Source organism: Parasteatoda tepidariorum, chromosome 8, assembly GCF_043381705.1.
Source record: "Parasteatoda tepidariorum isolate YZ-2023 chromosome 8, CAS_Ptep_4.0, whole genome shotgun sequence".
Lineage (NCBI taxonomy): Eukaryota > Metazoa > Arthropoda > Arachnida > Araneae > Theridiidae > Parasteatoda > Parasteatoda tepidariorum.
Window position 1 is genome coordinate 10,298,772 of NC_092211.1, and position 144,179 is coordinate 10,442,950.

General features: G+C 29.0%; 3 protein-coding genes across 5 annotated transcripts in view; 1 reads left to right on the forward strand and 2 right to left on the reverse strand.

Annotated features, from left to right (window-relative positions):
• Positions 1 to 884, reverse strand: part of LOC110282386 (alkaline phosphatase, tissue-nonspecific isozyme) — a 68,098-nt gene extending 67,214 nt beyond the window's left edge. Inside the window, exon 1 of the mRNA XM_071184493.1 lies at positions 592 to 884. Coding sequence (XP_071040594.1) covers positions 592 to 685 — 94 coding nt within the window. The 5' untranslated portion in view covers positions 686 to 884. The remainder of the gene's footprint in view (positions 1 to 591) is intronic.
• Positions 885 to 13,112: 12,228 nt separating this feature from the next.
• On the forward strand, positions 13,113 to 82,874 carry LOC107446669 (tRNA (32-2'-O)-methyltransferase regulator THADA). The gene is made up of 40 exons (XM_071184494.1): positions 13,113 to 13,380; positions 13,550 to 13,638; positions 14,273 to 14,391; positions 14,484 to 14,647; positions 15,672 to 15,704; positions 15,804 to 15,852; positions 17,215 to 17,369; positions 18,756 to 18,835; positions 20,170 to 20,351; positions 20,440 to 20,505; positions 21,600 to 21,729; positions 24,336 to 24,405; positions 27,096 to 27,289; positions 29,439 to 29,570; positions 32,160 to 32,247; positions 34,095 to 34,219; positions 35,122 to 35,277; positions 38,050 to 38,205; positions 41,149 to 41,250; positions 42,400 to 42,541; positions 45,500 to 45,603; positions 47,842 to 48,203; positions 49,241 to 49,386; positions 51,488 to 51,750; positions 55,216 to 55,325; positions 58,263 to 58,395; positions 60,805 to 60,918; positions 62,291 to 62,413; positions 64,819 to 65,012; positions 66,386 to 66,665; positions 68,254 to 68,354; positions 70,540 to 70,616; positions 71,374 to 71,789; positions 73,094 to 73,180; positions 74,237 to 74,277; positions 76,404 to 76,485; positions 77,568 to 77,736; positions 79,234 to 79,350; positions 80,896 to 81,044; positions 82,339 to 82,874. The coding sequence occupies exons 1-40, from the start codon at positions 13,308 to 13,310 to the stop codon at positions 82,813 to 82,815; spliced, it is 5,850 nt and encodes a 1,949-aa protein (XP_071040595.1). The 5' UTR covers positions 13,113 to 13,307; the 3' UTR covers positions 82,816 to 82,874.
• A 37,634-nt stretch (positions 82,875 to 120,508) lies between these two features.
• Positions 120,509 to 144,179, reverse strand: part of LOC107454198 (cytoglobin-1) — a 145,682-nt gene continuing 122,011 nt past the window's right edge. For all 3 annotated transcript variants that reach the window (XM_016071303.3, XM_016071304.3, XM_016071305.3), the window contains 3 exons: positions 139,089 to 139,392; positions 124,243 to 124,474; positions 120,509 to 121,136 (listed from right to left, as the gene is read on the reverse strand). In XM_016071303.3, the coding sequence (XP_015926789.1) occupies positions 120,984 to 121,136; positions 124,243 to 124,474; positions 139,089 to 139,282 (579 nt within the window). In that variant the 5' untranslated portion in view covers positions 139,283 to 139,392 and the 3' untranslated portion in view covers positions 120,509 to 120,983. The remainder of the gene's footprint in view (positions 121,137 to 124,242; positions 124,475 to 139,088; positions 139,393 to 144,179) is intronic.

Sequence of the window (144,179 nt, forward strand, 5' to 3'; positions counted from 1 at the left end):
AACTTTTTGGAAATAGAACAAAATGAAGCGAAACAAGCAACTCTAAATTGGAGTTGAAAGCTTTTATTCAAGAATATAAAACAAACCTTTGAAAGCGAAGTATTTTTCAATAACTATTTTGGAATTTGATTTGATCTGCAAACGTTTTGTTGAAAAATTTAAATATAAAACTTAGGATAAAAAATAGGTATGATAAAAATATTTTGTCAATATTTGTTCAAATTTTCAATGAAGCGAAGGTGACTATTACAAGGCTTTGTTAACCGCTAAGGCCAACAACCAGTAAGGAAAATAATATTAAGAAAATTAATCTTAGATTAAGATAATATTATCTGTTTCATTAATTTTTAATTATAAGAGGGGGAAATAAAACTAAAACTTTGAGTCATGGATAAACGCATATTTATCCATACGCATAATAACGCATATTTAATTATTAAAACTTCAAATTTACAACTGAAGTTTAATATATTTTTATTCAATATAGATTCGCAAACAAATATGCATGCTTATGCGTATTTAATAAAACTTAATTTTAAATATAAATATACATACATTTAAACATATTGATAGAAAATATTATTTAAATACCTGCAGCTGGTACTTTATGTGTACTTGCGAATCCTAAGTGTTTGTGCATTCCAAAGATGATGCAGATGAGGATGCAATATCGCGAGGTTTCCATGACAACCAGCTGTCAACAATCTCTCTTCAAGAAACACACACCGTTTAGATCTCTGCTTGCGGACAAGTGATGGAGAGGGAAAAAAAATTCTAAATCGTTTGCTCCAGCGGTTCCCAAGTTCGTGACGTGAATTAGTTGCTAGAACAGACTTGCGCAGAAAGCGATAGTTTTCGCTTTCACTCTTTTCAATTCAAGCGAAAAAGTTATTTATTTATTTTTGTTAAACAAAAAAGCAGACGATGAATCTGATGCCTTTAGTAGCCGGTTTTTTGGATGCGTGACGTCATTATCAATAGCTACAGGGATGAGTATGATCGAACTATTTTATTCTCTGTCAGTTGATCTGCTCATTGTCAAACAATGCGAGCATAAACTTTGTGGTTTGGGCTTCGCGCGCATTCCACACTTATCTGAATCGCATAGTTTTCAGTAACCCCTCTTTTCCTGCTAACTGCAGGACAAATATTCGAAGAAAAGAACATAAAAGTTTCAGAGAAAGAATTTTATATTCAACGTGAATTCTAATTTTCTTTAAGCGTGTTTTGATTTATGGAACAATAAACATTTTTTTCCTGGTTCACAGAGCTGCGAATCATAGAGTGTTTTCATAAAATATGATTTGATCGCACCGAATATATTCAACTTTTGAGTTTAATCCGTTTTTTAATTCTTCAACTTTTTATGAACGGAACCGAGTTTAAACGTATTGGTGCGCACTAGTCACACTGATTTTTTCGAAATCACTCACTAGTGTTATTAAGTTGGCTGAATAAAGGTTAGTGGGATAAGGCACAAATATGTGTTCGTTTTAAATTAAGTACAACAGTCACATTTCAAGAAAAAGCTATGAATATAAAACACACTTACCTGAACTCATAACGCAGTATTCTTAGAATATCACACTTCGATGTAAACCCAAATAGTTTTTTTTTTTATTATTATTTTTTTTTTGAATAATTTATTTCGATATCACACTGAAAAAAATATTTTCGCTTTCTTTTAAAGATTTTATAGCCTAGAATTAGATATAAAAAGCTTTAAAAATCATGCGATGTGCTAAATAAATAAGGGTTTACGTTTTTGTCAAATTCGAAACTCCATTTGAAGCAGTCAACCAATGCTACAATATCTTAAAATTATTGAGAAGGGTAGTTAAATTTTCTCGCTGATATTCAGTCACACGAATATTTAAATTTTTCATAATTATCAGATATACAAGGGGGAAAAAAACTCAACTATGGGCGACATTATTAAAATATATTTTTTCAGACCTGAGTAGTTCTTTAGGTATAGTACCTGCTAGGTAAGACTTTAAGTAGGGTACCATGATCAGAAGGCATGACGTCCCGCAGTGGACTGATCGTTAAGACACGGTTCCCAGCAGATCACCGAAGTCAAGCATCACTGGCTGCGGTCAGTGTGCGGGTGGGTGACCACTTGGATCAGTCTGCGTAGGGACCGAGGGTGTGCGGTATTGGTCCTCGTTAAACTGTGCTACCGTAAAGTGCTCGACTTCGCGCGCAGGTCGTCGGGCTACCGAAGCGGGGGTGCCATCCCCTCCGCAGAGGATCAAAATTGTGATGGCATGTCTTCGGATCATCCTCCGGGATGTTTCCCAGACAGTCGCCAATAGCCCATTGAGCAGCTCTAGTGCGACATTAACAACAACAACATCCGAAGACATGCCATCACGATTTTGATCCTCTGGATAGGGGGTGGCTCCCCACTATAGCAGCCCGACACCTTGCGCGTGCAGTCGAGCACCAAACGGTGGAATAGTAAAACGAGAATTGATACCCTATGTCCCTTCGCAACCTGATACACCCTCGGACCATTCGCAGTCAGTTCAAAGTGGTCACTGATCGCTGTCAGTGATGATTGGTTAAAATGTCTTGCTATCACACTGTGATATTACACTGAGGGACCGTTTAGAATGTGAGTTTAATTCAATATCATTACATAAGAATCTCGGATTTAAAATTATGAAATGTTGTACGTTGTCCACACTGTCCATTTTTTTTTTTTAAATCTGAGAATAAATCGAAAGTTTACACTAAGAATCGCGATTAAGGAAATGAAATCAAATAAATTCAAATGGGATATGCTGGTCTTTAAATAAATAAGTCTTAAAATTAGATTTTATATCGAAGTGTTCAATTTACTTGTCTAGAAAGAATTCAGCTAAACTAATTAACCTAAATTGCTGTTTTCAAGAAATAACTGGTATAAACTTTGAAAATCACAGAAATGTCGCTCATTTTTCTTAAAAAAGGTTGTTTTATTTTGATTTGTTGTTGTTGTTGTTAATTTACGTCGCACTAGAGCTGCACAATGGGCTATTGACGACGGTCTGGGAAACATCCCGGAGGATGATCCGAAGACATGCCATCGCAATTTTGATCCTCTGCGGCGGGGATGGCACCCCGCTTCGGTAGCCCGACGACCTGCGCGAGAAGTCGAGCACTTTACGATAGCACAGTTTAACGAGGACCCGCACAGCACACCCTCGCTCCCTACGCAGACTGATCCAAGTGGTCACCCACTCGCGCACTGACCGCAGCCAGTGATGCTGAACTTCGGTGATCTGCTGGGAACCGTGTCTTAACGATCAGTTCACTGCGGGACTGTTTTATTTTGAATTCGAGAGAAAAATGCTGATGGAATTTCTTGTAAATGCATAAACTTTTCATAATTTGTTCAATTTATTGTTACTGGAAAGAAATGTTTTTTTTTAAATTATTTTTTATTTCATTTCATTTATTTATTTATTTTATTTATTTATTCTTTTAAATGTCGCTATTTCTTGTTTTATCGACATTTTACTTATATGTTTTCATATAAATAACCGAAGCATTTGGATTATTACAACAAAAACAAATTACGGATTTCTGATTGGATAGAAATGTCATTACTGGTTTAAAATTTAATTACTGATTAAAATTGGGCTTAATCTCGGAACATCTATGATCCTGCCCTGGAACCCTAAAGTTCCGCTTTACATCTTTTTGGTACCACTGTTTTAATCGACGCGTCCGATATTTTATAATTTTATAACCGTCGTTGGAGAGCCGACCCAATTTTATGGGTTCACGACTACTCATATTCAACTCCGTAGCCTTGTCATTTTGAACCAAATCCAGAAGACAAGGGAACTCCTGGATCAAAGTATTGGGAGACATTTGCCTTCGTGGAGGACTTTTTGATAGAGCTAGCCCGCATTCGCGTTACATGGAGAGGAAGACCACGAGAACCTCTCACGGTTAGCCTGACGGCGAGGGGTCTCTAACCCATGATCCGTCTACCACTAAGGATATTTCACTTTAGCACTGTGGTCGGTGCAAGCCGGATGCGGAATTCGTTTCGACTGGGATTCGAACCCGGTTCGCCGCACTGGAAGCGTCGCGGCTCAACACGTCCGATATGGATTTTTCCGTTCCTAATCATCATATGAAAAATGACGAATAATAATTTCTTAAACAAAAACTCGTCTGTATTTATTTTTGGAAGGCCCAAAAACCACAATGTAAGAATATTTCAAAAACTAAATTTTATCTTCTTTTGTTCAGACCCTACACAATTATTCCTACCTTTATTTATTTTTCTATTTGCAACTGCAAAAAGCGAAAAGAATTTGTGTTTTCAGACGCAGGCATGAGAATAAAAGAAACTATTTTGTAAATGAATTTTTTTTTTCTGCTCGAGATAATTCAAGACACACTGGACATAACAATGTTTCGTCCAATTCATGTAACAAAGCGTAATAAGTAAAAGTAGCTGAAACTTATGTCCCGTAGCGAATGAAACGATAGATCAATCTGCATTTATATACAAGAAAATTCTGAAATGAAATAAAAATAACTCTCACTGAAAGAAGAGTGTCGGTTATATCTTCAAGAAAGCTTCAAATAACGGCAAAAAAAAAAAAAAAAAAAAAAAAAAAAAAAANAAAAAAAAAAAAAAAAAAAAAAAAAAAAAAAAAAAATGGGATCTTAACTTAGAAATATGTAGCTCAGAATGATGCATTTTTAGTATTATGATGCATTTGATATGAAAAAAATGATACATTCTTAGTATTATTTGGTATATTGTAAGATACATTTTTATAGTATATCTCTCAATATTTTGATTATGAAACAAAATCCGCTAGTATCAATAGAATATTTACATGCTTTCTAAAAGGTTACTAGAATTTAATTTCTTATTTTTCTTTTTCATTGCGTTAAATAAAATCATAGAAAAAAAAACACTTCGTCTTAGAAGGTCCACTTCTATTATATTTTTGGTAATCACTTAATAAAAGAATAAAAACAGTAAAAGAAAATCTCAAAATATTATTTTTTAAATAATAAAATCGTTGCCCAATATACTAGCTACTGTCAGTAAGCGGGTGGGGGACCACTTTTATCAGCCTGCGTAGGGACCGAGGGTGCGCTGTATCGGTCCTCGTTAAACTGTTCTGCCGTAAGGTGCTCGACTTCGCGCTGGCTACCAAAGCAGGGGAGTCATTCCCTCTGCAGAGGATCGAAAATGGAATGGCATATCTTCGGATCATTCTCAGGAATGNTATACATTTCATATGAAAAAAATGATACATTCTTAGTATTATTTAGTATATTGTAAGATACATTTTTATAGTATATCTCTCAATATTTTGATTATGAAACAAAATCCGCTAGTATCAATAGAATATTTACATGCTTTCTAAAAGATTACTAGAATTTAATTTCTTATTTTTCTTTTTCATTGCGTTAAATAAAATCAAAGAAAAAAAAACACTTCCTCTTAGAAGGTCCACTTCCATTATATTTTCGGTAATCACTTAATAAAAGAATAAAAACAGTAAAAGAAAATCTCTAAATATTATTTTTTAAATAATAAAATTGTTGCCCAATATACTAGCTAATGTCAGTAAACGGATGGGGGACCATTTTTATCAGCCTGCGTAGGGACCGAGGGTGCGCTGTATCGGTTCTCGTTAAACTGTTCTGCCGTAAGGTGCTCGACTTCGCGCGGGATACCAAAGCAAGGGAGCCATCCCCTCTGCAGAGGATCGAAAATGGAATGGCATATCTTCGGATCATTCTCAGGAATGTTTACTAGACCGTCGCCAATAGCCCATTGTGCAGCTCTAGTGTGACGTGAATAAAGTACCTACCTAATAATATATTGGGACTTATATTATCGATTGCATCAACATAAAAGCAGCGTAACAGACCATTGCACAAATGAATGGCCATATTTCGTTAATCTATATTTTCAAAACCAAATGATAGACAAAGAAACATATGCCAAGAATTTCTTTTTTTCAGTTACAGAAGTTCGATGAATAGTTCCTTTTATTTCTTCGACACATTTCGAATTAATTGAATTCGTTCTTGTAATTTTAAAGGTTCCTTTAATGCTGCCTAAAGGTCAAATCTCAGCGTTGTTTTCGGGCATTGGTTTCTTATGAGCTAAGAGATCTTTCACCGCATGGCCTTTAACATCTCCGGACATTACTCTGCATGAATAGGGTTAAGTTATTGTAATTATAGATAATCTTGATTTGAGAACCAATCAGTAGAGCGTTCTCGAATTTTCTTTTTTTTTTTTCAATTTGAAGACTGCCATTAATTTATGGAAAGCATTAATTTATATCTGCAACAAAGATGTTTTTTCTTTTTAATAATTTTTAATTCATAACTATACTATCAGATGCAGAACCATCTTCATCAAGTTTAATTTCATTACTACAGTCGCTGTCCAAATTATTAGATACACTATTAGATTCTATGCAAAATCTTAATTATCAGGTTATACTACACAGCTTTATTTTTTTTACACAGTTTTGCACTTTTTTACGTTAGTGTATCAATGGTTTAACTTAGACGAAATCTATACATAATAATAAACGCGGCTGTGTCTGTGTGTGTGTGTNCTTGTTTACGTTAGTGTATCAATGGGTTAAATTAGACGATATATAATATAAATTTGACGATAGGATAAATTAGACGATATATTACATAAATATAGAATGTTAATTATATCAGGTATTATATTAGTACACTATAATAATTAGACCAAATTATTAGACTCACTGTGGTTCTTAATAATTGCATGTTTTGCACGAGTTTATAGGCAATACTTTTATATTTAAACATACATGTAATGGGTTTAATTTATACGTATGTACTTTCTATTTGCATTTATTTTTAACGTATTGCGTTACGATGTTAACCAATTGATACACTAACGTAAACAAGTGCAAACAGTAGCGTAAAAACAATAAAGCTGTATAGTATCACCTGATAGTTAAGATTTTACATAGAATCTTCTACTGCGTTTTAATAATTTTGACAGGGATCGCAAGCAGTTTTGACATACATGGTTTTTAACATTTGTTTGATAGATGTAAAATGAATATGTACATGATTATTAAAATTTGCTTATTTTATTGTAAAAATTATTTTCAGACGATTACGAAATTTCAAGGACACTTTAATAGTAGTTTGTTACGAAGCGGGTCTCTTTAAAAAAACAAAAAAAATCTTATTATATCTGTATTTATTTTTTAAAAATTTTTTTTTATTTATTTTTTTTTAATTATTTCAATGCGTAAAAGAAAAAATATAAGATTTTTTCGTAGAAATTCAAGGACATCTGAGAGCATATGCCAATATTTTGAGACATTGAGGAGTTCGAAAGTGTTTAGGGACAACTATTGAAATTAGAGGATTGTCATAAAGATTTGAGAACATCCGGTCACCTTTGATTACTTGATAGACGCTGTTCATGAACCACCGACGTCGAAATCACAACAAGCACTTCGAAGAGCGCATCAGCGTTGAGAAGCTGCAAAATGTGAGGCTCACTAGCATTAAAAGAAAAATAAAAAAACTTTCCTGAATTATACTGTTGCCTCATTTTGTTAAGTCAGAAACACATGCGTATAAGGGATTTTTTTTATTTAAAAAAAGAAAAGAAAAAAAGAATGTCGTTGACTTGATGGGCATTTTTCGAATGAAGTCAATTAAAATGCCTGGACTTTTAGCCTTGAGTTTGGGCCATGACTTAGACCTTGGCCCTTCCAAAAGGTAGGTCCCATGTGTCGGCGGCGGCGTCTAAAGAGAAATAACTTGTAGGTCAAGTTTTGTTAAACAGAACGCAGACGAGAAGGTGGGTGTTAATTCACTTTGATATTGGGGGTAAATATTGAGATGGATATAAATGGTCCTTACGTGTTTTGGATAATAGAAAATATCTGTGTATTCATAATGCATAGTCAGAAGCAGATATTCAAAATTTCGAAATTTTTCTCGAGCCGGCTGCTCCGACTTTTCGATAATCTGAAATAATCTTTAACAAACTTATTTTTTACGCGCATAATTTTTTTTCTCTTCAAATTTTTTCAAAATGCGACATTTTGGAGCTGTTTTGGAAACCAAAACCCCATTCTTTAAAACAATCTCTCAGATCGTAAAGAAATAAAAATAATGAATTCTTCATTATTAAGTATTCATTATTAAAATAATGAAATATTTGTTATTAAGTATTCATTATTAAGATAATAAATACTTCATTATTCTTCATTATTAAGTATTCATTATTAAAATAATGAATTCGTCATTATTCTTCATTATTAAGTATTCATTATTAAAATAATGAATACTTCATTATTATTAATGAGTTCATCATCATATTATTACAGATCGTAAAGAAATAAAAATAATGGATTCTTCATTATTTTTATTTCTTTACGATCTGTAAGCATCAGCGAGGCAAAAATCAAACAGTTAGAGTACTATTTTTTCTTATGGCCTAGATGAATAAAAAATATTTCGACAGACTCAATAAATTTAAATATTTAAACAAAAAATGCAGTTGAACAGTAACGAAAATAGTAGAGCTGTCTTAGTCGATCCAGGTCGTAAAGTTCATACGCAAACATTTTAAAAACTTTTTCAAGCGCATAAAACTAATAGTCACTCACAATAACCAAAGCTAAGGGCTGGGATAGGTTGGTAGGGCACTGGGCCCATGTCGAAGATATCGTGGGTTCGATCCCCCCCAGCCGAAGACTCCCCGCGTAGTAAATGGTAACTGGTGCACATTAAATCTGTCGGGTCACAAAGTCCTCCATGTTCCCATAAGAAATTAAGCTTCTGCGGGTACTGGATTGGGAATTGATCGTTCTCTGATTCAGATCAAAATTGCAATCGGTGGATGAATGAATGGCTGTATGAATGGGTCCGTCCCATAAACGGGTGTGGCATAAGTCAAATTCCTGGCCATGGATGACGCCACTGGAAAACAAGATCAATCGCCTCCCTAGTGCCTTAATGGCCGACGACAACAATAACAACAACAGAACCAGTGCTGTTCATTTAAAAATAAGTTATAATTTTCCCCAAATCTTGAATACACTTTTTTTTTGCCAGGAAATACATATTTATTTAAATGAATAAAACTTGCAATGAGATTAAAATTTTAAAGAACATCTCTGACTGAGTGGTTTTAAAAGTGTAATCGGGACTTAAAATGGTTTTAAAAACACGCTTGATAAATGTACTAAAAATGCAAAATAAATGTTTATCTTTGTGTCACGAAAACGAAAAAGGAGGATTTTTAAATGGTGATAAAAGTTCATTGTAAAAAATTTTCCCTTGCGTTTTTGTAATGTTTGAAAATTTTTCTACTTATTTTCTCCTTTTTAGTTTATATTGCTGAACAAACGTGGTTTTTAAATTGTGTATAAATTTTTTTAATTTAGTACTTTCTGAATATCAGTTTTGTGTCTCCTGGCTTGTTCAGGCCGAAAAATAGTCAAAACTTCGATTGGCCATGAATTCAGAAAGAGGTTTTAAATTTCATACTCATCCACTACAGAGGACCAGTTAAAATTTGAGCACTTTAACTAGTCAAAAAGTGGTCGAAATTTTGATTGGCAAGATTTTTGTTTTCTTTTTTGTTGGATAAAGATCTGTTAATTAAACTGAGTGAAATTTAAATCCGGCAGATAAAAAGGAATAAATTAGATTATTTATTTTTAAAAAAATTAAAAATCCACTACCCATGGAAAAATATAATTTATGAATAGCAAGCATAAAAAGGCTTGTGGAATTATAATAACAATTCATGCCAATGATTTTCAACCTTTTTGGTTTAGTACTTTTGATATTACGTAAATCTGCAACTTCCGCTTCGGTAAATATATAGATATTATATTTGTGTTTCTATAGTTCTAAGAGAACTCTAACAGTGGTAACGAAACTAAGGCAAAGTTCGATTGTTTAATAAATTTGTAACTATATATATTTTGAAAAGGAGGCAGGTACTTTATTCACGACGCACTAAAGCTGCACAATGGGCTATTGGCGACGCTCTGGGAAACATCCCTGAGGATGATCCGAAGACATGCCTTCGCAATTGTGATCCTCTCCTGAGGGGATGGTTCCCCTGCTTTGGTAGCCCGGCAACCTGCGAATTAAGTCGAGCACTTTACGGTAGACCAGTTTAACGAGGACCGATACCGCGAACCCTCGGCCCCTAAGCTAGCTGATCAAAGTGGTCACTAACCCGCTTACTGACCGCATCTAGTGATGCTTGACTTCGGTGTTCTATTGGGAACCGTGTCTTTATGATCAGTCCACTGCGGGACTTTTGTAAAAAAATTTATATTTTAATAAATGGAATATTTGTATTTATAGTGCGAAAAAAAAAAAAACAGTTTACCCAGAATAACTTTTGATCTAATGATCGGATCTTCATGTTCTAGGACCCAATCTTAATGACTCGAGGGGTTGGCCTGAAACATGCTAATCAATAAGTGCAGACAATATTTTTAATTATGAAATCAGACACAAAAACGTACTTTCTCTGAATAAACATAAATTTTTTTTTGACTGATTTGGATTTCTGATCCTCAAAATTAGGAAGTAATCGAAATTTGGGAAATATGTTAGTTTGGTCAGGAGAGCGATCGAGAGTTAGGACCCTTTAATGCTAATTTTACCCTTTTTGCGTAGTTCACTATATCTCGAGAACTTTTTAAGTGAATCGAACATTTTTTGCACATAATTAATAAAGTTCGTTTTTCCAAAGATAATGCCATGTAAAAAAAAAAAGAAAAAAAAAAACTTTTAGTAAATATTTATTATTTGTTTTATTATTTTATTTAAGAATGGTCGAAAACAGTTTGAACTGTATGATATGAAATTTTATGCATCATTTAAAAGAATATAATTTTACATGATAAAACTCAAAATTTGAATAGTTCCTGAGAAGTCGAATTTTAAATATTTAACTTTTTTGAAATTTAATTTTAAATTTTTGAACGTTTTTTTCTTCCTTTTTTAATTTTAGAAATCGAATTTTAAGTATCTGACTGTTTTGAAATTTAATTTTAGCAGTACCATAGAGGAAAAATTTTGTTTGTTTGTTTTGTAATAGAAATTATTAAAAGCGACAGCACTGGAAATCGAACCACGGACCAACTGATTAACAGAATGATGTTAAAAATCATACCACGGTTATGGCTATCTTGTTGGAGATTGCAAATCAAGCTTTTTCGGTAATTTCCGCTGTTTTGCACAGATTAAAGAGAGGGATCATGTCATGACCCACTTTGAGGCTCCTAGAATGTCTATGATCTTGTTGTTTTGTATGCTAATATGGATAAAAAATATAATATATCTGTCCAAGTTTCAAAATTATTGGTTAATACTAATTGTAGATAGTATTCAAGGCATGTATTTAATTTTTTTTTAATAATTTCTTATTTTTTATTATTATTATAAAAGCACTTAAAATAAAGAAATATTTTATTAAGATAGTTTTGGTGGCACATTGGGACCATTCTATGCCCCATTGCTCAACCCCAAATTTTTCTATATAATTTTTTAATATACAATAAGTCTGAAAATAATTATACTTTGTTCCGTTTCTCTTAATAAAAAGAGTAAAAACTATTTTAAAGACGCGTGAGTTACGTAATTTTTATTACACCCTTTGAAATAAAACGAAAACATTTAAATTCAATAATTTGTTTTCATTCAAGGTGTGTGTGCTTTTTCTTTCCCCGCTAACAACCTAACTTCGAATTTGGGAAGTAAAAAAAAGTTTAGAAAGATTTCGGTAGTGGTGCCATCTATAATAGTATTATTTAAATATAAGAATTTTTAAAATGTTACATACTTCTAGCGTAAATTTGTAATTACATGAATTGATGTATGGGAACNACCGGGAACGAACTAAGGGTCACGTGAAAAGAGAAGTTTTGCGCTTTAAGTCTTAATACCTCGTATTATGACAATCTGGCGACAAAACGCAATTCACGCGGTTTTGGTTGCACATTGGGACCATTCTATGTCCAATTGCGCAACCCTAAATTTTTCTATAATTTTTTTCTGGGTATGGTAGTATATCATTAAGTCTGAAAAAAAATTAGACTTTGTTTCTCTTAATAAGATGAGTAAAAACTATTTTAATGACGCGTGAGTTACATTATAAATTTTATTTATGACACCCTTTGAAAGAAAAACGAAAACTTTTATATTCAATAATTCGTTTTTTTCTCCGCTAACAACGACCTAACTTCGAATTTGGGAAGTAAAAAAAGTTTAGAAAGATTTCGGTAGTGGTGCCATCTATAATAGTATTATTTAAATATAAGAATTTTTAAAAAGTTACATACTTCTAGCGTAAATTTGTAATTACATGAATTGATGTATGGGAACGAATGCAAAAAGTATACTATGCTTCGCATCGTGTCCCTGTATGTTAATTCCATGAAAAAAAAATTAGGAAATAAAAGAACAACAACTTACGTTTATGTTATTCTATTTCCCACTGACGTCAAAAGTAGGTTTAGGAATTTTGATAGCTTTTAGAATTCTCTGCTTTGCCATGAGCTGTTAGTTTGAGCCATGCGTTTTTTTAGTACCTCTCTCATATATGACTGAAGATTTACCTATATTCAATAAATACTAGTGTCTCAACATATTTTAATGTCTTTAGTTGTAAATATATTTTATTATACATTCATTACTGCCTCTTCTTTATATCCTGTTGAAAGATCGTTTAAATACTAAGGATTATAAAAACATATTCGGATTTAAAAACTATACTCAATTTTGTCAAATTTTTTGCTTATAATTGCTCTTATTTAACGCTTTAATAATTAATTACACATTTTAACATCAAATAAAGATCCTTCACACACTTCAAATTAATTTATAGAAATGAAGAAAATGCTACATGGGTGGACACAACTCAAAATAATAATTTGAATAAAATATAATTTTAAATCCATTTAATAATCTTTCATTATTTCTTGATAAATTTTAATTCGTCGTATTCTTGAAATGAACGGCGTCGTCCCATGCCGTTATTTTATCATTGTGCGCATGCTCGTAAACATATAAGAGGATCTTTAGTGTCAAAAGAGAACACTTACACTGTGCGTACACATTTGTTGAATTGAACACATGTTTATAAATAATAAAAACATGTTTATATTTCTAATCATATATTCTAAATAATCTCACATTGTTATATAAGTAAAACTTTTAATTCTATTATTTAGCATTTGAATACAATTTCGCCTTTTGCTTAAGAATTAAATCATCTCATAAATTAATATAAAATGCGATCGAAGAAGAAAACATTTGATCCCATAATTTATTCATTTTCTGACAATTTTTTAGCTACCATAACAAGTAAGTCATCTCTCAGTTTTTGTAAATAATATCTAAACTTCATATTTTTTATAGATACTTTTTAAGAATTAGTTAATATTTATAATGATTGCTAATTTTTCAATATTTAGCCTTGCCTTTTTTTAGTAAAATTATTGTATCACACATATATTTATACATTTTAATTTAGATGAAGATCACAAGATATTGTTTATTGGTTACCTGACAGAACTTAATAGTAGGGATGATGCAGTTCAACAAATAAATATACTGAAAGAGGTTCGTTTTATGATATTCTGCTAGTAACTATTTATATTAATGAATTCTGCTATTTATATTAATGAATATTAATTTTTTAAACTCGAAATTTTATAAATAGTTATTCACTCAAAATCACATTTATTAAGATAGAATTTCAAAATTCTGAAATCCTCATAAATGCAAATTTTTAAACATGCATACTTACTCACACATGTATGTATGTTAGTATGATAAAGAAAATAAAATTTATTACAAGTTGTTTTTTTAAATAGTTAATATATATTTGAAATGTTTGTATGTAATTTCTGATTATGTTAGCAAAATTTGAAAGAAAAAAAAAAGGGATAACTAGTTACTGAAACTAAAATTTTTGTTTGTTATTTATTATGTTTTTTAATTTTTAACTTAAATGTTTCCTATTCTGTTTTAAAATTATTTAGTTTTATTATTTTTTTTTTTTACTTTATAAAAAGTTTTTTTCTACTAGTTAAAAAAATCCATAATTTTTTATTTATTATTATTATTATTTTTTGTTGCTGCATGCTATTAAGACAGCACTGATTAGTATACATGCATTTATAATACTCATTATTAACTAAAAAGTCCCGACATTAGAAATATTTATTTCAGATTCATTAAATTTTTCTTTCAGATTCATAAACAGTTAGTATCTAAGGAAAATGAAGAAAACTATCATTGTTATTTGAATGTTCTCTCATATGTATTTTGCAGAACATCTTTAAAGAGTTCACTGAAAAAAGCATTGAATAGGTTTGTTTGTTTTTTTATTATGATATGAATTAATAAATTTACAATTAATTTCCTTATACATGAATTTAAAGTCAAATTTTTTTTTATTACAGAATTTTTCTAGATACATATGAGCAGATGCCATCTGCAGTTCTTTTAGCCTTAGAAAATAATTTGAGGTATTCTATACAGATTCAATCAGCTGGAAAGTCCATTAAACTAATAGAAGAAACGACTGATTGCCTCTTAGGAATTCTTGATAACAATTTTAAACTTGGTAAATGTTATAATGACTTTTTTTATTGCTTATTTAATTTTTATGCTAGATCCTTATTTACTCTACATTTTTTTGTATTTATCTAATTATAATTTTACTCTTTTTTATTTTAATTAAATTTAAACAGTAAGAATGCATTAACCTGTTTCAATATAGATATAAAATACAATTCTTCTTCTACTAGCACTACAGCCAGTTATTGGCCGCAACTGACTTAATCAGCTTATTCTATCTTGCCCATTCGACACCAATGTTCTTCATCTATATATCGTTGCATTTATAATTTTATTTTTTGATAACTAGGAAATTTCTATTTTAACTTTTAAAAGAGAACAAAAAATAACTTAGCCTATTAGATGTCTTTTTTTATCTGTAACAAATATTATTTTTTTGTTTCAATACTTTAACAATAATTACAACTACTTAATTCTTTTAGATCAAAAAAGGACTTTGAACAAAGTATTGCAATTTATAATGTATTATTTGCTATTTTTATAATTGATATAATTCAGCAAATAATTTAAATTTTGGTTAAAAACTAAAAATAATATTTTAGTTATACTAAATTATTTTCAATTTAAATAAAATTATTTATTTTTTGTAAATATAAATTCAGTTATTTTTACACCTCAACACTTTCAGTTGACACTTTTTCCACACCTGCATGAGACAAAAGTTTCTTAACAGAACAGTTTCAATTAATAGAACCTGAAACAGTTGTTATAAGAAAATGTAAATTTGATTTTATCTTTATTAATTATAACTTTTAATGATAGAAACAGCATAACCACCTGTACTCTGCTGTCATTGAACATGTTGAATCAATAAATGGTTATTTTTTCTAAACTATTAAATAAACCTTTAAATTAGCCTATTATTTTTATTAATACATTAATAATGTTATTGGTAGTACTGATTATTAAGGGAATCTCTAAGCTTCACTCTATTTATGTATTTAACCTATGTCATCTATGTAACTTTAATTTCATTTTGTATCTTTTTTTAAAACCATTTTTATTGCCAGGTCCTCAAGTTATCAATAATGAATTGATGCTAGGTGAATATAAATATTCTTATCTTAAGTATTTTTGATCATAAACTTTTTTTTATAGTTTATTTACTGGTGTATTATTTATTTATTTTTTTTAAATTTTAGTTTGGAGATGTATTTCAGAATTAGTTGATTATTTGCAAGATTCTTTTAGGTGAGAACTATAATTTTGCTTTTTTGCCATCGTGTAATTTTAGTGTTAATTCATTCATACTTGAAATAAAAATTTAACCTGGTTGTCACTCCACAGGGAAAACCTGGAAAATACAGGGTAATACAATATATATAAGTAAACCACCTAATAATATTACTAAAAGCTACATAATATAATGATTTAATATCTGCAAATAAACTAATTTTATTTTAATTGTATTACCTTTATAAATTCAGTTTATTATTTGTTTTAGTCAATTATCATTATTTTTGTATTAATCAAAATTATTTCCTTCCTTGAAATGTTAAAAGCAGTTAAATAAATGAAATTTCAGGAGTAATCCTTTGTGAGCAATATTACATTTCATTGAAAATAATGTTTAAAAGCCACAAGTAGTAATAACTTTTATTGAAACCTATACATGTTTTGGTGCATAGGTTTTAATAAAAATGGTGCACCTTTGTCAGTTTTGGGATAGATGGCAAGTATGGTAGAATACAGATGATGTAATCCTATAGAAGTTAAGTCACACTTAAGAGATAAATATACAGTTAAAATAAATAACTTTACATTAATAGTTTGTGCTAAGCACTTACTTCTGCGACATAGTAACCATCTCTGTTGGATTGCATCATATATGTTTTGCAATTTATTGTACTGATCAAGATCAGTGACGTAGTTTTAAAGTGTGTTCGAAGGGGCTATCGGTTATCTCCCCCTTCTAATATATATATATCATTTATTTTTTTGTATATCTACATCGTGAATACCATACAATACTTCATTAATCAAGTAATATATAATTTTGGAAAGGGTTTAGTTTTGTCCCCCTAACTCTCCCCAAAACTACAGCGCTCATCAAGATATACCTAAGTGACTCCAAGACATTTATATCCAAAAACATGTATATAAGTTTTACTAAGAGACTATTCGTAAATATTGTTTTTAATGAAATTTTAATTAAGTAGGTCTTTGTTATAATGGCAATAATTTATACATTTGTCTATACAATTTATATTTATTTGTAAAGAATTTATCCACATTAAAATTTTGTACCCTGTTTGTTTTAATAAAATAATTGAGAAGTTTAGCATGAAAGCCTGTATTTTGACCATTTTGCCAGTGTACTTGATAATTTCGTGGAATTTTATTGGTTGTTTTTTGAAAAAATAAAAATAGCTATTCATTGTTTCATCATTCAAAACGACTGACGAATTTTTTAATCTTATTGTACTGCATTCTTTTATTTTTAAAGTTGGTTAAGAATATTATATAATTTTCTTAATTTAAGTAAAAATGATGATTAGTCCCTAAATTCTCTCTCTGATTTTCAATCATGTCATGCATTTATTTTATTTTCAGTCAAATCTCTATTGAAGAGAGCCATGCCTGTCAAGCTGTTTTAAAGACAGTTATATCTATCTTTCAAAAATGTGAAAAAGCCGAGCATCTAATCAGGAGTGCTTGCAGTTACAGTCAACAAATAGAAAAATATTTGGTTCATTTATTACAAAATGGTATTTAACTATTTCATTTTATAATAATTATTTATTTACAAAGTTTTGGAATAATTATTAAACCTGCTGCAGTCACAGTATTGTATTTAAGATGCATAATGCTTTTGATACTATGTGGTATTGTAATATTTTATTTAATATTCAAAATTTTATATCTTGATGTATTTATAAAATAAAGTACAACTTATTGAATCAAATATGGTAATGACAAGGGTGCAAAGCTTAGTATTTCCCCAGAAAGCAGTTTTTTTTATATGAAAGTTCTCCCAAATTTATCTTGCTTTTTTTTTTTTTTTTTTTTTTTTTTTTTTTTTTTTTTTTTTTTTTTTTTTTTTAAAGTTTCAGCAATTTTTTTATATATATATTTTTGAAACCAAAGTTTGTTTATTGTTAAAATTTTTTGATTAAAATTAATTCTTTCACAAAGAAGAAATATATTCATTTTATTTTACACAATTCTTAAATAAACTGCCATATCTGCTGAAAATAATAAAATCCAAAATGTAACTTAAATAGTTATAATTTATAAAATTTAATTTATGTTCTCACTCAGAGGCTGAAGGAATTCAAATTAATAAATAAGCAAATTGACATATTAAACTATTTTTGCCCTATTTAACTTAACAGAATATATGTATATATATATACATATATATTTAGACAGTAACATGATAAAGCATTTAAGGAATATGTTAAACTAAACTTTATGCATACAACTTATGTACCATACCAACTATCTTATCATTCCTTATTTATCACAATTAAAATAATGTATACAGCTTTAGTCTTACTAACAACTTTGCGAGAAAACTAAATAAAAAACTATTTCCTACTTTCTATTTATTAGCTTTTATGAAAAACTGTTAGCAAGACTGTAACCCTTTCTGCATATAACTTATTTACTGTATCAAATATTTTATTTATAATCAAATTAGAGTATCGGAAAAGGCTTTTGTCTTGCTAACAGCTGAACGAGAAATTAAAATTCTATTTTTTGCTTTCTATTTATTAGCTTTTTTAAAGAAAATTGTTAGAAAACTCAAAGCTCTTTCTGTACTGTACAATTTGATCATGGTATATAAGATATTTACTATAAACAACTTTTCTGTTACAAAATGACATTTTCAACATATTTAAAAAAAATCTTAAATTTTTTAATTAGTTATTATATTAATATCTAGAAAAGTATTTAAATTTATGTTTAATGTTTTGTTTGTAGTTTTATTCATATCATTAGAAGCTTAAACTTTTATTACTTTTTCTCTAAAAGAAAAAATGACTAATTTTTATTGTATGTATATTATTCACTATTTATGTGTACATTATTACTTATTGCCATACACAAATATAATTATTTATTTGAAATAATATTAAACTTTTTTCCAGGGGAAACTTATTTAAACTGTCGTTTGAATGCCGGAATTGCATATTCTTATTTTCTGTTGAATGACCCAAAAGCAACTGAGGTTAAGAATAATTATTTTTCTCTTTATAAATTTAAAATCATGTCATTATTAAACTTTTTTTGTGTGAATAAAAAGTATACTTAAATGTATCTCAACAAAAGCAATTACAATTTATTCTGTAAAATATACTTTGATTTGTATTAAGTAATTTAAATAAATTGTGGTCTAATTTTAGTTTATATAATGTATGGTTTATCAAATAATGTGTTTATCAGTGATTTATCAATTAAGCATTTTATCTAAGTTTGTTTATTTTTTTGTTTACGAGTAAAACTTTTAATCATTAATATTTCAAGTGGAATATTGATTGGATTTATTGCCAACTATTACGATTTATACGCAATGATGATGACTTACTTCATTATCAAGATTACAGTTATATTGTTAAGTTATATAAATTACGGTTCTTGAGAAATTTCATAATAATCTATTATGAAATTTTGCTGTTCACAAGTAATCTACTCTTATTATGCATCTTGTATACTCTTATATTGAAATAGTTACACCTTGCTACCGTAGTCACTGCTACGGGTCCAGGCGAATATCTGGGGGAGTTCTTACTCTAGACATACTATATATGCTAAAACTTTTTTTTTTTTTAGTTCAGTAAATTGTTGCTGTAACTAAAAAAGTGCAAAGTGATACCTATGAAAACGGTAAAATGAAACCACAACCAGTGACAAAATTTTCCGAAGGTCTCAAAGTTTTTGAAGTAATTTACAGAAAACTAATTTATCAATTCTTTCTGTAAACTAATTTACAGAAACTAAACAGCAGTCTTTTACTGATGTCGAAAATTTATTGTTTGTGCTAAGAATAGAGTGGAGCTCAGATGAAAATTTCCAAGCATTTTAAATAAATAAATATGTCTATTCTTCATTTTGCATTTTGTAACTATTTTAGTATTGAGTACATTATTATTTTTAACTAAAATTTTTTACACTTATTTTTAAAAAAAATTATTGTTTGTGCTGAGAACAGTGGAGTTCAGATGAAACTTTCTAAATGTTTTAAATAAATAAATATTTTTGTTCTTTATTTTGTAGCTATTTTAGTATTAAGTATACTATTATTTTAGTATTTAGTACATTGAATTTTTTACACTTATTAAATTGAAAATTTATCAGGTTTCAAATCCACTATTTATTGTTTTTATACATTTTATATTCATTTTTGTTTTGTTTTGTATATTAACACACATTCATCTATATATAAAAATCAAAAAATACTTTCCTGTGTATTGAGTTTGCAATGAAGGGCTCCTTGAGAGACGATTAATAGAGTTGCTACTGAAATTAAATCATTTTTCCAATTTTTGTTAATATTTTTAACAGGCAAAAAACAGTAGCAGATTGGAGTTTGCTTTTGACAAAATAAAGAGTTACTCTCAATCGTCTCAACTGTGCATCTTTAGTGGTATTATGGCTGTTGTTTCTTCAGACGAAATTATGGAGCAAACATGCTCACAATCACCTATTTATATTATTTTGGAGGAAATTATATCCATTTCTAAAAGGTAAGTTGTTTGCTGCTAGTTATTATGATGCGAATTATAAATGTTTGCAATTTTATCACGAGAGTAATTATAAATTGTATTTGTTTAGTGTGGAAGATGCAGATTTATTATTGCTGTCTACACGAGCCTTGATACAGTGGACAAATGTTTTCAGGTTATTTTTAATTCTTAACTTTTTTTTAAATGAACAGTTTAGTTTTGTTATTTATTTGTTCTAATTGTATGTCAAAAGTGGAGTTTTGAGAAATAGCATAAATATTCTTGTCATTGTATTAGAAATGTACCTTCTATATCATATTGGAAGGGTGTTTTGAATTGACTGTTCTTAAAATATATTTTTAGAATTCTTGTAAAGAATGAAAAAAAAAATTGCTCATTTGTAGTTTTAAAATTGTATTCTTAAATAAATTCTGGAAGAAGAATTCAAATTATAACTATTTGCTATTGAGGTTATTAACTGAAAGAGAGGGATTAAAATATTCTTAAATCATTTATTTGAGAATGTGGATAGTAAAAGACGAACACATTCCTATTCCATTGGTTTTTGATAATTTTACTCATTCTTTATTTTTAATAAGTTCATTTATAATTGGCCTTAATTTCTTCTCTTGTCTTCAAAAATCACCTAAAATAACAGGGAATTTTTTTTAAATTTTTTTTTTTACAAACTGGGAAAATACAGGGAAATTTGTTTCTCATTTTCATCTTTTAAAAAAGGGTTTCTGCTCAAAGGTTAATCTATGGGATATTTAAGGATGATATTTCATACTTATTACTTTTTACTATTACTTATTACTTTTTATTATTGTATTAATACTTTTCAATTATTGTATAAATTGTATAATATTAGTAATTATGTTTATTATCGTATTAATATTAATAATTTTCAGTACTCTTTAGTTGTTTTATGAAAAAACTCAATAATATTTAGAGGCAAGATTTTAAAAAAAATATGAAGTGAGGGGTTTTCACTATTTTAAAGTAGCAAAAAATGTTATGTTATTAAGATTTGTCATTCCAAAAAACTTTAATTCATGTCTTAATGATTTGATTTAAAAGCAATTGAAATAAGAAATTCAATTATCTCAGATTTGTTAAATATTATGAGCATGGGGATCATATAATAATTTACTTTTGGCAAAAATGTTTAGCTTCAATACTCATTGTATTTACATTTCATTATTTGTTTTTAATACAAACTATGTATATTTTCATTAGCTATGATTCAGACAGATTTTTATTTTTCAGCAATGTTCTGAGGAAAGAAAAGGCTGGAAATAACTCTACTCATGAACTGAAGAAGACGTTTATTGAAAACGGTTATTATGTATCGATATTATTCAAACATGTACTGGATTATAGAGAGCATTACATAGATGTAAGTATATTCTTGAATCTTTAAAGTTGTAGGTATCTTAAGATTGTATACGTGTACAATCTAACACAGCTATAATGAACTAAGGATAAAGTGTACAGTGAGCAAAATAAAAGGCAGACAAAAGGGAAAGTTCTTTAAAATGATGAAAATTCTTTAAATTTAAAAATTTTAAAAATAATAGTCTTTAAAATAATGTAAAAAATTTTATACCTTAAAATTCAAATTTTTTCGACTATTATTAAATAAAACAATAAAAACAATAAATATATACTAAAAACCTTCTCAAACCTTTTGGATTGAGTCCTAGAATGTGAAAATCGGATAATTAAATCAAATGTTATTCTGGGTCCGTTCTTATGTTCATTTGGTTAAAGGGATCATTTTTAGTCCAAATTGCTTACCTAATTTTAATCTTTATGCTAATTTGTTTAATTAATGTTACATACACTTGTAATGAACAGCTGAGAAATCGGTAATTTGTTTATAATGGACTCAAGTATGTTATTTACAGTTATTTACATCAATAATTCACAATTTTTAGTCTTTGTATCAGGACCTAAAGTATATAATTTTGACTTTTAACATAATGATAAGAAGTGTTTAAAATCATTTTGCTGAAATAAAGTGGTCCTTAAAGACTAATACATTAGGAGATCGAATCCAATGTCACTGAAACTCCTACCATTAATTTGAACTTTCTTCAAAAAAGAGGAAAATTGAATAAATAAACATCTAAAAAGTAATTATATGAATAATATTTAGACCTTTATTTTATGTTCTGATTAAAAATTTATAAGAAAAATTTGCTGTAAAGAAACTTGGTTGTCGAGAGATTCTGCATATTTAGTTAGTTAATAATATATAAAGTAAGTCATGTATTATTGCTATCACTATTTCCAACAATACTACTGAATATGTTTTCAATAATTTTTGAATATAGCAAACTATAATTTATAGCAGACTTATTACTGGGTGCGCTAATGGTTCTCTATAGCTGGCTCTGTTAGTGTAACAATCAGAAGTTTTTATTTTTAAGTTTTGCATAGTGAAGTGTGGTCCATTTTGAACTTGATTTCAGTTTTCTATTCATATTTCTTTAACAAAAAATGTCTTAATAGTTGACAGGGTAGCCACTCTGCATGGAGAATAGAGAAAACCTGGAAAATACTGGGAATTAAAAAATCACCTAAAATAGCAGGGGATTTGGAGTTTTTCTATACAAACAGGAAAATACAGAGAATTTTGTTTCTTGTTTTCGTCCTTTAAAAAACGGGGCCACTCAAGGTGCAACCTATGGGATATTTATGGGTACTTTAGTCAGTACTTGACTTTTATTTACTGTGGTATTATTTAAATATGTTCAGCAGTTCCTTTTTTTTCTCTAAGTTTTTCCAGCAATTAAAACTAGTATAATTTGACCAATACAGCTCACTCAAGATTAAAGTAATTATGTTTTTCCTCTTAATATATTGTGTATAATATGTGCAGAGAAAACACAGATTTTTTCTCTCCAGATTTGAGTGGGGACCCTGGTTGACAATCCTGATATATCTTTTTATTATGTATTACTGTATTTTTTTTATTCCTCCCAAAATCATTACAGCTTAAAATTTTCTTTCAGCTTAGTAATATATTTCAAAATTTAGCTCTGTTTTTGGGTTTGTTTTATAATAGACCTATTTCACAATCTTGAGTTAAAAAAAATTCCTTTTTGTTATTTGTCAACTATTAGAAAATAGCTTTGTTGAAATACGAGTAAAATAATTTTTGTGTGGGTTCCATAATTGAACCCACTACACAGTGAAAAAGTTAATTTAGTAGCAGTTGTCAATAATATCAATAATATAAATATAAATTTATAGTGAAAAATCAAATCTCAATTATATTGGTTTTGGTTGATTATTGATCTATTACAAACTTTTTATGATCATAATAGTATAAAAATTCCAGTATCCATTATATTTTAATAAAAATAAGTGTGATCTGTTATTTATCCCACTCTTTCATTCACATTAACGTAGAAAAACTTTTCAGTGTGTGGAACAAATATAATAAAACTTAAAGTTATTTATGAACTTGTTATTTAAGAAAATGCCATGTTGATGTTTTTGAATGAATTAAGGACCTTCACATATGTGATGCTTTTTTTTTTCATTTGCATTATATTTATTTTATACTAATTGGAATGAACATTTAATAAATCATAAAATTAAATAATAGAAAAATCAGAAAAATTAAATAGAAAATTTTAAGAATTAAAGAAACAAACACAATGTGGAAAAATGAAACTATAACAACTTAGCACAACGAAGTAAATTTCAAAATTGTACCAATTTTTTTCCCATTTCTTTAATATATTATAAGAGCATGATTTATTCAATAACATTAAGCTGCTATTTTTCAATGAATTGTAAATGAGTGATTGACTTTTCATAGGTCTCACATATCTCATCTACGAACCATTAAGCACTAACTGAAAAAGAAAACAACAATATAATAAAGCAATTTTTCTTGATTAGAAAAATCAATTGGAGCCATCTGTTATGACAAAAAAGTCAAAGATTATTAAAAATTCTTTTTAGATTATTAATTACATCTATTTTCAGACTTTACGGCATCTCACCATAGATTTGTTCAAAAACTTGCTGAACCTCCATTTGTTATCTAGCGACGTCGGTAAGTTACTCTCTTGCTAATTTGTACTTTTTTAAACTTATCAGAAGTAGTTTTTTTAAGTCAGATAAATTTTAAAGTTTTGAAACATTTCTTATTGAAAATTTTCATACTGAATTTCATACTGATTTACTGAATTTTAGCTGCTTTTGCTTTTCTATCTTCTACTGCTCAAATGTTCTGCTTTGTGGATACACATTGATAATTGTCAGTAAACTTTTTATTGTGGACACTGCTCTAAATGTGGTTTGAAAAAATCTTATATTTGATTCCATTTTCAAACTTCTATTATGGATGGTTTGTGGCGTTACTACCCCTACTATTGTTAAATATCAATTCATTAGTATACAAGACATGCTAACTTGATTCAATCTTGAGGTACCTTTTGATAGAGGAAGGCCCCGTGACAGAATTGCAGCGACATGGCTACATAGTCGCAGAACTTTACAAAGTTCTTGAAGAAAGATTATTATTTTTTTTTTGAGAAGTAAGAAATGTTACTTTCTTTTTTTACACATTTTCTGACAGAAATTTACGCGTAATATTTGAATCATGCAGTTAGATAATAACTTTTTGACGCACTCAATTTACACCGATAGTATCGTAAATCGATGCAATGCTTCGATTGTATTTTCGTCAGTTATTGATATTGATTTTCACGTGGTTTTTAAGCATCCCGATGTATTTCAAACGATATGGAAAACACGAATCGTGCATTTGAGTATTTACTTTTTAAGGTAATGATTCTATCGAATTTTTGGAAGTTATTGCTATTGATTTCTTCATAGTTATTAAATCCGATATTTTTTATGAGATTGTATCATTTATTACAACAACCTAATCTCGAAAAATGCGTTTCATTCTCGAAACCTGCAGTTCGATTTATGTGATTTCGTCATAGATCTTTTTTTTTTTTGGTAATTACTACAACAGATTACATGATATTTAATAATTTTTTTTTAATTCTTATGATTATTTAAAAAATGTGAAGAAGTAAATAATATGTGCTTTCCCCCTCCCCCCCCTCCGAAAAAAAATGAAATTCGAGATTATCACCCATAATATTAGAATAAAATATTATTACACGCTGAATTAAGAAATTTTGTAAACACAATGTATTTGTTATTTTAAATTAGTAACATACATGTTTGTTAGTATGAAAAGTATCTTGCAGAAAGATATTAGTGCTAGAGAGTTTAGTCGCAGATAGCTCAAAAAAATTCTGCCACTGGGGAGGAAGGTTTGCATTTCAAAAACTTCCAGTGTGTTCCTCCTCTTATCGTATGCTTACAAGGCAATTTGTGAACAGGCTTTATATTCTAGGAAGTTTTATTAATCTAATTTGTCTTTTAATTTGCACGTAATTCATAAGAGTTCCCTGTAATTTATAAATGTTAGCTGATTGTGAGCCTAAAAGAAATTTAAGAAAATTAATACCAAACCATAAATAAGGAGCATGGTTTACCATGTTTTGAGTTTTATCCTTTATTTGGCTCTAGTTATGGAAAATATCACCCTTACTTATTTTTTGGGTTACACCATAGCATGCTTGTGGAGTCTTCTGATTTCATTTGCTGTTTGTTTCGTTGATATGTAAATTGAAAGAACACTTTAAGTTGTAAACACTACAAGTATAAGAATATTGGATGGCGTGCTTTTCTGAGCTTAGGTGTAAAAATCAATCAGAAGTAGTTACCCGGAAGTCTTACGATGAATTTTAACCCCTAGCGCCATCTGTGCTTATCTTTACACAGTCAACCATCCATAAAAATTGTTCTTTTTTTTTAAAAAAAAGAAGAAATTAATGGATCAAAATAGATTTGTAATGTGATGTCATCAATTGGCCTTAATCACATTTTTTTTTAATTAGTCTTTTTTGAAAAGACGTAAAGTAAACAGCTTTTTCTAAAAGGTTGTCACTGGTGACATTAATTTATAATAATGATACTAAATTGACATTGTACAGATTTAGTTTTTTTTTGTTGTTTTGTTTATGTGCACCAATTTGAAAGGTATTGACACTGGGTTTACTTCCCCTCCTGGTTTTTTGCATCTTCAGGTTTGCCACTCCACAGGGAAAATAGGGAAAACCTGGAAAATACGAGGGATTTAAAAAAAAAAAATCATATAAAATAACAGTAAAAATGCACTGAATTTCGTAACTGGGAAAAAAAAGATATGTAAATAATTATTAATATTTTTTTTCAGAATTGAATCCAAATTCTTTTAAATTATTTGATAAAAATAAATTGATGAAATAATTAATATTTATCACACTAGTTCATTTTTTAAAATGAATTCATCTTATTTTTACCTATCATTTATTTTATAGATGATAGATATCTCCATTTTTTATAGATCCTTGCAAAAGCTGTTTGGTTAAGAATTGGACTCTTTTTCTTTTAAATGATCTTCCTGAATATAATAATGGAAAATATGGTTTGCTCGGCTGTATTGTGAACGTAGTTAGGACTGATACAGTCATTAGATGGTGTCCCACTCTGCCTGAAGTTTTGTATAAAGCTTCGAAGGACTCAAATCTTATTTCACATGTATGTTACTTTTTATTTGGTGTAGCAAAATCTGTCAAGTTGACTACTTGTCCAAGTTGGCCTCAGTTCTCAAGAACCAAATTNATCTTATTTTTACCTATCATTTATTTTATAGATGATAGATATCTCCATTTTTTATAGATCCTTGCAAAAGCTGTTTGGTTAAGAATTGGACTCTTTTTCTTTTAAATGATCTTCCTGAATATAATAATGGAAAATATGGTTTGCTCGGCTGTATTGTGAACGTAGTTAGGACTGATACAATCATTAGATGGTGTCCCACTCTGCCTGAAGTTTTGTATAAAGCTTCAAAGGACTCAAATCTTATTTCACATGTATGTTACTTTTTATTTGGTGTAGCAAAACCTGTCAAGTTGACAACTTGTCCAAGTTGACCTCAATTCTCAAGAACCAAATTTATTTCATACCCCGTGGCAGAGTTGCAGCGACATTGTGGCAGATTTTTCTTTTAAAAAGTAAAAAAAAAAATATTTTTGTATTGGTATTCAAAGAAAATAATAAAAATAATATTTAAGCATACTCAAAGAAATATGCACAAACTAATAAGTTTAATTTTAAATTTATAATAGAAATGAAATATTTTTTATTATTAATTATTGTAATTATTAACTATTGTAACTATAATCAAATTAATTGCATTTATTTTAATTTTAAGAACTGTTTATATCGAAATTATATTAAGGAAACATTATATAATATATGGTATAAAAAACCAGCTAATCCCTCTTTATAAGTTGATTACTAAAGCAATACACTGTGCAGATTAACTGTAAAGATCATCTTACTCAGGTTTAACTGTACTATAACATCCTTAATTATTGTGAAAAGTTTTTGAAATTTTCTTTCATCCAAGGGTTAGGTTAGGAGAAAAGTAGGATCTGTTAATTCCACAAATTATTTTATCACAAATACCTGATCCTTTCCAAATTATATTACTGTGAAAATGAACTTTTCACAATATTTTTCATTTTAAAAATGAATATGTCACAAAATTTTCTCCTTAACAGAGCCATTGACATTATTAATTGATGTTCTTGTAGTAATAGGAAAGCGATAATGGTTTGAAAATAAAGTACCACTTGTGATGGCCAACTTAGACAGGTGGTCAACTTGAAGAGCAAGATGAGTTTTCTATAATGATTTTTTTTTAATATTATGTTATTCTTGTATGCATATGATTTTTTCCCTATATTTCTTGTATATTATCAATCAAAAATAGTATAATCTTTTTAATATCAGTTTGAAATTTTAGTTTTTAAAAATGTCATGTACTTTAGTAAATTATGTTAATTACAAAATCTTACAATTTGCTATATAAATTTAATATCAAACTGATCGTTTCCGTAACATCGTTTTCGTAAAACAATCGTTTCCAAATCCATTATTGTACTTTCATCCAAATTCATTACTATACATATACATTCATTTTCAAATCCATTGCCATACAAACGCCTTTAACATTTTCTCATATGATCAACTAAGGAGTTTACTGTGGTCATTTTTTGAAATGTTTAAAATTGCATTCAATAACAGTCTTATACCTTTTTTTATGTTTTAATGATCAACATCCAAGATAAGTAGGTGCACAGGTTATTAAGGCTTTGCTTCCTTTAATTATATAGTATAAATTCAAATGTTGATAATAGAGGGAAGTCAACTGAGACAAGTGGTCAATTTAACAGGTTTCACTTAGCCCTTAATACATTTATTATTTATTTAAATGAAATCCTTTTCTATTATTTTATTTATTTCATTTTAAACCACAATTTTTATTTTAGTTCAATCACAGTTGCTGCAATGATACAATAGTAAGCACTCTGATGAAATGGCCAAATAGTGGCGCCATCCTGCATTCTAGTTATTTAAAAATCAATTTATTTATCATTTTCTTAAACATGTTAATGATCACTAAAGCATGTGTTTATCAATTTACATATAATTTTGATTATTTTTCAACCTAAGCATTTTATTTCAGTTTAATTATAATTTCTGAAATGATCTCTTATTGCATGCCATTATGATACGACCAAACGATGTTAATGACATTGAAAATATATATATAGATAAGCATTTAAGTAAAGCCTTTTTTCTTCATTAAATGATATTTAATACTTTTTGTTCATTTTTTAATCTTATTTTCCTTTTTTTTCATATTTAGAAAAAATCAGGACCCCGGATTATAAAAACTAATTTAACACTTATTTAAGAATCTTAAAATTTTAAATCGATTATTCAAAAAAAAACAACTCTTTTCATAAAAACAAAAATCTAGACAGATCCCAGTTTTTTAAATCAATCATAAATCAGATGAAAGTTTTCTTTTGATAATTTCTATTTGATCTTTTCTTATTAGCCAAATGTGTCCGTTCTAAGTAGTATTTTTTCGCATTATGTTGTGCTCTTTTATATATATTTTTCTTTTTTTAACTGAAAAATTATCAATATTTTTATTTATTTATTTAGATTTCAGATTTATTGGAATCTTTGTACCAGGGATATTTTGGGTCCGAAGAAGATTTTCAAGCCATCTGGTTAAAACCGCTTATTCATCATTTATGCCTTGATTCTTCAGAACTAGTATCTGCTGCAAATGATGTGTGTAATTATTTTGTTTACAATTATAGTGCATTTCACTTATTGATGATTTAATAATTGTTTTTTTCTTAATATTGTATGTACTTCCAAATCTTTTTATTTATTTATTATTTTTTTTATACCTTTTAACTTTTAATTTACTGATAGGGTTGCCACTCCACAGGGAAAGCCTGGAAAGCACAGGGAATTTAAAAATCACCTAAAATTACAGGTAAAATGCTGGGAATTTTGAGTTTTTCTTTAGAAACTGGGAAAATACAGAGAATTTTGAATCTTATTTTCGTCTTTTAAAAAATGATGACCCCTCAAAGCATAATCTATGACAGTGTTTCCCAAAGTGTGGTACACTTGCCCCAGGGGTACGGAAACAGTTTAGCGGAGTCATCATTTTTTATGCAAAATGTCTTGTAACAAGCAAAAATTTCAAAAAATTTTATTTAAAAACAAGGCTAGCCATGAAAATTAACTATTACGTATTTTTCTATTGGCTATTTTTTGCAGAGTTAACATTTATAGTAGTGGCAACAGCCAGCTGTGATTTTTAACTTTTGTGCAATTTTTTTATCAAAGCAAAAAATCATCCTTCTCATTGATGCAAATAAACTTATTAACAAAAATTTGTACCAAGAAAGAAAAACATATTTTTTGAAAAATACATAAGTTTTTTTTTATTAGTGGTACCCAGTGTTACGAAATATTTAGAAAGGGTTCACAAAAGTCATTAGTTTGGGAAACACTGATCTATGAGATATATTTAAAGATGATATTTCAGCTATATTAAACTAGTTCATTTTCTATAGCATTATTATATTCAAGTGTGTTCAGCTGTTCCTTTAATTATAACTAGTGTAGTTAGCAAAATACAGCTCATACAAGAGAACAGTGATTATATATTTCCTCTTAATATATTGCGTATTATATGTACAGGGAATTTTTTTTTTTTCAGATTTGAGTGGCAACCTTGTGGAAAATAATATTAATTTCCAGAACTAGTATCTATTTCATGTTTTTGAAACTTCTTTAAAAAGAACTTTTGTCAAAAACTTAAGTCGTACTTTTAATAAACTCTATTTTGACAAATATGTACTAATTTTTAAGTTCTTTGTAGATTGAATTCTGTATCTTGTTTTAAACCTACCTCTTTATACCATAATGCTTTTAAGTTATTTTTTAAGTATTGTAATTCATATCTTGCACTTATACTATTCAAATACATGTAGAACTGCCTCAGATGCTAGCTAAATCATTAGTAATGTCACTGAAATGGTATAAGGTGTCTAGTTACTATAAATATTTATTTCCACATTGCCAATGTGATTACTCTTATATATTAAAACATTTGTCATGAAAATCATAAGTTTATATTGCCAATCACTGTCACATTTAAAATAAAAAAAAAATAGAATTTTGTATCTGAACAAAATTCTATGATGATATTTCACATTTTAACAAAAAATTTGCTTATCTTGATTCTTTTACAAAAATAATTTTACTAAACCTTCACTTAAGACAGAGTGATTGATCACGATAGTGTTAATTATATATGTAGTGTATTAATAGTTAATATTTTCAAATTACCAAAAAACAAAGTAATGCCAGCTAGTTAATATTTGAATGATAGATTGTATTGCAAATAGATAGTGCTCGACTTCGCTCGAAGGTCGTCGGGCTACCGAAGCGGGGGTGCCATCCCCCCCGCAGAGGATCAAAATTGTGATGGCATGTCTTCGGATCATCCTCCGGGATGTTTCCCAGACCGTCGCCAATAGCCCATTGTGCAGCTCTAGTGCGACGTAAATTAACAACAACAACAACAACAAATAGATATGCTTAATGTATGCAAACGTTTGCATTGCCATCACGTCTCTTAGAAATGTAATATTTCGAAAAAAATTCAAAACTATTAGATAATACACATTTCATTAAATTCAAGTGATTGGAGCAACCCCTAAATATTATTCAGTTGTGTAAACTTGATTTTTTAGGCATATAGACAAGTTTGGACGCAAAAACTGAACAATTGGCAATGTATATATATATATATGTATATATTTAAGTAATAGTAGTATTTCTACTTACAAGAACAACAGTTAGTAAATCAAAGATCATTTATTACTTGACACAAGTTAAAATTTAATTCTGCATAATATTTTTTTCTTGCAAAGATAAAATGCTGAGGTTTTGCACTTAGTGCATGTTAAGATCTTTTTGAAGAAGTGAAGTATTTTGAGCCAGAAGTATTTTTTAAATTATCAATCAGTAAATAAATTATCGCATTATTTCATTATTGCTACAACTTTTTGCATTTTTTAAAAAGATATCAACCTAGGTTTTTTTAAAAAAATTATTGCAATTTGTGTTATTTGTAACATTTATCCACCAACACTTATCCACTTTCTCATTTTCAAAATTAAATGGGTGTTACTATTTCAGCCTAAAGTATTAATTTTACGGGATTTGTGACTATGCAAATTTTAAAAACATTTGGAGTGTAGATATATATTTAGGGTTAAATTTATTTTTAATTTTATTTTTATTCGTTGTTTGATATTGTTTATAAAATAAAACTCTGTTTTTTTTTTTTTGTAGCATATTTTACCCAAATTATTCAAGGTTCGTCCATCAAGTATCCATTTTTTGATCACTGAACTTGCTACTGTTTGGGAGAAAAATAACGGTAATATTTGTCACTCAATGTAAAATAATTTGTGATACATATTTGAATTACTTCATTTCAATGTGCTCACTATAAAATAATTTACTGCTCTTTCTGGCAAAAACTCAATGAGGTTGTTTCAATTTAAGTCCAAAGGTGCAGCCAAAGGCTGGTGATGCAGTGGGTTGTGACAGATTTTCGTCCTTTAAAAAAAACAACAAACAAACAATACAGTTATTAATTAAAAACTCGATGTAAATTATACTTATTCTAACTTTTTTGGAAAAATACTGTCTTTCCCGATTAGAATTCGGCAAGAACAAAGTAATGTTTATTCACAAAAAGTTCTAAAAATTCATAAAAAGTTTTTTCTGTCTAATTTTGAAAGTTTTATTGTTATCTTATTACATCGACAATTTTGGTAAATGTGTTTAGTCCTGTAACTTGGGTATTGTGTTTAAGAAAAATCCATAATAGCAAGATTAAAAATATAGAGAAAACATGGAAAAAGGCATAAAGATTTCTCATAGAAGACAAAATTATTAAAAAAATGTTTTTAAAAAATATTTACATATTTTAAAAAAAAGTTTTAAAAAAAATCAGTAATCTAATCTATTTCAGATCAATAATCTATTTCAGAATTTATTAAACAAAATGAAATTAGTTCTATCGGGACTTTTGATTTCCAGCATCTTTTCAATAGCATTCTCTTTCCTAAACTAAAAGATGTTCTTTTAACCTATTACTATGATTATAAGAATACCCTTAGTTACGATTTTGATTGTTGAGAAATTCTGATTTATTTTTATCTTTTTAATAATAAACTTTTCAATGGAAAACTTATTTTTGTTCAAATTGATGGAATACCACAAAGATCACCCTTAGCTTATTTTTTCACTATTATAAAAAAAATTTAATTCTTAATTTTAAATTCATTTTTAGATTAATTTTCAAAAGTATAGAATTTTGTTAAATAATATTTACCCTGAAGAATTAATCTTGCTTTGTAATCATGATGATAACGTTACTTTTAATCGTTTGGATTTAAGTATTAAACAAGAAGAAAATATCTGAATTGTTATTATCTGATTTATATGATAAAAGAAATTATTTTAATTTTAATATAAATGAACTAATTATATGGAATTCTAATGTTTCTAATAACATTTATTTAATACTATTTTTAATCAAATAAATAGAATTTAAAGAAATTGTTGTAATGTTTATTTATAAAAAAAAATAAAAAAAATTGACGAAGCAATAAAAACTATTAAATATTATATAAAATCGTTACGTTAATCTTATGTTATAATTAAAAAAAATTTTTGTTAACTAAATTTCTATTTTGACTATGAGCAAATCCAATTGAGACAAATCCATGGCTAAACAAATTACTGTGCGTGATTATCCACCATACTCAACAGATCTCGCTCCATGCGATTTGTACCTTGTTTTGAAAAATGAAAAGTGCATTGAACAAAACATATTTCAAGTCTGTTGAGGAGATTACGGCAAAAACAATAGACTTTCTGAAAAAGGTGACACTTAATCACCTGTAGCACTGTTTTGGACAGTGAAAAACTTGTATGCACAATGTATTGATAGGGAAAGGGAGTAAGTTAAAGGGGACTTGAAGGTATTTGTATAATGTTTTCAATAAAGTTAATTTTCTAGACTAGTCTAGATTTTTTAATTGTCACACCCTATATATAGATGTAGGTACATAGTGAAAATACAAAAATTCCTAAGACCTTGAATCGAAAACCTGACTATGCCATTGTCATGCCTAGGTCAGGGCCTCATCTTGTTATTGCCAGACAGTACCTCTGATATCCTTCTATCAATGATGAGAAAATGTTTTTATTTAGGTCAGTGTTTCAGTGCATTAATAACATGCATAAAGTTACACCAAAAGGAAAAAAAACACAGATCAGTGCTTGAATACATATCAGAAAAAAGTTTGCAGAAAGCTTTTTGTCACAGTGATGATCAGGTAATGTGTCACTATCCAATTAAACTATTAGTAAATGCATTTACAAATTTTATTTATTTTATCACCATTTTATTAGCTATAAGTCATTTGTTGTTGAAATCTGCCTTTAGTATTGTACCAGATTTCGTAACTAATGATTTGAATTTTTAATCAATATATATATATTTTTATCTGACATAATCATTTTTGTTTATTGCACAATTATCTTATTTAAATTGTTATCCTTTTTTGTTCTTCCCAAACTTAATACTTTTCTATTTAATTAACCAAACTTAATAATTATTCCAAAACATCGTTTCTATTTCATTTCAATTGAAAATAAAAATTATTAAAGCACAGATGATCAATAATAAAGAAAAACATATTTGATATTCTCAATAATTTTTTTAAAAACTATTTATTAATTTGTAAAAAATCAATAAAACATTGTTTCTATTTTTTATTAATTATTAGCAGTTTAGCGCTGTTAATACCATGGACAAAAGAAAGAAAAACATATAATAACACCAACAATGCAATTCTAAATTTATAAAGATAAGCAAATAATAGCTTTTTTTAAAAAATTTTTATTTACTTTTTCCATTTATTAAAAATATGTTTACTTATGTTCGTAAAACTAATTGTTGAGATTAATATCATTTTCAAGTTTAATTATTGTTAAAGAACAATAAGAGGTATATCCTACGATTGTTAAAGCCTGAAATTTAAATTAAGAAATTTCTTACACTCTTATTTTCTGTGTTATCTTCTAAATTGTTCATTATACTTGTGATTATATGTTATGAAAGTATTAGTTGCTGATTTATATAACAGCTTTCATTTTCGTGTCAATTTTGACTAAGAAACATGTACTGTCGAAGTTATTTTTATATTTCACTTTAGTATAGTGAATTTGTTTTTAGGTTAGACTTTCGGCATTTGGTTTACTGTGTGAGAATGTAAAAACAACAGAAGCTGTTTTGCCGGAAGATCTTGAATTGATTAAATATAGCCTTCCCTACAACATTAACTGTCAATCACCCTCTTTCAGACAACAGATGGTTGCTTCCTTGAAAAAGGTATTTTTCTTTATTATATTTTTTAAAAAGAATAATAATTATGAAAATTGATATTTTTTGAGAGTTTAACTTGGAATTTCTCACTGTATATCGTAATATCTTTTAATAATTTATAATTCTTTCCTAATATCCTAATATCTTATAATAATTTATTAATGATTTACTGATTTCTATTGATGTTGTTGTGTATTGGGAAGAAAAAATTCTGTTTAAATTTCCTTAAATGCTTAATCTTAGAGACTTTGAGAAGTATAATGGTAATTTGTTGTCTTATGCACAAGAAAATAATTAATCAATTAATCATTTGTAAAAGTAAAACTATAGATGGAGTGAAAGCAATTTCAACTGAATAGACTGAGTTCTTGAAACTAAAGGAGATAAATATGAAAACTTCACCTGTATAATGCAGCCATGTCATATCAAGATTTTTAAGCATTTAAATGCTTTGAATGAAAATTTTAATCACTTTATAAGCACAGAAATAAAGAGATTATAGCAGCTAATTGATGCCTTTGTGGTTTAAGAACATTTCTAAAATCAAAATTAATTAAGGTTGAATTCCAAGCATAACAGAGGGGAAATCACACAATTATTTTATTCTAAAAATATATTAAATATTTCTGAAAACAAAGGATTCTGCAAGAATATGCTACTTTAGCATGCACTGTGTAATTAATTGGCATAAAATAAAAGAGCTTAATTGAAAGTTAGTTGTTATTTGAATTAAATTAAATTTAATTCAATAAAATTAATTTGTTAATTAAATTGAAAGTTAGTTTAAAGTACTTGTATCAGAGGTGAAAAATAAAATCCCACATTTTTGACATGTTCTGTTATTTATGCTAAATTCTGTGATTTGGACCATCCTAATCATTAGCTCTAATTTTTTTTAATTATCACATTTCAAGGTAAAATAAATTATAAGACTTTTAAAATTGCAAACACATTTTCATTAAGTTCAAATAATGCGGCGTCATTTTGTTGTCCATCTTTTTTCGGCAATTATTACTACACAGATTTTATGAATTTTAATTATTTTTTTATTGTGATAATTATTTACAACATTCAAAGAAGGAAATAATTTGTGCTTTCCTCGCTCCAAAAAATGAGAGAATATCACCCATAATATTAGAATACAAAATTATTACACGCTCAATTAAGAGAAATAAAAAATTATATAGTTTTTTTTTGTAGATATTAGTTTTTTATTAATAAAAGTATCTTGCAGAAAGATATTAGTGCAAATTAGATATTTGTTGCAAATAGCTCGAAAAAATTCTGCCACAAGGCTCAGGGTTGTTTCCCAGACCATTGCCAATAGCCCAGTGTGCAGCTCTAGTACAACATAATTATAGTACCTACCTTTCCAGGGCTCATTTAGAAAGAAAAAAATAAACTTCATTATCGGCTTGGTTAATCGAGACTCGGTTAATCGAGACTCGGTTAATCGAGGTTCTACTGAAATTCCATACTTCAAGTTTTCACAGAGTTCTTAGTTTACCAGCGCTATTCAGCACAAGAGCATAATGCATCCAAAGAAGATGCCTGCGTGCATCTTAGTGAATATCAATGATTACTTGGAATCCTTCAGCTTTGGTGAAAAGAAAACTAAGCCATCATCCTCCATCAAGAATCTCCATTATTCCCAGGGATCTGTTTACAAGAAATTTGGGTCCGTTAATGTCACAAAATATCTTTCCATAAAAATGGACCCTTCACAAAATAATTTCTTTTAATCGGACGCTTCACAATTTTGTTTATCTTCATTATTATTTTGTTAATTTAATAAACTCTTCCCGTAAAAACATGGAAAGACGGTTCGAAACGAACTAAGTTTCCCTAAGTTTAAATTCCAAATGTAGTATAATATTTCTACTGTTACAAACATTGTGTGCACATTCTAATTAAATGATATTTTTTTTTTGTAAATAAATAATTGATCAATTTATATTTATTCATAAAATTAATTAATAGAATATTATGTAAATGAAAACTAATTTATGGCAATTTTTTAAATAAAATTTAATAAATTTAGGAATTGTTTAAGTTTACTTAATGCGTAACACATTAAAAGTGATACATAACTAAGTTGTGTTACTTAAAATATGTCAATTGAAACTATGAAAAATGTTAGTGCTTTTGTTTCCATTATTCATCCGAAGTGAATATTCTGCATTGAGCAGTATAGGCTAAATACCAAATATTTGTATGTTGCATCTCTAATTTAGTAGCAGCAATTGTTGAGCATAATCGTGTATCTATTTTCAATTTAAAAACTTCTTGAAAAGGTTTTTAGCAATTTTTGCAATAACAGGACACTATTTGCACAAATTCGCAAAAGCAGGACCCTGGTTAAAAGAATGTGACTTAAAGCTTATTTTATATTCACAAATTNTTTATAAAGATAAGCAAATAATAGCTTTTTTTAAAAAATTTTTATTTACTTTTTCCATTTATTAAAAATATGTTTACTTATGTTCGTAAAACTAATTGTTGAGATTAATATCATTTTCAAGTTTAATTATTGTTAAAGAACAATAAGAGGTATATCCTACGATTGTTAAAGCCTGAAATTTAAATTAAGAAATTTCTTACACTCTTATTTTCTGTGTTATCTTCTAAATTGTTCATTATACTTGTGATTATATGTTATGAAAGTATTAGTTGCTGATTTATATAACAGCTTTCATTTTCGTGTCAATTTTGACTAAGAAACATGTACTGTCGAAGTTATTTTTATATTTCACTTTAGTATAGTGAATTTGTTTTTAGGTTAGACTTTCGGCATTTGGTTTACTGTGTGAGAATGTAAAAACAACAGAAGCTGTTTTGCCGGAAGATCTTGAATTGATTAAATATAGCCTTCCCTACAACATTAACTGTCAATCACCCTCTTTCAGACAACAGATGGTTGCTTCCTTGAAAAAGGTATTTTTCTTTATTATATTTTTTAAAAAGAAGAATAATTATGAAAATTGATATTTTTTGAGAGTTTAACTTGGAATTTCTCACTGTTTATCCTAATATCTTTTCTGAATAATTTATAATTCTTTCCTAATATCCTAATATCTTTTAATAATTTATTAATGATTTACTGATTTCTATTGATATTGCTGTTGTGTATTGGGGAGAAAATATTCTGTTCAAATTTCCTTAAATGCTTAATCTTAGAGAGTTTGAGAAGTATAATGGTAATTTGTTGTTTTATGCGCAAAGAAATAATTAATCAATTAATCATTTGTAAAAGTAAAACTATAGATGGAGTGTGAGCAATTTTAACTGAATAAACTGAATTTGTGAAACTAAAATAGATAAAACTATAGGAGATAAAGCTATCGATGGACTGGAGTGAAAGAAATTTCAACTGAATAAACTGATTTCATTAAACTAAAGGAGATAAATATGAAAACTTCACCTGTATAATGCAGCCTTGTCATTCAACATTTATAAGCATTTAAATGCTTTGTATGAAAACTTTAATCACTTTATAAGCACAGAAATAAAGAGATTATAGCAGCTAATTGATGCCTTTGTGGCTTAAGAACATTTCTAAAATCAAAATTAATTAAGGTTGAATTCCAAGCATAACAGTGGGGAAATCACACAAGTATTTTATTCTAAAATATTTATTAAATATTTCTGAAAACAAAAAATTCTGCAAGAATATGCTACTTTAGCATGCTCTGTGTAATTAATTGGCATAAAATAATAAAAGAGCTTATAATTAAATTGAAAGTTAATTAAAACTACTTGTGACAGAGAGGAGAAAAATAAAATCCCACATTTTTGACATGTTCTTTTATTTATGCTAAATTCTGTGATTTGGACCAGCCTAATCATTAGCTCTAATTTTTTTTAATTATCACATTTCAGGGTAAAATAAATTATAAGACTTTTAAAATTGCAAACATATTTTCATTAAGTCCAAATAATGCGGTATGATTTTGTTGTCCATCTTTTTTCGGCAATTCACTACAAAGATTTTATGATTTTTAATTTTTTTTTACTGTGATAATTATTTACAACATTCAAAGAAGGAAATAATTTGTGCTTTCCTCGCTCCAAAAAATGCGAGAATATCACCCATAATATTAGAATAAAAAATTATTGCATGTTCAATTAAAAAAAATAAAAGATTATATAGTTTTTTTGTAAATAGCTCGAAAAAATTCTGCCACAAGGCTCAGGGATGTTTCCCAGACCATTGCCAATAGCCCAGTGTGCAGCTCTAGTGCGACATAAATATAGTACCTACCTTTTCAGGGCTCATTTAGAAGAAAAAAAATAGACTTCGTTATCGGCTTGGTTAACTGATTCCTTGGTTAATCGAGGTTCTACTGAAATTCCATACTTCAAGTTTTCACTGAGTTCTTAGTTCACCAGCACTATTCAGCACAAGAGCATAATGTATCCAAAAAAGATGCCTGCGTGCACCTTAGCGAATATCAATTATTACCTTGGAATCCCTCAGCTTTGGTGAAAAGAAAACTAAGCCATCATCCATCAAGAATCTCCATCATTCTCAGGGATCTGTTTAGAAGAAATTTGGGTTCGTTGACGTCACAAAATGTCTTTCCATAAAAGGGACACTTCACAAAATAATTTCTTTTCATCGGCGCTTCACAAATTTGCTTATCTTCCTTATTGTTTTGTTAATCGAATAAACCCTTCCTGTAAAAGCAAGGAAAGATGGTTCGAAACGAACTAAGTTTCCCTAAGTTTAAATTCCAAATGTAGTATCATAGGAAAATATTTCTACTGTTACAAACATTGTGTGCACATTCTAAATAAATGATATTTTTTTTTGTAAATAAATAATTGATCAATTTATATTTATTCATAAAATTAATTAATAGAATATTATGTAGATGAAAACTAATTTCAGGCAATTTTTTAAATAAAATGTTATAAATGTAGGAATTGTTTAAGTTTACTTAATGCGTAACACATTAAAAGTGATACATAACTAAGTTGTGTTATTTAAAATACGTCAATTAAAAATATTAAAAATGTGAGTAATTTTGTTTCCATTACTTGTTTGAAATGAATATTCTGCATTGAGCAGTATAGGCTAAATGCCTAATATTTGTATGTTGCATCTCTAATTTAGTAGCAGCAATTGTTGAGCATAATCTTGTATTTATTTACAATTTAAAATCTCCTTGAAAAGGTTTTTAGCAATTTTTGCAATAACAGTACCCTATTTGCACAAATTCACAAAAGCAGGACCCTGGTTGAAAGAAAGTGACTTAACGTTTATTTCATCTTCACAAATTATGAATAGTTTTTTCACAATTTTACAAAAACAGGACCTTTCACAAAATGTCTGGACAGACCCCTGATTCCATATTTCAACAAACCAACTTAACTTAGGATACCAGCGATGAGTGTAGTAATGGGTCTTTTTTCAACTAGAGGGAAGTAATAGTGTCAAACACCCAGCAAAATTTATCCTACTATCTAATTTACACTGCGCCAATTTTAACAATTTAATGTTTAGAATTAACTATTGAAAAGTACTAGAAAATAAAAAAAAGTATATGCTAATTAATGCTTATGATTTGTTCTCGGACTTGCTTGCTTTGTGACTTTTTATGACGGGAACAATGCAACTGCTCTGCATAATTATTGAAATAAGTATAACTGAAAACCTCTAATGTAGACAAAGTCCTGAATTTGGATAGGTAGCATCAATGAATCACTACTTTTGAATTTGTTGATTGACATTATAACTTGTCATTTGTCATTATAACTTGAGTAACATTATCGACAACAATTAAAAGCAAGTTATACAAATACATTTAATTTTGACATAATTTATAATCCTTTTTCTTTTTGATGCACATTTTCTGAAGCATATTTTTTTCTAAGCTTTTCTATAGAATGAAGGAGAGTAGACACTCGATGGAGAGAAATATTGCCGATAAGGACAATGAAACTTCTAAATGTCTATTAATTTTGGAAGCATATAAGGTATGATTTTATTTCAACAATTATATTTTTTTCCCATGTCTTTCTGTAATTCTTAGTTTAAATTTTAGTGTTTTTGTTAAATGTCAATAAATAGTGTAATAAATAAGAGTAGCAAAATAGCCTTAGGACAGGGAAAAATTGGGGAAATATTGGGAAATTCAATTAAAATAAAAAAAAAAAGAAATAACAGAGAAACAATGAGTTTGAGTTACCCAAACGTTCAACATCCCCCCCCCAAAAAAAAAATAAATATTTTTTTGCTGGAAATTGTGAAGAATAGTTCTTGATGCTGTATTTTGTTTTAATTTATATCAATAAATAACTGTCTACTAAAATGTTTTGCCCTATTTCTGCATTTATTTTTATTTTCTTATTATTTAAAAAACTATCTTATTAACTTATTTAAAAACTGTTATTAAAAAATTTTATCAACTTAAAAAGTGTTTTTATTTAACATTTTATAAAAAGTATTGCACTATCAAAGTTAAAATTATATGTTTTCAACATCAAGGAAACAAGTCTCTTGATGTTAAAAATATATAATTTTTTTCATGTAATAAGTTTCTGTAGTTTATCCTTATTTAAAATAAATTGTTTATTTTCAACATCAATTGCAAGTAAAAGTATATTGTAATATGTTTTATGTAAACTAAAAAGAGAATAATGATCTTTTAACCTTGAGTTACAAAAATGAGATAAATTTAAATAAATAAATAAATAACAATTTAGAGAAAAAAATCAGCGGAAAGCCATGAATTTTTTTTTTTTTTAGTGTTTGTGACATGAATAAAAATTCCTATATTACTATGTCAAATATTGTATACATTAATATACCAACTATGTAACTTCTATGATTAAATGATGTCAATTCAATACTCATATGCAAGGAACAGACTGATTTTAAAGTTGAAAATCTCAGAAAGAAAAGATGAAAAGGAGGAATGAAATAAGTGCTTTGTTTATTGTGAAAGCTGTAAACATCTTGCTATTATAGTTTATTTTACCCTTCCCATTAAAGATTTAAGAAAAAAAAAGCAATTTGACTTGCGGTTTTTGTTGATTTGTTTTTAATTGTTGAAATTCTACTCAAGAGTAACAAAAATTTATTTTCCTCAAGGTGTCAAAACATAATTTTTAATTTCATTTCAGGAATTTATTGATTGGATGATGAATTTCTTATATAAATCATTACACCCTGGTGCCAATTTTCCACGCCGAGTATCCTCCTTGAACATTTTATTTCTTATACATTCCTTTTTCATGGAATCTCCACTTGGCAAAAAAACTATTGGTAATATTTTTTCCCCCTTTCTTTGTAATATACCTTTTGAATGCTATAATCAAGGCTAAGCTGTTGATAACTTAAAATTTTTGAATTAATACCCTAAAAAATTTAAAAAAAAAGAGATTTATAATTATTATTATTTATTTATACTTTTTTGAAGAAAAAAAAAGATAAATCATGATTTATATTTGTGTGTTTAATAAAAGATGAGATTATTATTAAAATAATTATGTAACTTATGAATAACATAAAATATAAAATACAATCCTGTGACCATTTATTCAATTCTATAGAGATAGATAAAATTCATTTTCAGTTTTCAAGAACTTTAAAATTGCATTGTGTTATCAAATGTTTTTTAGTATTCTTAAAATTGAAGGGTTGTTTATTATCCATAAGCAAATGCTTACATTTTGGAAATCTTTGATCAACATCAACACTTGTTATTAAAGGATGTTTAAAATTACAAAGACGAAGACAAAATTTATTCAAATTTATAAAGAAAAAAATTAACTCACAAGCAAAAGGCTTTTAAAATGAAAATCATAATCCAAACTTTGCAAAATTATGATTGAAGAAAATAAAATGTCTCAGAAATGAAAATTTTATTTTTATAATCACCATCGTAGTCCTGGTCATAAAGAAACTTAAGTGTAATTTATTTTTTGGAATTAATTCTTCATAAAAGTGGTCATGTTATCAAAGCGTTTTACACTCATTAAAAGTCCTTTAAAAAAACTATTTACAATAACAAATGAAATTGTTATTAAAGTGAATTTGTCCTTTTAACCACTTACACTTATAGTGGTAAAATAGTGACAAAAAACTCATTTTGTAGTAGTTTGCAATAGCTTTTGGTATTATAATACTAAATGTTGATTTCAATAGAAGAGCATGATCTACAATAAGTGTAAACACAGGATTTCTAAAATAGCAGAATATTTTTTAAAGGAAAGAAATCTAAGTGGATGGTCACACAGACATGTGTTCTTTATAAACATAAAACTTCAAAATTGTAAGAAGGAAACAGGATGAAATGATGATTATCAATGATGATTACCATTTTTCACTTTTTGTATGGATACTGGAAGTGAATAAAAAAGTTTTTCATTTAGTCCTTTTCCTCATGTAAAATATTTAGTACATATTGTAACAATTATCATGAAACTTATATTGTACAATCTACTGGATTTTTTCCTATTAATGTTGGCAGCTATGTTTTAGAACATTTTAAACCATTTGTGGTCATTGTCCTCCAGGAGCAGGTCTAAAGATGTAATCATATGATTACAAATATTTTTTGTTGTTCACATAAATTACTTTCAATCGTTCTTTTCTTTTAAATATCATCAAAAGCAGCACATATCAATTGTTCATTTATTTATAGAGACTTTCATCTTATGGTCTGATTTGAAAAAAGTTTCATGCTACTACTGGATGAAAAGAGCCAGTTTATTTATTATTTGAGGCATTTGTTTTTCACAGATATTTCAGTAAATACAAGCCTAAGAATGTTTTTTCTTAAAACTTCGCATAATTTTAGATTTTAATTTTCTGTTTGCAAAGGCTTCAAATTTCTTCATCACCGTCTCTATTAGCATGAATAGTTAAGTGGGGTCCATAATGTGTTCCACTAGTGTTTATCAGTGGTCTGAACACTGCATGTAATGAAACTACTGTAGTCGTTGCTTTTTTCTTAGTTTGTAATGTAGTTCACTAATTTTTTAAAAAAGAGTAGTGTAGTCAGTAGTGTAGTGTGATGTAAAACACGACAGTTTGTTGTGGTTTTGAGAAACTACTTTTGATGTTAGTTTAGTGACAAAACAAGATTCAAATTCACCCAGTTCTTCAAATATAATTGGTGCAAGTCTTGTGGAAATTCATTAGTGTAGGCAACATCCCCATGACCGAGCATTTTAGACTAAGAAATATGTCTGGTACAAATGTACACTCGGTCAAAATTATTATATGTTATTTCAATGGAGAATTAAATTTTTCGCCATAACTCTCAGTGTTCATATTTTACATCTTAGATTAATTTTAATTTAAAGCGTTTAACACTTTACAAAATCAATAATATAAAATTTTTTATAGCCTTTCTCGTATTTCATTAACAGAAAATAATTTAAAAAGTTAAAGGTTGAAAGAGAAAAATTTGTAAAAAATAAATTAAGAACAAAAATTTTACTCATATGAACTTGATGTTTGAAGTTGATGAAATTTTGGCATTATCAAAGTTAAATTGGCTGAAGTTTTTCCCACCATCAATTTCCTTGTTAAAGAAATAAGTTCTTTACCTCCTATCCGTAGAACATGGAATGCATTTTGCTCTGATTTGCCTTTCTTAGCTGTTTGGGTTTTTCTAGTTTTGCTCTGTAATTTATTTAATTTTAATGTTTTTGTTGGTTACTTTTCATTTTCTGTTTCAGCCTCTGCTTCTATGGTTTTCCAATTTTTATTTTTCATCTTTATTTGTTTTTTCTTTGCAACTTAAAATTTTTTTGTCTTAATCTCTTTTATTTTCCTTATTCATGTCTGACAAGTCTTAGGAATGGGTGCGGTGCTTATTTTTGTGAACTGGAAACATATTGGTTGACTTTTATCATCTTCATAGTTTGTGAAGCAAATGAAGTTTACATAATTTCTGGTATAAATTTTTTTTAATTGATAACAAGGCCCTGGAAAATCATATACGTAATTACTCCCAATGCAATCTAAAATATGACAATAAAATTTCTTAAAATTTTTTTTGAAAAATCTTGTTATTTAAAACATTTTATATATTATTATCATGTGGTTGATATGTGTTTTTAATAAGTTTTTAATGTGTCAGGTGTACTTGCTAAAACAACCTATGAAGTATAAAATGTTTACTTTTTTTAAAAATTATATGATAATCATTTTTCTTATTTGGAAAGGAAAATTTTTATGTAATATGAATGATTTTTTAAAATTTTCTCCTAGTTTTCTCAACTTTACTCTTTGTTTTGCAAGACACCTATGAAAACAATAAGCAACTAGCATTGAAAGTTTTATCTTCTTCAGAATTTCTAAACTTAATGCATGATGTAAGTATGATTACAGGTGCCTGTCTTTATTGTAATGCTTAAAAATACCAGTTTTTACAAGTGTGTTTTTAAATTAAATAGATTTTCCTTTTAATTTTAATATCCATATTGAATTATCTTGTTTCTACATTGTATAATTCTGAAATATTTTACTCAAAGTACCTTATTGCTTTTTCTTATTTTTTAAGTTTGTATTTTACTCATAGATAGGTATGTGAGATTATGTGAGTAAAAAATAAATTATGTGAGAAATTTTTTTTAAAACTATGTGGACAGGTTGCAAATGATCTGAATGAAAAATAAAAATAAATAAAGGCCAATAAAATTTTCCCTGTTATGCGCAAGTTCTTTTGCCCTATTAATAGGTATTTTAAAATAAGAAAATTATAAATAATTGTAAAATTAATTTTATTTCCATGTTTTCTGTAATTATTTTAGTAAACTTGTTTTGTAGAGTTACCTTGTTCATAAAGATTAATTCTAAAATTGTTTGTAACTGCTTTACCCTGTTATATTTTTATATTTCTTCAAACTAATTCTGGAGTAAAATTATTTTGCTTTTGCAAATAAATTTTATGATATTTTCAATTACCTGAGGTAGAACTTATCTTCTTGACTTCCGAAATACAGTTCAAAATGAAATTATATAAAAAATGTTTGGAAAATTTTAAATATTGCTATTCAGTTTATTGAAACTTTAGGATATAATTTTTCCTTGTAACAGAATTGCGGGAATACTGCGACATTGTCACAGAATGTTACAGAGTTTTTGCTGAATAATTTTTCATTTGGGAAGGGAAAAATTTGGGTTTTCCTTTTCTGCAAAATTTTTCGAAAAAAGTTTTTTTTTCCGGCAGAATTTTTTTTCAAAGATTTCTTTCTTGGGCATCAGAGAGGAAAGAAATAATCATGATTTTTCTATTCTCATTTGAGATTTTTTTTTAAAAAATTGGTAATACAGTCGAACTCGTTTATAACGAGCACAAAGGGACCGTAACATGTACTCGTTAAATCCGAGTGCTCGTAATAAACGGGTCCTTAAGACAGGCGTGCAACCAGAAGAGGGGGGGGGGGGCTTGGGAGGTCAAATGATTGATCTTACTNTACAAATTTACAAAAAAATTGGATGGGAAATTTTCTAAATTTCTTCCGGTTTAAGGACGCTTATTATTGTTTACATTAGACCACCCATCCATTGCGGGAATACGGTGACATTGTCACAGAATGTTACAGAGTTTTTGCTGAATAATTTTTCATTTGGGAAGGGAAAAATTTTGGTTTTCCTTTTCTGCATAATTTTTCGAAAAAAGTTTTTTTTTCGGCAGAATTTTTTTTCAAAGATTTCTTTCTTGGGTACCAGAGAGGGAAGAAATAATCATGATTTTTCTATTCTCATTTGAGATTTTTTTTAAAAAAATTGGTAATAACTGGCTTCAGCTAGAATTTCAAATTAATAATATAAAAAAATTCAGAAATCCAGAAAATTTGAAAGATAGTTCGGTCCAGAAATGGTGTTCTTTCTTTCATTTTCTTTCCTTTAAAGAACACCATATTTTACATACACTTATTTGAGTGATTCCTGGTCTTTATTTCGGGAGTTCTGCACAAATTTTACGATTTTTAATTTATTATAGTTTAATTTATTTACAAATTTTAATTTCTGTAATGATTTACAAAATTCAAAATTTCATTTTTCTGCCTACAAAATGCAAGAATATTGCCTATAATATTAGAATTTAAAAAGTATTACTTTTACAATTTAAAATTTTTATACACTTTTGTTATACACTTTCTTTTGTAAACACAACGTTTATGTCACTTTAGATTAGTAATTGTTATAATTAAAAGTATCTTAAAGCAAAACATTAGTGCTTGGGAAGTTTATTGCAGAAAACCCGAAAAAATTCTGCCACTGGGTAATTTCTTCTCAGTTAATCGAATGCAACATTTATCTTTCAAAAATTTAAGATATAATTTCTTCTCCTTTCATTGATTGTAACATTTTTCTGTTTAAAATTTCCGATATAATTTTTTCTTAGCTCATTCAGTGCAACATTTTACTTTTGAAAATTTAGAACATAATCTCTGTTCAGTTCATCGAATGCAACATTTTTCTTTTAAAAACGTAGGATACATTTCTGTTCAATTTATTGAATGCAAAATTTTTCTTTTTAAAAAATTTAGAATATAATCTCTGTTCAGTTCACTGAATACAACACTTTTTTTCCAAAAATGTAGGATACATTTCTGCTCAGTTCATTGAATGCTGCATTGATTTTGACTTCCAGTACTAAACCACCTGACACAGTGACTGCTGGTTACTTGTTCTCTTTATTAGTATTCAGTGAAGGCTTCAAACCAGTCGTTCTAAGTCATGTGTCTCAACAGATGAAAGATGGCTTTTGCATTCTTCCCAAGACAGATTTAAGTCTTATTGAAAAAGAGGATTCTGCTTCACTGTCTACTGTGATTCTGCTGTCAGGAGAGCTCTTGAAGCAATTTAGGATAGCTCAGGAGAATCTGCTGGATGCAGCAGCTCATGCACCAATGTATGGAGCACTGAGCTGTTTGAAAACTATTCTATCTCAAGTGAACTACAGGTAATTTTCTTTATTTAGTGACATTTTAAATTAGTAATTAAGTTGTTATAATTGTTAATTAATTTACTGCACTTTTTGTTGGTGTATTAAGCAATGCACATAATATCTTTTTACCTATATCTACACTACTACTATATACACTTACCTTACCTGTTATTTTGAAGAAGAAAAAATGCGAAAATTCAGCATATTTTTTTTATGTTATTAATAAATGCAAGGAGCTAAAACAAAATGTAATACGCAAGTTTTAAGTTAAAATTTTAATTGTCTTTTTTATGTGTAAGAAACATTTAATTTGCCATCAGTTTACAACCCAGGATTATCTCGGGCAAATGAAAAGAATTAAATAGTCTTTGTATGATAGTTCTTAAAACAGGGACAACACAAAGTGATACTTTTTAGACGTCAGTGAATTAATCTGCGAGTCAGCCTTGGCCTGTGAAAGGCTGTTGCGCTTATGAAGAAGAAGAAGAAAAAGAAGACCTTTTTTTATTATTATTTTTTTCTTGCTATGTAAGTTCAGCAGCCATCGTATATACAATCACGTGTGCAGTCTCACAGTTGCAAAATTGCGAAATAAAATTTGGCAAAATTCCAATCACAGCAGATTATGATTTTTGCTTCCGATCGAGTAAAAACTTGATAAACAAAATGTTCTAACAAACTCTGCTCGAGTTTTCTCGGGATGATAAATATTTGCAATATATATGTACCTTAGTTAACTTGGGATAATCGGAGAAATGGTTAAAGAGCAGTTTTTAAGTAGACTTTATAAAATAACCATATCAGCTTGCCTAAGGCTGGTTACTTTAGAATCGTTCTACTGTATTCATATTTGCTTATTTTTTATCTTGAACTATATTTTCTATTTGAAACTTCAGAAAGAGACTGAATTTATTTCTAAAAATTTTTTTTTTCTTGAAATAAGTTAATGGAATTTAATTCCTTGTTAAATAACCTTGTTATAATTTTTATTGATGCAATGTTAGAAAATTTTGTTGTTTTCTAACGTCTATGATCACTTTCTTTATTCACAGGCAAATTTTGAACATTGAATCATCGATTCTCTGGAATTCTGTTCTTTGTGAAATTGTGCAGTTAGGTGTGCAAATTGCTGATGTTGTTGAGCCTGTTGTTTGTGATTCATCTCCTGAGGGGTATCTACCCGTGGATATTAATTCTGGTGAGTAATTTCAACAAATATATTTTATTTAAAAGAAAACTTTTATTTATTTAATTAAGTTTTCATCATCCAGGACTGCTACTCCACAAGGAGAATAGGGAAAATCTGGAAAATACAGAGAATTTAAAAATCACCTAAAGTAACAGGTAAATGCAGGCAATTAAGGAACAAGTTATTCTTAAAAGAAGATTTAAATTAAAAATATGCACTGGAAAGTCATAAAAAATCACGCAAAGTCATGGATTTCAATATTGAACAAAGTTTGTCATGAAATGTCATGATTTGAACTATTTTTTTAAAAAAAAATCATGAAAATTCATGGATTTAGGCCACCGAAAAATCTAATTTTTAAAATGGAATTTACCTCCTCCCCCCAATTTCATGGTGTTCCAAATATCTGAATTTGTAGCTAAATCCCCATGCACAGTCATTTTTGATTAAAATGTAAAATGTTTTTATCATGTTCTTTAAAAATTCTGGTGTTCTTTCAAAAAATGAGAGAAAAACAATCATTTCTAGAGCCAATTATCTTTTAAACTTCTGTGATTTCAGAATTTTTGTTATTATTATTTTTTTTCTATCAATTTAAAATTCTAGCTGAAGCAAGCCTGTCATTGGCGAATTTTTTTATTCCGAAATGAAAACAGAAAAACCAGGAGTATTTTTTTTCCTTTCCGATAAACAGGAAAAGTATCTTTAGAATGTAATTCTGCAGAAAAAAATATTTACTTTTGTATTTTTTTCAGCTATTTTATTGCTTCAACTCTTTCTTTACTCTGTTTTTTAAATTTAAAATCTATAAATATGAAGATGTAAAGTATAACAGTTTTGGTTATACTTATCATTTCAATTAATGTTATTATAATGCTTCCATAAATTTATTCTTGTGTTATTGTTGGAGAAAATAGTAACTTCGTTAAGTCATGAGAAATTCTTGGAATATGTCATGAAAAGTCATGAATTTGAAAATCTAAAATATAGCTGTAAATAGCCTTAAAAAAGGTCACAAATAATGCCAAATATACAGACTTGTTATTGTTTCAGATCTATAACAGGATTGCCACCTCACAGGGCAAACTTGGAAAATTCAGAAAATTTAAAGATCACATAAAATAACAGAGAATTTTGATTTTTTTTCTTTAGAAACTGAAAATACAGGGAATTTTGTTTCTTATTTTCGTTTTTTAAAAAAAGGTAACCACTCAAAGTGCAATTTATGGGATACTTAAGAATGATATTTCAGCTATATTAATCTAGTCCATTTATTATAGCATTATTTATTTTAAGTTTCTCTAAGTTTTTTTAATAATTATAACTGATATAGTTAGCTTAATACAGCTCAAACAAGAGCAGAGTGATTGTGTGTTTCCTATTAATATATTGTGTATAATATGTACATGTATCATGCGTGCCAAATCTCCTGTTTTTCAGCGAAGACTCCTGTATTCTACGATTATCCTGTTTTCCTGTGTATTCTCAAATTTCTGTGTATTTGTTGAAATTTTGAAGAAAAAAAAAATATTTTGGCAATAAAATATTCGTTGATGGCAAAAATACTTCTTGTATTCCTCAACAGATTTTGCTATTGCAGTACTACAGTATGTTGAGTATTTATAGTTTAAATAATTATAAATAATGGTTTGAAAAATCTTCTTTAGATTAAGAATTATATACACATTCTTTACTTCGCAATAAATGAGGTGCTTATATTATTTCCAATTTTGAATAATTCTTTTTGACTCACATGATTATGCATGATGTATCAAGACTTTACTCGTTGCCTAAAAAAATGTAGCTAGTACCTAAGATCTCCGTTATTTTATTTCTCTAATGTTGGCAGGTATATGTATAATATGCAGGGAATTTTTTCTCCAGATTTGAGTGGCAACCCTGTAAAAGAGATAGATGTGTCTATTTCCTCTTTTAGTCTATATTATTGCAGTTTTAAGCTTAAATTATAAGTTTGTTTAAAACAATGAGTTTCTTGTAATGACAATTCCATCTGTTATGAATTGTGGTTATACGGGATTTTTACTGTATAAATCATATAAATTTTTTATTGATTTATTTATTCATCAAATAATTGATTGTTTTATTCCAGAGAGTATCACCCAATTGCAATCTACAGTTCGTAAGGCTCTCAGTAGCAGGTTTTCTACCGCCATAGTTCAAGGTGGTCGTCTTTCAAAAGAGGTTTCAGACGTCGAACTCGATATAGTCAAAACGCACGCTGTGACTGCTCAAATACTATTGCTTTGTTGTTGGAGAACTCACAAAGAAATATCACTGCTTTTTGGAGAAATGTGTGAAAAAGTTCCCATTAAGAGTGAAAATGGCACAATCGGAATACTTGGTGAGAATGAAGTGAGTGTGAATTGAAATTATTGCATTGTTTTTAAATATTCCAGAGATAATTAATGACTCTTTATGGCCACTCCTCTATAATATACCATACCTGCCAACTTTTAATCCCTTCCATTATGATTTTTCCCAGTGGTATTAAAATGGAATAAAAATTTCAATTTTAAGCAAAAACATACGTTGTATTTGAAAAAGCTTAAGCTGCCTACCATAATAGTAACGCATATTAATATATATGCTTGGTTTTCTTAAGAATAGTGGTGATGAAAATCATTTAAAAATTTAGTTCATAAAAGAGAAAATGGTATATATTTACTGCCACTTTAAATATAAAAATTAAATTTTGCGCCAAATGCGTAAAAGTTGGCAGATATGATATACACTGTGGGAAGTGAGTAGTTATCGACAATGTCAACCTTCATCTATGAAAAAGTACCCCAACATAGAATGTCTTATATACGAGAGAATTGGAATTATATTTTTGTAGTGGTAGATATATACACACTACAATACTCCCCCACCAGAATTATATCTGTGGTAGAATTCGATGAACGGATACCACTAGTTGATTCATTGGTGTTTTTGTCAGAAGCAGGGAGTGCTGTATTAAGATCACCATACTTTTTTATTGCTGATCGTGAGAGCTGTATTAAGTTTAAGGTCGTCGCTCCTGTGTTGCCTTTAGCAGTAGAATGAAATTATGTGTGTTCAAGACCGAGTAGCAATGGCGCGAGGAGGTGGATAATGTCACAGTCATAAGTAACAAGTCAACTGTTCGATGTGGACCATCCATCAAAGTAGGCATGTTCAAATCGAAGTGGGAGTTTCTGTAAAGGTAGGCGTGTTCGCATCGTGTCCGAGTCACCAATGTAGGGAGAGTAGATATCGACAGTGTAAACTTTCATCTATGAAAATGTACCCCTCCATAGAATCGAGTTAACATGTCTTATATACGAGAGAATTGGAATTATATTTTTGTAGTGGTATAGATACACTACAAAACCTTACTTTGTGATAATTTCTCAAAATCATTGGCAGCTTTCTATGATTATACTCAGGGGAAATTGTTTTAGAGGGGAAATGTTAAAACATCTAAATGTTTTATGGTAATTTTTTTTAAATGACATGTAAAAGTGTTATAGAAAGCTTTGTTTCTAATTGTAAACTATTTAAAACATTTTAAATTGTAATTACTTTTACAATTTAATATCATGAAATTGGCTTTCTTGAGAAATAAAAGTTAAGAAGAGAACTTACTATGAATTTTATCACTCAGATACTCTTTGACTGATTTTGTTCAAGTTTTGCAGTTTGTCATTTAAATAATGTTATAAATTCTGTAGCTTACAGTTCAAAAATCTCTTGACCATTATTATATAAAATCTTAAAAAATAATAAATATTTATAAAAAAATATTTTTTTACTTTGAATTATCTTTGAATAAAGGAAGTTTTTAAATATATTCAAACATTTTTTGATTAGCTTGAAAACTCTTCAAGATATGACGAAATACACAAAACATTAAGATTAACACACCTACAAAACACATCCTGTTAGTTAACAGCCTAAACTTTCAACAATTCTTAAACTATTAAAGACCATATTTTCTCAAATCTAAATATGCTGTTATAAAGTTTTGTTATTTTCAGAGAAATATATTTTTGCATCTGATTTTGTATCTCAAAATATTATTTACACAAACTAATTAGCATTTGTAAGGTATTCCTGTGAACCATTATGATAGACACATTTCGTGAAAATTCAATCAACATAACAAAAGTTAGTCTGGAGGAATGTACAATGTTATTAATTTATTTAGCAATTTTATTTTAAGTGATTTCTTTTGATATTTTTATAGATTCTGTTACTGTTTAATGAATAGTTTAGTTTCTCATTTAGAAAAAATTTAACTCAGGAGTCCCCAACCCTGTGCCTACTGCTGTTTCACCGCAATAAAAATATTTAAGATAAAGAAAAATAAAACTATTTGTGTGATCTGCTATTTTAAATGAACACTTAAAGTCATCTTGAAATGATTTTGACTTATATTGTCTGACTGGTTACTCTTAAATGTGATATTATAAAGGATTTAACTTATGGAATATTAATTTCAATATGGAATATTTTTTTTCTTCTATTTCCAATGCCCACCTGTGTTAACTTTCGAAAATTCAGGTATTTAAATCAGGGTAGATTTGTTGGCCACTCTATCAGTTTCACCTTATTAGGTGAGCCCATGCTGCTCCCACAGTAAGAACAGATAGCACAGAGAATGAAAGAACATCTTTGCCTTGCTCAGGATTTAAACCCAGAACCTTTTTGATGCAAGACCAGTTCTCAGACCCCTACACAGTCCATTCGAAATATTAAATATCAAGTACAAGAATTAATTGTACTTTAATACTGCTTTGCCTTACTGTTTTTTCCTCATTAAAAAGATAATTTTTGATCACTATAATGAAGCTTTAATATTCCATTTCATTATGGAATATTAAAGCTTCATTGTAGTGTGCAAAAATTTTCTGTTTTAATGAGGGGATAAACAGTGAGTAAGGAAAAGCAGTATTGAAATACAATTAATTCTTTTACTTGATGTTTTAATGGAATTTATTATTAAGTAAAGTTAATATTTCCCTTTTTTAATTTAACAAATGTTTTTACCCTATCTTGAAATCAATGTCATTCATGCAAGAATTGGAGCATTTTGCCCTATTTTTTAAATATTTTTCTTTATTATTGAAAATAAATTTCTATTATAATTTCATTGTTCAAACAATTATTAAGTTATGAAAGTATTTTTTGTAATATAATTTATTGTTTTTATGTTGTTGTTTTTTCTCACAGAAGAAGGAATACTCTGGATAATTTTTTAATTCAGAGTACTAATTCTGAACAATTTTAATTTTTTCAACATAATTTGTTTATTGGTAAATATTAACATTTGGTAATTGTTTTAAACTAACGCTAGTTATCAATTTTTTTAAAAATTTTGTTGAAAGATGGATTAAATATAGAAACAGTTTAACTCAGTTTTTGACAACAACAAGCACCTACCCATAGCCAAGCATCTACTGTGTAACTTTGCTCCTTCAGACTTTTAGTCTGAGGCTGTCTGCTACTATAGTAACAAGTGAGAGCACATCTTCAATGGGGGTGAAATGGAGGAAAGAAGATGTCAATTGGCTTACTCACGTCGATCTCTACAAAGATTAAGACAAAACTATTCATCCCACACCCCTATTTGAAGTGACTTTTCCTCATAACCATAGTACCTGCCGCAACGCAAGATAAGTCTGGAGTTCTCTTGAAAGTCGCACTATAGCCCTATTTTTTACATGCTTACATGCATGCTTTTACATGCTTACTTTTTCTCTAACTGTAAAAATAACTCCTAACATGATGGTTACAGAAATCAATTTTCTTTCATTATTTAAAAATTGTTTTCATATCAGTTGTAATACATTTCAGGTTGCCGCTATTGGTAATTACTTCATCCGCCAAATGACTTTGGTAAAGCACAGGGGAGCATTTGAACAAGCATATGTTGGATTCGGCAAGCTATGTTCCACTCTATGGAGGTATGAGTAGTTGGTTGTTGACATATTATTTGCTTTAAAGAACAAAATAATTCTTTAATTTTTTTATCCATCCTTATTTTTTCTTTTTAACATTCAGTAGAGACATGTTCATTATTTTATAAGGATCAAAAAATTATATCTATACATACAGAGAAACCTCAGTTTAATACTGTTGGGACTGAAAAAATTACCTGCTTAAGAGAGTTGTCCGTTTACCGGAAGAATGCATTAATAACGAAGTTTAACGCCCTACATTGTTTTTAGAATAATTGCAATGATGTAGAAATACAGTTGGACCTCTATTTAACAAAGTCGCTAAATCCCGTTAATAAGTTCGTTCTTGGGAAAATTCGTTAAATAGAAAATCACATAGAATAGACTACTTATACAACACAAAACAGATTTTAAATTCATAAGCATTAGACATAATTAAAATAGCAATTGATACACCCTTATCTAGTAAACTAGTATCTACTATTTATTTTATAAGTCTTAACCATAAAAGAAATCTGAATAGAAAGCAAGAATAGAGCAAAACATTATCCAGTGTAACCCTATCATGCTACATACATTTTCAACTAAAAAAAAGAAGCTAAATTTATGTATAAAATTATAGCTGCATTTATTACAAAAGTAATTTTAAACATACATTATCACATGCATTCTTAAGTTTAATTGCTACTGATAAAATCCAATAACTTGGACAGAATTTTTTGTTTGAAATACAAACAAAAGGGGAAATTGATTTTACTGCTTTTTCTTACATAACTTTAGACAAAGCAGTAAAACTTTACAAAAAAGCAGTGACTTTGAAAATTAATTTAAGGTCATTTCCACATAAAATGCGTCAGCAAGTTTAAAATGTTCTGAAATATTTTGGAAAATATGGAAAGTGGATCGCAAAGAAAAGTTCGTTAAATAGAAAATTCACTTCGCTATTTGGAAATTATTTTACGAAGAAATTTCCAAAATGTACTTGGTTCCTCAAAAAAAAATTCTCAAAATAGAGAAATTTGCAAAATGGAAGTTCGTTAAATAGAAGTCCGACTGTATTCAAAGTATCTATAATAATATATAACTGTTCACGATGATATTTTTTTAAACTTTAAGAAATACTTTTTTCAATACAAAGAACCTATATATACTAATATCTATAAGAATCTGTATATAATCTACATACATAACTCATAAAAAAATAATATTCATTTAAAGTTTAAAAAATAGTTTTTTTTAATACAAAAAGAATGTATGAAAAAGTTTGATATCTAGTACATAGTTCTGGACATAGTTCTGGATGTAGCTACAGAGAAATGAATATGTTTTTCTTATTTACACAGACATTTTATGCCAAGTAAGAGCTTTTAGTCTGATGTCACTTGCTCAAGCAGTTTAATTTGTACGTTTACATCCCAATCATTTGATAGGAAGCGTGATAATATCTTCTTGAAGGTAAACCTGCCATGATGAACTGAAAAAATAAAGCAGCAATGCAAGGCATGATGTGGATTTGTTATATCCACAATTGATTATCAGTCAAGTGTCTGAATAACTGTTTCATTTATACGAACTCTTCACTAACTAGATAACTTTTCTCATTTTCTACCCATCTGTTTTAAATACAGTATCCAAATCGATTAGAAGTAGAAAGGAATTTTCAGTGGGGAAGGATTAAGGCATCATTTCCATACCTACCAAGTCTCCTGTTTTTTTACAAAGACTTCTGTATTTTACGTCTTTCTCCTGTTTACCTGTATATTCTCAAATTTCTCTGTATTCTTTGAAGAAATTAAAAAAATCAAATTGGCAATAGCATATCTGCCGATGCAAAAATACTTATCCTACTCCTCAACAGATGGTACTATTGCCAGTACAGCAGCATGTTGAGTGTTATTAGTTTGAGTAAAAAAAAAATCTTCTTTAGGTTAAGCTTTTTATACATATTTTTTCCTTTGCTATATGTAAGTGCTTATATTATTTCCAATGCTGAATTTCTCTTTTTGACTTACATGATTATGCATGATGTATCAAAACTTACTCAGCTTAAAAATGTCGCTAGTAAAATCTGCGTTATTTTATTTCTCCAATGTTGGCAGGTATGCTTCAGCTTGTAGGGTATAATAACCACTACTGTTCGAATCAAAAGCTATCGCTGTCTGAAATATTTCACATATGCAGTATCATTTTCTCTCCTTTCTTTGCAAAGATAAAGAAAGGTGACTGAAGAATGACTCATTCTTAAGTAGTGAAATAGCTTAATAATAGTTTTATTGGCGGTAAGAGAAACATTAACTTTGCATTTTTTTCTTGAAATTTAAAGCATAAATATTTTTTCCCCTTCAAATTTAGAAAAATCGGTGTCCAGTTTGAAGAGATAAAAAATAATGTTTTCGCTGAAATCTAATATCTCTAAATTTTCCATAAAGTTAACATGTATACCCAGTTTTACCCCATGAGTGGGGTAAGACCTGGTTTCAAAGTTGAACAAGTTAGTACCAACTGTCCTTTGAATCTTAGCTACCCAGTCTGACCCACTTTTTTTTTTACATACATTAAAATAAGTTTTACTATATTTTGAATTATTATAGTAATATTCCATTTGAATGAAATTAATTGAAGCTTTATAATGTAGAGAAAATAATTATTACCAAAGCATAGAGTTCTATTTATTTAAAAAAATTATAATAAGATTGATTATAACGTTTTTTCTTCAAGAAGTGTTTTTTGACACCTTAAATATAAATTTCATATATTTAATATATAAATTTCATATAAATTTCATATATAAATGAAATTTATATATGAATATAAATTTCATATTCAGTGTTTTGTGTTGTGTTTTGATATGATTCTTTAAAATTGTTAAAGTCTGTCCTTTCTTTAAAAAATCTTTTTGTCAGCCTTTCAAAAGAAAAAAATGATTAATATTTTGTGTTCCAGGTGTAACGTTACAAGTCTTAGGGAATTACCCAAAATCTGGTTGAAAGATTTACTCTTAGCCATTAAAGGTCAGAATGAAACCATTCAATTATGTCCCACCAGAAGAAGTGCTGGTCTGCCTTTCATCATTCAGGTAATCAAAGAATTTTTTCTTGTTTTAATTTCAATAATCTTCCAATCTTTTTAGCTATAGTAAATGCAAGGTATCCGCAGACCTGGAAGGTCATGGAAAGTCATGAATTTCAATATTGAACAAAATTTGTCATGAAATGTCTTGATTTTTACTATTTTTTTTAAAAAAAATCATGGAAAGTCATGGATTTAGGTCTCCGAAAAATCTAATTTTTAAAATGGAATCCTCCCNCCCCCCCCCCCCCCCGTCCACTTTCATCCTGTTCCAAACATCTGAATTTCCAACAAAATCACCACTCAGTCATATTTTATTAGAATATAAAATGATTTTATCATCTTCTTAAAAAATTATGGTGTTATTTCAAAAAATGAAAGAAAAACATAATTTCTAGAGCAAATTATCTTTTAAACTCTCTCTTCTGTGATTTAAGAATTTTTATTATATATATTTTTTTTAATTTTATTAATTTAAAATTCTAGTTGAAGCAAACCAGTCATTGGCGAATTCTTTTTATTCCGAAATGAGAACAGAAAAATCACGAGTATTTCTTTCCTTTCTGATGAACAAGAAAAGTATCTTTAGAATATACTGCAAAAAAAAAAATATATATATATATATATTATTTGCTTTTGTATTTTTTTCAGCTATTTTATTGTTTCAACTCTTTCTTTACTCTGTTTTTTCAATTTAAAATCTATAAATATGAAGATGCATAGTATAACAGTTTTGGTTATACCTATCATTTCAATTAATGCTATTATAATGCTTTTTTAAATTTATTCTTGTGTTATTGTTGGAGAAAATAGTAACTTCGTTAAGTCATGAGAAATTCTTGGAATATGTCATTAAAAGTCATGAATTTGAAAATCTAAAATGTAGCAGATACCCTGTAAATGTTTTTTTAAAATGCCATTACTTAATCTTTAAGAAAATTTATCCCACAATATTTCTTCTGAATGATATTCTGGTCCACAATATGTTTTCAAGTGATATTTTTTGTGTAATATTTTGTTGCACACTATTTTATATTCTTTCATCTGTTATTTCATCCACTTGGGGATTATGCACCAGCATCTCGGGAGAGAGACAATACTGAAATAGACATTACTACGTTAGTTTTCAAGCTTGCTCATTTGTAAAAAAAAATGAAAGGAAAAATATTCTTCCTTCAGTTAAAGATCAGAGAAATGAATAATGTTTTTATTTTTGTCTCTTAGCTAAATTTATATTGATGATTCATTAATTTTCTTTTTTTAAAATTTCACTGAAATATCCTCTATGCATATGTGCGTTGTAGTGCCAAGGAGTGAGTGAGTGAAATATCAAGTGAAGAATTTTTTTTCAGATTTCTAATATTAAGCAGGACATACACCAGGCCCATAGGCTTTTGTGATATATTTTCTGCATATGAGATTCTGTTCCATGATATTTTGTCCATGCGGTACTCTGTCGCAATGCATATAGTTTGTCTATGGTAAGAACACCCCTACCATAAAGTCTGAGGCTGTCTGTGCTTTAGAAACAAGAGTAGTGCATTTCTAGGAGGGTAGTTTCTTTTCACTCTAGGGCTAACAAACTAGACCGAAGAAAAAGATTCTCTCGCCGACCTGAGCCAAAACTTGTTCTAAACAATAACACCACACCCCTACTTGAAATATTTATATCTCGTTATCATAGTCACTGCCACTGGTCCAGACGAATGGCTAAGGGAGTTCTTACTTTAGACAAACTATACCAACTTCTTTCTTCCTATTTTATTTTTTAATTTTTAATTTTTTTTTTTAATTTTTTTTTTATGATTCAATTTTTTTTAATGATGTGAAACATTATTTAAAAAAATCATTTATGAATAAGAAGTGTTTACATGATTAAAACATACTAAGGTGACATTCTTTTGCCATTTTGTTGATTGTCTTTAAAATTCATTACCAATAACCCGAAGTTTACTGTATCTTTTCAATTTTCTAGATGTTGTTATGATATTATCTTTTATATATTGTAACTTATATATTGTATCTTATATATTAATGTAACTAAAATGTATTAATAATATTTTAATGCTTAAGAAAAATATTTTTAGCTTTGAAGGTGTTTGCTTGTTGCCCAGTTTTTGGGTAACACCTGTTTACTGACCCCTTTCACTTCCTGTCCATTTATTTGAAATCTTCCCATTGTGAGAGAATAGAGACAGAGGCCAGATTCATTCCTTTCTCCTAAACAAAAAAGGGTTTTTCTTGGGTTGAAAGGAAACTAAGAAAATAAATAATCGAAGAATATTTATTCTAGTAATGCAAATAATTTTAGTTTTTTGTTTGTTTTTCTCAGAATTTTCTTTTCCTTTAAGATTGACATGTTTTACATGTCAATCTAGGTGTGTTGACATAACTTCTACATGTTTTTTTTTTACAGGCTGTACTTACATCTGAACCTAATTTAGCCCATTCTGCCTTCTTCAAGGAAACCGTCTCAAACTTTTTAAATATAGCATTAATCAAGAGTGAAAGTAAAATAGCCAATGAAGAAGTAAGTTTTCCATTTTTTGTGCTTTTATAGAATATTTATAAAAAATGCATCAAAAGTATAAATGAGCTCATTGGTAAATAAACTTTTTTATTCTATTTCATTTCCTTTTGCTCAATATTAATCTGGCATAAACTTAAATCCATATTGATATTTATTATATTTCTTTATCTTTTTTCATATTTAGAAAATTTTTAACTTGCTTCATATTACATAATTTTTTCCCCTTGAACTATATAGTATGTTGATTTTTTTTTAAATTCTAAGACATTAAAAAGTAGCAAAAAATGAAGTGATACAAAATTTATCGAATTTCATTAAAATTCATAAAAAAAAACCCATTCAATCTACTGCTTGAAATGTGTTGAATTGTTTTGAATTCGTGTCTAAAATGAAGAAATTTTTGTTTGTGATAAAAAATAATACTGTGAAAGAATTAAATAATTAAAATTTCTAAATAGTAATTAAAAATATTTTAAAAAGTTAAAATTTAATGGAAATTGGAAAAAGATAGCATGATTTTTCTAACATTATTAAATGATATGATAAAATTTACATTGTCTAAATTTTTCTTTTAAAAATTTATTGTCTATTTGATGAATTATAAATAAGAATTTATGAATTGGCATGAAAACATTTTTGAAAAAAGTCATAATTAGAAAACTTTTATTTTTTATGAAGCTTAATCCAATATCGATTTTTGAGTTAGTTTGCTGTTTTAATTTGTCTGCAGCGAGGAGTTGTCTGTAATTTATTTTCTTACTTGACCCAATTTACGCCATGAATGATGGACCAATGTCTTTCTATGTTTTTAAATCTATTTATATTCTTATTTCTTTTCTAAAAGTGTGAATTTTGTTCTAAAAGTTTTATATTATGAGAATTACTATTTTTCTTTTCCTTTTTTTTAAAAATATTTTTGAAGGAAAATAACTTTTTCTTCTTCTGCATAATAGATTTAAAGTTTTAGTCTGTGTGAGTTCTTTTCTGTTTTAGAAACTTTTCATTCATTTACGTTTTTTTTTTTGCCAGTATTTTTTATTTCACTTTATTTATACTGAAAAATAATTTTAAAATAAAATACATTATAGGTACATCAGTTTTGTTTTCCTTTAAATTATATGCACAAATTAACTTATTATGTTAAAATTGTTATCTTTACTTACAATATTTTTTATAAGATGTTCAGCTTTTATAGTTGCAGTATCCATATAAATTTAGGAGTAAGATGTTTGGACAAACGTAATAATTTTTTGAGTACATTCTCTTTTGTGTTTTAATTATTTGATTTTTTTTATCTGATTTAATCAAATATGATTTGGCTTACAGTAATGAGATAACTAATGATGAGTATATTTTTGAAATTACTTTACAGATTCATGCTTTAAATATTTTGAGAGCCCTGTTTCGGGATGCTTGTTTGAGTGAAGCTTTGGTACCCTTTGCTTCTGAAGCCTTAAAGATTGCCATAACTGGTTTTAAGTCTAAATCATGGGGAGTAAGTATTGTAGATAAACAAAATGATTAGGAAAAAATTTTTTTTTTTAATTTATTGTATTTATTATATAAGTATAAAAATAATAATGTGCTGCCACATAAAAATATTAAAATACCTATTTTTGTTAAATTATATTTTACTAAAAAATTTTTAAATATAAGAGTATAATGTTTTATGCAATTCTTTTATAAACATACTTTTAAATGTGTTGCTTCATTAAATCATGTATTAACATGTTGAATGCCATGCATGTCACCGGTGAACCGGCACTGAGTTTGTTCGTAGTGCCACAGGGTTCACCAGTGACCTAAGTGAATTAAATGAGTCACCAATGATTTTTATTTTATGACCGCCGTTGAACAGTCGACCCAATTTTTGGGTTTACGACTACAAATGTTCAACGCCGTAGCCTTGTAATTTTGAACCAATCCAGAAGACAAGGAAACTCCTGGATCGGTACCCCCAGAGGTATTGATTTGTTATGGGAACATGGAGGACTTTGAGACTCGACAGATTTAACGTGCATCAGTCACCTAGTCAGTCACCAATGATTACAAAAATTTAACTGTTTTGTTGTAAATAATATTTCATCAAAATATGCAGTGCATACTGAGAAAATCATTTTAGCCAGATGGGCAAGCCATGTAAAATTAGCGTGGCATTCAACATATTAATATGAGTCAATTTTATGCCAGATCAGCATTTAATCAAATATATGCTTTCAGATACAGGCCTGCCAACTACTATGCTTTTTGAAAATTATTTTGTAGTGTGGTAGACGTTTAAAAACTGAAGCTTTCAGAATATTTGGTAATTTTGCAAACATTTTTAAAGCCTCACCACGGTAGAACTGGAACTAAGAGGCTATGCATATGAGCTTTTAAGCGAATGAGCTGAGTTTAAACGAATAAAAAAATATGCATTAAAACATCAGTTTAGCTACCACTAGAATAAAAGTTTTCAAAAAGCTTAGACAGTCGGCAGCCCTGCTGATATTGTTAAGAACAGCATTTAATGCATAGTACTCAATAGAAAATTGCAGATATATTTATTAGAATTTTTGTATTTACCCTAGTAATTGAAAGAAAAAAAAGTTGTTTTTTTTCAAAGCAAATTTTAATAACCACTGCTATTATTATTTTCTCCAAAAATAATAGTTATAAATCGTATCAAATATATTTACTTTGTTGTTAGCAGGGTTAGGATGTTGATTATCAGAAAATCCTTAAAAATGCAAAAAAGGCATCTGAAAGTTATTAAAAATACCTAAATAGAAAATGTAATGGCCCCCAAAAAGTTTCAAAAACAAATATCTATTTTAAATATTATTTTTAAAAAAATTATACGTCATAACTTATATTTATAAATTTAATTAAAAAAAAAGATAATAATCTGAATAAATATATAATTTATGAATAAAATAAGTATCTAGATAAAAAAAAGTAATTTTTAGTTACTATCTGCAAAAACATCTGAATAGCATTGTATTATAAAATGTTTTTTGATATTCTCAAAATTGAACAAATGTTTATAGTTGAAAAGCAATTTCTTATATCTTGAAAAACTGTTATTCATCATCAAAACTTGTTATTCGAGGTAATTTAAAATAACATGATACAGTCTAAAATTTACCTTATTTTATAAAGAGAAATCGTAATTTACCAAAATGCTCTTAAACTAAAGGTTATGTATAAGAGTTTTTTCCCTTTTTTATTTCTTGTTTCCATTAAAACGTTTTTGTTCTTTATTATTCGTTTTTAGAATTGTTCAATGAATAAATTTAAAAAAATTCGTAGACAACATGCAAACTAATTTCTTGACTCTTGAAAATTAAAGGAGAAAAAACTTATTTTAAGCAGAACATTATGGAAATTCTCAATAACTGTAATATATGATTATAAAACCTGAAATCGCTATAATTGCTGCAAAACAGTAATAATTGGCACCTCTAAAATTATCGAAATTTGCATGCTATCAGCAAAAGAATAAAGAAAAAGAATTATTTACATAGCTTGTTTAGAAATTAAGCAAATTTTAGGAATAGAATAATGTACAATTTTAAAGTGAGAAAATTAAAATTTTAATTTTTTTTCCTGCTTTCAATTATGTGAATAAAGATATATTAATTTGAATAAGGAAAATTATGAAAACTTCTAATTTTACTCTGGAAATCTCAGGGAATTTGTCTAGAGAGTGACCATCGTTTTATTTAAACGGATTTTTTCCTTTATCCTTTGAAAGTGATGTAATTACTATAATTTAGAATTTTTTTTTCAATATAATAACTATATGAAACATTAACAGAAAAAAAATTGTTTAGTTGTATTTTGATGTACTTGTTTTGATTCATTTTGATGTACTTGTTTTGATTTATTTTGATGTACTTGTTTTGTATAATTTTTTAGGTACGCAATGCTTCCACACTTTTGTTTAGTTCCGTCCTGATAAGAATATTTGGTGTCAACAGAGCTAATGATGAAGCTCAGAAAAAGAACAGGCTCTCTGGGAAAACGTTCTTTTTCTACTACAAAGATACTTACTCTTTTTTGAAAAAGGAATTAGAAAACTGTGCTTCCATGCTAACTCAAAATCCCTATAGGTAAGTAGATTTAGTAGATTTGCCGCATGATCAGTAAAAAAATCTTTAGATTGAATTTTTTTCAGGGAGGATAGAGCTCAGGGGATTGAGCATTCACCTTCCAATGAGGTGAACTGAGTTCAAATCCCATCGATTGCAGATTTATACGAATTCCGCATCCGGCTTGCAACGACCACAGTGACTTAAAATATCCTCAGTATATATAAAATATCCTAGACGGATCATGGGTTAGAATCCCCTTGCTGTCAGGCTAACCGAAGGAGGTTTTCAAGGTTTTTCCTCTCTGTTAACGTAAATACGGGTTAGTACCACCTAAAAGTCCTTCACAAAAGCAAATTTTTCCCAATTTGATCCAGGAGTTCCCTTGTCTTCAAGATTGGGTTCAAAATTACAACAGAGTTGAACACTAGTAGTTGTAAACCCAAAAAATTGAGTTGGCTGTTCAATGACGGTTATAAAATAAATAAATAGAATTTTCTTTTATTGTGAGAAAAATAAATGGAAATTATATCCAAGAAAAACATTCGCGAAAATGATACTATATTACCTCAATGCATCATCACCCTTCGAAGAAGGCGAACATTAACAACCAACATTTCTATTCACCGGCAAGAGATAAAATGCGCACATGTCAGTTGAACCGAATGTGTTATGTGTGTGGTAGTGTTATGTTATCCGCACCGACAATGTGACGTCAACCGTAAATGGCTATAAGAATGACGTCACGGGAGAAAGAAAAACCTCTGAGGGGGGATGTAAATAGGATACTCCGTTTTATTACAACAATCAAAATAAGCTAAGAAAAATAATATTTGTCTTGTAAGAATGAAAGTTTGAATGTGTTTAACATCATGTGTATATTTTATTCATTCCTATGTTTACACTTATTAAATATTCTAAAATTTCTTTCTTAGAACGATGTATGCATTCTTATTTGATATATTTCATATTTTGTCCTTTTTGTATTCTTAAACTTGTCAATGTGACATGTGAAAATATTTAATCATTTCATGGTAATTAGGCTAGTTTTTTATTTATATATTTTACTTCCTACAAAATACTTGGGTATTTTATAAATTTTAATTTTTTTTCGCTACATGCATGTTAAAAGAAAGATTTTCATTAATTTTCATTATCAATTGGGAGTTGCGATGCAAACTCATATATGTGAACTTTTATACATATAGAAACTTCATTAAATCTTAATGTCTACATTAAAAAAAAAATTCTTTTTTTTCCTTCAACTTTTTGATGAGTCCTTAGTGGGGTTTTTCACATTTTGTAGCAACTGTATAATTTTTATTTGAAAATAATTTTATTATTAGTTGCTGTGTCGAAGTTTATTTAATTTTTGTAACATAATTTTTTTGTAGTGTTTCTAAAGTTCCGACATTGTATCCTGTGTTGCTTGTTCTTGGTAAGCTGTATCCTACACCTGGAGAAGTTGATCCTCGTTTAAACTCTTTCATACCATTCCTAGAAGTTTGTGGGGGGAGTGCAGTGTGGAAAATACGAGTCTTGGTGGCCAAAGCTATGGTGTCTTTGATTTCCATTGAAAACATTCTTCCCACTCTACAATCATTATTTGATTCATTGCCAACTCATGAAACTTTTCTTTATCAACAAAATAAAGTTCATGGAATTTTGTTACAAGTAAGTATATTGAATTATTTTTAAATATAAGTTAGGAGCAGTTTTTAAAAAAAATATTTTTAACTTTTTTTTATTACATATCTTAAGATGTTTAATATGCAACTTTCTAAAAAAAGGGGAAATACTGGTTGGCATTTTTTTTCATCATTAAGATAAGTAGATCATAATAAAAATTATTAGAAATCTTGTAAAAAATATTAAAAAAAGCAAAAAAATACTATGCACTCTAGAAGTTGTTGATTAATATCAAAGTAGGAAACAAAACAAAAATGTAGCAGACAATTAACCAATCATTCATTGTTGTTAACAAAGGATAGATTAAAATAATCAAAAATTAATTTAATTGCCTTGAGGAACTGGAATGCTCTTCCCTTTATACTTCATAGTTGAAAAATGTGATTTCATATGGTTTTATTCCTACCATTGCTGTTTTTGAACGCAAAACTAATTGTTCATATTTTGAAAACTTTTTCCTTTTTCTTGCTTAAATATACAGTCGAACATCATTAACACAAAATCATTTAACATGAAATATTGCTTTACATGAAACACATGTTTGGTCCCATGAGTCAGCAATCAATTATTTTATTTTACATGTTTAGCTTTTGACATTTCCAAGTTGAATATCGCTAAACATGGAAGGAAACTGGACATTGCATAGATAATAAACATGTTAATAAATTGCCAATTATTCATTTTGAAGAATGATATTTCTATTTTTCCTTACTGTAAGAAGAAAAAGAGGGGAAAATGAATAATAATAAAAAAAAAGTATTAAAATTAAATAGTTAAAAATATTAAGTTTATTTACATTTATTTGGTAAATAATATTGTATACATTCATTGATGTTGTACATAATAAGTAATAATATTATGTAATAAATTGTTTACATGTTGTATCGGATAAGATGAAATCTGGTTAACATGAAATAGTTCTGATAGTCCCTTCGATTTTGCATTAACGAGGTTCGACTGTATATGAGTAATATACATGTATGTGTGTGTATATATATATAAGTTCAAAATGTAGAGAAAGCATGGAAAAAATTACAGAATAATGAAGAAAAAAAAGAGAAGAACAAAATTATTTAAAAAAAATTTCATTGATATATTTTGCTTTGGATATATTGATACAATATTAGGTAGCAATCGTTTTTACGGATATAATCGTGAGAGCTGATGAAGAGATTATATCTTCTTTTTTTCCGGATTTTTATGAAATTTTTCTTTTTTTTTTGAAGAATAATTTTCACTTTTTTTAATTTATTATTCTGTAATTTTTCCTTGTTTTCTCTACATTTTGAACTTATTTTATGAGTTCTATATTCTTGCAGCTTATGTGCAGTAAATAAAACTTATTGATTTTCTTAGCTTTCTTCTTTTTTTTTTCTTTTTGTATTTATTTCTTGTGCTATGTATATAAATGTGTGTCTGCACGGTTTTTAAAAATAATTAATAAAATTATGTTTTAAGGGTGGTAGTAAATCACCGTGTAAAGTTTATTTACATTTTATTTATCATATATATTTATTTGTAAAATTTGCAGTTTTTAGTTATATTTTTAAGGAACTTTATTTTTTTGCTATAGATTTCATACATCTTACGAGAAAGTTCACATGGACCAGAAAATTCAACTCTTTTGCAAACCCTTCGGGCTTTCTTATCAAAATATTTCCATTTTGCATTAAGGTAAATCTAATTTTCATCTTTAGTAAGAAGTTAATTTTTTTAAATTGTTAATCACCAGCATATGTGTAATATAACCACGGTTAAACCTTGCTAAATCGAAGAAATTTTTTTCTTCCAAGAACTGCTTTATTTAAAAACCCTTATTTTGATAAATTTATTTTGACCTCCAATTATTCCATTTTTTCCACGCAGAATTAAAAAAGTTTTCTTATAATAAAAATAAATAATATTCCAGAAATTTTTTTTTGTTGAAAAATTAAAAAGCCGTTAAAAAATGAATCTAGAAAAAATTTAATAAAATCTAAATTGGAAATATCTTAAGTATGCTGGCATTAAGAGTGGCCCCTCTTTGCCGTTTCTGATTTGCTGCCGTTACTCTGAAAAAACATGCTAAAATTAGGCCAAATATGCCTGAGCAGTTGTCTATTGAGAAAACTCCATTGATAAAAATCTTATTATTTTCTTAAATATGCAACAATAAAATCATTTTAAATTTTTATTTTCCTTTGTATAATAGATTACTTTTTAGAAAAGCTGTGCAAGTATTTTTTTTCTCAACCCTTTTGCTGGTAACAGTTTATTTCTTGATAATTCCAGCTGCGTCAATTATTGCAATTAATCAGTGATTGTTACAATTAGTCAGTGATATCTACCAACTAGGATAGGAAAAGATCCAATAGGTTTTACAAAATAATATAAATTTCAAGATAATTAATGTATAATGTACTAAATATTTATCTCATAGGGGGCATTTAATTTATCAAAGATGGTTAAAAGATTTTTTTAATTAAAAAGATAGTTCTGAATGAAAATGAACTGAACATTTTCGAGCCAAAAAAAGTTTTGAGCTTATTTCTGTAAATGAGGTTCGCTTCATTATGTATTAATAATACTTATTTAAATAATTCTTATACTTAATACTTATTCAAGCAAATAATGATCTGTACTAAATTTCTATTTCAATAGGGATTTGTTTAGGAAACTTTCTAAATTTTAGGGATATTTCTAACATGTGCAAAACCTAGAAATTTTATTAAACCAGTAGACCAGGAGAAACTGGCAAAATTTAGTAGAGTTTGCAGCAATGAGTGATTATTACAATTTTAGATTTCATAGTCAATGTTATGGTCTTATGGTTGAGAAATAAAATTTAGGTTTATTGAGAATTTCCTTTAGTATCTTTTTAAAATAAGTGTTTTTCCCTTAAATACCATGTGTCATGAATTTTGTTTGCATTTAATGTAAGATTTTTTTTCTATTTCGTGAACAATTTTTAAAACAATTAATAAAAAACAAAAACGCTTTAATGGAAATACGAAATAAAAAAAGCAAAAAAAACCTAATTTTCCTTCTTCCAACAAGCTATTCTGAAACTTTATCTTCTATCCTTGTAGAAAAGCAAAAAATCATAAACGTAAATCTGAAAAGTTGTGAACAAAATTTTTGCAATGTTTCAAATGTAAGTGATAAATTTAACTTTGTGGTGAAGTATAAAATTTCAGTGTTGTATAGATTTTAATACAATACCTGTATTTAAGTGTTACTTTTTTTTAAAATTTCATAGTAAATTCATTCATAATTTTATTAATATTACATACCTGTATATAATTAAGTGGTATATATACCTTAAAATTGTGCTAATTTGAATTTTGTTAATGTTAACTGTTTAAATTCTGTGCTATTATACTTCTGATTACTGAAAAGTTGTCATCTCTGTGATTTGAATTTTGGATATTTAAATTTTTTTTAATATCTTTCTCAAAATTTGAAATTTTGACGTTTGACTATGTAGGCATTTTTAAAAGGTTTTGTATAATTTTAATATTTTAAAATAATATTATTTGTTCTGGCAGGTAAAAAATGTGTTGTATTATCAGAATCTTTACTTCTAAAATTGAGCTGACCACCCAGCTGGAACATCTGCTCTTGCACCCCAGAGCCCATAGGTCAAGAAAATTAAGATGGGCACAGTAGACCTTGACCCTCTGTGGGCTGTTGTGCCACTGAGTTTATTATAGTTTAGACTCACATGATTTTTATTAATTTTTTTAAAAAATAAAACAAGATTTTAAATGTGATAATGTAAATCACTGATTTTGTCCCTTGATTTAAATTGATATTTGTTAGGTATTGTGGTGGGTGTTTAAAATCCATCTGTTAAATTTTATTTATATTTTTTTTACAGCTCCAACAGTTGTTATGCAACCAAAGCTGCCTTTTTAGAAATTATTCTTCACTCAATGGCGATTGGGCTATTGCTTGGTAAGTGGAAGTAAATAAGTCCATTTTTAAGTATAGTTATAATCACACAGTGGCTTGCAGAGAATTCTATTTTTGAAAATAATGAATTTTTTTCTTATTTCTGCATACATAGGAATAAATTAAAAGCATGAGTTAAAATTTTTATGAAATATATCATTTTTTTCTTCTTTTTAATTTGAATTGTCTTTTTTGTTTCTTCAATAATTGCATTATTTACACATCAGCTTTTAAGGATAATCTAATTAAGGAGTTGGTCCCGAGCCTATGTACATTGTTGTTACAATGTCAAAGATGATTGTGGTCTGGAAAAAATCTGGATTTACGGATTTTTCACTAACAGCGATCTGGAAGTTTCCAGAAATCCAATGTCCAAAATTTTCAAGAAATCATCGGTCACATTTATGTATAAAAATTCTTGTATTCTTGTATTTTTATGGCACATTTAAAAATATTCAAACTAGAATTTATACTTGGCGGCCGCTTTCATTTGTAAATATTTTTTTCTGGTAGAATAATAAGTGTAATTAGTGATAAAGTAAACTTATAAATAATTATTCATTTAAATTATGCTGCATATAATTTCATTAGAGTTTAATGATTTGAAAATATCAATGATTTAAATTTATAGAGACATAAATTTTTTAAAAGGCGTCATTAATGATTTTACTCAAGAAAGTTTCAGGATTTTTGAGTTGGGCTCACAATCGCCCCTGCAATGTTTATTTATTTTTTCAATTGTCTTTTTCTTATTTTTTAGAAATTAAGGAAGGTCAGTGTATTAAAGAGAGCTTACTGCTGGACCTGCAATCAGCTCCAGCGAGCCCTGATAAAGATCGTTATTTGTCGATAGCAGCTGTTGTGACCACGTTCCATTCTATGTTAACAGAAGAACACAGTGATTCAAAATGTAATCTGTTCCTGAACTTACTAGCTTGTTCGCATGAATCAGTTAAATGTACTGCAATACAGCTTTTGATCTGGTTTGCTGAAAATTCATTGGATGAATTTCTTGTTGAACCTGTATTCTTAGAAGGATTCCCTCAATCTTCCATTCATTTTTTGATGCAAAAGCACAAACTTCGGTTCCAGAGTATTTTAAAGCAAAATGAGTTAGTGGTGTGTCTCATTGATATGCTTCATAATGAAAGAAAAAATTCTACATGCTTTGGTAAAGTAAGTATTTTTTTTAAATCCAATTTACATACCATGTTTTATATTTCCTTTTTGTATTTACTAACTTTTACACTTTTTTTCAAATTATTTTTCCTTAGTCAAAATTTTTGTTCGCTTTCCATTGATGAACCTACATAATTTTTATGGTAAACGTCAATAATTCCATCACGAGCCATTTCATTTTTTTATAGTAACCAACAAGTAACCATCACACTGCAATGTAGGAATTTGGAATGATTTCTGATGGTCCTGCAAAAGAATAGCAACTTTTTTTGATGGTTTGTTTATGTTGAACCATCAGAAATTTCCATCATAGTTTCTTAGAAATCTAATGTTGAAAGGATCACGAACAATAATCTCTCCGATGTAGGAATTCACACTGATTTATGATGGTCCAACATACAAAAACCAGATGGTATATTCCTGAGAACCAACAAGAATTCCAATTAAACCATCATGGAAATGTATAGTTGGAACCATCGCAGATCACCGTGGCTTGTTGGTCCATGAGAATCAAACTTCTTGATGGTTAATCATCACAGTTTTAGAGTAAAATCATGTTATGATAGAAGTTTGTTGGCTTATAAAAAACCATGAATGCATAATAGAAAATGTTGGATGCTGGTGACCATCAAATGATGTTGGATAATTATGAGATGCACTGAAGCCTACATAAACCATCAAGATTTTTTGATGGAACCAATTTTACAATCAAGAACCCAAAAGTGAAATTACATTTGAGTTGCAATTGAAGAACATTTTTAACTTTGTTTTGTAAAAAACAGTAAAAAGTTTGTTGTGTGATAAGTTGGTTGCACTTGTCATAACAACTTGACTATTTTAAATCATAGGAAAATTTTATAAGCTCATCATTTTAATCATAATGGTTCCACATAGATATTTGTTTAATTGTCATAAACGGTAATATGATATTTGATTCAATACAATATTATCAATGACAATGATTCCATCATTCTATTATTTATTTCACAAATTTCAAATATTTTATCAAAGTAAGCTTTTATTTCAAATTATATGCTTTAGATAATACTTTGGTGCCAAAGAAAGATTACATATTTTTAAAATTTGTGATTTTCCCTTTGGTAAAGATATTGTTTTAGTCAATATTATTTTTTTTGCTTAAAAAAAAAATTATAATAATTTTGTTTCTTTCTATTTCATATTTTATAAAATTGTAACACAGTAATTATTCTTGTATGATTTTTTTTCAAAATGTGTAGCAATTGTTTATTAGTAAAAATATACATTATTTTTTTAGTTGTTAATTGTATTATTTTATTTAGCTGTGTCAGCTTTTATGCTCAATGCCTCACGCTGTTGAGTTGAAATGGTCATTCGTGCAGGCTGAATATTCATCAGACGCATTGAATGTAAGTTGTTTTTTTTAATTATTGAATGTTTAATACTGCCATTTGGTTGAAAAAACAACATAAGTGTCTCACGATAGATTTCGAGTAAATTGGCTTGACAACTATTTTCTATCTATTCTATGAACTCTAAAATAGAATTTTAAAAAACTAATAAAAAAAATTTATTTTTGAGATGAAATTTTTTTTGCAATAGATAGCTTATTATAAAAAAATGTCAATTTTGACAATGTTTTGTCTTTACTCCTGATAAAATAACTTTACTTTTGATTTAAGTATTCGGTTTAATAATATTAAAAAATACATATTAAACTTAAAAAATATTGAACTTGAAATATATTAAAACTTTAAAATTTGCAAAGTTCTTGAATTTTTAATACTCAATGTTCCGACTTATTCTGAAGTTTTGATTTTACGAACTTCATCTGCATGCATACAGAGTGTCTTAAATATATTGACGATTTTTAAAAGCTTAAAGAAGAAAAACATATAAACGTTTTATAAAAATTTGCTAAAAAGCTATATGACAGTGCATAAATTTTTTGTTCCTAGAATTTCTGGTTTTAATTCAAAATTTTATCTACAGATGGCACTGAAGTTCGTCAATGTCTAAATGAAAGAAAAATACTTAAAAATCGCAAATTTTATTATGATTCAGCATCAGCATGAGGAACAATCAACCCTTTTTAAATCAGACTGTTTAGTAGAAGAATAGCAGCACCCAAATACTCGAAACCCCCAACCCCCTGTTATTTTAGTGGTATTTGTGCCCACTGTAATTAACATTTATTTAAGAGCAACCTAACAAATACATTGTAATGTAACAGAAAGAACAGTCAAAGCAGCTCCTTCTACTGATAATATTTTGAACTAAAGCTATGAAAAAAAAATGTTGCACTGTCACATAAATTGTTTGTTTAAATCGTAATGATTTCCAGTTATGAATATAATAAAACATGCAGTATAGTTTAGGTTGTGCAGTATAGTTAGTTACAGTATGTAATGATATGCACCTATATATTAGTTTTCACTTATTATTTTAATTTTATTAATTTTTAGAAATTAGAATGTTTGCTGTCCTTCTTTGAGGAATGTGAAAGGTAAGTAGAATGATTCAGTTCAAAGATTAGTACATTTGTTGTTTATATTCCATTTGATAAACCTAACAAATTTCTTCAATATTACGTTTTGGAGAGAAACATTTGTCCATTAGTTAGAAATTTTAACAAAATAATGTGCAGGAAAGTTTAGTTCAATTTCTCCCATGTTTTGCTGCTTACTAGGACATCTCTTAGATTGCTCCTCACTTCTATTAGTGTTGCCACTTTATTTGTTCTTATTCCCTCTACTAAACTCAGTGGCTCGACAGCCCATAGAGAGCGAAGGTGCTCATCTCAGTTTTCTTGACCTTGGCCTCTGGGGTGCAGGAGCAGATGTTCAAGTTGGTGGTTAGTCCCCAAGCATGCTTGGTACTCATTTTGGTACCCACTGAAGAGATGAAAGGCTGAGTCTACCTTGCCTGGTCCGAGGATCGAACCCAGGACCTGTGGTGCGAGAGTGTAAAGCTCTACCACTCAGCTTCTGGGCGTCTTATTCCCCCAGCTAATCTAAATAGAGTTGGTTGTGTCTTCAAGGAATAGTGTAACTTAAATAGAGCATTTGTAAACTGGAAAAATAACATTTGGCAAACTTTTTTCTTCACACTTTTAAAGACTGTCAATTTGTTTTGTTATTAACATGCTTAAAATTTTTTTATTTTGTTTTTAATTGCACAAATGATATCAATGCAGGAATAAAATAGAATGAAGTATGTTAAAGTATGTACATTACAAGAATAAAATCAATTTTTGAATCAATTAGCAGTCGCTACGCATTAACGAAAATTCGTTAAACCGATATTACGAATTTCAACATTAACCAAAATTATTTTGTTGTATTGGAATTTTTCTCATAAAAAAATTAAGTATTGCATTTAATTACAGTTTTGATCTATTTGTACTCTATGTGTAGAAAATATTAAATCAATATTTTCAAAGCTCACAAAAACAATTGAATTGAAAGGAGCAACGGATTTATACTTACTTATCAGAAATTACGTAATCCGTAATTTTTTTCTGTGCAAATGGTTTAGAACCAGTAGAAATTACAAACTTCTCCAAATTATGCATATTTTCAAACAACTGAACTGGAAATCACTTATTTGGAAAATGACATGCATTTTTACCTCTTCAAACATGAATGGGTTGGGGTTTAGTCATTTCAGGGTGGTCCCTTCCGAGTGATTCATCTTTTTTGATGTATCCCTTTCCTATCTGAAGCCTTTTTTTTCTTTTTTGAAGATGCAAAAATATTTGAATTCTGAGATAATTCTGTACTTTTGAAGAATGGAAAAGTGTTTTGATGAGGAGATAAAATGAGACTTGCTGCTTACTTTGTTAAATCGAATTACCAATTTCGTAATATCGGTATTTTTAAACCATTGTTTCTATAGAGATTCATTTGGGGATTTGAAAAATATTCGTTACATTGAATTACCAATTTCGTAATATCGGTAATTTTAAACCATTGTTTCTATAGAGATTCATTTGGGGATTTGAAAAATATTTGTTACATTGAATTACCAATTTCGTAATATCGGTATTTTTAAACCATTGGTTCTATAGAGATTCATTTGGGGATTTGAAAAAAATTCGTTACATTGAAATTTTCGATATTTCGGATTTGGCTTAAACAGGATTTGGCTGTGCCAAAAATTATTGCACTTATATATTATTCATATTATGAGATGTGTATTTCCATTATCCTCAACCTGCAATTCGTCTTCCAGCCGAAACCAAAATCTGTGCCAATATAAAAATATCCTTCGTGGTAGAGGGGTTAAAGTTCCATAATAAGGTCCAGGGGTTAAAGTTCCATTCCTAATCGTTGGAATTTTTTGTGGTTTCTCTCACCTTATTCTATTTATAAGGGTTAGTTTTATGAAGGATGTTAATGCTGATGATTAATCCAAAAGTTCTCTTGTTTTCTGGATTAAGTTCAAAATTGCAATGTTATTTACTAGTTGAACATAGGTGTTCACAACCTAGACTTGCCTCAGCTTTCACTTGCTAGCTGTAATGTATGGTTAGTAAATTATTTTGTTTGGATTGCATTGATTTTGAATGAAATAGTCAATTAATTTCGTTCTTTGTAGATTCAATAATGTATTGCTGTTTCTGTTTTTCAGAGAGGACATAGTGGATTCCCTTATTTTACTGATTGGTAAAACAGTTATTTGTGTTAGCAACCTGTTCCTGAAAAAATATGAGGTAATTTTTAAAACTATATTAATTTGAATTGTTTGTTTGCAATACTTTTGTATTATGGAGTTTAATAATGTACTTTCATTGATCAAGAAGATAATGGTAGATAAAATAACTTTTCCTTACAGCAGAAGTTTGTGCCATAATAGACAAAGTGAATAAAAAGAGTTAAAATTACTGTATTCTATCATCAGATCTAAAACAGCTTGAAAGGTCAATCAAATCCTTTACTAACTTGAAAATATTTTATTTTTTGCCCACAGTTATATAACAGAATTTACTAGTCTGCCCTAAATATTCAGTTGCCAATGGCGAACTAGTGAGTGAAAGTTTCATCCCTTGAGCATCTTAGATTGATTCGAAACTTCCAAATTGAGTTCACTTATTTGACATAAGCAAATATCTGAATGTGCAGCCTTAAGTTCAGTAACTTGCAACAAGTTGGAAATCGATATTAGAGCACTCGAAATATGTTAACTTTTGCCATCTTCATACAATATGAAATTTCATTATTATATCAATCAGAGATGATTGTGCTCCGGAAAAAATCCAGATTTCCAGATTTTTCGCTAACCGCGATCCGGAAGCTTCCGGAAATCCAAGGTTCAGAAGTTTTAAGATATCATCTATCACATTTATGTATAAAATTTTTTTTATATTTCATTTAAAAACATTAGAACTAGAATTTATGCTTGGCATCTCCTTCATTTGTAAATATTTTTTCTGGTAGTAATAAATGTAATTAGAGATAAAAGTAAACTTATACATAATTATTCATTTAAATTACACTGCATATAATTTAAATAGAATTTCATGTTGTGGAAATATCAATGATTTAAATTTATAAAGACGTTAATTTTTTTAAATGTGTCATTAATGATTTTACTTAGAAAATTTTTCAGATTTTTGAGTTGGGCTCACAATTAACTATAGTAAAATTAATCAAGTATATTTTTCCAATCTACGTTTAAGGGATTATTTATTCATGTAACATGCATTATTTTGTTTAAATTGATTAACGTGAAGGCCTTTGATCTATGCTTTTGATGGACTTGCAATTTAATTTAATTCTTTTGCATATTTTGTAGAGTTTTTCAGTAATGGAGATGGATGAATATTCTTCGATTCTGGAACGAAGTTTCCAAGCATTTAAGAAAAATGCTGAGCCTGAGAATTCCATACCAAGAAGAAAACTCGTAGCAAAGATTTTGCAAGACTTCTGTGACGAATCCTTCTTCAATCAATCAAAAATATTTGGTAATAAATTTTTCCTAAATTTGCTTAATTTTCTGTTGAATCAAATGCGTTAATTGACTAAAAATATTTCAGAAATAAGAAAATAACTTTCTAAAATTAATTTGCTTTTAAATACAGGATTTCCAGCAGAGGACTAACTGATTTTAAAAAAATATCTTGGTAAAAAGGATGATAAAAGAATAAAACAAATAATATAAAGCTCGTTCATCTGGAGTTGGCACTTGGCTCTGCCTTCTTCATGTGGTATGCGACGATACTATTTCTCTATGTTTGTTAGAAGGTTGATAAGGCTGCTATTTGGCAATCGTATGGCAGAAATATTTATTTCATAAAATTTATCAGCATTTTTTTAACATTAAATATTTTATAAATTTGATGATATTTTGCACCATTTTTTATGATATTTCTCTCTTTTGAGTGATTAGTTTGTCCTTTTTGAGACATTTTGCTGGGAAAACAGCCGTTTTTAAATTTAAAATATATTTAAATAGCTAGAGTAACGAAAGATATAATAGAAAATAATGAAGCGAAGTAAGTGACTGAAAAAGAATTCACTGTTTGTGTTTAGCACGCATTAAGGGTTGTCTCAATTTCAAGCGTGGAGATGTTTGTCTACTCACTTCCGCGGTGAAATGAACTCTGCGTCCAAGGAGGTAGAGCTGAGTGCCGACTCATGGTGAACGAACTATGTCTATGGTGAAGGCTATAAAATTTTCAGAATTTAGTTATAAAGCTTCCCAACAAATGGTGTTGTACACAACAGAAGCTCTTGAAAAGAATGTTAATTTCGTAGGACTGTAATATAAACTGTGATAATCCAGTACCAGTGTTCAATAGAATTTAAGGTTTAGATCTCTTAATCCAGTACTAAAACCTCCTTTGGTGTGCCACCTAAATTCACTATATTTCTCTAAAACTTCCTTAATTCTGAAATTTTTGTTTAAGTAAAATTGCTTCATTTCATTTTAGTTTCATTTGAAGGAAATAATTGATTTTTTGATGTTCTTTTAATTGAGTAGATTTTATTTACAATAAAATATATATATATATATATTTTGCATGATAATCATTTTTCATATATTTTACTAATTTATTTATCTGTTGAACATAAAGAGGGAAGAATGGTTTATGCATATTTTTCACAAATAAGACAATTAGATTGCAATTTGTTGTATTTCGAGGATTACTAGTTTTTGACAAATTAATAAATGGAGAAATTGGTTCTCTTGAAGAGGAGTTATTACACAGTGAAAATTAATCGTGTGGTAAAAAAAAAAGTCTTCCTGCCTTGATATTACTTTTTCTAAGAATTTAGTTTTCATGGACATAAATTGTACTTTTCCCTTGATCTTCAGTTGCTATTTTGAACTTAATAGTTCCATTCTATTTTGTATATTAATGTTTTAACTGGCAAAGATCTTTAAAAAAAAATTTTTTTTATCACTAAATGCTTATAAAATTATTTATTATTTTTTTTTGTGCATTTTGTTAAATTAGGTAATCTTGCATTGTATTTATGGGAAACACTCTTAGCTATTCTGACTGATGATGAACCTGAAGTGAAAGAGATAGCTGCCATTATTGTTGTGAAAATTCAAACTATTTATAATAATGGTATGTAATTTTGATTATATAATGAGGGGCCATTCCTATATTACACAAGCATCTAACAGGGAGAGGAAATTTCTGATTTGTTTGTTTTTACTCACAAAGGGAAGGCAGATTATGAGCAATACTCATGTGAGACACGTAATTTACCAAAATGGTCTTAAAAAATTATATAAGTNTAATGAGGGGCCATTCCAATATTACACAAGCATCTAACAGGGTGAGGAAATTTCTGATTTGTTTGTTTTTACTCACAAATGGAAGGCAGATTATGAGCAATACTCATGTGAGGCGCGTAATTTTCCAAAATGGTCTTAAAAATTTTATAAGTGGTTGGAAATAAAATTGCACTAGTTTTGAATTTTAAAATAAAAGTTAAGTTATATAAGGAAGAAAAAGCTGACAATTTTCTTTTAAAATTTTTTAAAGTGTAATGAAATATTTTTAAGTGTAAATATTGTTTTAAAGTCATATTTTTTATTTGAATTTAATTTTCATGCCGTAATACGGCATTAAAGACATTGTGACACGTAAATTTATTTTAAATTTATTATTTTTTCGATCATTATTTTTTTCCTCTGAAAAAAAATATTTATCTTTCTTTAATCACTATATTCAAGAGGCTTAGATTTCTTATCTGTAGCTTTTCTTTTTATAAGTGATTAATTTATTAATAGTTTTTACATGCATAGAATTGGAATAAGTATTTCATAAACTGGATACATCACGTCTTTTTATTCCTGCCTAAGAAAGGACATTTTAGTGAAAATATGACTTTTCGGAAATGAAGCTTGAAATGTATTAAATTTCATTGTTATTTAAAAGATACATAAATAATTGAAATTTTATGAATGATTTTGACATCAAAATTTATTATTAAATTAATTCTAGCCATAACTATTAGTTTGGTGTTTGTTTTAACAAAAAGCAATTTTCGATTTCAAATTTGCATTTGTGTTTTTTCAGTGCAATTTTCGTTTTTATAAAAAAGAATCTTATTTCCATGCAGCTCTATAATACCTTCTATTAAACGATGAGATAAAGCATTTACACTACAGATAGAAAGTTCTATAACATTATTTCTTACATGTGTTTTTTATCTATGTAATTTTAAGAACTGTAACGCTTTAATAAATATTAATAAATATCTAATTAAGAAGATAAAAAAGCAATGTTTAAAGATTAATTTTTAAAACAAACTCTTTTGAAAAATATCTACAGGAATAATCTATTATGAAATTCGACAAGCAACTTTTTTGCAAGATATCACTTTTACTCTGCACCCCTGTTAGAAGTGACTTACCCTCATAATCATAGTTTCCGCCACGACTGGAGACAGATGTCTGGAGGAGTTCTCCTGACAGTCGTACTATACTATTCTTCTTCTTCTTTTTGTTTTTTGTATGTTCATTTTAAAAAAAAATTGTTTACAATATGCGTCTTCTACATTTTTAATTCAGTTTTAAAATGTAAAAATTGCTTATTTTAGGGACAATTATTCAAGATTTTGTATTTTTTTTCTCTTTGTTGAGGCTTTATATTTTTTTTTAGATAATCAAGTATTACCTGTTGTTTCTACTAAAGCCCTTGAAGAAATGCTGAGAATTTTTTTACAATTGGATATTTTCTCAATTCAAGACTACATAGGAATATTTATTAATTGGATGCTTCTGTATGAGAAAAATGTGTTGGATAATATGGTGAGGAAACAGATTATTTAGTTTCTCTTTAATCTCTTATGCTTAAGTCCTGATTATTTTAATCAAAAGCAATACTTTTGCGTATTTTATGAATCTGATAACAAGGTTGCATACCTGCCAACTTTTAATCCTTTTAAGGATGATTTTCCCCAGTGATAGTAATATGGAATATAAATTTCAATTTTAGACAGAAACATACGTGTTATTTTAAATAAACTAATGCGGACTACCATAAAAGTCTTACATATTGATATGTATGCTAAATTTTTTTTTAAATACTGGTGATCAAAAAGATTATAAATTAAGTTTATAAATGCTAGGAATATATAGAAAGTATACATTTTATTACCACTTTAAATATAAAAATAAAATTTGATGCCAAATGCGTAAAAGTTGGCAGGTATGAGGTTGCAAAATTCAAAAAAATCTGCACACTCCAAATTTTGGGGAAAATCTCCCAAAAGATATTTGAATTTTTGAAATTTAATTTTTCCTTAATTCTACCTATTTAAAAATTTTGTTAAATATTACTATAGCTACATTCTTGTTCTGTTTAAATTTTTTTGGGACAATACCCTCATTCCTTAGAATTTGACAAGCACTATGAAAATAGCCTCATTAAATAAAATGCGTCATAAATTTTTCCAATTAAGTTTTTTTTCCTTCCATTTCTATAAGTAGTAAAATTGAAACAACATTGATTGATAATGATTTCTTAGCACAAAAGTAGCCATTAAAAGTAGGGGAAAAACTACTGAGTTTACTCAGCATTATTTTGTATATTTTCAGTACATTTCTACTTTTATTTTAACTGATGATCAAGACCTAAAAANAAAAAAAAAAAAAAAAAAAAAAAAAAATCTTGAGAATAATAAGATGGAACCAACTATTTAATTTTTAAAAAGTTCTATTTTAAGTTTTTTTTTTTGTCTTATTGTTGAACTTAATTAACAACAAGAATACAACAAACAAGCCATAATAACATTTATATTCATCTATACAGATGACTTCACAGTAATCACTTTTAAAATAAATATTTTAGTTCCTTGCAAAAAGGGAAAAGATAAATATTAAAAAAAATATCAAAATATAAAAAAAAATTATATAAATAATTAGAAATCACAATTTAATATTTAAATTACGAAAAATAAGAACACTTCTAAACTCTAACGAATAATTTTTAGATTGAGATATTAGATTAGATTAAGATTCGAGATAAACAGGTTCAACTGTATTTTCATCCAAAACTCTTTTAAATTGTTTTCATAAAGTTCATTTTAACTCTTTTTTTCAGGGCGATGAACATCCTTTCGACAGAGGAGAATTGAACGTGTTTGCTGAAGAATTACTCTTATCTCAACTAGCATCAGAACAACTCGCTAATTACTTGACAACTCACTCAGAGTCCCTTAAGAACTCTACTATTAAAATAGATAAGATTACTTGCTGGTCACCCGTTGGAAACAACATGACTTTTGACTGCGCAGTCACAAAGTGCCTGTCTGAAATAGATGCCATTTTGGAAAACATTCATAAGCGAGGTGCCGTATTCTTTTTGTTAGATGGTTATCTGGGTCAAGATATCATCAGGATATGTCAGCATTTATATGCAATAGTGTCCTTAGTGCCTTGGATTAAATCAAAGGAAGCTTTAAATTGTGGAATTTCAAGTGTTTTTAGCAAAATTCAGGATCTTAAAATGAACACCTATATTTTAGATATGCTTTTACTCATCATTAGAAACTCGTTGCTTCAACACAGCAAAAGCTGATACCTGTTGACTGTTATGTATTTTTTTTAAAAATAATAAATATTTATTTTTTAAATCTCTTTTTGTATTTCTATGTCGATTTTTGTAATTATTTATTTTCATAAAATAGATAAATTATTTTTTCTTGGTTTTAAATAATGAATACTTAGTTACTTTTGAGACTTACTTCTACAAATAAAGTATTTCGGCTTAGTTTATGTTCAGAAAAATGTTCTTGTAGATTAAGTACAGTCAATGTTCCCTCATATTTCATTTTCTCTGTTTGTATCATCTTGTTTGAAATGTTTCCTTACAAATGCTGTTCTTATACTAACAAAAACACTTGCTTAGATTGTTTTTGAAACTAGTGGATATCCTCGCTTATCGTTCAGAAATGCTGCCCAACATTGTTCTCGTAAGTTCTTTCATTTTTGAAAGAAAAATAGTTACTCCTCTGGAAGGAAGAAAATGAATATTAGGTACAGTTTGATGATTATGATTGAAACATCAAGCTTGATATTTATGCATCAGTTTACGAAAATGTTGAAACTTGTGGTTGATTCAAGTTTAATTTGAAGAAATGCAAAATGATGCCAATGAAAATGGCGAAACAGGTCTACAAACAGCGTCAACATTAGCGGGATGCCTCAAAGCATTTGGAACATTGAGAAAGTTTCTATTTTCTGTTGCAAAAAATTAATGGCAATCTGTCACAAATGTCAAAAATCTATTGTTTTTGGTAAGAAGAAAAGAGTGTTCAAACCAAACTTTCTAAATGATTTAAATAAATAAATGTGAGTCCTTTTCTTTGTTTTGCATCATAATTATTTATAAATTCATAATAATTGTTCTTGAGTTTTTCAACTAAAGTTTCAAATACTTATTATATATTTATTAATTTTCAAATCCATTTTTTCCTTATTACCTTTTCTTTATTTTTTCTTTATATATTTTCAAATCCCTATTCAATATTTTATGTTGACCTGTGTAGTCCTGTATCTATCGTTCACAAAGAATTCTTCGGTGAGAAAGAATCCTTCGAGGTTCTGCTGTATTTCATTTTGATTATCTGAGAATTTCTGGACGTTTCTTTTATTATATGTTTTTGTTAATACTGATTGGAATGTTATATACTGAAGCAAACTAATATTACAATCCACAAATTAATATTTAAAAGTAATTTTAGTTGTTACTGTAAGAATCTTCTAAGTTATTATAAAAAAAAGATACAAGATTTAAAATAAATTTTATTTTTGTTGATTAGTAATAATGGAATAATAAAATCTGTTGAAAATGTACAAAAGTGTATGAATTCTATCAAATTTGTATTATTTTTAATACATTATCATGTGGTTTTTGTAACAATTTCTCTGGAATTATTTAGTTTAAGTGTTAAAAACTTTCACTTCGAGCAAGTAGCTTTAAATTCTACATCTGATTTGCTGAAATGCAATAAAATTTGTTAAGTCATTTATTATGCTACTCTCATTGAAAATTAAATTTTTACTCTAGCAAAATTTTATTCATGTGAGACAGACTTATGCCAGATATTTTATTCTATTACCAACATTAAAGAGAAAAAGGTTAAAGATTTGGTTTTTGCCAAAAAAGGGATTTATATGGTTCTTAATGCTCAACTCTGCAACCTTTTAATCATGCAAGGAATCAAATGTTTTTAAGAAACACACTTGTGAAATTGAATTGTTTTTGCATTACATTTAGAGAAAAATCTCTCACTGTTAGCCTTCAGGTTTTACTTACTGCTTATGATATTCTTAGTCTGCTCTGGGACTAATGTATGCTAAGTATAGCTTACAAATCAATCAGTTCTTGCAAAATTCAATTCAATTTCGATTACACATCAGATCATCCATATAGGGTTTTAGTTTGTTTGAAAGATGATTTGTTTCATGCACAATTAATTCATTCCAGACTCAATTAATTAGAATAATTTCTGAATGATTATAAGTACCAGAAATGAAACACCAGAACATGAGTGAAACAGAACAGAAATGAAATTTCCGTTAGCTTCATCAATTCATTTCGAAATACTCAACAAAACAGACGTCATTGTGAGGACAAATCACAGATGAAATCAGATTTAAAAAACAAAAAAAATGTGAAGGATAAGAATCTCAGATGGGAAAGATTTAGAAATCAAATAAGGATAGATTTCCAAACATTTGGTAAGGGTGGGCTACTATAGTTTGTCTAAAGTAAGAACTCCCCTAGCCATTCGTCTGGACCCGTGGCGAAGACTATGGTAACGAAGTGTAACTATTTCAAGTAGAGGTGCAGGGTCACTGTTTAGGACAGATTTTGGCTCAGATCGACCAGAGAAAGGGAATCTTTTTCTTCGGTCTATTGTGTTAGCCCTAGAGTGAAGAGAAGCTTTCCTCCCTGAAATGCGCTATTCTTGCTTCCAAAGCAGCAGGCGGCCTCAGACTTTGTGGCAAGGGGAAGTTCTTACCGTAGACAAACTATAGTGCGATCATCATTAGAATTTTTCAAAGTATGGAATGATTCTACGGAAATCAAGGTTAGTAGATGGAGAGCAGTGTTGAAAAATTTTTAGAAAAAGGAAACTCAAACCCATGATTCCAGGCAATTTTAAATACTATATCTCTTATGTTCTTTAAGTAGAAAATTAGTGATGTGTTTAGTTATACACAAAACCACACTGATAATATCAGGCTCAGCTAGTAATATCAGGCTCTTTCAGGTTGGTGATATTTTATCAATTTTTGGACTGATTTTGGGATTACGTTCTAACAATTAAATTATTAAAATTTGAATTGGAGAGTTTCGTTCGTGGATTGTGTGATTAATTCTCTTTAGATCTGTACTGATGAGCCAAAAAAGTTGGAATGTTATTTAACTGCTGCTGGGGAAGGTCAAGAATCATTCATTCAATCATTATTATAAGTTTTCATTCTCGGTATTTGCAGTATTTAAATAAAATAACGCTGCGCTCTCATGTTTCTTTGAGGCGTTAGGCATCAAAAAAGCAGAACAGTAAAAGGAAGATCTTGATTAAATTTAAAATAAAATTTCGCCTCAACAGACGTGTGATATGAATTAAACGAGGAATTTAATATACTAAATTCAAAAATATTATTGTGATTCTTTTTGAAAACTTTTAATGCGGATTCATAAATTTAAACGCATTTTTTCCACAAAAAGATAAAAGAAATTTTTAAACTAGCAAACTTTATTTAACATCGATAGCGCGCCACAAGTGATTTTAAAAGACCCGTTTTCTTTTCAAAGAATTAGCAAAATATAAAATGCCTTATTTTAATTGCTAACGATAATTGCAGAGCAATTTAAAAAAATTCTTACTCTTATCTACGAAACTCGTTAAACTAAAGATAATTCGCAAAAAATAAATGCTTTTTAATAAGTATTTCTTATTTTCTATTTATTATTTTCGATTGTTTATATTATTTACTATTTTATATTATTTATGGCAAAATTTAAATTAATACAAATTTAGAATGAAATCTGCAGAGTAGTTCACAAGAGATCAAATTTTAAGTATACGACTTTTTTAAAGTGGATATCTCAGAAACTGTTAAACCGATTTCGTTCAAATTTAGTCATTTAAAGTTACATGCTTGAAAAGGATAAAAATTGACTCACATTGATTAAAAAAAAAATTTTGGACAGTTACTTAAAAAATAATAAAAGAACATTTTTTTTCTTAGGAAAACAAATTTTATAATTGTGAGCAAAAATGTTTTGCTTTGCTTGAAAAGTCCACGAAATACGCAAAAAGTTAAATTAACCCCAAACGTAAGACCGCTCTCGTGTATAAATTACTGGAACCATATTTTCCACAATTTTGGGCTATTTTGTTAGTCGAAAATCCCTATCTGTCAATAAAAAAGAAAAAAATCATTTATTCGAAGAAAGTACGTTTTTTTTGGGGTCTGATTTCGTAACTTAATAGTTAACACTAATTAATTAGAATATTTAAGTTTACTCCTTAAATCCATTAAGGTCGGTTTTTAATATGTGAAAATTCGCTCATTAGAACAAAACTTATTCAGAATTATACTTTTTTTTCTTTTGTTGTACTTTATCATACATGTAGGTAGATAAATTTAGGTAGGTAGATAGATTTGTTACTTTTAATCTGATTCAAAGCTCGATTAATTTAGACTAAGAATTAATAATAATAAATCAACACTTAATTTATAATTTAAAGAGTAAAAATTTCAACTTAAAACTTGTGTATTAGGTTTAATTTTAGTTCTCTGTATTTATTAATGAAATAAAAAAAATAAGTTGATTTTTAGCATTTTTTTTTCTTCAAAAAAATTGTTAAGGGAAGCGGTTAAAGAGATGGTCCCAGAATTATCGATTCGTTTTTTATTTTAGTGTAGGTTATTTATCAGATTAACAATCAATTTAATATGTTACAACTCGCAGGTAATCATTAAAAATACACTATTTTAAAGTATATTATTACTTTTTGAATATTTTAGTGAAATGAGTGTTTTTCAAGTGAGTGACTGAATTTGAATAACTTAGTGAAATGAGTGTTTTTCATTCTAAATTCGAATTTTTGATAATTTGGACATTTTTACCTTCCCCTCTGAGTTCGAAGTACTAAGAGTGTATGTGATCTAATATTTAAATAAATGTAATTATATTTTAATACTTTAAAAGTGAGGAATAGCATAACTATTCGTGTTCTTTTTTTAATTCTTTTTTTTTTAAGCAATCACTTTAAAAAATTGTGATTTAAATAAATATTTATTTTTAAACGTAATGTCAAAGAATAGTACATGATCTTTAGAATTGTAAAATCGTTTTCTATTGTTTGTTGAAAGAAAAAAAAATTAAAAGAAACGTTTTGTTTGAAAATGAAAACGATTTTTTTAACATCTTTTAAAAGACACCTGACTACTGCATTAAAATTTGATGAGTAAATAAAACATCTGCTAACAAAAGGGAAATATTGTATTACCCTTTTATAAAGAAATTTAGACCCTGTTTTGAAATGGAACAAAACTTGATGCTTAAGTAATCGTCGAAGATGAGAATATGGTTTCACAAAAAAAGAAAGAAGGAAAACTAATTAGCAAATTATTATTTTTCTTTGTCAAGATAATATTTTACCCACCAACTCCCACGGTAAGTAAAACTTCTTAAAATGTGTTTAACAAATAATGCAAATTCGATTTAAAATAATTTTAACCATCATGATATATTAATTCTTTTTTACCATAAGCTTTTATCAATTCAAGCAATTATCGTCGTTTTTCCTTCTTTTTTTAATGTGATTCATTCCACGTTTTTCATTCAAAGTGTGATACAAGTTTATAACTTTCACCTTTTTAGTCTATCTAAATGATTAGTCTATTTAAAAACACTTATTTTATTATTTGTTTACTGGAACTGATTTATAGGAGGATATTCGCGAAGCGTTCCCAGAACCCCTACTTAAGTTTGTAATTATGAAGTTGTAATTGTTAAGTTGGCAATTTTTACGTCAGCACTGTGCAAGTTGGATGCGGAATTCGTATTGACCAGTCTTCGCTGGGATTCGAACCCGGTTCACCTCTTTGGAAGGCGAACGAGCAACCACGGCTCTCTATATATATTACACAATTGCAGACCATACTGTATCCAGTCCATAAAATGTTTTTTAAAAAAATAATAATTTTGGATAACACAGCAATTGTATGTTATTTATTGCTGTATTTGTAATGTAGTAAGTCAATACTTAAACATTAAGAATCATTTGTTTTAGGGCAGAACTCCCACATAAGTAATTTATTTAATATTTTCTGAGACAAAAGTAAGTAAGTAAGACATTTTTAGATTTTTGTAAAACATAGTTTATGCGACCTAATTTTCTTCCGTGATTCTGCGAAAAAGGTAGTTAAGGTAGTAAATAAGATTTTAAGTTGACTAATTGTGTCATAACTATTATTCATAAGTGATCTCTCTACTATTTCAGAATTATGAAATTTAGCAGTGTCCTAGAGAAATATTTTTTTTAAAAAAAATGAAAATAATAAAATGTGAAAATATAATTCTGAAATCATTAATTTCTAATTTATTTTATGTCAAAGTTAAATATTTTTTTTCTGAGCAGCGAAATTCAATTCCGAGAAAACTATTAGCAGTATACATAAGATTTTTTTGAAACAGCGTATTCTTAAGTCTAAAAATAATAAAAATTTTGAATTACTTTTAGGGTCATTAAATTTTTTTGTTTCATATTCTTACTTTTTTTTGCTTTTTTTTTTTTTGCTTTTTTTAATGTAAAGAAGAAAAGAAACAATCTAAGTGGAACTATTTTTTTCCTTTTTAAGTGGAGATGCTTTAGTACATCAAAATTCGAAGTAGCATTTTAAAATCACCAAAAATGGCACGGAATTTATTTTTTGCTTAAAGGGAAAATATAACAAAAATTCTTCTCTAGAATAGTGATTTCAGAGGAACAAAAGGTAAGGAAATTCAAAGGAACATCTTTTTAAAGAACTTTTTCTTCACTTTCATTTTAAGACACAGGGGGACCATTCCTATTTCATATCTGTTTAATACGTGTTAAAAAAAATTTAATCCTTGATTCTCCTTTATTTTCTTTTTTCACAATTAAAAAATATTGAACGTTCTAAAAATGAATCTAATATCAATAAAAACAATGTCTTATTTGAGTAGCTCAATCATTTAACACAACTGAAACTTCTTCAAAATAAAACTTGCAAGATTACAAAATATTATAACTAAAAAATGAATAAATAAAAAAAAACTATACATTCTTAAAGAGATGCAATGCAATACAAAATAAATGCTAGTTCTATCAAGAATTTTGAAACTAGAATCATCTTCTTGAATAATAAAAGAGAATAAAAAACACAATGAGAAAGAATTGACTAAGTTCAAGATGAAAACGAATTTTCATCAGGTTTAAAAGAAATACTTGTTCTCATTTTTTAATGAGGAGCATCTGCTAGCAAAGGAAAGCTATGTTATTGTATCTTTTTGATTAAAAATGTAGACCCCGTTTTGAAATAGAGATAAAACAGCTACTGGAGTAATAAAATCGCCAAATGAAATTGTATGGCTATTTTTTTGTTAAAAGGAAATATTTTTTATTAATAGAATAAATTATTTTATAATTATTCTTTATTAACATGATCCTTGTCATCAAGGAATAAACGAAATTAAAAAAAATAATTTAAATGAAATTCGGTTGAAAGATTTCAAAATTTCTATTTTACAAAAGTTGTTCTATAATTATTTTTAGTTTTCTTTATTATTTAGCAAAGTATACACGAGTTAGTCAGCTTCTGCAAGATTTCACTAACGTACATTAATCATGCATGCATGTCGATACTAGATCTGTACATTGAAAAGTATAAAATATGTTAATAAGGTGAAATTAGGTACATTAATATGATTAAAATGTATTCGATGGGCTTGGTTTCACTGGATTAATTTATTAGAAAGATTGGCGTGTGCCTACTTCATTAAACCAGTGATTATGATATTCAATAATTACATAAAACATTTCATTTCGTCAGTAGTACCAGAAACAGTGACCTGTAAGACAGTGCTCCCCTGATTAAAAGAAGAAAAAAAAATCGCATATTTAAAAGTATTTTTGATATGTTTTGGTTAAACAAATATTCGTTTAATTTTATTTCTCTAATTTTGTCTATTCTTCATTGATTGTTTTGTAACGTACGCAATTCTGAAACATCCTATTTCTTTTTTTTTTCTATCCTCTTGAATTTTAGCATAAATTATTGATTTTCCAGGATGCGTAGCGTTTTTAAAAAGTGCTTTAAGGTGCTTATTTTTGATTATCGTTCTTTTAAAAGACCTTAAAGGTGCTTTTTATATTTGTGGTTTGTAAAAAACGCTTAATTTTAAAAAGAAATTTTTCTTTGCCGTATTGATTGTTGTTCTAAATTACAAAAAAAAAAGAAAAAAAATTCATGATTTTCACAATTTTCTCTGCAATATTTATCAGAAACAAGTTATATAGTCATGATTATGTAAAATTTTTGAAAATGTTTTTGAATTTTATTGATTTTATGTTTATAAATTAAGTACATTCAACGATAAAAAAAAAAAAATTATTACTGCACAGATCCTAATTATGATTTTTTTTTAAAGGTGAGTAAAAATATTTTTTGAGTGCTTAAAAGGTGCTTATTTTTTTATGAAAAAACTGACTGTGCTCCCTGTTTTCTTTTCTTTTCTTTTCTTTCTCCTTCGGCAGTTTTATTTCTAACCGACTTATTGTGTTAAAGAAAATGTAGAAATTAAAGAAGCTTCACCCTACTAGATTGGAAATACTAGCTTTTAATAACTTTCCGAATTACCCCACATTTTTTAACTCTAGAATTTAAAACAGTCATTGCGGCTGGTAATTTTAGCAAAGGTAATTTTATATCTTAAATTTGACTTTTCAAGATTATTAAATTATTTTTGTTTAAACTGGCAAAAGGTATTGTAAAGGACGTTAAAAAAATTCTTATAATGTAAATTATATTTTCTGCAAATGCCCAATATTTGTCCTAAATACTCAAAGAATATCTTTAAAATAGATTTAATTTTACTAAACACGATGAGTGAATATTAAAAAAACAATAGAATTGGAATTTCGCATTTTTTTTAAAAAGCGTTATTTTTTTTTAAAAAAACTGGTTTTATAGAAAAATATACCAGTCGATATTTCCTTAGAATGACCGTATTTGTCCAAAAAATACTTAAAGAATATTTTTAAATTAGATTTATTCTGTCCAAAACACTATATTTCTAGCGTAATTATAAAAGAAACTGTAGAATGGGCACTTTGCGAATTCTTTTTTGAAAAGAGTGATTCTTTTAAAACTGTTTTCAACTTAAAATATAAGTGTAATAATTTTCTGAAAAATACCCATATTTATCCAAAGATACTTAAAAAATACTTTTAAAATAGATTTATTTGCAACTTAATTATAAAAGAAATTGTGAAATGAAAACTTCGCGAATTCTTTCAAAATTTTTTGAAAAGCGCTATTTTATTTCAAACTTGTTTCATGTTAAAATATAAGTGTCACACTTTCTGAAAATGTCCAAAAATATTTTTGAAATCAATTTCTTTTGTCCAAAACAGGATGTTTAAATATTAAAAAAACAGTAAAATGGACAATTAAATTTTTTAAAAAACTGATTTTATATTAATATATATGCTTCATATTTCTTGAAAATGCCTATATTTGTCCAATAATACTTACAGAATATTCTTTAAATAGATTTATTTTGCCCTAAACACAATATTTCCAGCATAATATAAAAGAAGCTGTAGAATGGACAAATCATGAATTTTTTTAAATTTTTGAAAAAAGCGCTATTTTTTTAAAAACTGATTTCATTTGACAAATATAAGCGTCCCATTTTCTTAAATACCCATATTTGTTCAAAATACTCAAATAATATCTTGAAAATAGATTTATTTTTACTAAAACACAGTTAGTTCGAGCATGGATATTAAAGAATCAATAGTTTTTTTCAAATAAATGTTAATTTTCTGAAAACATAAAAATTTTATGGGTATATATCAAATATCAACCTTATTAATTATAATAAACTTTGAATTATCCTGTATAATATTATAACTTTGCGTATCAAATGCGTTTCAGCACTGCAGTAAGAACGCGCCCCAAATTATTTCCCTATTTACACTTCAAACCTTTATTTGTGCTTCTGTTTTCATATTTTGTAATCTGGCAATCTTATTTCGAAAATATTTCAAATCATTCTTGAATTGAATGGTTCCGGTACGTGTAAGTTAATTTGAATTCGCTACTCGCTTTATAGATTTCCTTTTTTGTTTTGTTTTTTGTTTTGTTTTGTATTTTTCTTTTATTTTCTGTTTTTGCTTTGCTTATTTCGTATAATTTTCAATTAATGAGTTTTACTTTCGTTTCCATTTTCTTGAGTGCTCCTCACACTATTGTATAAATATATTTTGCTTTGTCTCTATTAATACAATATTAGAAAGCACTCCGTTTTGCGGATATAATCGTGTGAGCTGATGAGGAGATTATATCTTTTCCTTATTTTGTTTCCCAGCTTTTCAAAATTAATTTTTTAAAAATATTTTTATAAATGTTTTATTTTGATTATTTTTTTCCTTCTCTTTTCATTAGTCTCTACTATTTTCCTTGTTCTCTCTCTCTTAATTTTATATATATATATATATATATATNCTTCAAAACACTTCCTGTTTCCTTAAATGCACTGAACCATTGACGAATGGTTTTGTCAGAAGGCGGGTTAACACCATAGTTACGTCGAAAGTTTCTTTGTACGATAACTAAAGACTTCGTTTCTATGAGCCAAATAACACATTGAGCCTTTTGTTGCGCAATCGCCATCATTTCAAATTTCGCGACGTCATTTCAAGGTCAACGCCCTGCAGCGCCGCCAACAGTTGATACAAACATTCCCAATTGGTATGAGTAAAACTTTTTGAGCTACTCTTTTCAGAGAAATCGACTAAATTTTGCTATCTTTTATAGTTAGTGAGATATGAATTTTTAAAACCCCGGAGTTCTTTTATAGACACCCTATATATATATATATATATATATTATAAAATTAAGTTGGGATTTAACATTTAATTTAACAAGAGCAAAGATATTTTCAAATTCTGATTAATTACAATTGAGACCATCAATAGGGGCCAAAAAATATGTTAAATAGTAGTGTAAAAAACAGTTTGCCAATTGGATCTGGGATGCATTCACTTATGGCTAAAAGAACTACTTTTCCACTTCATCTTTAAGTAAAAGGATTTTAGATTATTTTAATCCCTCCTTTGCTTTTCCTGATCTCAATATTGATTGATTTGAGTTCGAAAACATCTACACTTTTTTCCCGTTTGAAATAATAAATTTACAACTTCATAAGTACGTAAGTTATTGTTCAACTGGGGATCTAAAATTATATAGTATAAAGCTAAATTTAAACAAAAGAGATAAAATTGTGATCACGTTACTGCAACCACTACGACAAAATTATTTATTTCTTTTCTTTTCTTTCGTACAGTCTTTCGTACAAGTAATGCTTATTTTTTTTTACTCTTAGAACTCTTTATTTGTGATTATGGTGTTGAAAGTTGATCTAGTCGATAAAGTTCATTGAGTCGAAAAATGCGCGGACAGGAAAAACCTATAACCACCCCCATTTCCAAATGGCTAATAAGTGCGTTCATTATGGGCCACTATGTGTATGTAATACTGTAAATGACCGAAATTGGTGGTCGTTGACTTTCACCGGTGAGTGTTGGCAATCACATAGTCACTTTGATAAATGTCCGAAATATATAATAGATCAAGATAAGTGTCACTTCGTTAAGTGTCACATTTGCCCGGTATGCCCTACATCAATGTTAGGTTCACTGCGGTTTCCCAGTATACATTTAATCGGTATTCCAAACATTAATATTTCTCCTAATCTATCCTCAGCACATAATAAAATATCGAATAATAAATATCAAATCGGATTTAACAAATATTTCTGACATTCACCAAAGCGACTATGTGACTGTGGACATTCACCGGTGAAAGTCGACATTCCCTTGATTTCGGTCATTCACTGTAGCATATGCAAATAGATATGGGCTGAATACTTACACAGCTAATTATTTGACATTCATGCATTTCTCTTAATTCAAGTTTCCTCTGTTACTTCTAATGTAACTATTAATTTTGCATATTTCTGAATTTCAATATAAATGGATCTGTGGCATCAAATAACAACCAGCTTCTACTTTCAATGGCTGATCTAAATTATGTTATTTTAACTCTTAGTTGCCTAGAGTGAATAGTTTAGTGCGACACATGAATAATCCTGTAGTATTGAATTAAATGCGTAATTCAGGTTTTGAAAGGGATTGTCTAGTACGAATCATTCCCCGTGTCAGTCTCATTTGTAGTTGGGACAAATTGAAATGATTGGTTCTAGATTATTAATGCCATTGAAATGAGCATGCACTTAAAATTAAAGTTGATTTTGAAAGAGTTGACTTAAAATTAAAGTTGATTCCTGAACTTTAAGTTCTAGGTAATAGAAGGTGCCCGTAAAATAATGTCCGAGTTTCAATAGCAGCTTAATATAGACTGATTATACTACAAATCATATATGAAATTGAATGTAATTAATTAATCATTACACGTGTTTAATATGAGCACCATACAGTCTCTGGCCAAATTATTAGACGCACTAAGGATTCTAAGTAAAATCTTAATTATGATGTAATACTATACAGCTGTGTCGTTTCTACACGACTGAAACCGGTTTGCACTTCTTTACGTTCGGGTATTAATTGGTTAACATTGTAATAAATACAATACAAATAGGAAATACAATACAAAAAATAAATACAAATAGGGAGTATGTATATAAAAAATATCTTGAATAAAAACCCATTACATCTATGTTTAAAAATAAAAATATTGCGTATTAACTAGTGCAAAACATGAAATTATTTAAAAACTAATAAATTCTAATAAATGGTCAAATATTATAATATACTAATATAATGCTTGATATAATAAATATTCTATAATATATCGTATAATTTATCTAATCCTCCAATTTATATTATATATCGTCAAATTAAACCAATTAATACACGAACGTAAACAAGTGCAAACCGGTTTAGTCACGTGAAAACAATAAAGCTGTACATGGGTACCATATAAAAGTACTTTAAGCAAAAGTAACGAGTAAAAAGTTTTGATTCGAAAAAGTAACGAATAAAAACTACAAGTACAAAACGAAAAAAGTAACGATTTTAAAATATTGATGTGTCAGTGTGGCCGAGAGGTCAGAGTCGTCGTCCTGGAAAGACTGAGATTCAGGGTTCGATCCGCAGAACTGTAAGAAAATATAAAACTCCAAAATAAGCTTTTATTTATTATTTATGTTTCTTCTAGAAGTTTCTAGAATGTTCTAGCATATCATTTCCTGTTCCTATCACTTCCTGTTATTATTCCTATAAAAGACTGAGTGTCTCAAGCCGAGGCCCCAGTTACTTTGTTCACGTTACTTTGTAGGTGTTGAATAAAGCTCTCGTACTTTATAGACTAAGTCCTATTTATTCTACGTGACAATATATTTTGCAGAAATTTAAAATTCAAAGTAGCCTTAAATTTCATCAAGAATGCAATAATTTTTTTTAAAGTTTTAAATGAATTAAATTTTAATTCAAATCAACAATTCTAATTTAAATATATAAAATTCTCGCTCTCGTGAAAATGACGGGGTGAGTTTTCGCACGCTATTTCTCGCTCCCGTTATATTGACGGACTGGAGTGTTCAGTAGTAATGCGCCAATAAGAATAAAACTAATTAATTTCTTTTGCCCGGAATACATTTTATTTCTCATTTTACACACCATATAGCAGTACCAGGAAATTTTTAAGGTTAATAGTTAGTTTATTTTAAACTAGATACTAGCACTAATCAAATACGTGTATTTGGCAAAATAGACACTTGTATGACCAAACTAAAGGCAAACAACGTTAAAGAGCTCTTTTGTTCTCTTTAACGTTGTTTGCATTTTGTTTGTATTTTAGCACAAAGGTCGCCCACTTGTGTATTTACCTTTATGACCGACCGTTTTCTTAAAAATTAACCGACCGTTTAGGGGTTAAAATGCAAGAAAATGCTATAAAATTTATTGAACGCTGAAAATATCCAGAAACCGAAAAATTACTCAAAATTCAATGTTTTTGCTTATGAAAAATTTTAAATTATGTTAATTTTAAAACTATAAAATCTTTAGTAACTTTGTTTTTACTTTCGGAATTTGTTGAGATAAATTAATTTGTCTAACAAAGTCGTATAATTTTTGTTTAAAGAAATAAGTAAAAAAAAAAAATTGTATTTATGGCTACATAACTTCTAGAAATCCATTTAATTAAAAATTATATTTCACTTATATAAAAGTTTAAATACTTTTTTTTGAATTTTAAATCAATACGATTTTTTAATTTGTTATCAATCTTTTACTAATCAAAGACTGAGTTCAAAAGTTTACTTTTCAAATTTGCTCATATGATGAACTAAATAATGGTAAAATTCGAAAAAGGAGGTTTTTCTTTAATGCTAACTACATTTTAATTATATAAAGCATAATTTTTATGTTTTGAAACTGAAATGCCAAGAAAATAATTTAGTTTTGGTTCAAAAAATGTTTGATTTACTAATCTCGTTTTGTTCTCGTTACAAGTACTCGTACTTTTTCCCGTAAAAAGTTACGTAAAAATAAGTGAAAGTACTACATTCAAAAACATTTCAAGTAAAAGTACGTACTTTTTACTTTCAATATCGTTACAGGTAACGAAAGTAAAAGTAGTGTCATGTATGATGTGAGCATCCTTAAATATATGGCACATATCCAACTTGAAATCCGAATCTTTCCTCACTTCTCGATAATAGTATGCGCAAATATTGATCTGTTGTTTAACTTAGAGTGGGGACTTCTGATTGTAAGGATCTTTTATTTTGCCATTTGCTTGGAGTTAGTCTCCAATTTCACTGCTGAATGTTCATTTTGTTTGAAGCTTAATTGTGATCCGCTATGTGACCAGGGGTCCGTTTAGAAGAAATCACAAAATATCTTTTCATAAAAACGGACCCTTCTCAAAATAATTTATCTTTTAATCAAGCCCTTCACAAAATATCTTTTCATAAAAGCGGACCCTTCACAAAATTTGTTTATCTTCATTATTGTTTTGTTAATCTACTAAACCCTTCCTGGGGTGGGGGACGAAAGACGGTTCGAAACAAACTAAGTTTCCCTAAGTTTAAATTCCAAATGTAGTATTCTAAGAAAATATATCTACTTCTACAAACATCGTGTGCACATTCTAATTAAAATTAAATCATATTTTTTTGTAAATAAATAATTGATCAATTTATATTTATTCATAAAATGAATTAATTGAATATTATGTAACTAAAAATTAATTTCTGGCAATTCTTTAAATAAAATACTATAAATTTAAGAATTGTTTAAATTTACTTAATGCGTAACACACTAAGAGTGATACATAACTAAGTTATGTTATTTAAAATATGTCAATTGAAATTATTTAAAATGCGAGTGATTTTGTTTCCATTATTTAACCGAAATAAATATTCTGTGTTGAGCAGTATAGGCTAAATACCAAATGTTTGTAAGTTGCATCTCTAATTTCGTAACAGCAATTGTTGAGCAGAATCTTGTATCTATTCACAGTTTAAAAACTTCTTGAAAAGGTTTTTAGCAATTTTTGCATGCACTCCGAAACGAATTAACTAATTTCTTGATTAGTATGCAATTTTCGAGTCAATCAAATTTATCATCTTTCGAACCAGTCAAAATCAAATTTATCATACAGAAAGTAGCAATCTACATTTAAAAAAAATAGAAAAAAAACCTTTTATTTTTTTTTTTAAAGTTAGCAAAAATGTTTAAATTTGTATTAAGTTAATTCCTTTTTCAAAAAAAAAAANAAAAAAAAAAAAAAAAAAAAAAAAAAAAAAAAAAAAAAAAAAAAAAAACTGTTACCCTTTGGAAAAATGGTGTTGTTCCAGTTTTTTCGTGTTCGTATACCATTTGACTAGACCAACTTCACTATAATCATAAATAAAGAGTTGTGAAAGTCCATAAAAATCAGACTAACATAATCATTAATAAAACAGTAAGCACTACAAGGCCAAATAAAAATGAAAAAAAGACTTCTAAAAAATTATTTAACAGCAGCGGTCGCCATAGCAACGCATGCAATGACGACGCATGTGCACTGTTTCTTAAACACAGTTGAAAAGTGAGATGGCGTCGAAATAAGGTGAGCACGCCATCAAACCCAAAACAACACCCATTTTGCCAATGGGTTATAAAAAAAAACTGGGTCAGTTTATAGTTTGATACATGATTTCTTGTAAATAGTCCAAATTAAAACTGTTAAAGTAGACCATTGAAACATTGTCATTGACTGCGTTCATAAATCGCTGCTTTCTTAGAATATTTTTAAAATATTCGGTAAATAAGTCAAAAAGATGTCTAAAGTTTTTTTTTTTGTTTTGTTTAATTGTTCGAATGCTTAAATTAAACACGTATTTTGAGCTGTATCCATTTTCTTAAACCTCCATTTCGAGCTGCATGTCTAGGGAAAAAAAAAGCTCACTGACGACGTGTTTATCATTCAGTGACTTTACTTTTTTATATGTAAATTAAAATTATATGTGAAAAGGTCATCTAATTTTCTATTTACAAATAAACAGAAATCAATATCATCGCAAATCACTCGGAATATATTTGTATTATCTCAATTTTCTACCTTCGCATTTTCCACTAAAGTAGCTGCAGCCATAACGGCATTAACATGCCTTCACTCTTTAAGTGTAGCGATAAAAAATATTGAATTAAAAATATTTCTCTTTTATTTTAAGCTGAAAACGCCTGATCGCTCCTTTATTGAAAGGAAACAGCTAAAGGTGAAAAAGAAAGGAAAAGAAAAAAAAAAGTCATGCAGCAGAAAATTAATCTTTGCAAAAAATTTTTTGGATGGTAATTAAATAAAGGGTATTTTTTTTCAGAAGAAATATTTCTTTTTGATATAAAATGAAGAAAAAAAAAAGTTTTTATGACAGGAAAAATGTATTGTTAGTGAGGGAGATTTCATATACTCGATAAATCTTAGAAAAAGCTTTTATTCATATTTAAGGATATATTTGTTTCGGACAAATTAAAGAGGTAGTGTGGTTTGTATTGAAGTAGATTTTTTTTATGCATTTTTAATAAGCAATATAGGTTACAAACAATAAACTAATTTTGAAATTAATCAATCAAATTATTCGTGAAAATTACATAATTTGTTGGCAAGTTTTTTAATTTTCAATTCGGTGATGAATAACCGACCTATTTTTGGTGGGTTTACGGCTATCAATATTAAATTCCATAATCTTATAATTCTGAGCCGTGATGGTTCAGGCCATAGAGTGTTGGCCCTCCAATGAGGTGAACCGGGTTTGAATCCCAGCTATAGCTGGTCGATACGAATTCCGTATCCGGCTTGCACTGACAGCAGTGCTGACGTAAAATATCCTCAGTGATAGACGAATCATGGGTTAGAGTCTTCTTGCCGTTAGGCTTACCGTGGAAGCTTTTCGCTGTTTTCCTCTCCATGTAACGCAAATGCGGATTAGTTCCACCAAAAAGTCCCCTACGAAGGCAAATTTCGCCCATTACTTGATCCAGAAGTTCCCTTGTCTTCTGGATTGGGTTCGAAATTACGAGATTACGGAGTTGAACATAAGTGGTCGTAAACCCCAAAAATTGGGTCGGCAGTTCAACGACGGTTATAAAATTAAAAAGAAACTCGTATAATTCTAAACCCAACCCAAAAGACAGAGGGACACCTACATCATTCAATGTGACTTTTGATGGAACTAACCTGCACCTGCGTTACAAGGAGAAATGGGCAACAAAAATCTCCCATGGTTAGCTCAAAGGCAAGGAGATTCTGACACATGATCCGCCTAAAATTTTTTTATAACTGTCGTTGAATAGCCAACCCAATTGTATGTGTTTACGACTACTAATGTTCAACTCCTCCAGACAGAATCCATCACCTTAGTGGACGACTTTTTGATGGAACTAACCCGTATTTGCGTTACTTAGAGAGGAAAATCACGAAGACCTCCCCGTTTAGTCTGACGATAAGGAAACTCTAACCGAATTATCCGTCTACCACTTAGGATATTTTTACGTTAGCACTGCGGTCGTTGCGAGCCGGGTGTGCAATTTGTATCGACCAGTTACCACAAGAATTCGATCCCGGTTCACCTCATTGGAAGGCGAGCGCTCTATACCCTGAACCACCACGACCCCCGACTACCATTGGGGATATCTGCATCGATCAACAAGCATTGCTGGTATCCTAAACTGAGTAGTTTCAATGGTTGGTTAATGCTCCATCGTCTCAACCACCGTGGTTCCAGCATAGACTACTTTAAAAATGCGACTTTTTGTAAACGCCTCTGTCATTTGGTATTTTTAAGGCTCATTAAAATCAACACATATACTTTTAGGCTAGTTATAAAATTCACCAACAAATTATGCAATGAGTTTGAAATTGCCAAGAAGTTTTGACTTGTTAGTTCGATGCAAATGGTATGATACTAATCAGGCTAATTAAGATATAGATTACAGATTATCTGATTTCACTTAAGTTGAATGTGCACAAGTATAAAAACTGTGAGGCTGAGTAAGAAAATAATGGAGACTATTCAAATTAGCCTGATGCGTTGCACAATAACGTCGGCGGCTCGCTAAATGCCAGTTTTTTTTTACTATCTAACTTAAACGTTATCAAAACATGCGAAATTTTGTTTCGAAAAATTTGTTTATAAAAAGAAGAATGGTGACTGAAGCACGTTAAATCTGTCGAGTCTCAAAGTCCTCCATGTTCCCACAACAAATCAAAACCTCTGGGGGTACTGATCCAGGAGTTGTCTTCTGGATCGGGTTCAAAATGACAAGTCTACGGAGTTGAACGTTAGAAGTCGTAAACCCATTAAATTGGGTCGGCTGTTCAACGACGGTTATAAAATAAAATATAAAAAGAAGATCTGATAGTATTTGGGAGATTGGTACCTAAAAAGACTCAGCAACTACAGCGGTAAAATCCATTATTTATGTCCAATACCTACATATTGTTTTTATAAATCTTATTCTTTTTTTTTCTTCAAATTTTTAAAAATCGCCAATTTAACTTAGAACACTCTATGTCAGGGGTGGCTAACCTTTATACACCAACGTGCCATTTTTTCTAAAAAAATGTTTCATGAAATCATAGACTTGCCGTGCCGTCAAATAATTTTGACTTCATGATTATTGGGAAAATAATAATATTTAATACTATCAACTCAAAACTCTTTATTTACATTGAAAAGAAAATACATTTTGCAGTGTCTCAGTTATACGCGTAATTCAACTTAAAGTAGCGTCAGTGAGACTTCTGTTATTGCAGATAAAATGACAAATAACTTATATTAGGTTGTAAAATATTAGTTTAAGCAGGACTGTTGATTTTTTTGCTAGTTATTTATTGTTAGCTTGTTTTTTATGGTTATTAATTGTTTTTTTAGCATTAATTGTTTATTTTCTTATTAATAATTGCTTATTATTTTGCTTGTTTTCTGTGAATTTTAATTTAATTGTTACATATGCTTCATAGTGTNATAGGTTACAAACAATAAACTAATTTTGAAATTAATCAATCAAATTATTCGTGAAAATTACATAATTTGTTGGCAAGTTTTATAATTTTCAATTCGGTGATGAATAACCGACCTATTTTTGGTGGGTTTACGGCTATCAATATTAAATTCCATAATCTTATAATTCAGAGCCGTGATGGCTCAGGCGATAGAGTGTTCGCCCTCCAATGCGGTGAACCGGGTTCGAATCAGAGCAACTGCAGGTCGATACGAATTCCGTATCCGGCTTGCACTGATAATAGTGCTGACGTAAAATATCCTCAGTGGTATGGATCATGGGATGGGTTAGAGTCTTCTTGCCGTAAGGCATACCGTGGATGCTTTTCGTGGTTTTCCTCTCCATGTAACGCAAATGCGGATTAGTTCCATCAAAAAGTCCTCCACGAAGGCAAATTTCTCCCACAACTTGATCCAGGAGTTCCTTTGTCTTCTGGATTGGGTTCAAAATTACGAGACTACGTCATAATAAATAACATGAACATAAGTAGTCGTAAACTCCAAAAATTGGATCGGCAGTTCAACGACGGTTATAAAGTTAAAAAGAAAATCGTATAATTCTAAACCCAACCCAAAAGACAGAGGGACACCTACATCATGCATTGGGACTTTTGATGGAACTAACCTGCACCTGCGTTACAAGGAGAAATGAACAACAAAAATCTCCCATGGTTAGCTCGAAGGCAAGGAGATTCTGACGCATGATCCGCCTACAATTATTTTATAACTGTCGTTGAATAGCCGACCCAATTGTATGGGTTTACGACAACTAATGTTGAACTCCTCCTGGATCGAGTATTGGGAGAAATTTGCCTTAGTGGAGGACTTTTTGATGGAACTAACCCGCATTTGCGTTACTCAGAGAGGAAAATCACGAAAACCTCCCCCGTTTAGTCTGACGACAAGGGAACTCGAATCCATAATTCGTCTACCATTGAGGATATTTTTATGTCAGCACTGTTGTCGGTGCCAGCCGTGTGTGGAATTTGTATCGACCAGCCACCGCAGGGATTCGAACCCGGTTCACCTCATTGGAAGGCGAGCGCTCTATCCCCTGAGCCACAACGGCTCTCCTTTACCATTGGGGATATTTGCTTTGACGAACAAGCATCTATGGGATCCGAAACTGAGTCGCTTTAATGGTAGGTTACTGATCCATCTTCTGAGCTGCAGTGGTTCCAGTATAGGCTAATTTAAGAATGCGACTTTTTTGTAAGCGCCTCTGTCATTTGGTATTTTTAAGGCTCATTAAAATTAACACATATACTTTTAGGCTAGTTATAAAATTCACAAACAAATTATGCAATGAGTTTGAAATCGCCTAGAAGTTTTGACTTGTTAGTTCGTTGCAAATGGTACGATACTAATCAGGCTGATTAAGAAATAGATTACATATTATCTAATTTCACAAATGTGCACAAGTATAAAAACTTTGAGGCTGAGTAAGAAAATAATGGAGACTATTCAAATTAGCCTGATGCGTTGCACAATAACGTCGGCGGTTCGCTAAATGCCAGTTTTTTTTATTATTACTATCGAACTGAAACGTTGCCAAAACATGCGAAATTTTGTTTTGAAAAATTTGTTTATTAAAAGAAGATCTGATAGTATTTGGGAGATTGGTACCTAAAAAGACTCAGCAACTGCAGCGGTAAAATCCATAATTTATGTCTAGTACCTGCATATTGCTTTTTTAAACCTTATTCTTTTTTTTTTAAATTTTTAAGAATCGCCAATTTAATTTAGAACACTCTATGTAATTCATAGCAATTGATTATAATATATAAAAAATGCTTTTAGTTATTATTAATACTGGTTTTTTTTTTAATAAACTCAATGAGACGCTTTGATAGAAAATTGGCTTTGGCATTTTACCTAGCGTGTAAACTTAATAAATATATTAAATTTACTTTAAAACATCAAAAATATATGCTAATATAATTTTTTCCCTCTAAAATATCTGTCATTTAATAAATTATCCGTATATATCCGTCATTTAATGAAATATCCGCCATTTAAAAAAATATGCTTATTATCATTATTTTGAATAATTTTGTAATGCTTTTTTAAAGTAATATAGTAAATATTATATTTTACTGCACTATCACTTTATTTATAATATTTATTAACGCATTTTTGCAGAACACTTAATCAATCTAAAAATTACGATAAAATTATTTAGGTACAAAGCGCCAAAAAAAATTTTTTTTTTCAGTATTACCTTAAATGACCGAAATCAAGAGAATGTTGACTTTCACCGGTGAATGTCAACCATCACATAGTCGCTCTGGTGAATGTTCAAAACATTTGTTATATCCGATTTGATATTGATTGATTCGTTGATATTATTATATTTATTCCATATTTTAACATCTGCTGATGATAGATTAGGAGAAACATCAGTGTTCGGAGTACTGTTTAATTGCATACTGGCCAGCGACACTAGACCTTAAAAAAACATTGATGTAGGACATACCGGGCAAAGGCACTTAACTAGATCTAGTATTTATACCAAAGCAACTATGTGATTGTCAACATTCACCGGTAGAAATCAACAATCACGCATTTCGGTTATTCACATTACACATACACATAGTGGCTCATAATGACCACACTTATTAGCCATTTGGAAATGGGGGTGGTTTTAGGCTTTTCCTGTCCGCACATTTTTTGACGAAATGAACTTTATCGACTAGATCAACTTTCAACACCATAATCACAAATAACGAGTTCTATGAGTTATAAAAAATAAAATACGGATAAGCATTACTTTAACGAAAGACTACCCGGAAAAATAAAATAAAAAAATAAATTTGTCGCAGTGATTGCAGTAACGCAATCGCAATTTTATCTAATTTGTTTAAATTTAGCTTTATATATAATTTAAGAACCCCAGTTAAGAAACGAATTACGTACATATGAAGTTGTAAATGTATTATTTCAAACGGAAAAAGAATTCAACAATCACCAATTTCCGTCAATCACAGTAACATAGGCATAATGTATTGTTAGCGTCTAAAGCAAATAAAAAAAGCCCATAAAAATTGTTCAACTTAACTCCGCAGTCAGTTGAGATAATTGATTTTTATTTGTAGGGGTAACAAATGTACTACACGATACCTTGTCACACGGTTTCTGAACAAGTTTAACACTTTGAAAAATCGCGTTTTTTTCCTTTTTATTCTCATCACATTATTTTACATGCGTGGTGAAAGTAGAATATGAAGGAAACGTTGAGAAAAGAACATTTATTTTTTTCTTCAAGGGGCGAATTTTTTAAACTTTCTAAAAATTCACGTTTTTGTTACATATTTTTTTTGCACATTCTTTTTGTGATACTTAATGAATCTTCATAAATGGCTTCTTCTATGAGACATTTTAATTTCTTTTTTTAAACTATAAAGTTAAAATTGATGTACAGCAAATACGTTGAGTTTATATGAACAAATTTTGATTTATTTTTTAATAAAAATATCCGTATTTTAATTTGCTTTCAGAAATTTCAATAAAGTGCATAGTTTCACTTGTTATATATTTTTTCGAAAATGTATACTTCTTTTTTTGAAAATAAATCAATTTAAGATATAAAGTTCCACATTTTATGCAGTCTTCATTTCTTAGTTTTATGATCTGTTGTCGTAAGCTATTAAGACAGCGGGTGCGATTGTACTTGTTTTCCAATGGCGCCATCTGTGGCCAAGAATTCGACTTCTGCCACACTCATAAGTCACATCCGTTTATGGGGCGGATCCATTTATACATCTATTCATTCAACAGATCGTAATCTTGACCCGAACCAGAGAACGATTAATTTACAATTCAGTACCCACAAGCCGCGATGGCTCTGGGGATAGAGCGTTCTCCTTCCAATGAGGTGAATCGGGTTCGAATCCCGGCAATGGCTGGTCGATACGAGTTCTGCATCCGGCTTGCATTGACCACAGTGCTGACGTGAAATATCCTCAGTGGTAGACGGATCATGGGTAAGGGTTTCCTTGTTGTCAAGCCCACCGTTAGAGGTTCTCATGGTCTTCCTCACTATGAAACGCAAATGTGGATTAGTTCCATCAAAAAGTCCTCCACGAAGGCAAATTTATCCCAATACTTGATTCAGGAGTTCCCTTGTCTTCTGGATTGGGTTCAAAATTACAAGGATACGGTGTTGAACATTAGTAGTCTTAAACATGTAGTAGTCATGCTTTTGTCAATCTCTGCCCCTATGTGATTCCTCATTTTGAAAATTTTTATCACTTGTGTTCCTAAAGTTTATATATATATATATATATATATATATACCATAGTTTNATTCAAAAACCACCTACGAGTTTATAAAGCAGCATTGGTCAAACCCTAAAATAAAAAAGGGAATTGAGGAAATAATAAGAAAATTGTTTAGTAACAAGGCACCTCCCTGAATCCTGATGGCCTTTTGCTGCCTCTTGTTAGGAAAAATACACCTAAATCACGGCTTATTAACTTACCTGTTATGGTTTGATTATTACTTGAATTTTCTCTTAAAATGTTTTTTTTGGAGCTTTAGTCTCATGCTTTGTCAATCTCTGCCCTTATGTGATTCCTCATTTTGAAAATTTTAATCACTTGTGTTCCTAGAGTTTTTATATATGGTATATATATGTCCTTTCTGTTTAAAAAAAAATAATAATAATAATTACTGGAATTTGATAACTTTAGTACTGTTGTGCCAGCCATAATTATATTCTGAGTTACAAACATCCTTTATTTTCCATGTGAAATTGTTTCCTTTTATTAACTTTGCACCCCTACTGAAGATGCGACATCAATATCTCTTCTGATTGTTACTGTTTATTTCCTTTGTAATGTTTGTTTGCATTTTCTGGATTTCATATTTAATATTCTAAATATTTGTTAAAACTCTAATTTGAAAATTTTGATTATGTTTGCTTATGTAATTGAACTGTTGCGCTCACTTCGAACTTTCGAAGTGTCCCCGGATGCCCCCTTACGGAGGTGGGACCGGGTTAAGCTTGTTATTAGTAGTCTTAAGCCTAAAAATTGGGTCATTTGTTTAAGGACGGTATTAAAATGAAATTAAAATTCAGTACCCTCAGAGGTATAATTTATTATGGGAACACGGGGGACTTTGCGATCCGATAGGTTTAATGTGCACTAGCCACCGTTTACTATACACGGGGAGTCTTCGGCTGTCTGGACACCCGTTCTCATGATCGTGAGTCCAGTGTCTTGCCACTCAGGCTATCCCAGTAGTTTTGAGTTCTGAACCTTATATAATAAAATAATAATAATAAAAACATAGCGAGATATTATTATTTATGAACAACACAAAAAAGGAAGAAAAAAAAAAGAAATCTCACAATCTTTATAATGTTTTTAGAAGTTTTTATTTATTTTTTGGGCAAAATTTGCTTAGCTCTCAGTTGTCTAGCCTTTAGCAGAAAAAAAAAGAATCATTCTGGGCACCGTGAGGAGACATCTGTCAAATCGACCCCCTTTGCAAGTTTCCCCCCAGCTCAAGCCCCCCCCCCAGTTTCCGAAAACCAAATTTATTCCATATAATAAAAGGGTTTAAAACTGACTAGTGTATTGAGCAATGAATCAAATCAAATTTTTATAATAATGTTTTCAAAATGCTTTTCTAAACAAATGACCAAAAAATTTTTTTGAGAATATTTAAAACAGAAATCTCCAAACTAAATCCTTTTGTTAATTTACCATGTAGGAAAAAATATTACTGTTTGTTTTATAAATGTTAGTACAAAACTCTACACAAAAGCGTATTAACTATTGTTTTGTAACATTAAACTTAACATAAAAAAATTGCACTTCATGCTCCCAGGATAGTAATGTAAAGTATGTAGAGTGCGCAAAATAAAAAACCGGACCACCCTGAATAACTTTTGATCTTATGCTCCGATCTTCACGTTTTAGGACTCAGTCTTAATGGTTCGAGAGGGTGACCTCAAATATGTTAATTAATTAGTGCAAACGATGCACAAAAACGTACTTTCTCTGCATAAACCAGGGGTGATTGTGAGCCCAAGTCAAAATTCCGGAAAATTTCTTGAGTTTAAAAAAAAAACAGTTTAAATTGAAAAAATTTTAAACAAGGTTTTTTTTCCCTTTTTCTCAATATTTCTTAGTTTACTTAAAATATATTTACAATTTTACACATACCTATACCATTTACACATACCTATGATGACCTGGAGAAGTAATTAAAATTTACAAATATGTCTTTCTTTCTTGAGTTTATGATTATAACAACTATTTACTGATAAAAAATGAATATTAATCATGAATATAAGCTTATAAAGTATCTCTCTGGCTCTCCCTTACAAACAAATAAAATAAACTGTGTTTTTAAGTTCCATTTTTGAAAATTTGATCTCCGGAAACTTCTGTGATCAATGATTTTTTGAAACGTCTGGACCTTCGATCTCCGGAAACTTCCGGATCATTGTTAGCGAAAAATCAGGAAATCCGGATTTTTTCCGGAGCACAATCAGCCCTGATAAACATACTATTTTTACGACGAATTCAGATTTCTGACCCCCCAAATATAGGCGGTATCCGTAATCATCGAAATAAGGTTCCCATAGTTGGGTCAAAAGTTTTGACCCCTTAATCTAAATCCAAAGTTTTGACCCCATAATGTTAATTTTATTTTTGAGTATTTCGCCATATTTTGAGAACTTTTTAAAAGAATTGAAAAATTTTCGCACGTAATTATAAGTTTCGTTTATCCGAAGATATTTTTATGAAAGAAAAAAAAACTTTTGGTAGATACTTTTTTTAATTATTCTATTTAATAGTGGTTGAAAAAGTTTTTAATTATACGGTATACAATTTTTTTACCTTATTTTAAAGAGTGTAATTTTGTAAGGCAAAATACAAAATTGAAACAAAGTCGGTTCAATAGTTTCTGAGAAATCAAATTTTAAAGAATTGTTATTTTTAAAATTTGATTTCTCAGGAACTATTCGACCCATTTTGCTCAAATTTTCTATTTTGCCTTGTAAAGTTACATTCTTTAAAATAAGGTAAAAAATTTTATTCCTTGCAATTTAAAATTTATTCGATTATAAAAAACGATAAATATTTACTAAAAGTTATATTTTGTATGGAATTATCTTTAGGATTAACGGATTTTTTTGTTCTTGCAAACATTTTTCAATTCGCTCAAAAATTCTCGATATATAGAATAAAATAACGAAACAAAACGATAAAAATAACGAAAAATAACTCAAAATAACGAAAAAAAATAAAATTAACATTAACCGGTCCAAACTTTGGATCGCTCGTCTGATTTTCATCTGTGTTCAAGAGTAATAGTAAACAGTGCGCATGCGTCGTCATTGCATGCGTTGCTATGGCGATCGCTGCTTTTTTATAATTTTTTTTAGAATTCTTTTTTTCACTTTTAATTTTGTTATGCATTAAGTTGGTGAGTTTATTTTTGGGATATGGGGACCAGAGAGGTCCCATAAATACTTCTTGTGTTGTGAATAAAAGAGAATTTCATCTTTTGAACGATACTTTTGTTTTTATCGTTTTAATTAAGAATCAGAAATTCTAACGTACAGTTCAAACTGGATCGTTTTCAATACTAATCCAGGTGAATATCACAAATACAGAGGGTAAAAAAAAAATAGACAACAACCATTTTGCCAATGGGTAACCTTTCGGCTATTAAATTTTTTTTATTTTTAAATGTTTGTTTTCTGTTTTTTTTAAACTTTATTTTTTAACAAAGATTCTAAAACAATTGAACATCGAACACCCGGTGTAAATTCCAATTTTAATAACTGAAAAAATATTTTAAAAAAAAGTTTTGTGAGTGTGTGCATTGGAAACAATAAATCAGCCGGCACTCTTGATTAAATATAATATATTTCGACATCTTCTATATTTCACTATAGCAATTTGAATTAATTTTACAATATTGGTACAAATTCACTTTGGCAAACAATATAACACATACAACATCAGGCACATATACAATTATACAATACACACATCATGATAGTAACACATTTCATTAAGACATGCTATTGTGTTAAAATTGATCATTCTTATATCTGTTGGTTAGGCCGAATTTTTTTTTAATTCAAAGAATGTAGATGAAAACTTGTCAATAAATTTCATACTTTACACTCTTTTTAATACTACTTTAATAAGATTCCGCATTATTTCAGTGACATTATTGATAATATATTTGATTTCTTCAACTTTTGGTTTATTCATTAACTGTTACACTTCCATATGGAGGCTTGTGTGCTGATTACAAAGTACGGCTAATAAGCCCATGCCAAGTTGAAGAATATACGACACAAGCTAAAGAAGGTCGTAACGAAGATACCACCTGGGTTACAGCGGGATTCGAACCCGCTACCTTGTGAGTGTTTGGTGGTCTAGAACGCTAACTTTTCAAAGCATCGATGGCGCAGTTGCTTCTGAAATTTTCCTATCTATAAGATCAAACACGCAATCATCAATATCCAATAGACAACTCTATTTTCGGTGATTTTCAATTCGTTCATATTTAATCTTTTATAAGGTATAACATATTAATCGATTAAAAATAAATAATATTTTAGTGGTGTGCAGTTCAATATTTGAAACCAATTTTCTAGGTTTTATCTATTAAGAGCAGTAAAGAAATCTCAATTTTCGTTGATGTGAATTTTTTCTTTATATTTTTTTAGAGAATAGTAGAGGGCAAAAGATATTAATCGGAATATTTTAGTTTTGTTTTAATGAGCAAAGGCATTTTTTTTCCGTCATTGCTTACAATCAAACGGAGTTACTTCATCACAAAATAAAAGTTGTTGAATTTAGTAATGAACAAATTAAACAAGACATACAGATAATTCTGGGCTTAAAAAATAGTTTGAACTCTAAAGTAAATAATAAAAACAAAAAAAGAAGAAGGCTTAAAAAAATGCAGAATAAAGGTAAAAAATAAAAATATTGTTTTCTCACGTTTTTCGAAACTAAAAATTTATTTTTCTTATTTCAATAAGGTAAAATAATTTTTTGTCATTTCACTAGCAGATTACGCAAGGTGTTACAATACTCTATCACCTGAATTGTCTCAATTTCTATAACAATAAGTGAAAACCCGAAGCACTTTGGTTCAGAATTCCAATATATATACTATATGTATACATACTTTCGATATTTCGAAAACCTTGCTATGTCGAATTTTGATTCGAAATCGAAAAGGAATTTTTTCGCAAATCACAATGTAAGTTTATTGTAAACCAATTATTTACTATTTAATGCATAGTCAACTGTCATTACATGCATATTTAATAGTAGTTATTCTTATGTTTCATGGCTTTATTTTATAGAGTAATATTTTAGAACATATTTTTCTACTTTTTGGAGCATATTTAGTTCTGAACTGTTGTCTCGATAGCTCGAAATTTCTTTAGCGTCTCTTCTACTTTGAGATATCGAGAGTATATACATATATAATCTCAAAACCGATTGAAATTTCTTTTTTTTTAATAGATTTTTACTTTTATTATTTGAAACTAAATTTTAAATTTAGATGATCGTCCCGATGCAGCGAAAGAAATATTAAAACGAATATATTTTTTTGTATAAGTCTTTTTTTTTCCAATTTGAAACAGAAAACAAAAGTGTATTGATTTGTTTGTTAGTATTTCATGAATGTAACCTTAATTATATAAATTTGTATGTTTGTAAGCAATTAATATATATTTTTGCATATTTTATAATATATATGATTATGCAGTAAATATTTAAAGAAATAATGAACTGTAATTGTTTTTTAACTCTTATGCAGAAATGTATCAGACATTAAAATTTTTTTTAAAACTATATAATGTTTTAAATTCTACACGACTATTTTGTACTTGGTACAACGCACTTAATTCTTTAATAACGGAAAAAAGACGAATTAGAAAACATCCGACACATTTAACAAATATTTAATGATGAACCATACAATTAATGAATGAATAATAACACACAACTTAAAGGAACACGCGTTTCGCAAACAAATATTTTCTAAAAAAACAATAACAGCGAATAAAATATTTTTAGCGACATTAAATAAAAATTTATGAAAATATTGCGTCAACAAAAAATACATATTATTCGAGTAAATGTGACAAAGAGTTTTTAATAAGTAATCATTCTCTAAATTATGTTTTTTTTTAACGCACAGTGTTACAATAATTAGTATTAATAATTATAAAAAGTTGCGTAAGTTTTTCACAAATCTTGTTTAGTTTCAAATATTCGTATTGTATATGTCGCAGAATAAAGTTACTAAAAAAATAATGAATTGCAATGAATAAAATTTTTATTACCAATTGGATGCTCAATGAAAAAAAAGAAGATAGAAATCGAATGTATTAAAGAGTAAAATAATATTACAAATGTTTGCACACGATTCGAATATAATTTTAATAGAAAGAAGTAACATTAAAACAATCAAGATATAGGTTAAAAATACAAGATGAATTTTAAATTTTTTGAAAGGAGCAAAATTTTTAGGCAAGATATTTTTATATGTATATTTTTTCAGGTCATTTTACGTCATTCAATATTACCGAAAAATTATGACTTATGTTACCATTTTTTCTTTTGCATTAATTTTAGCCATATATATTGATTAAAAAATATTATTAGATAGTAAGATGTTCTTTAGTTGTTTAAAATTAAATAATTTTTTTACTGAAAAGACGTCCAAATTTTCTTTCTTATTTCTTTTAAAAATTAAGCGTATTATATATATATATATATATATATTGGAGAGTCGTACGTGTACTAAAAACATTCTTTTATACAATTTCGAGAACTCGTTAAGAATAAACTCACCAGTTATTTGTCAAAATAAGTTTCTTCCAATTTTTATAATATTATTTCGTTACTAATTTGTCAAATAAATTCAAAATGAATTTTTCAGAAAAGAACAATTGCAAAATAAATCATATGCATTTCGAATAGTCAAATATGATCATTCTTCATTTTTAATAAATTGTCTTCAACCTGAAACATCGTTATTATAGTTCAATTACCTGAATAGTAGTTAATTACGTGAATAATAGTTTAATACTTCGTCAGTGCTACTTCTTTAGATAGAAACCTTTAGTCCACCCCCCTCCTTTGTTAAGATTAAAAGTAGCGTGAAAAAATATTTTCAAATCTTCAAGACCGTATAATCCTTTTTTTTTTAAAATTTTTATTGGAATAATTTTCCCCAATTTTACAAATAATCAAACAAAAAAATTACTAATATACAAAACTCAATAAATTAAATTAATAAATAAAATTATAACAATTCATATAATTAAATTATGACGCTACAGCATGGAAAGTAAAGTCTACTGAGCCCATCTCGATTTTCTTGATCTTGGGTTCTGGGGTTCCATGATTCAAACGGTCAGCCGAAAGCGGAATCTTCAGTAGTTAGCGTAAGCATGCTTGGTACTAATTTAATCGATCTTCTGAAGGATTAAGTCGATCTTAGCGGTCCGAAGATAGAAATCCGAACCTTGGCACGTGGCAGGACCCTCGAAAGGGGGTGCTATTAGTTCCATCTACGTTTATTAACTATCTTATTAGATTTTCGTAGATTGAATGTTGTTATAAAGAAATTGCTTCATTCATTCAGTTTCAAGTTTTGTTAGAAAGGGAATCTTCATTTCAACGAAAACATAATTGTTGAATTTCTTTAGTAATAATGTCAAAAGAATGTTTACTTAGTTATTTGTATTTATTTAGTTATTTATAATTTTTTTTGTTGTAAAGGTGTGAAGAGAAATTCAGAAAATAACTTTTTCATCTATTATATTTCAACTTTTTCATCCTATGCGATATATAGGTCGTGAGAAAAATTAAATCTTAATACATTTAAATATTCGAACCAAAAAAAAATCAGATTTTTAAGCAAAACAAATAACTAAATCTCTTTTTATATATAGAACATCAGTTAATCTCGAACAATTTGAAACGAATTACAAGTTGTTTCTTAAAATTTTTTAATTAACAATTTCAATTAACATAGTCACCATAGCTTTAATGTGCAATATTTCTTCTTTACAAATCAATATTCGAAATTAATAAAGAACATATGAGCATATAACTAGCACATGACCAGATGAAACATGGATTGTGACGTCAGAGCTGAAGATCATTTCCAGTACCTCGTCAATTTTCAACTCCTCCTTTCGAGAGGGTTCTGCAGGGCAGCTTCCCCTCAACCACCGGGACTCAACTGATAATAATTATAATTATGTCAATGTAAACACTATTTAGATGTTATAATAAATTTTTAAAATGTGATTTCTTAAAAAAAAAATCCAGTTGTCTTTTTTTTTAAAAAAAAACAATATTACAAAATACATTCCTTTTAAATTTTTGTTGTAATTGAACCATTAAGAAAGTACACGCAACATATTACACTAATCATCTTCGAAATATATTACACTAATTAATTAAACTGGCTTTGTCAGCCTACTACACACAACTGTTGATTACAATTGTAATCAACAATTACACAAAATCTATTCATTATGAGGATTGATTTCTTTTCTCACATTCGGACTAGGAAACACACATTACAGAGAATCAAACGTATTTATTCTAAAATTAGAGGAACGATTCATTCGAAAGGGGAGTTCATTATCAATGGCAGGTGGAAACATGTTATCGCTCTCTTCCCCTTTTATTTAAAATATTTCTTCTGAAAGAGATGAGGAGTTTTTATCATATTTACCAATAGATGGGTGGGTATTCATTTTCCTGCACTGTTATCACCTCTGATGTTGTATATTGATCAAAGTAGATAATAATACTGATGTTTTTTTAGGGTTAAATTGACTGCGGTATTCCTGATACAGACGTTTTTTAAGGTGAAGGGCAGTTCACTTGCCCGGTATTCCTAACACCGATGCATTTTTAAGGTTGATGGCAGTTGAGCTGCGTACACTTGCCCGGTATTTCCTACAATGATGATTTTTAAAGTTAAGCGAAATTGCCTGATATATACGTGTCCAGTATTTAGTACATTGATGTTTTGAGTAATCGAATCTTGTTTATAATAACTATATAAGCCGGTTGAAGTAAAATGTGTGTTTTGTAAAATAGTGATTAATTTTGTAAGGAAAATATTGTTTTTGTTTGTCATCATCTCAAAAAGATTTTTTTTGTTAGGAAATTAACGAAAATAGTATTTTTTTACCACCGAAGATTTTCTTCCCTGAAGGTAAAGAACTTATTCAATTACATCTGTTAATGCCGGAATTACTAGTAGCGCCAACTGGATTTCATTTGTAAAATAAAAAGAAGTTAGTTCTTAGCTTTCATTGCGCCGACAGAGATAGGCCATTGCGCTGTTCAAAATAAGCCCATTAATTATAAATCCGCTATTCATTCTTTCAGTTCTCATTTATTAAACTACGGATTTAACAAATTAATTCCTTCAACATTATTTTCATGACTTCTTTCTTAATTCGAACTACGAAAAACCGATAATTAAGAAAAAATATTAATAACACCCATCCAACCAGAAGGGAAGAGAGGATCGAATTTTTTTTAAAATCTGCTTTCGAATAAATCGAACCTAGAATTTTATAAACAAAAATTTGATGAGAGTTCAATCTCTCATTCATGACGTATGATGTCATCCCTGCAAAATATGACACATGGCAGAAAGAAATGAACACTTGTAATCAGATCAAGAAATGAGAGGACCCTAGGGACTGTCAGAGATCCCTCTTGTCGTTCCTTTAAATAAAATATTATATTCAATCACGTATATCAATTATTTATAACATAAATGAATTACAATATATCAGTAATTTTGAGCCTATGTTTTATTTTATAACCGTCGTTGGACAGTCGACCCAATTTTTATGGGTTTACGACTACTAAAGTTCAACTCCGTAGCCTTGTCATTTTGAACCCAATCCTGAAGATAAGGGAACACCTGAATCGAGTATTGGCTTTCGTGGAGGACTTTTTTGGTGGAGCTAACCAGCATTTGCGTTACACGTAGAGGAAGACCTCGAGAACCTCCCACTGTAAGCTTGACGGCAAGGGGACTCTAACCCATGATCCGTCTACCACTAAGGATATTTCACTTCAGCACAGGGGTTGTTGCAAGTCGGATGCGGAATTCGTATCGACCAGCCATCGACCAGATTCGAACCCGGCTCTCCTCATTGGAAGGCGAACGCTCTATCCCCTGAGCCACCGCGGCTCTCTATATTTGATTTAATCTTTACTAACTCATAATTCTAATAGACAATTCTGTAGGAAGAACACACAAAAAATATTCGTATCTTATGAGGGGGCCCTAAGTCTGGACCTTTCCGGCCTTATGATAAATCAGACACTGCTTGCAATATTTACAATTAGCAAATAAATAAAACCTAACTTTACCAATAAAATTCAAGTGAACAAGTTAAATAAAGAATGACTATAAATATTTAAAAAATATTTCATGAGAAGAATTAAAATTTTGTTTTTAGTGTTTAAGCTTGCGTATTGAAAAAGTTTTCTGAAAAAAAAATTTTAAAAAAATTATTGTAATTATTTAAATTTTTGATACGTTTCAGTCAATACACATAAAATAGCTGATTGATTATTGCACTTTTGAACCAGTTTTCTTCAAGTTGTATAGATAAATATCATGATAAGAGTTTTATATGTGCAAATATATATTTTTTAGTAATTTCTAAAAATTAGCTGTATGCAACATGTTTTGCAGGGATGTTTTATATTATATCTACATGCAATTTAAAATATGACTAGGTTTCAACATGACATTATAGGAAAAAATGTATATTAATACAATAAAAATCAAATCTATTTGACCAGTTCCGTATTATAATAAAATGAATCACTAAGTAAATAAATAATCTTGACAAAATAGATTTTTTAAATCCGAAGTAATTGATTAAGAACTATTTAAAAAAAAAAGATTTAGTCAAGATTTTTAAGGTAAAATAGTATCAATCATAAATTTGAAAAAAAAAGTTCTATAGTCAGGAAAATAAATACAGATTTCTTTTTACAGTTATTTACATAATGGCATTGTTCAGTCAAGACAACAATCAAAGATAAACTAGTTTTCTATAATATTCGCATAAAAATCTTTAAATACACATATCCACAATTATATGATCACACAAAATTGGAAATATACTTGTCCAAGGCTGAACTAGATCAGTAACTTCACTGTTAAGTATCAGGCTGTCTTATTGTACTCAAATGGACTGCCATAAACGCAATGTTAGGCGTACAAGGCCCTCTAAGTAAATAATGGTTAAAGCTGTATGTTACGCTTAGTCAGTACTTTTGGTTAATTTTGAACAAACGAAGAAGATTTATAATAAGAAGATTTCACAAATTTACGTTTCTATCCGCACGTAAGATTTAAAGTAAGTGCGCATGCGTCAGTTCTAGGGAAGTGCGCATGCGCCAGTGAAAAGTTTTCAAACCTACGTAAGTGAAAATAAGAGATTTTGCAAAATTCAGTAACTTAAAAACGCTAACGTAGTGGAATATTTTAACTTTGACCACAAAATCAAAATAAACATTTACAATGTAGACCTTTTCTTTAAAGCTGTGGCATATTATTCAAGATGATTTGTTCTGCGCAAAACTGCGGATTTGTGAGCAGGAACAATTGGGTAGATTTTTGATTTTGATAAATTCAGCGATGAAGAATGCAGCTTATTATTATCGATAATAATATTTAAAAAAATTATTATTGAACTTCTATTGATTATTTAACTTCTTTTAACTAGCGAAAATATATCTAGTTTCCTATGGAACTAGTACAATTAGGCAACCATAATGTTAAACAAAAACCAATAAAATTACTTTTTTATTGAGTGAGCGCAATGTTGGTTGTAAGATCACATGATGCATTTCTAAATTTCATCAATACATTTCTTCAAATTCGCATTCCAGATCTATGTTTCTAGTTCGAAGGTAATCTTAAACAGAAAACTACATTTAACAGCTATAAACAGCGTGCTTGTAGCTTTGTCTTCGTAGCGTAAATCATGCCAACATAACTTAAAGATAAGTAGCATCTAAAATAAATGCGAGCATGCGCAGTTGCTTAAATCTTACGCACGGGAGCCCTATTATTAAAAAAATATTCGTGTCTCTTAGTTTTACTTTGAAAACTCCCAGTAGTATTTAAAACCGAAACTATTAAAATTTTCGTAAATTAGAGATGTCAGATAATAATCATTTATGCATCCTTACTTCACTATTAAAATAATAAAATCAATGAAAGCATTTAATGTGATAAAGAGAATTTGAAACACAGATTGTTTTATTTAAATAGAATATTGTGTATAGAATAATTTGAAAGGTACAATACCGTTCTTTACAAACTAAAAATCGTGTTCTCCCATTCCAAAGCTGCTAATGTTAAATATCTAATCTTAATATGATCTAGCACACTGAACAATTGACAAGTCCTTTTTTTTTCCACAAAAAGATAAACCAGACATACAGTAAAAACAACGCTCTTTACATCATTAAAATATCAATTAGTAACGTTCTTAACACTAAACATACCATGACCGGTCAAGTGACCGTTTAGGATCTTTTGCATGGAAATTCGCTGATCATCTTATCATTTTTGCGCATTAGACTTCATGACTTTTTCAAACAATTATATACAGTTAATATTCTATTATTATTTTTTTTGTTTATTGTTTGTTTCGAATAATACTTGTCGTATACCTATTTCTACCACAACTGGTCATTTGACCGGGAGAACAATTTATTTTGCTTTATAAGGTTATCGGATCAGAATTTACGATGTAATGCGTGTTCAACGTATTGCATTCGATGAGTTGTACATTTCTGCAAAGACTGTTGCGTAGTTAAGTTCAATCAGAATAACTGTGAATTCAAATTTCAAGAAAGTACCTAAAATTTTAGATTGGCATTTTTGTGTCAGAAAAAGTGACAAAAACTAAATGTTTTGGTAAGTTGCTTATATTTTATTTCAATAGCTTTATTTCATTTCTAACTAACTGTCAGTTTTTACCCAGAAAAATGTCGATACAATCAAGACAGCACAAGTTCTTAGAAGAAATATTATTAATTACAAGAATAATTATAAAAATTATAATTCTTATATATTCTTATAANACTAAACATACCATAACCGGTCAAATGACCGTTTAAGAACTTTTGCATCGAAAGTACGCTTATCATCTTATCGTTTTTGCACATTTGACTTCATGACTTTTTCAAACAATTATATACAGTTAATATTCTATTATTATTTTTTTTTGTATATTGTTTGTTTCGAATAATACTTGTCGTATACCTATTTCTACCACAACCGGTCATTTGACCGGGAGAAAAATATGTTGCTTTATAAGGTTATCGGATTAGAAATGACGATGTAATGCGTGTTCAACGTATTGCATTCGATGAGTTGCACATTTCGGCAAAGACTGTTGCGTAGTTAAGTTCAATCAGAATAACTGTGAATTCAAATTTCAAGAAAGTACCTAAACTTTTATATTGGCATTTTTGTGTCAGAAAAAGTGACAAAAACTAAATGTTTTGGTAAGTTGCTTATATTTTATTTCAATAGCTTTATTTCACTTCTAACTAACTGTTAGTTTTTACCCAGAAAAATGTCGATACAATCAAGACAGCACAAGTTCTTAGAAGAAATAATATTAATTACAAGAATGATTTTAAAAATTATGATTCTTATATATTCCTTATAATTATAAAAATAATTATAACAATTACATAAATAATAATAATTAGAGGAAATATGCTTGCGGAAAATGTACAATGAAAACACCCCGTATAAGTCAAAAATGCGTTGATCAATGAATTAAAAATTCGTATTCTTTGTAATACATAGAAATTGGCTTTATACAATTTTGTTTAATTATAATAATGTTTTTTTTTAAAGTTTATTTCCTTCCTGACACCCATATTTCATACATTCAGTCAAGAAACGCAAGGTACCTGCTATGGCAGAAATATGTATATGTTAAGTGTTAGTATGTTTAGTGTTAAATATACTCTAACTTAATTCTTTACTTGTCAACTAGAACACGTTTCTTAATGTCGAAATTTAATATGTCATATATAACGTAAATGATTAGTTCTAGGCTAGTAGAGATAGAGTTGAGATGTTTTGACATGTAATGGACAAGCCTGCTTACTAACGGTTACGATCGAGTTTAGCCTTCTCAATTGATACAAAAGCTTCATTTCTTTGAGTAGCAACAATACTTGTCTGGGTTACATATGTAATGATTGGACGACGCATGAACATGAAAATACTTAATGTTATATTCATTCAAAATGCACACCATTGTTCTCTTTTTTGTATAAACGATTAGGTTCTTTTCAGTGACTTTAAAACGCGAAAAATATTTCACAGTTTATTTTTTTAAAAACTAAATAAATTAAACAATGTCGTAGCTGGGCTAAAATAAATTGGCGCAATATACCATAAGAGAAATACATCCATAAATTATCACACCGTAAACATATCTTATATATTTCTAAGCATCCAAAAATGACGGATGAAAAATAACATTGAAAATGAAAGGCGTCGAATCTAATTTGCTCCAAAATAGCGTTCGGTTTTACCCACCATAAGTTATTGAATCAAATCCGATTGATTCAAAACAGAGTTCCGGAATCACCAATCTTTGTATAAATGTTCTTAATCGCTTTGCAGAAAACTTTGCTTGTAAATAGTTCTCCATCTTAAAATCTGTCGAATCATTTGTAAGTATCTTGTATGGTTGTAGATATTATTAAAGTCCGATGCGTTCTAGTCTGATAGATGGCGCAGCGGACGGTATTAGGAGCTTGCGTTTTTGAAAATAGAATAATTGTCCAAGCGTATTTTAGACATTGTTCTGAGATGGATTTCCTTCAAAACCATCGATAACTGTTTGAAGAATGAAATGTATCGTTATTTTGTAAATGCTCTCCATATTTTCTGTGTAGCGGTCGTCTAATGTCTCTTTGACTGCTGCTAGAAATGGCGCTTCCATTTTCTGAAGGGGAAAAAAAAAGAATTAGTTTCATTCCATTGGATGAGGGTTTATTTTGAAATTTTAAGAAAATGTGTTAAAATTTTTGTAGGTTTATAATATCTGTAGTAGATGTAAATATACAAGTTTTATGAACTTAACAATAAATTTCTACTGTACCTGGTCAAATTATTAGACGCACTGTGAAATTCTAAGTGAAATCTTAATTATCAGTAGATACTATACCGCTTTATTGTTTTTACGTGACTGTTTGCACTTGTTTATGTTAGTGTATCAGTTTGTTAAATGAGACGATATATAATATAAATTAGACGATTGGATAAATCAGACGATATATTATATAAATATAAAATATTTATTATATCAGGTATTATATTAGTCTATTATAATAATTAGACCAATTTATTAGACGCACTGCAGTGTTCTAATAATGACATGCTTTGCACGAGTTTAAAGGCACTACTTTTATATTTATGCATACATGCAATGAGTTTTAATTCAGGAGATTTTTCCTATACTTCCTATTTGTATTTATTTTTAACTTATTGTATTATAATGTTAACCCATTGATACACTAACGTAAACAAGTGCAATATCGTCTAATTTATTCAATCGTCGAATTTATATGATAAATAGTCTAATTTAAAAAACTGATACACTAACGTAAACAAGTGCAATATCGTCTAATTTATTCAATCGTCGAATTTATATGATAAATAGTCTAATTTAACAAACTGATACACTAACGTAAACAAGTGCAATNGTACTATCTGTCCTTACTGTGGGAGCAACGTTGGCACACCTAATATGGTGCCCGTGAAAGAGTGGCCAACAAATCTGTCTTTCGAATGCCTGTATGACGTAAATCATTCCCCAGGCGGGCATAGAAAAATATATATATATAAATTCGACTATTGGATAAACTAGACGATATATTATATAAATATAAAATATGTATTATATCAGGTATTATATTAGAATATTGTAATAATTAGACCAAATTATTAGACGCACTGTAGTTTTTTAATAATTGCATGTTTTGCACAGAGTTTATAGGCAATACTTTAATATTCAAACAAACATGAAATAAGGTTTTAATTCAGAAGATTTTTTTATATACTTCCTATTTGTATTTATTCTTAATGTATTGCATTACAATGTTAACCAATTGATACAGGAGCATAAGCAAGTGTAAACCGGTTTCATTCGCGTAAAATCAATAAGTCTGTATAGTATCAACTGATAATTAAGATTTTATGTTAAATCTTATAGTGCGTTTAATAATTCGGCGCCAGGTAAATGTTGGTAAATGTTCCTACGATATCGGGAAACAAAATAAGAAGTAAAAAATCTGGTGAGTAAATTATGGGAAAACTTCATCGCCGCATGAAGGTATATTTTTTTTAAACATCATATGAATAATTTATTTTAATGGCTGGCACTTGGGTCTATTTCCTATTGGCCTCAGACCAGAATTGCTACTGCCTTATACCAGTGGGCATCTGTGGCTAAGCAACTGCGGTGGAATAGCGTCGCCCACCTCATACAGCCACAAAACCGTTTATAGGGCGTGTTACATTCACACAGAAGAAAGGACATAAAACACAGAGAAAGAAAGAAACATCCATGCCTACGGTGGGATTTGAACTCACATCCTATGGTCCCGTTGTCCAGTACAGTCACCACAAGACCATTGATCAGCTTCATGTGAATAATAAATATGGAAAAATTTTAAATCCAGGTGAGGAAAAGGATATTTATCTTCAACATCATGTAATGAGTAAATATGGAGAATACTCAGCACCATGTGAAGATAAAACATGGTGGTTTTTCCAACATCGTGTAAAGATTAATTATTTATAATTTTAACTACTTGTAAATTTTAAATATGGAGTATCTTGACCATCAAGTGAAGATCAAATATGTAGGTTCTTCAACAGCATATGACGAATAAATAAAGTCCCTGGCAAAATTATACGCATTAAAAGTTTCTATGGTTAATCTTAATTATCAGGTTATACTATATAGCTTCATTGTTTATAAGTGGCTGAAACCGGTTTGCACTTGTTTACGTTAGTCTATTCATTGGTTAATATTATAATGCAATACGTTGAAAATAAATACAAATAGGAAATATATAAAAAATCTCCCGAATAGAAAACTATCACATATGTGTTTAAATATAAAAGTAGTGCAAATAAAATCGTGCAAAACACGTATTTATTTTATAAAAAACTACAGTGCGTCTAATAATTTGATCTAATTATTAAAATATAATACAGTACAGAACCCGTTATCCGGAAATTAGAAAACCAAAAAACCGGAACGAAATTCGATAAATTTTCACGCCATTTTTAAAAAAAAATTTTTTTTTTTTCCTCATAAGATTTTACGATTTTTCCTTCTCTTTTTAAAGATGTTTACCTTACCATCTTTTTGGAAATAATCATTAGTGTATTACTTCATCGTTTTTTCTTATTTTTAAGATTATTTTCAAAAAAATTTTTTTAGTCGGGTTTAACAGTAAAGAAAACGGCTTTTTGTAGCGATTCAGAAAACCGGAAAAGTCTGTTATCCGGAATAGCGATTGTCCCGACCGTTCCGGATAATCGGTTCCCTTCTGTAATATAATACCTGATACAATAAATATTCTATATTTATTATAATATATCGTCTAATTTCTTCAATCGTCGAATTTATATTATATATCGTCTAATTTAACAAACTGATACACTAACATAAACAAGTGTAAACCGGTATCGGCCGCGTAAGAACATTTCAAGCTGTATAGTATCACCTGATAATTAAGATTTTACATAGAATCTTATGGTGAATCTAATAATTTGGCCAGGGACTGTAAGTAGTTTCCTAGAAAAGGTGCATTGACAAATGTCAGTTTTAGCATTATTAATATGGAAGAATTTACCCCGACCCGCCCTTATTTAGGGCATACGGGTATTACGTGCATTATTAATATATATGCCTCACCGACCCCCTTTAAACAAATCATTTTTCGTTTGTTTGCGCAAAATAAAATGTATCGTTTTATGAGATCTTTCAATATAAATCAGGGAAGCCTGATTTTCGTTAACTTAAAAATTCCTCTTACCCAGAAGTATTCGCTTTTGAATCCATTGATCTTTCTGTGCCTTTTTCCGACGCTCCTCAAGTAGTCGATGCACTGGTCAACATTTTCCAACGTGTTGATGCCCTCGTCCAAAGAGTTCATGACGGACACGGCGTGCTCCTTCAGTTCTTCGCTCTCTTCCTGTTCTTGCCGAGATTTCAGGTGCTTGAATTTCTCGAACAGTTCCAGAAGCTCTGCATTCTCTTCGAATAATCTGAAATAGAAAGATCATCTCTTTTTACATACTAAACTAAATTCAGTGGCCCATAGAGGGAACCTGTGGCAGAATTTGTTTGGACTTACTGTGACATGCCTCTCTAATACTTATATTTTGTGAAAAAAATCAGAAACCACCACTAGATGGCTTCATTAATTGTTAATTGTAGCCGTAACCGCCATAAAAGATTCTTGCAAAAACACATCATCTACATTTTTTTTAGTAGTAGTATTATCCATTGTTCTGTATTCATCACGTTGATAAAACATATACAGTGCACTCCCGATTATCCGGGTTAATTACCGGAACAGGTCGCACGGACAATCGAAAAAAACGGATAATCCGAAAACTCCTTTTATTAAAGAAAAATTCAATACCAGTACAAAAAAATTTAAAAATTACTGACATTTGCAAGAATAACATCAAACTAGGAATTTTACTTCTTAAAAAATGTGTAATGCGTCTTCGCAATATATCGATGCACATATTTTACGAACTGCAGTAATGTCACCGTAATCAAATCCTCCCATATAATCTAATAAAGTTTCAACAGAGCAGTAGAATGAGAAATTATATTTCATTCATTTACTACATCTTCTGCATCAGTTACTATCATCACTATTTGATTCAACAACATAACGATGTCTTCATCAGTTGGAGCCAGGCTCACATGCATCACTTTGAAACCAATCTTCTAAATTTTCTTCATCAAGAATTTCAAAACCTTCGATTTCTTTTGCTTGTTCGAGAATACTGTTATCATATTTTTCTTGAACATCTGAAGAGGATTGTTCATCAAGCGGTATCATCTTTCTCCAAGATCGTGATAACGTAGACGATTTTACCTTTGACCATTCTGCTGATGTTCCATATACTGCAATCCAATAACGAATATTGCTTCCAAAAATTTGGTAGTGTTATAACTTCATGAATCAAATTTTTTTAATCTTGAAAATGTTTCTCTTAATATTTTTTGTGTGACTCCGGAATGAGCACGGATAATCCGCAAACCGGATAATCCGCGCACGGATAATCGAGAGTGTACTGTATATTTTTTGTTACTTACCCCTTTGACTAGTTATTTTTCATTTGAATAGTTTTCCTGTATTTCAAGAAAACTGGATGTATTCGCTAATAATAGTTTAACCAATCTTCAGTGTAAACATAAACCCGATAGAAATAATTGAAGTCGAAAGACAAATATCTTTCTGCAAGATACATTTAAAAATAACTAATGTACATGTTACTAAATTAAAGTAACACAAGCATCAACTTCAAAAAAATAAATAAATAAATAAATAAAAATGAAAAAGAAAAAAAACTTTTCGGATCAAATAAATTTTTTTTAAAAATTAAATATGTAATTTTTATTTTAATATTTTGGGCTAGATTCTCACATTTTGTAGGGGAAAACTCACTAATTATTTCATTTTTTGCATTTAGTAAATCATAATCTTAATTAAAAAAAAAAAAAAAAAAAACCGTGAAATCCGTAGCAGAAAATTGGAGTTTAAGGGTTACTAAATGCACGTTTTCATTTCGAGATTCAGTTGTTGTAATAAATAATATCATATTAAAAATGTCGGATTTTAAGACTATGGTAATAACTGCATTAACAAAATTAGAACGGAATTTTCTGCAGAAAAGAAAACCAAATTTTTCACTTCATTAATCTTTATTTTTCATTGTTCTCAAATGAAAGTAGAAAAAGAATTTTCTTTCAACACCGATGAGCGAGAAAGGCTTCTTTTGAATATAATTCAGAAGAAAAGATAAAATCTTTCGAAAATTTCTGCAGGAAAAAAAACTTTTTACTTCTTAAAAGAAAAATCTTTCCGCAAGAGCTCGGTAACGTTTTGCGACAATGTAGCCACGATTCCGTTACGGGGGGGGGNGGGGGGGGGAGGGGCAAGGCCTACTGTGCCCATCTCAATTTTCTTGACCTTGCGCTCTGGGGTGCAAAAGTAGATGTTTCGGTTGGGTGGTCAGCCGAACGCGGAGCCCCCAGTGTTTAGTCTCCAAGCATCCTTGGTACTCATTTTATCGACACACTGAAAGGATGAAAGTCGGACTCAAATTTGCCCGGTACGAGGATCGAACCCAGGACTTGTGGAGCGAGAAGACGAAGCGCTACTACTGATCCATGGGGAGTCCTTTTTACATTTTAAGTGGACGCAGCGGGGTAAGTCCTTCATGCCAAATTCTGTTTCTCTTCCATTGGTATTTTAGAGTTTAAACGAAAGTGAATTTAGGTAGTTTAATTCTAAATTTGATTTAAACATTCAAAATAAGCATTTTTTTCTGTTCTTGCGAATTTTTTTTCTGTTTGTAACTTAAAATATCTTCTACACTTTTCAATTAGAATATTAAAGGTCACCCCCTCGAGACATTAAGATTGAGTCCCAGAATGTGAAACTTCGATCATTCGATCAAAACTTATGCAGGGTGGGTGTTTTCAGGTGCAAGTTTTTTCTTTTTTAACGCGCTGCACAGTACAGTGAATACTAAGATGCATTCATACTAGGGTTAAATGAAACAAAAGTAAAAAGAAATAAATTTAATACAATTAACAGATTTATGCCAACCAAAGAATGTAAAAATATAATTATCTTTATTACGTAACTAAAAAATAATAATAATAACTTTTATTACAGTTAATTTCGGTTTCTGAAAATATTTAGCAACGTGCGAGAGAAAACAAATTTCCACTTTCTCGTACTCTATTGTAAACAATTTACCATTGTCAACTGACAGTTACCAAACGTGCATCAAATTCGGTGGAAACAATTCAAAATACAACTGAGCTTAGTGTAAGCTTCTTCAATGGAATACCTGCAAGTGACGTAGTGTGGTTAGATCGATCCTGATTGGTTGTTAAAACATAGCACTTGTTTACGTTTTCAACTGTTCTTTTCATGCTATTTCGAGTAAGCCAAGCCCGTCAAGCATCAATTCTCTTTAATGACACATTATATATTTTCACACAAAGATAAGACGATTCTTTCATTATATATTCCTTACTTAACACAATGGCAGACATGAAGCCACATAGAACATCATCCTCAATGGCTTGGCCTTATAGCCTTCTCAAAAAGTTTTTCCAGGATAAACTTTATCCTGATAGTGTTTTCCAGTTTTGTTAGTTTTTAAGACCAAAATGTCTTTTTCTGTAGAACATATAGAAAAAGACATTTATCATATAGAACATAAACAAACTAATTATGTATCGAAGTTGCTAAGTACTCAAAACATCACGTTCGCAATAAAATATAAAAGCAAATAATAAATCTAACTTAAGTAAAATACGTAGAGAAATAATTATATTTCAACAAATTCATTGTGAGATACGGTGCTGCATTTAATTAACTTCATGTTAATTAACATTCTAACATAAGTGGAGAAACTTAGCTCAACTCTAAAACGCCATTTTGTTTAGAAACCATCAGCTGGAGCTGACGTAATAGGTCACGTGTGTAGGCATCCTGATCTTTCTTGTTCTTCTAGAAGTGCAAGTACCCAATTATTGGTTTTTACTTTAAGTACACCCTTGAAATTGTGTACGAATGCTAGATTCGGCATTAACTTGGAATAAAAGTATTTATTTATATAATTTTTGAGTTTTTCAACTCCAAATTTAGTTAGGGATTACACAACAGTTTTAACAATATATATAAGTTTAAATATATATATTATAAGTAAGTATACATAAGTTAAGATAATTTCATTTGCATAATGATGTGGTTGAATTTGACACCCTATTGAAACTCTGACGAATTTCTAACTTGTAACAGTTCAATAAATTATATTTTGATAAATGTATAACAGTTATCAAAATTATTTTGATGGATTGTATCTTCAACAAACAGATGCCACTTATTAGACGCACTATTAGATTCTATGTAAAATCTCAATTATCAAGTGATACTATACAGCTTTATTGTTTTTCCGTGACTAAAACCAGTTTGCACTTGTTTACGTCATGTATCAATTGGTTAAAGAACACGATATATAATATAAATTCAACGAGTGGATAAACTAGACGATATATTATATAAATATGGAATAGTTATTACATCAGGTATTATATTAGAATATTGTAATAATTAGATCAAATGATTAGACGCACTGTAGTTTTTTAATAATNCCAAATTTAGTTAGGGATTACACAACAGTTTTAACAATATAAATAAGTTTAAATATAGACATTATAAGTAAGTATAAATAAGTTAAGATAATTTCATTTGCATAATGATGTGGTTGAATTTGACACCCTATTGAAACTCTGACGAATTTCCAACTTGTAACAGTTTAATAAATTATATTTTAATGAATGAATAAAAGTAATCAAAATTATTTTGATGGAGTGTATCTTCAACAAGCAGATGCAACTTATTAGACGCACTATTAGATTCTATGTAAAATCTCAATTATCAAGTGATACTATACAGCTTTATTGTGTTTACGTGACTAAAACCAGTTTGCACTTGTTTACGTCATGTATCAATTGGTTAAAGAACACGATATATAATGTAAATTCAACGAGTGGGTAAACTAGACGATATATTATATAAATATGGAATAGTTATTATATCAGGTATTATATTAGAATATTGTAATAATTAGATCAAATTATTAGACGCACTGTAGTTTTTTAATAATTACGTGATTTGCATGAGTTTATAGGAATACTTTTATGTTTAAACATACATGTAATGGGGTTTTATTCAGGAGATTTCTTACATACTTACTATATGCATTTAATTTTAACGTATTGCATTACAATCTAATTGAAACTCGAACGAAAACGAAAACAAACCGGTATCATTTGCTTATAAGCCTTAAAGCTGTATAGTATCAACTGATAATTTATAATTTGGTCAGAGACTGTATATTATATGGATAATTACGAGAGTTTATATTTTGTTTAAATTTGAAATTTAATGAATTTAAGAGGAAAAGTTATTTTCTTCATGTCACACATTAACTTTATTAAGTATTTTCAGAAAAATTTAACTAGCGCTCCATTAAAAGTTTCAGAATAAATAATTTAATTTCTCGAAGCATTCTTATTTTATGGATTTTATGAATATTTAAATTCTAAGATTTCGTCAGAAGTAAGCGATCTCTTTCTAATTATTATTTAAGGTCTCAACACATAAAATGTTTAAGACTTAAAAATCATTAAAGAAGAGGGGAATTCTAGAAGGAAAAAAAAATTTATTGTACGCGTTTTTAGAGCAAAAGAGACAGCAAACTTTTTTAAAGGCAAGGATGAAATATAAGTTTAATATTTTAAAGTGGAGATTATAAAAAATTCCTTTTTTCTTGAGTTCTTTACCTTCTAAACTATTCATTGCAGTTTCTTAAGTTTTTTTTCTTTTTCTTTTTTTGAACACGAATCTTTTACAATATTTTTTTTAGTGACAGAAAATTTTCATATTTTATGCGACGGAGAAAATTAAGAAAGGAAAAAGTAAATAGCATTTTTATTATTTCAGATAAGTATAAAATATGTCAGATTGATATTCTCTAATTAAATAGAAACCTTTCTCAAAAACACTGAAACTGTAAAAATTCTTAGCTTTTGTACTGACTGTATTGTTAAAATAATACTGAAAGATTAATACAAAAAAATTGACACATATTTCAAATTTTCTCATAAGTAACTCTATTACGAGGGTTATCCCGAAAGTTGGGTATCCTATTGATTTTAGAAATACGGAAATCAGTCAATTTTAAATAATATTTGCATCATCTTAAAGTTTGAATGTTTGTGTAGTTTTTTGCTTAATCCCCAAATCTACCGACGCATTTCTGTAGAGGCTGCGATAGTTCTTGAATGCTCATGACATACCAGATCCCCGCCATATCCTTGAGAAAATATTCTACAGCCCACCAAAAAAAGAAGAAAAAAACTAATCACCCTAAATAGTTTTTGATCTAATCATCGGATCTTCACGCTTTAGGACTCAATCTTAATGATTTGAGGGGGGTGATCTCAAATATGCTAATTAATTAGTGCACATGAGTTTCTCCTTTAGAGGTAATTAAATTTCTCACTTATACGAACGTCTTTAAATGGTGGTAACTATGCAGCAAAAATGTTGCAGAAATGTTTTTTCTTATAAAAATAAATTTTATTTCGAGATTACCTTTTTATGGGAATTTTTCCTAAACGGAACTTATTTTCCGGATATGCCTCGCATATATATATATATATNTGTATTCAACTTTAATAATGCAGTCAAAAGCCATAACAAGTTATAAAAAGGTTTATTTAAAGTTATGCTGGTGGTTATAATAGTTCACATCTCCACTCCACAAGGGAGGGGGTGTGGACAAGACTCCGGATGGTTCCGGCAGATGTTTATTGGAACACGTTATTCAGCAAGAGACATGCGAAAATCATCGGTCCCGCATTAAATACTACAGATAATGATGTAATTAGGTTCCAGTCATACATGCCTTTGTAACTCTACGCATTATGAAAAATCATTTACTGCTTCCTAATATGGACGTGAAAGAGGGACAAGATTCTAAAAATAACTCCTCCTTTGAAATATAAATCTAATTATAATTCAATGGTATGTTTTCAAGAATATCTCTACTCATACTTTTTACCAAAGACATTTTATGAAACCGAAAGAGTTTTAATTCTTTTATTAATGCAAAAGTATTTATAATTTTTGCATTATATATATATATAAACTAAAGTTCATTTTAGATAATTCCATTTTCTTATCAGATGAGTTCAATTAGCAAAAAGATTAAATTTTAATTTGCGCTTGGTCATTAGCAAATCTAGTGTCTAAATAACGTAATGAGACTGAGAATTTCGAAATTAGCAGCCTACCTGGAATGGCTAGTCGATGAGTTTCTCCGCAAAATTAATACCAATCTAATTTACTGTGCTGCGTGAATTTGCTTCCATTGTTTAATGACTAATAATGGGAGGAAAGGTAATTATGGAACGAAAGGAAGTCACCTCTTCACATCAGTTTGTTTCCCAACATCCTTGTTTCTTCATTTAAATTATTTCGACCATTGTCAGGACAACTGGGGTCGAGAGTTTTATATCCAATTCTCATTCTCCAAAGTATAATAATACAATTTGGCGAATGTGCTTTTTTTCTGAAAGAACAGCACTTTACTTGAATATACAAATATCTTTTGTGTTTTAATGATGCGATGCTATAGCCTAAATTCATACTCGGAATGTTTTATTATAATCTAGAACAGTTTTGATGCTACAAGACAAACTTATAATTTAAATAGATTTTAGAAGTTTTATTATATATTGTCCTACAATAAGAGAAGAGAAGTTTTCAATTTTCAGCAATTTTTTTTCTTCAAATTTATTCAAGATATTCTTAAAGAATTATTTTATAACAAGTTCATGCAATTTTTAATACGTATCAATAAAGTTTAAAGATTTCAGGGGGTTGAAAATCTGGCAATAAAACGAACGAAAAAGAGAGTTTTTGAACACCCTTGCAACTTGTATCAATTATTTTGATTATAATTCGGCAATGATTGCATGAAATTTCATAAACCTACCTTAAATATTGACGAAAATATGAACATTTTTATATAAAATACTTTTTTTTCTTACTTTTTCTTATTATAACTGCTAAAATACTCAATAAAATTAAACGAAATCTTCGGAGGAATTTTTAATTAATAACAAAAATATCGTTTTAAAATTTAAAAAAAAAGCCGCCCAGGCGGTCGAGCGGTTAGCGTGTCTGACTGCGAAACCAATGGTTGAGGGTTCGAATCCCGCTCAGGGCATGGATGTTTCTCTCTGAATGTTGTTCTCTATTGTGTGAATGTGGCCTACCCTATAAACGGGTATCTGTAGTAGTATGGCGTGGGTAATGTTGCTCGCCTCTGAGACTTAGGTTCACGGCTGCCCACTGGGTAACGTTAAATGAGTAATACTTCCGGCGTTTTCCGAGGTAAAGAACGAAAGTTCAGTGCCTACCATTAGAAAAAAATTTTAAAAAGAAATTGCTAAAAATTGCGAAGGATACGTACATGCTCTGCAGAGGGGATGGTAGCCCGACGACCTGCACGTGAAGTTGAGCACTTTACAGTAGAACGAGGACCAATATCGCACACCCTCGGTCCCTACGCAGACTAATTAACTGTTTTTAGAAAAATTATTAAAAAATTAAAAACTACTATTAAAAAAATATTAAAGCTTAGGTATTACGAGCAACGAGATACCTGCAAGTGGCGTAGTGTACGTATCTCTAACCTGATCGGTTGTTAAAAAGTGACTTTGTTTACGTTAGAAACTGTTCTTCCCTTCCTATTTCGAGTTAACATACCCTACCAAGTATCAGTTCTCTGAAGTGATAGATTCCATAATACTTCACAAAGATTCTTGCACACTGATTCTAATTCTTTTACCATACTTTTTTTACTTAACTCAAAGACAGGCACGAAGCCATGTAAAACAGAAACAAAACTAATTATGCAAAGTTGCCAGGTACACAAAACAAAAGCATATTACGTAAATTGCAAAGAAATACGTAAACACATAATAAATCTAATAAATTATATTTCGACAAATGTGTGATACTACGCTGTATTTAATTAACTTCACGTTAATTAACATTTTAACATAAGTGGAAAAACTTTAAGACGCCATTTAATTCATTGACGATCAGCTGAAGCAATAGGTCAAATGTGCAGGTATGTTTATCTTCTTCTTCAGGAAGTGCAAGTATCTAATGGACTTTACACCTCAAAAACTTTTCGTGTATCTTAACACCAAAGTGATGCTCTACTACGCCAAGAACCAAATATAGTTCCTGGTTACACATAAGAACGACTTTAAAAAAGTAACGAGTAAAAGTACAGGTAATTTAAGCAAATGTAATGCGTAAAAAGTAACTAGTTTGATTTGAATAAGTAACGAGTAAAAAATATCATTTACAGTTGGGACAAATTGAAATGATAGGTTCTAGATTATTAACGCCCTTGAAATGGGCATACACGTAAAATTGATATTAATTGCTGAACTTTAAGATCTCGGTAACCCAGATAGTAAAATAAGGTTTATTTTCACTCAACCTTTTAATGTAAACCTAAAAAAGTTTTTTCGTGTGATTGACATGTAAACCTTCTAACCTTAAAACGAGATCTGTGATCATCTGGTATACTCTACGCGCATTACCCTAATCCAAAACCTTGGAAAACAACCTTCGATATAAAAACCTTAAATAGAGGTTATCTTAGGGTTTTCTAGCGTGAAAAAAATCCTTGAATAAAGAAAGGTCTCAAGGTAAAAATAATCTTAAATCTAGGCAATTTTAAGGTTTTTTTTTTTCGTAACGTCTTGTATGCTCAGGTAAAATCCACCTTGTCATGAAATTTTAATGGACAATGCAATTTGATCCCATCGCTAGTGTGACGTCATCAAAAACGGCAAAATGGACATAAATGACCATTTTATTTGAGTGACAATACTTTTTAAAAAAGCGTTAAAAATTAATAGTGGTCCGCGCCCCCTGCTCGCTAACGCTCGCCTACCCCTGAAAATTGCTACGCACTCTTATATGGTTTGCTTCGCAAACCAAGCTCGCTACTAACTTAGGTACATTGCAAATACGCAAAATTGTAAGAATTCAAAACAATAATAAAAATCCATATAACAAAAATTATTTTAAAAGAAATTACATATTTTTAGTAAATACTAAGTCATTAAAATAAATTGGAATTCCAATAAATGACATGTAATTCGTTAAACCTATTAGAAATGTGCTATAGTATAAAATCTTTAGATAAAATTTCTAAAACTGATATCTCTTTAAAAAGGTTTAAATTTTGGCGTGAAAAAAAGGGCTTTCGAGAAAATACTAAAATAGAAATCTATCGACAAAGACTACTCACTTCTGCCTAGCTTAATAGTATGAGATTGCCGCAGCTGATAGGGTGAATTTCGGAAGAGATCACGTTTGATGAGAATGCTCTCTCTTGTTATTTCAGTTTCCGTTTTTAAAAGCGCCGTATGTTGAGCCACCTTAGCTTGATTTGGCATGTGACATTTTTAGCGGCAATCATGGGTCGATTTTCTAGCGTTGCCATTCGGGGAGTTGTAATGAGGCTTTTTTTTGTCGCCGTGTAAGAGAAATATATTTATAGATTCTTAATCCTTTTAGGATGAAAGGTTTGAAACTGCAATATTTTTGCTTTATTGAAAAAAGGTTTTTTACTACTAGCATTTTCATGAAAATAAAAATTCCAACACAAGGTGGCCGTAAGGTTACATGCTTTCTAGGTAATAGAGGGTGCCCTTAAATTAATGTCCTAGTTTCAATAGCAGCTTAATATAGACTTATTACAACACATCATACATGAAATTGAATGTAATTAATTAATAGTTACATGTGTTTAATATGAGCACCATACGTGGGAACGTTACTCTTAAAATTAACGAGTAAAAGTATTTTAAGTAAAAGTAATGAGTAAAAAGTTTTGATTTGAAAAAGTAACGAGTAAAAACTACAAGTACAAAACGAAAAAAAGTAACGATTTTAATATACATTTGGTGGAAATTTGGAATTCAAAGTAACATTAAATTTCATCAAAAAAAAATGTAAGAAAAATATTATTTTAATTTAAAATGAATTAAATTTTAATTTAAATGCATAAAATTTAAAATGAAGGAAAATGTTACAAAATTCATTGAAATATAAACGTTGAAAATATTCAGTACCAAAAAAATGAAGAAAAAAAAAATCAAAATTCAATGTCTACATTTCTGAAAATATCAATGTAAAGCTTTGACTGCATGCAACGACACGAGAAATTGTGTTTTCTTGAAAAAATTCAAAATTCAATAAAACCTGGTGTATCCACATAGCTTCTTTAAAGTCATGCCTGTTTAAAACATGCAGCTTGCAACTTATAGCTTTAAAAAAGGCTGTCCTGTACTTTTGAGTAAAAAAATTATTTATTATTTGTTCCCTTTTCAACATTTCGCTATAAGAATATTGAAATATTATATGGTAGTGAAATTGTCTTTTGATATTCTAATGATATAACTTACTTATTTACAGTGCCTGGTCAAATTATTAGACACACTATAAGATTCTATGCAAAATCTTAATTATCAAGTGATACTATACTGCTTTATTGTTTCTTATGTGACTGAAACCGGTTTGCACTTTTTTACTTTCGTGTATCAATTGACTAAATTAGACGATATATAATATAAATTCAACGATTGGAAAAATTAGACGATTGATTGTATAAATTAAAAACATTTATTGTATCAGGTATTATAGTAGTATATTATAATTATTAGAATAAATTATTAGAAGCACTGTAGTGTTTAAATAATTGCATATTTTGCACGAGTTTATAGGCAATACTTTTAGATTTAAACACGCATGTAATGGGTTTTTAATCAGGAGATTTTTCATATACTTCCTATTTGTATTCATTTTTGACGTATTACATTAGAATATTAACCAATTGATACACGAACATAAACAAGTATAAACCGGTTTCAACCGCGAAAGAACAATAATGCTGTATAGAATCACCTGATAATTAAGATTTTANATTAATGCATACTAAAGCGTGCTACTCTACCATTGGTTCTGATAGTTGTTGTTGTTCATTTACGTCGCACTAGAGCTGCACAATGTCTGGGAAGCATCCCTGAGGATGATCCGAAGACAAGCCATCACAATTTTGATTCTCTGCAGAAGGGATGGCACCCCCGCTTTTGGCAGCCCGATGACCTGCACGCGAAGTCGGGCACTTTAAGGTAGAACTGTTTAACGAGGACGCATACCGCACACCTTTGGTCCCTACGCAGACTGATCCAAGTGGTCACCCAACCGCACACTGACCACAGCCAGTGATGTTTGACTTCGGAGATCTGCTGGGCACCGTGTCTTAACGATCAGTCCACTACGGGACAGTGGCTTTTTGGAAATCGTCTGTGGAGCATATTTTTTATATTTAAATTTTTTATTTTTCAGTGTGATAGAATATCTGTATTTTTCAGACTGACAATATCTATCTGCATTGTAATAACTGCACATTTTTTCCACAAAATGTTTAATTTCTGCAACCAATGTTTATAATTAGTTATTCCGAAAAAATGCAACTGTTTCTTAGCTATTGTCAGATTTCAAGAGTAAATATTGGCTTTCTGCCATAACGATGACGATTATTTTTAAAAATTATATTGATATAATCCAAGGTCTTTAATGACAAACTGGCAAACCTTCAAATAACTGGCAGTAAATTAACGACCCTCCTATTCATCAGGCAAATCAGAACTGCATATTTTGAAGCTTCCCAACCAGAGGGCACTGAAAACAAGTAAATATATACGCAAATATGGAAGAGAAAAAAAACCCAGATATTAAATGTTTTACTATAAAAATCGGATGATATTATTTTGCTGCAAGAATGATAGCCAACCAATTAATATTACAAACAATCTTGAAAAAAAAAAACGACTTCCTTGAATTATTTTATTTTTAACGTTACATTATACTTACTTTTAATTAATAAAACTTTTTTCGATTTGTTAAACATTTAATAAAATATTTTTAAAAAAGCTCCTTTCAATGTTAATTATTCAACTTTTTTAGTAAATTTATTTATAATAGCATGCAATTAACTCAATTATTTTATATAAAATTTAATCACTTTAGTTGGGTATCCATTGTTTTTTTATTGAATTCTGAAAGAGTTAGTCTATTTTTTTGGGGAATAAACATTATTACATATTGTTTTAATTCTATTCATTTGATTAAAAATTATATTAAATAGATGTTTTTAGAAACGTTTCATTATAAAACAATTACAATCATTTCTTTTATCGTATAAATCAACAAAACAGATATTTTCTCTTTTGTAATACTCAAATACAAAAAATTAAAATTAATATTATCATCATGATTGCGAAGCAAGATTAATTCCTCGGTGTATATATTATTTAATAAAATTGTATAATCTTTGAAATTAAAGATAATTAAATTGTCTAAAAATCTAAAAACAAATTTAATATTAAGAGTATAATTTTTTTGTTGATAATAGTGCAAAAATAAGTTAGCTAAGAGGGATGAAAAATTATATCCTTGTGGTATTAGATCATTTTGAATAAAAATATCTTTTCCATTGTAAAGATAATTACTAAAAATATAAAAATTAATTGGAATTTCGTAATAATCAAAATCGCAATCAAGGATCACAGTAATAACTCAAAAGTATATCTTCTAGCTTAGAAAGGGAAATGCTATTGAAAAGATTCTGAAAATCAAGAATCCAGTTTTATTATGTTTAGTAAATTCTTAAATCTGTTGATTATTAGTAATAATCCAAGAAAGACCTTCTTTAATAATACTGTTAATAATTTTACATTAAAAAAAAAACAGAAATTATTTTCTTACAAACACCCCTAGCAACAATTTTACCTTGGCCCCAGATGGGTTTAAAATTGGCTTACTATGGGGTTCTGTATCAACATGTACCAAGCGACCAATATTGGAATGTCTAGAATTTTTTTAATATTGGCCCTATAGGTCGCTGGGCCCATGTCCAAGAGTTCGTGGGTTCGATCCCAGCCGGTCGAAGACTCACCGTGTAGTAAAATGGTGACTGGTGCACATTAAATCAGTCGAGTCACAAAGTCCTCCATGTTCCCATAGCAACTCAATGCCTCTGCGGGTACTGATCCAGNGTTCCCTTGTCTTCTGGATTGGGCTCAAAATGACAAGGCTACGGAGTTGAACATTAGTAATCGTAAACCAAAAATTGGATCGGCTGTTTAACGGCGGTTATTAAATAAAAATAAAATATTAGCCCTATATGGGCCTAGTATCGGTCTTTATGGGGCTGAATGATGAATATTAAATATCGGGTAAATCTGACAGTTAGGGCTGATATTGGCTGCTTAATGAATATGAAAATATCGGGTGAATCGGACAATTCTGTGTAGGGCCTCCATTGGCTGAATGAATATAAAATATCGGGTGAATCTGACAATTCTATATAGGGCCTCTATTGGCTGTATGAAAATAAAATATCGGGTGAATCTGACAATTCTATATAGGGCCTCCATTGGATGAATGAAAATAAAATATCGGTTGAATCTGACAATTCTATGTAGGGTCTCTATTGGCTGAATGAAAATAAAATATCTGGTGAATCTGACAATTCTATAAAGAACCTCCATTGGCTGAATGAAAATAAAATAGCAGGTGAATCTGACAATTCTATGTAGGGCCTCCATTGGCTGAATGAAAATAAAATATCGGGTGAATCTGACAATTCTATATAGAGCCTCCATTGGCTGAATGAATATAAAATATCGGGTGAATCTGACAATTCTATGTAGGGCCTCTATTTGCTGAATGAAAATAAAATATCGGGTGAATCTGACAATTCTGTATAAGGCCTCCATTGGCTGAATGAGTATAAAATATCGAGTGAATCTGATAATTCTATATAGGGCAAATATCGGAAAATAACAGCCCTTTGAACCCTTACTGAGCCAAGATTCGCGAATATTGGTTCAATTAGGGCTTAAGTTATTTTGCTGCAAGTGACAGTAAAATACAAATATTTATCAACTTACTTAACAAACATGGCGACTCCCGTTGTATCCATAGCTCTGGCAATGGCTTTCCAAGACTTGGATATGCTGAATTTCTGTCGGGCTGTCAGTGGTATCCGGGGATCTTGGGGAGGAGGGGCGGCGGGAGCTTCTGTAGCGTGATTAAGATCCTGGACACTCCCGTTCTTTTGCGCTTTAGCGAACGTGCAGCCCATTGTGAGTTTTAAATACTGTTTTCTATAACGTGTTCACAATCTTAGGAAGTAATAACTCTTGCATCTTTGCAAATGCTTCTCAGTAACGTTTTGTTCCTTCAAGTTCAAACCTGGAAGAAAAAAAAATATTTCTTGTTGTTTTATTTTGGAAGAATTTTATTTCAGTTATTTTTCAATTGAAAATGTTGCAGTAATTTGTAAAATTTCTTTACTGTTGAGTTATTTAAAATTTTTTTTTTCTTGAATTTGTAACGAACTATCATAAATAGCAATGATATCAATCTTAATCATTTAACGATGGATTATAATTGAATAAAAAAAATTCCATTAAGCCGGTGAAAGTAATTAATTCATTTTTTTTGATTAAAGAAATAAATATCACACAAAAAAATAAGAAAAACTAGTCAGTTAAAGTATATAATAAAAATTGTAATCGCCATGTTACAATCATTGGTTACCCATTCCTCATATGCTTTTTCTTCTGGTTTGACTCCGATAAACGTCACAACATTTCAAATCATGGGTTGCAAAACTGTCTCAATTCAAACAGCAGCGGTCGCCATAGCAACGCATGCAATGACGACCTATGCGCACTGTTTACTATTACACTTGAACTCAGTTGAAAAATGTGATGACGTCCAAATACCGTGCGCACGCCATCAAACACAAAGTAATACCCATTTTGCCGAAGGGTAATAAAAGTTAACTTTTATAACCAACAATGGTCCTCATTTTTGGAATAAAATGTTTATGAGGTTAAAATTGCAGTTTTTGATCATTTATAGCATAATAATTGCTTTGAAATAAAGAAAATAAATTTTATGTATGATTTCAGCACATAAACGAATCAAAGCTCAGACCAGAAAAAAAGTAATGTATTTTTTTGAAAGAAAAATTAAAATGTTAAAAGACATTTATCCTTAACTAGCACTAGCTTTAATGCTAAAAAATATTTAGCCCGCGTAGCTTCTCAGAAATTAGTCTCATCGGCTTGGATTTGTTTTTACCCATTGGTAAAATGGGTTTTGTTTTGGATTTGATGGCGTACACACCTTATTCGGACGTCATCAAACTTTTCAACTGTGTTCAAGAGTATTAGTAAACAGTGTGCATGCGTTGCTATGGCGATTGCTGCTGCTTGACAATTCACTTTTTTCACTTTTAATTTTGTTATGCATCAAGTTGGTGAATTTATTACTCATTGTTTAAATATTGTCTTAAGTTAAAACTTTAAAATGAACAACTGAACAACTTCGGTCAACTTCAAAACTATTATATCAAAAATAGAATTGAACAAGTCATAAAAAATCAGGCTAACATAAGCATTAATAAAAAATGGACACAGCAAGATCAAATTGAAAAAAGGCAGACGATAATTTTGGAATTTTTTAAAGTTGATTGTTTTCACCTCTGAGTTTTTTCTTTGAATGTCCTCAGCGAATGTTTTTATGAAATGTTAATTTAAATTATTTTCATATTCATTTTGTGATTTACTTATTTATGATTAATATCTTGGCCGTGATTTTATATGATATAAATATGAATACTGAAGAAAGAAAAGAATTTTGTGACGTCTTAAAAAGTATATATTGACTGGAATTAATGAAAACCAAAGAACAACGATAAAAGGACAAATCAATTGATGCAGTTTTTACAGCCAATGACAATTTTTGTTTATGAAGGTCTATTATGGAAGAACATTTGACCAATGAGTAACCAGTGATTGCAATATTTCAATCACAATTTTCTTTCTTTCGTAATTGGGTATAATATGAAAAAAACACAACTATTTCGATTTAGTAGGAACAACATATGACGCAATGCTAAGCGAATGGAATTTAGTTGTTGTTTATTCAGTTATTGTTATTAGTAGTTGTTATTTGTTTTAGTTGTTGTTGTTTATTTAGTTGTATTTAGTTTCANGACGTAGGCTATAGTATACCCAATTGGGTATAATATGAAAAAAGCACAACTACTTCCACTTACTAGGAATAACATTTACCTTTTAGTTTAATTAATAAACTGAGTTCTAAATATGATTACTGAATTCATATTTCAAAAGGAACTAGACCAGTGGTCGGCAAAGTGCGGCTCTGGCACAAATATCCACGGAAGGCGCAATAATATTTTCATTTAAAAAAAAAAACTTGGTAAGAAAAAAATTACATCTTATTTTGATAAATTAAAATTCTTCTATAAATCGAGAACATGCATAATTTTTTGTTTAAGTTCGATAGATAGGTAATTAAAATTTTATATTGTTGTGAAAATACGTAACGAACATCGAGTTTAATTTTATTAGTTTTTGTAAACGTAAACACAAACCATGTACAAGTTACCGGCTGAAATTGTTCGTATGTTTTCGGCGTACTCCGGTGAGATACAAAGGTACCACAAGCATGCGCGCGCATACTTTTTCTAAAATAGTGGGGGTACAAATTGGCATCACAGACCTGCTGTGTGAATAGTTATGTTGTCTGCCGTTGTCCTGTCTTATTAAAAAGTTGTTGTATTTTTCAATCTAACTGCATATCTTACAGGTATTTTTATACGATTTTATTACACCTGCTATGTATGTTTGTGGTTTCGGTACAAAATTTGCCATCGAGTTTTCGATAACTTCTATTTGTCCAAATGTTGGAAGTTTTCTTCCGATGCTTTGCATTGCAAGGAGATTTGGCTCCCAATTTTTTATTAAATTGTTGTAATGTTCATATTTGGCTCTTTGGCTAATAAGTACTAAAAAAATATATANTTTTGATTATGTTTACCGATTTGAAACTCGTTTCTATAAATCTAAATTGGGTATAATATGAAAAAAAACACAACTACTTCTACTTACTAGGAATAACACTTACCTTTTAGTTTGATTAATAAGCTGAGTTCTAAATATGTTTACTAAATTCACATTTCAAAAGGAACTAGACTAATANCCCAAACAAGCTAAAAAGGAACTAGACTAATACAATTCCAACCTGCCGAGTAGCGACTTTATAACAACACATTTCATTTAATGTTTACTTGTAGCTAAAAATCAGGTTCGCAGAAAATGCTGTTTACTAGTTAAATTTAGTAGGAATAACACATCTTGTGACGTAGGCTATAGTATACACAATTACCTTGTTTATTCTTTAGACAAAAATTTTATTATATATTTGTTGTAATTATTATTTTTCTCTTCAATTTAACTTTAAAAAATGCACTGGAAACATAGGTAACATGTATAGTATAGTATAACACTCAAGTATAACACTCACTAAAGTAGTGTAACACTCACTTGAGTATAACACTCACTCAAGTGTAACACTCACTTAAAGTATAACAATAAGTAAAACTATGCAACACTCACTAGATAAGTATAACACTAAGTAAGTATAACACTCACTTGATTAGATAAGCAATGTCGGACGCATAATTAATTATGAGTCAGAGCTATTAGATGCATATCGATTTGGGTGGTGCGATTTCATTTGACTCGGCGGAAAAAAGTTATATCGGAAACATTTTATCACTCTCCTGGATAGCGACGAGTATGATAAAGTATATGCTTATGAATGATGTTTTTGATATAAATGTAAACAACAACAATCTCGAGCTTTTGACTAGCTCCATTTTCCGGCTAGAAAGTATACAGCTGCTTACTACAGCTTTTTCTGCGAGGCGATGTTTTCAAACAGACAATTTTGTTTTAAGTAAAATAAATGAATTACATAATTTCTGAGCTCAAATATGCTGTATTTCATAAGATATTAAATAATTCTGGTGAGTTTGAAGTAAAAATTTGTTTTAGTTATTTAGAGACGTATTGTTAAAAAAAGATGTCATGGTTGCTAGATTTAGAAAGAACTCGTTTTTTTGGCCTACCTGATTTGGCCTCTTTTTACTTGTTTATTGATGTTTGTTCTTGGTGCAATCCTTGCATTATCATACGTTATTGTTAGCGTATTGTTCGAGCAGTGAGATTAAGTTCATTTTACGAATTATCATTTAGGTTTAAATTTCGAAGTTGATTGATTTGAGGATTGATTGGGAGAAACAGCAGTGTTCGGAGTACCGGGCAATTGTATACCGGGCAGTGGCACTGAACCTTAAAATACCATCAGTATAGGGTATACCGGCACTATACCTAGTATATATTTCGGCCATTTACCAAATTTACCAAAGCGACTATGAGATTGTCAACATTCACCGGTGGAAATCAACAACCACGCNATATATATATATTTGTTATTGAAATAGAGTGTTTGTTATTAGTTTTGGAAGAGAAGCATTCACCATTTCAAAATTAATATTTAAATGTTTAATAAATTGAAAAAAAAATTGAATTTTTTTTACTTAGAATGTTTTATAATATAGAAACAAAATGAAACAATAACAGTACCTACATCAATATAACAATAATAAATATCAGGAAAACGTTTTTAAAACCATATTTGAAAGTTAGATTTTTAAAAAGGAGAATAATGTCTCTGTTATCAATATTTATTTCTTTTTAATTAAAAAATAGTACTTCGTTAGAAATGAATCAATCAAGATATGTTCCTTAATTAGAAATTAAGATTCTGTTCCTTAATTGAGTAATTAAACTAAAATTATAATTAACAATTGAGCGATAAAATAGTAATTAGAAACGAGCAGATTTTTCATTAGCGAAGGGTACTTTTCAAAAGGAAACATTTTATATCCGCACCTGAGTCAAAGACATTTCTGTTTTAATGATATTCAGAACAATTATAAAATAAGAAATGCTCATATGAAGTTACTTTGAGAACGAAAATTAATTAAATTTGTTCTTTCGAGAACTGCCTCGGAAATCTACAGGCATGAGACGCATTTTTTATTTAAACCACCGAATCGTAGTAGCACTTTTATAACACGAAGCGTCACTGCATTATTT

Coding starts and splice junctions, on each gene's coding strand:
- LOC107446669 (XM_071184494.1), top strand. CDS start 13,308: ATGCGATCGAAGAAGAAAACATTTGATCCCATAATTTATTCATTTTCT. Junction 41,251..42,399: donor TAATTTTGGAAGCATATAAG/GTATGATTTTAT, acceptor ATTTCATTTCAG/GAATTTATTGATTGGATGAT. Junction 77,737..79,233: donor CAATCAATCAAAAATATTTG/GTAATAAATTTT, acceptor TTGTTAAATTAG/GTAATCTTGCATTGTATTTA.